This window comes from Pipistrellus kuhlii, unplaced genomic scaffold, assembly GCF_014108245.1.
Source record: "Pipistrellus kuhlii isolate mPipKuh1 unplaced genomic scaffold, mPipKuh1.p scaffold_m20_p_3, whole genome shotgun sequence".
NCBI lineage: Eukaryota > Metazoa > Chordata > Mammalia > Chiroptera > Vespertilionidae > Pipistrellus > Pipistrellus kuhlii.
In genome coordinates, this window is record NW_023425529.1 from 136,432,009 (window position 1) to 136,576,187 (window position 144,179).

General features: G+C 38.3%; 1 protein-coding gene, 1 long non-coding RNA gene and 3 pseudogenes across 3 annotated transcripts; 2 read left to right on the forward strand and 3 right to left on the reverse strand.

The window, feature by feature from the left end:
* Positions 1-1,482: 1,482 nt before the first annotated feature.
* LOC118730307 lies at positions 1,483-21,426 on the reverse strand. Of its 2 annotated transcripts, XR_004991426.2 has the most exons (4): positions 21,406-21,426; positions 3,441-3,481; positions 3,069-3,218; positions 1,483-2,640 (listed from the first exon to the last, which is right to left on the reverse strand). It is a non-coding gene; the product is annotated as an uncharacterized LOC118730307 (long non-coding RNA). The 2 variants fall into 2 exon arrangements; XR_006742970.1 differs by lacking the exon at positions 1,483-2,640 and having other exon boundaries at positions 2,824-3,218.
* NDFIP2 (Nedd4 family interacting protein 2) lies at positions 20,662-70,198 on the forward strand. Its single transcript, XM_036458176.2, has 8 exons — positions 20,662-21,020; positions 39,980-40,145; positions 41,801-41,934; positions 45,713-45,806; positions 53,840-53,964; positions 62,546-62,612; positions 65,433-65,538; positions 66,989-70,198. Exons 1-7 carry the CDS (start codon positions 20,727-20,729, stop codon positions 65,534-65,536), a joined length of 984 nt encoding a protein of 327 aa, XP_036314069.1. The 5' UTR covers positions 20,662-20,726; the 3' UTR covers positions 65,537-65,538; positions 66,989-70,198.
* On the forward strand, positions 38,913-39,925 carry LOC118730306 (annotated as a pseudogene).
* A 7,801-nt stretch (positions 70,199-77,999) lies between the features above and the next one.
* On the reverse strand, positions 78,000-99,068 carry LOC118729667 (annotated as a pseudogene).
* Positions 99,069-100,007: 939 nt separating this feature from the next.
* Positions 100,008-100,210, reverse strand: LOC118730550 (annotated as a pseudogene).
* Between the last annotated feature and the right edge of the window lie 43,969 nt (positions 100,211-144,179).

Here is a 144,179-nt window from a genome sequence, read left to right on the forward strand (position 1 = left end):
TGCATATACTAAAACAACACTACAGTGTAGAGCAGACTGCATGCCTCGTTTATTTGCCCCGTGTTAGCCTTTGAGTTTGACATGCGTGGTGTAGAGTATCTCATTAAGTATTATTACTAGTGTCCTTTGACTTATGTAATGAGAAATATATTTTTTAGGTTTTAAGCCCTCTTGAACTATAGAGGAGCCTTATATTTTTTTCCTCTAAATTTTTAAAAATATCGTTTCTTGACTTTAGGAAAATTGCTGTAATTTAGATTTTAGATTTGCTAAAATTAGATTACACCCAGTCTTTTTCTCCAAACCTATGACATACTCTAAAATAACAAAATTTTAGCTCTTTAACACTTCTCTCTTACATCATCTCCTGCCATTCCCACCTTCACACCTTATGTTCCAACAAAATTGGGCTGCTTAAAATTTTCTAATCCAGTTGACTCCAAGCTAGTGATAGAAATTAAGTACATATACAAAAACATATCTTCCACATGGTTTCTCCACTTTATAGGAGAATGAATGGCTAATGAGCATGCCAAAAATTTTAACAAATATTGGTAAGGGTATTTTTAACACCAAGAAAAAAAAAAAGAAAAAAAAAAAGGAGGTATGGCTGTGTAGCTTAGTTGATTAAAGCATCTTCTCAATATGCCATGGTTGAGTGTTCGATCCCTGATCATGGCACATACAAGAATCAACCAATGAATGCATAAGTGAACGGAACAACAAATAGATGTTTCTCTCTCTCTTTCTCTTCCCCTTCCTCTTTCAAATAAAAAAAATAAAAATTTCAAAACAAATAAACAGCTGAAACCGGTTTGGCTCAGTGGATAGAGCGTCGGCTATCTCTCCCTTCCTCTCTGTACAAAATCAATAAAATATATTTTTTAAAAAAGAAAAAAACGAAACATATTTAAAAAATAAATAAATAAAAACAAATTAAAAAGTGAAGAATATTTAATTATAACAGTTTTAAACATAATAACAAAACAAAGAAATATATAAATATACATACTGGAATTAAGATTTTTTAAAACCATCACTTGACATTACAGACTAATGCAAAGATTAGTGGCTTCAACTCTGCTTGCACTGACAATACTTGTCATTCCAAGAGAGGTATTGTATGTAAAGCTAAGAGTAAACAGACCCTAAGTAGAACTCCTAAGATTGCAGTTCTATATCTTAATTTTGGCAATTACTGATTATACTTGACAGAGAATATAGTTGATTTCCCATAAGAAACAAGCTCCTCCTGAACTATTTTTCCTCCCACTGGAAAGAAAATATTTTGACAGAGAAAATAGAAAGCCAGTTATATAAATGATGTCCCAAACAAAGTTATTGATTTTAGACTTCATTATAGCCTGTGTTCAAATAAATAAATAAATAAATAAATAAATAAATAAATAAATAAATAAATAAATAAATAAAAAAGAGATTTATGAGAGGAATGATTAAAATAAAATAAAAATAGGGGTTATTCCTGTCTCTTTAAAAGGTCACTAAAGAAAAAAAGAGGATGAGTCACAAACCACCTCAGCAGAGCTGAAAATTGGGGCAATTCCCCAGAACTCTGTGTGGGGATGTGGGGGTGTAGTGTGTTACTACTTAGCAAACAAGCACCTGGCAACAGCAGGGCAGTGACTCAGGGCAGTGACAGCTCCAGAGTAGGAGGAAATGGCTCAGCCACTGCTAGAGGCAGGCCTGAGAGCTGTGTCTGAATAGTCAGCACATGCCAGCCTCCATTGTCTTAGAAAGAAAAGGTCAGACTGTTTATCCTTCATTCTTCTTAAACAACATCCAGTCACTTCTGATTTTCGAATTAAAGGCAATTCTATTGTAAGCTGTGATGTTAGTCCTGATCCAAACTGTTCTAGATCTACATAAAGAGAAGTTAATAGAGTTAGATTATTTAAGAATAACAAGGGAGTGGACAGAGAAAGAGAGAGAGAGAGAGAGAGAGAGAGAGAGAGAGAGAGAGAGAGAGAGAGATTAATCTGAGGCTAATTTGACAGTTAAATAATGTGCCAAGATTTTTGTCTTCTTGTTTGGTCTTTTAGGAAAAACCTAAAAGACAAAAATAAGTCAGAAAACTACAAAATGTAAGTTCAGCCCAGTTACAAGGAAGACTCATAAACAAGAAAGAAACTAATGGAAATCATTCCAAAAGATAAATGTGTGGACCTCAATTATTATTGTGCATAATATCAAAACAAGCTGAGCAAATACCTATCATCTCTGTGAAGCACTCTGAGTTGCTTCTGAACCTAAGGAATACTATAAGCCAGAAAATTACAAGACAAAATGAAATCTGAATTTATCTTTTGGTATTGGTGAGAACTCAATAATAAGAAAGACTTATTTTGCTTGAAATCACTCTCTATCCATTAGATTGTCTAATGCCTGCTAAGACCTATTTGAGTTGTATCTGAATTTTAAAATTCATTGTTCCAAAGATTTAAACAGGGCAGTCCTGAAGCTTCTTTGAGATCTAAGAAGTCTGATCCTACCTTATTCCCGGTGATCTTCTTTGAAAGCATGTAAGTGTATTTGTTCCTCATATTTCTCCAAAGGAGGTTGCCAACCATTTTTTCTTGACTTGATCCCCAAATACTAATATCTTGGTACAGACCTAACCTCCTATAAAATATTGTGTCTCTATGTTAAGTGAATTAAAAAAAAAAAAAAGAGAGAGAGAGAGAGAGAGAGAGAGAGAGTCTGGAGGCTTTGTTGGAAATAAATAATAGAGATTTGTTCAAAGGTCTTGGAGTTTGCAAATGGGATACACAACTAGGCAAAACCTCAGATGTTTTCCAAAGAAAAAAAGATACATTCTTGAGAAGTATCAGCCCTGCATTCTTAGCCCTTGGACTGGTCCAGGATAGTTATCAGTCAGATGTCAGGAAGTCAGGATGATTCGTTCCAGGTGTTCTGGAAGATGGGTGCCAGTAAGTCTGGCCAGTCCCAGACTGGTTTGGATAATGGATATCTGATTAGATGTATATGTGAATATTTCAGAGGGTAATCACTGAGTACATGAGTCCTTCAGGGGATAATTAGAAAGTTACCTATAGGTCCAGATGTAAATCCAGGCATTGACACAGGACTGGAAAGTTCAAGAAAGCTGAAGTTCCCAGGCTAGTTAAACAAGGTTGAAGTCTTTCCAAATGCCTCAAACTTAATATGTGGATTATTTTAGCAGATCAGTGAAAACGACTCTATTTAAAAAAAATATATTTATTGATTTTTTTCAGAGAGGAAGGGAGAAGGATGGAGAACTAGAAACACCGATGAGAGAGAAACATCCGTCAGCTGCTTTCCTGCACTCTTCCCACAGGGGGTGTACCTGCAACCAATGCCCATGCCCTTGACTGGAATAGAACCTGAGACCCCCCAGTCCGCAGGTTGAAACTATCCACTAAGCCAAACTGGTTCAGCACGACTCCATTTTATATGTTACATATCTTCACTTTTTCCCCACCTAAAAAATAAGAACAAAAACAGAATGAAATGACAAAGAAGAGCTTTTAAAAATCAACAGTATGGCCCTGTCAGTGCCTGAGAATTGACCTCTGAACCAAGAGGTCACAGTTTGATTCCTGGTCAGGGAACATGCCTCGGTTGTGGGCTCGATCCCCAGTGGGCAGTTGATTGATTAATAATTCTCATCATTGATGTTTCTATGTCTCTCTCCCTCCTCTTTCCTCTCTGAAATTAATTTAAAAAAAATATATATATATATATATTTTAAAAAACAACATGTTAGATAAAAAGAGATGAAAAATTCTCAGAAAATAAAAGGACAAAGAAAAAGACAAGTAAAGAAAATGTAATATAGATTCTAGGGATTAATGTAGGAGAGCATTTGAAGAAAGAGGAGTTGCAGAAAAAGAGAACAATAAAATTTCCTGGAACTGAAGCCACGAGTCTTCAGATTGAAAGGACCCCGTTAAGTGTCAGCAGAATAAATGAAAAGAGATCCACACCAAGGCATATAGCCATAATATTATAGAACATGAAGGATAAAAGAATACTGAAAGTGTCTTTCAAATCAGTTCACATGCAGGGAATAGAAACTGCATGACATCCAACTGGATAGAAGCAATTTAGCATCCTAGAAGAAAAGGAAGCCATTCTTCAAATATGTTTGAGACAATGATTTTCTATTATTTTTTCCCTTTTTATTGAATTTACTGGGGTGACACTAGTTAATGAAATTATACAGTTTTTGGTATACAAGTTTGGTACACATCATCTGTACACTATTTTGTATGTTTACCACCCCAACTCAAGTCTCCTTTCACCACCATTTATCCCCCTGTTTCCAAATTCCCTTCTCCACCTCCCACCCCAGACAATGATTTCTCTTAGATGAATTAATATTTAAGTATGAGGGTAAAGAAAAACATTTGAAGACAAATGATAATTCAAATGTATAACTTTTGTAGGAAACTACTGAAGAATTTACTGCAACAGATAAGAGAGTACTTCTGATGGCAAACTTCAGAGACTATAGAAAGGAAGTGATTTGACCTAGGTAGGAGGCAAAGGAAAGTCCCAGAGTAATAGTGAAAGAACACCCTAAGTGATAGCTATGCAACAAATCCACAATCAATCAATCAAGATTTAAGTAGAAGTTGGGGGCATCCTCTGAGGGAAAACAAAATAGAATTGGTAAATTATCTGATATGCTTGAGCACTGAAAAATACTGGTATTTAAGAGATATGATGAAACATGTATAAAACTTTTTATGAGAAATAAAATGAGGCTGTTATTAATGTTAAGAAATGACAAAATGTGACAATTATTAATTCTAGGAAAATAGTGTTTTACAGGAAAGAATGTAACTTTGAAGTGTCAGCATTTACACAGACATGCAAACGGAACTCTGAATACCAATTTAACCAAAAATCCTATATAATAAAAGCCTAATATGCAAATTGTCCTCTGGACCAGGAATTCAACCAGAGGGCAGGGCTGATTGGCCATCCACCCACAGCCCCTCCTCCTGGTTGGCCCTGCCCCTCCCCCAGGTCAGCCCTGCCCTGTTGGTGGTGGCAGGCAGCCAGGGGAAGGGAGGCCCTGGCTGGCAGCCAGAAGGTGCTAGGGACCTTACCTTGCAAGAATTTTGTACACTAGGTGTCAAGTTGCATTAAAACTATCTTGGGAGAGTGACAGATATAAGGAAAGTGGGATTGGTAGTAGAAGAAATATAAATCTTAATTTACCATTATGGGACATGCTATCTAATAAAAGAGTAATATGCAAACTGACTGGCACTCACACACACAAGATGGCTGCCCCCATGTGATCAAAGATGGCTGCCCCCATGTGGACACAAGATGGCCACCACAAGATGGCCAGCAGGGAAAGGCAGCTGAGGGGAACCCAAGCCTCCAGGGGAGGGCAGTTAAGGATGACCAGGCCTGCAGGAAGGGCAGTTAAGGGTGACCAGGCCTTCAGGGGAGGGCAGTTAGGGTCAATCAGGCTGGCAGGGGAGTGGTTAGGGGGTGATCAGGCTGGCAGACAAAATCAATTAGGGGCAATCAGGAAGACAGGCAGGGGAGCAGTTGGGAGCCAGCAGTCTTCCTGGATTGTAAGAGGGATGTCCAACTACCCGTTTAGGCCCCAGCCTAGGTATCGGGCCTAAATGGGCAGTTGGACATCCCTCAAGGGGTTCCAGAATAGAGAGGGTACAAGCTGGGCTGAGGAACACCCCCTCTGCCCCTGTGCACAAATTTCGTGCATGTGCCTCTAGTCTACCTAATAAAAGAGTAACATGCTAATTGATCATACCTTTGTTATGCCCATCAGCCAATCAGGAGTTATTATGCAAATTAACCCAATCAAGATGGTGGATTAATTTACATATGTGGGCACAGAGCGGCTGGGGACAGGGTTGGATGCTCTGGGCCTCTGAGCAATGTAGGAAGGCAGAAGGGTGGCTCCAGGCAGATTGGAAAGGCGTGTCCAGCCAGATCAAAGGCAGTGCTAGCAGCCAGGGAAAGGAAGGCCCATTCTGGCACAATTCTTCATGCATTGGCCTTCTAGTTGGTTAATAACATTATATAAATTTTAGGTGTACAATATTATAATTGAATATATCTATATACTCTTGCATGCTCACCACCCAATACAACCACTTTCTGTTTGTGACCTTGAGTAAGTAGCAACACTTCTGAGCTCAGTTTCTTTATGTGAAAAATGGAGTATATACAATACTTACTTCATAAAGTTTTAATGAGGATTAAATAACATAAAATTTAGAAAGTATTTCATAAATTGGCACATAGTAAGCACTCAGTAACTTTTACTTTTACTGCTAATCCAATAAATTTCTTGTTTGATGTCCCAGCAAGAAGCAAAAGAAAGTACAAAGGGTTCATGCAAGCATGCTGTTCCTTTCTCCAGGAGTCTTTCTAAATTCCATGTCTGGCTGCAATGGAGTTTGTGAAAAACAGACTTTTAATTGGTCATATTGCTACCTGAAATAAAATAAAACTTTTGTTATTAAGTAAGAATAAGAGAATCCTGGGTGAAAAGAGCAAAGGGATTACATAATAAGTAAATTAACTAATTAATTTTAAAAATCAAGTTAATGTCCCTACTCAGAGGCAAAAAATAATAAAAATAAAGAGAACCAATATTAGTTTGACAGCTAGCTAGCCTCTTTTATAACTGTAAATTAGGACCCTAACATTGCCATTATAATGAAGGTTTTAATTGATCTAAGCACTATGCCAAAATTATTGTTGTCTTTGTTTTTGCCCTGTGTTAAGGATTTGTTTCGGCCAGTGGAATACAAGGTTTCTTGAAATTTGTATGAGGATAATTCATTTTAAGGCACAAAATTAAGATTTTGAGTTCTGAAAGTAAAACCGGTTGCCAGTCATTTTTATTTTGCATTTTCTTCTGCCTTCAGGACAAATACAAATACATACAAATACATACATTGTATCATTCTATATTATTCATGGATCACAGAATATTTTTAAATTGGCATATAAGAGATAAAGTCAGACTGTATATAAGGATCAACTATTTTCTTGACCCAGTCTTTTAACAATGGCATCATAGCCCGGGCCAGGTAACTCAGTTGATGAGTTGCAGATTCAATCAGGACACATACAAGAATCAACCGAGGAATGCATAGGTAAGTTCAACAGCAATCTGATGTGTTTTTTTTCTCTCTCTCTCTCTCAAATAAATAAAAATAATTTTAAAATGGCATCACTAATAATTAGCTTAGAAAAGAACATGATCTTGTAATTGACATACTTTTCCAGTGAAAATGTTCTAAGAATTAAAGTGTGATATGGCCTAAGATATAAAAAATGTACCTTTTTAAATATAAATTATTACCTTTTATATAAAAGAGATATAATTTAAGTAATGAAGAGATTTTTTGAGGAGAACAATTACAATTTTCCTAGGAGAATTAAAGCTTAATAATCAACATAGAGATACCCCTGGCTTAAAAGAATCTACCATGGTCAAGGCAGAGGACCAACCATCGTGGTTTGGGTGGGACAGTCCCAGTGTTAGCACCGAAAAATCCCAAATCCTGGGAAATCTTCAGTTCTGGCCAAACAGGGACAGTTGTTCACCATATTTTTAGTTAATAATATTATCATTAGGTAAATCATTAGCTAAAAATATGGTTTAGGGTAATGTAAAAGAAACAATTAAGATTTTTCAGAACTGGATAACAAAAACTAATGTATGACTCACTCCTAGGAAATATTGAAACTGAGTCAGATGAAGGGGGATGTTTCTAGAAATGGGGTAGAAGAAGATATAGGAAAGAAGCAGCTAAGGAGTTACATGCTAATCAATCTTGTTTGTATTATAGTTTTTGCCATGTATCAGTATGTATTCACAGCCCTGTTTGTTGCTGACAGTAAGTCTTGCTTACAAATTAATATTTATAAATGAAGAGCATTTTCATAGTAAACTTCAACCTTAAGTTTAAGTATTAGGTCATAAGCCACATATCTAAGTACCTCATGTAAGTGGAATCATATAGTATTTGTCTTTTTTTTTTTTTTTGCGACTGGCTTATTTCACTTAACACATTGTCCTCAATGTCCATACATGTTGTAGCCAATGTCAGAATCCCCCCCCCCCCTTTTTAAGGCATATAATATTCCACTGTATTTATTCTGCTTATCTATTCCTCTTTCCATGGACACTTGAGTTGCTTCCATGTTTGAGCTATTTGGAATAATGCTGCCTGAACATTGGTGTACTGGTCTTTTTGAGATCCTGCTTTCAATTCTTTTGAGTATGTACCCAGAAATGGAATTGCTGAATCATATGGTAGTTCTATTTTTAATTTTTTGAAGAACCATCATACTGCTTTCCACAGTGGCTGTATAACTTTACATGCCCATCAAAGGTGCAAAAGGGTTCCAATTTTTTTATATCCTCACCAACACTTATTTCCTGATTTTGGATAGAAGCCACCTTAATGGGTGTGAGGTAGTAGCTTGTTTATATTATTAGGATTATTTGGCCTGCTTTGAATAGTTTGATAACCTAAGTACTTTTGTTTTTATTGATTATTTTTAATCTAATTATAAAGCTTTGTTTTGTTGTTAGCAATTAATAGATAAAACATACTGCTCTCATTTTCTGAATATTGATCTTTAACATTTCTGACACAAAATAATCAGTGACCTTGAATTGATGACAATATCTCATGTGCTTTCCAACCTTGAAATTTGATGTAAAAGTCAGAAAAACAAACTGGTTTCTTTTGTTTGTTTAAGGATTATATATTTGATAATGAGAATTACTGATAGGTAGATTTTTTTTTTTAGCTATGATAATGGATATTGTGATTTTATTTTAAAAAGTTTTATCTTTTATAGATACCTACTAAAATGTTTAAAGACAAAATAATATTTATGTCTAAGATTTGCTTCAGACTAATTCAGTGGAGGGTAGGGGATAAGAGCAGGTAGGTTATAGATGAAAAAAATATTGGTTATCAATTTATAACTGTTGAAACTTGGGTGATAGACTCAGGCAGGTTTATTATATTAGTCTCTATTTCTGAGCAAATTGTGATTTTTTTTCCTTATAAAAAGTTTTTAAAGCTGCGATTAATCTATTAAATTATTATTTAAAAAGATAACATTGCTCTGACTATTGTGGCTCAATCGGTTGAGCATCATTCTGTGCACTGAAAGGTCTTCAGTTCTATTCCTGTTCAGGGCACATACCCAGATTTTGGATTTGACCCCTGGTCGGGTGCATACAGGAGGCAACAAATAGATGTTTCTCTCTCACATCAGTTTCCCCCCCTTTCTCTCCCTCTCTTTTCCTGTTTCTCCCAAATCAATAAAAATATTTTTAAAATAAAAAATAACATCTGTTAAGTATGGTGAGAGGAGCTTTTTAGTTAATTCAGAAAAGAAAAATTTGAAATGAAATGTGTATATCACACTCACATATTACTTTTCTTTTCTTTTTTTTTTAAATAAATCTTTATTGTTCATATTATTACAAGGGTTCCTCATTTCTTCCCCCCTCCACCAGGTTCCCACCCCACCTTCCGCCCCCTCCCCACTCCCCATTGTCCTCATCCATAGGTGCACGGTTTATCACATATTACTTTTCTTGCATTTGATCCTTTCATAGATGATTGACTTCAAGTAATATTAAATTTATATGATATTTTTAAAAATTACCAAACTATTAAATATTACGTAATTAGTTAAATGAAATTGAAGAAAAAGCGCATTGCTCTTGAATTGATGCATAAAGTGAGTATGCCATTTTATGCCTACAGACCATGATACAGCTCTATCCAATAGAACTTTCTGCAGTGATGGAAACATTCTATCTCTGCTCTGTACAATAAGGTAGCGACTAGCCACATATGGCTATTGCTCTAGCTTTATGAGCAAGTGCTTAGTGCGACTGGGGAATGGAAGTACCATTTTGTTGATTTTCATTTATATTTTTAAACACTGTCCATTAGAAGATCTGACAAGTTATGTTTTTCAGTGAAGATATATATCTCTGAGAAGTGAAAAACAAAATCACAGATAATCCATAAATTAAAATTTTGAATTAGAAGTCATACTACTTGACCTGATATACATTATAGATGTTAAATGTTAAACTGAGGTAGCATCTACACTAATAAAAGAGAAATATGCAATAATATTTTATATTAGAGATCATCTAAATCTAGATTTTATAAAAGTTCATTAAAAATTCTCCTGAGAAATTTGGTTATTTATATTCCCAGATGCTCACCCTGAGAATTACATTGGTTTTAGTTGAGTCTGAAGAAATTTTTGCTTCCAATAAGTTATTAAGCCCATATTCCTTAAAAACATAATTTTTATTTGTCAGATACATAAAATTAAACTTCATTTTTTTTTCTTGAAGAGAAAAATCATTGGTACTCCATAAAATTGAACTCTTTAAAATGGCATTGTATGCGGTACCATTTCACACCTGTCAGAACAGCCAACATCAACAAATCAACAAACAACAAGTGTTGGTGAGATTGCGGAGAAAAAGGAACCCTCGTGCACTGCTGGTGGGAATGCAGACTGGTGCAACCACTGTGGAGAACAGTGTGGAGTTTCCTCAAAAAACTGAAAATGGAACTCCCATTTGACCCAATAATCCCCTAGGAATATATCCCAAGAAACTAGAAACACCAATCAGAAAGGATATATGCACCCCTATGTTCATAGCAGCACAATCTACAATAGCCAGAATTTGGAAACAGCCTAAGTGTCCGTCAGCCGATGATTGGATCCAAAAACTATGGTACATCTACACAATGGAATACTATGCTGCCATAAAAAAGAAGGAATTCTCATCATTTGCAGCAACCTGGATGGAATTGGAGAACATCATGCTGAATGAAATAAGCCAGTCAATGAAAGAGAAACACCACATGACCTCACTCATTTATGGATAGTAAAGAACATTATAAACTGATGAACCAAAAGATAGATATAGAGACAGTAAAGCAACAAGCAGACTGTCAACTTACAGTAGGTAGGGTAGGGAGATCTGGGGGAGATAATAGATCAACCGAAGGACTTGTATACATGCATATAAGTACAACCAATGGACATAAAACTCTGGGGAGGGAGGGTATGTATGGGGAGGGAGGGGGGGCAATGTTAAAATATGCACACAGATAATAATTTAATAAAAAAATGTAAAAAAAATAAATAAAATAAAATGGCATTGTAAACTCTCTAATGTTATTATTTAAGGCTAGAGGCCTAGTGCATGAAATTCATGCATGGGGGGGGGTGTTCCTCAGCCTGCACCCTCTCCAATCTCGGACCTCTTGGGGGACATCCCTCTCACAATCCGGGACTTCTGACTCCTAACTACTCACCTGTCTGCCTGCCTGCCTGATTGCCTCTAACTGTTTCTGCCTGCCAGCCTGATCGCCCCCTAATTGCTCCCCTGCTGGCCGGATTGATGCCTAATTGCTCCCCTGCTAGCTCGATAGGCCCCAAATATCCTCCCCTGTAGGCCTGGTCAATCCCAACTGCTCTCCCCTGCTGGCCTGGTTGCCTCCAACTGCCCTCCCCTTCTGGACTGATTTCGCTCACAGCTGCCCTTCCCTGATGGCCTGATGGCACCCAATGCCCTCCACTGCCAGCTTGATGGTCCTCAACTGCCCTTCCCTGCTGGCTTAGTCACCCCCAACTGTCCTACCCTGCTGGTTTGGTTGCCCTCAACTGTCCTCCCCTGCTGGCTTGATTGCCCACAACTGCCCTCTCCTGGTGGCCATATTGTGGTGGCCATCTTGTGATGACATCATGCGTGATACCACTTAGGCTTTTATTAAATAAGATTAGGTCATACTGACGTAGGGTGGGGCCCTAATCTGATATGACTAGTGACCTTTTATTTGTTATTAATTTTTTAAAATATATTTTTATTGACTTCAGAGAGGAAGGGAGAGTGAGAAAGTGAGAAATATCAATGATGAGAGAAAAGTCATTGATCTGCTGCCTCCATCATGCCCCCTACTGAGGATTGAGTGCGAAACCTGGGCATGTGCCCTAACCTGAATCAAATCAGGACCCTTTAGTCCACAGGTCAATCCTCTATCCATTGAGCCAAACTAGCTAGGGCATTAGTGATTTTTAGAAATGGAAAATTTGGAACAGACATGCACACAGAAAGATGCCATGTGAAAATGAAGGCAGAGATAGGGTAATCCTTCTAAAGCCAAGGAATGCCAAAGATTTCCAGAAAACCATCAGAAGCTAGGGAAGAGGCATGGAACAGATTCTTCCTTACATCCCTCCAAAGGAACCCACCCTTGTCTCTGACTTCTAGCCTCATTCCTGTTGCTCATGCCACTCAGTTTGTGGGTCTTTTTACAGCAGCCCTGAGAAACTAATACAAAAGTCCCAAACTACAGAGAACTCAAATGTCCATCAGATTTTAAAAGTATGGTATATTTACACAAAGGAGTATGTTAATACAAGAAATGTCCAAACCTGTAGAGAATTTTTGTAAGTTTGTTTGAGCCACTCTGACTACATATGCCAGAGAGCAAGATCTTAAATGCTCCAGAGAACAGTTTGCAGCTTCTTTTATGCATTTGAAATTAAGGAGAGAAGATTGATGGAGGTAGGGGAAAACAAATCAAGGAATGGATTATATATAGCCTTACAACTACTACATACCAACAAAAATGAAATAACTACAGCTACACTCAACAACACCAATACATCTTACAAACATAAAGTTAAACCAAAGAATCATACTCAAAAGTATACATGTAATATAATTCCATGTATACCAAGTCAAAACTGTAAATTAGTCAAAAATAATTCATGGCCCTGGCCAGGGTGGCTCAGTTGGTTGGAATGCCATCCCATACACCAAAAGGTTTCAGGTTTAATTCTCAGGCCGGGCACATACCCAGGTTGTGGGTTTTATCCCTGGTCAGGGCTCACACGGCAGGCAACTGATGGATGTTTCTATTTCTCTTTGTCTCTTTCTCCCTTCCCTGGTCATCTGAGTAGTCATTCTTCAGGCATATAGCTTCTTAAGTTAAAGATTGATCTTTACCTTAAGCAAGCCCTGCCCATTTTTTTTTCTGTGCATTTAGGTTAACACTTCTTTTGATATGCTCTTTTTCAGACCTCTCAGAAGCAAAACCACCTAATTTAACACCTGTGAAAGAACTGAAACTACCCTTAAGAGAGCACATAATCTTGTTAACTATCTTATAATCCAAACTCCATCTTGCTTTCCCCTTATCTTCATGTAATCTTTCTTTTGTTGTTATTTAATTCAAAATGCATTTAAAAAGCTACAAACTGCCATTCTGAGAAACATTTTCTTAGTCTGTTGAAGTCTTGCTCTCTGAGCCTATCCATTGTTTGACTCAAATAAATTTTTATAAAAATTCTCTACAGGTTTGTCAGATGTTCCTATCTTAACACTGCTTATTGGACATTGATCTTATTACTACAGGGTTCTTTGTGACTAAGCTGGAAAGAATTTCATCTTAGCCCTGGCTGGGTGACTCAGTTGGTTGGAGCAACGAACTGTATACCAAAAAGATTGCAGGTTCAATTCTGGTTGAGGCAAGTAGGAGAGGCAACTGATTGGGTGTTTTTCCTCTTAAATCTCTCTCTCTCTCTCTCTCTCTCTCTCTCTCTCTCTCTCTCTCTCTCTCTCTCTCTCCTTCTCTCTCTGCCTCTCTTTTTCTCTCCTTCTCTCTTTAAAAAAAAAAAAAGTCAATAAAAACATGCAGGCCCCCCTGACTTTGTCAAGTTTAGTATGTAGCCCCCTTTTCTATTCACAACTTTCAAGAGAGCACATAATCTTGTTAACTATCCTGTAATCCAATCCCCTTCCTTTTTTCTTCCACTTTAATGTAATCTTCCTTACTTCCCTCCTTAATTTCAAACAAATAAAAGAAACTGCAAAACTGTTCTCTGATTTACTTGAGATCTTATTTCCAGCCAAATATCATTATTTTGAGTCAAGTAAACTCCTAAATTCTTTACAGTTTTGGACATTTCTTTTAAAAAAATATTTTATTTATTTTTTATAGAGGGGAAGGGAGAGAGATAGAGAGCTAGAAACATCGATGAGAGAGAAACATCGATCAGCTGCCTCCTGCACACACCCCTCTGGGGATGTGCCCACAACCAAAGTACATGCCCTTGACCGAAATCAAACCTGGGACCTTTCAGTCCGCAGGTTGATGCTCTATCCACTGAGCCAAACCGGCCTCGGCAAGTTTTGGACATTTCTTACAGCAACAATAAACATAACAAATTAGGCCTGATTCCTTTTATGGAGGAAAAGATAGCAAATGGACATTAACATGTTAAGAAAACCTTGTCAGTGTAGGAGATATATTTTTCTCCCAGTATTTTATACACAGCCACACCCACATACACATGTGTTCGTTTCCTGACCTGATGATCATACACTAGTTAGTCAAGAGAAACCTGTTCTAATAGGCAGTACACTCAGTGCCAGTCCTGCCCTTTTGTGACAGAAAAAAGGAAACATAACACCACATAATGTTCTGCTTTAGAATGGTCACAGGGCCTGCCTGCCCTCTCTATTTCCCCAACAAGCATGCATCTCATAAACTCAAAGGGACCCCACATGATATACAACCTGGAGAGCAAAGGGCAGGAACAGTTCATCTCAGGCTAATCCACTGAACCTGTCCCCAAGGATCCCTTCCCCCTGATTCTACCCACCTAGTCTCTCTCCTGTTGCTTCTTCTATGCTAGGCCCTTCCTTGTTTCACTGTCCCCAGGTTTAATAAATGTACTTTCAAATTAAAAAACAAAAACAAAAAAAATCAATGAAAATAGCCTTCTGTACTCAAGGTAAAGCAAAGCCATTTCAATAACTAATGATTAGCCTAGTTTAAAATATGTAGTCCCCAAAGCAAAATAGCTATTGATTTGCTCACATTTGTTACTCATGACCAAACAAAGGAATAATTAAAATGCAATTAAAAACGTTGTTAGGACTGAGATGTGTTTTTTTAGATTTCAAGTATTTTCTAATTGTTGCCCTGTGATGCTCCTCTATATAAACGTACATATAAAATATAAAGCCTATGCCTTGGCCAGTGTGACTCAGTGGCTAGAGCATCAGCCCATACACTAAAGGGTCTTGGTTTGATTCCCAGTCAAAGGCACATACACACCTGTGTTGCAGGTTCTATCCCCCGTTGGGGCATGTGCTAGCATGTGCAACCAACAGGTGTGTTCTCTCTCTCTCTCTCTCTTCCCTTCCACTCCCTCTAAAAATCAATGGAAAAAGTATCCTCATGTGAAGATTAATTATAAATAAAAAAATATATACAAGAAGCCCAACGCAGAAAGACTCATGCAAGAATGGGCCTTCCTTCCCCTGGCAGCTGGCACAGTCTTGGCTCAGGCTGGAGCTGTCTTTCCACCTTTCCACAATGCCCAGAGGCCCAGAGTGGCTGGGGCGGTGCAGAACACCTGAGATGTTGCCATGGCAATGATGAAGCCTCCCTCCCCCAGCCACTGGGCACTTGTGTATGCAAATTAATTAACATATTTGTTGGGTTAATTTGCATACCCACTCTGATTGGCTGGTGCGCATTGCGAAAATACAGTCAATTTGCATCTTTCCGTTTTATTAGTGTAGACACACACACACACACACTTTGAATAATTATAAAGGCAGTGTTTATTAAATGCATTTCATTTTCAAAATGTAATCAAATCTACAGACATTGTATGTATTTTTAGTTTGCAGTATTTAAATAGTATGTGATAGTTTTTTTCTGTCAGCTTGGTTAGCTATAGTCCCAATTATTCAATCCTGCACTAACAGAAGGGTTGCTATAATATGTTTTTTCTTTTATTTTCTTTTATTTTTTTCCCCATCACCATTTACCCTCCCATACCCTCTTCCACCTCTCTGCACCTCCATAATCAATACACTGTTGTCTGTAAACATGAGCTCTTTCTCTTTTTTCTCAATCTCCCCCCTTCTTCTCCCCACTCCCTTCCCCATCCCCATCCAGGGGTGAAGATATCTTGCAGGTATGATACATAATGTCACATAAGAAAATAGCAACAATGGAAGATACTGAGGGCTTTTCTGAAGATGTGAAAGAAAAGTTGTAGACATTTAACAATTTTGATAATATTAGCAATGTTCTATCACTTTCCTTCTTGGTACTTGTCTAGGTTGGATTCTCTAGGAAGCAGATGCTGATATAAAGTTATGAATTTGAGATATTTGTAGTGAAGTTAACATTTGTGAAAGTAAAAAGGTTTGGGCAGGGAAAATTGTCCCAATATACTGCAGAGCTGACAAAGCACCTGCCAGTTCAGCAGGGAGAGCTGAAGAAAAGGTTGGTCCATACAGAGGTCCAGTGTCAGGCAAAAGTAGCTAGGCCTATACCGCCACCTGTTCAGTCAATGGCCAAGTGCCACCCTGAAAATAGCATGACCTCTCTTGAAAGCTACAGGAAACCCCTACAAAAGAGCTGGAGTTCGTTGTTCATCACATCCTGGCTGCTGTACAGAGAGTGCTTTCTTGATAGGGAATCTAGGCTGCTTATCTCCATATCTACCCCAGTACTGTGTAGTATGGCACTAGTAATATTTGGAGATGAAAATTAGTCTAGAATAAGAGCTGTTAGCGAAGTGCACTAAAATTCTAAAATTCCACCTGGGTAATGTATAGTGGTACATGACCATCAATTCCTTAGGTAACTAGAACCACCAGATTAGGGATGTAAAATATTGGATGTTGCTTAAGGCCTCCAAAATGATAAGAATATTGTTACTCCCATTTCATCCCAAATAAGTTTGCTCCCAGTGGGACAACTCAGGGCCTGTGCTTGTGATGGCTTATAACAGGTCAAACTGCTTTAGTTGTGAAATGGGCAAAGTGAGCTCAGAGTGGCTCTTGGGGATGATGAGAATAGTTTATTTCATAACAATTAAGAAGGATTAAAGAAAGCCAGAAGGGCTCTTTCTGATGCACCACAAGTTTCACAGTAGTGATGGACAGAAAAACACTGGTTTTTGTGGGGGAGGATAAGGGGAGTGTATTATAGCATAGTGCTCAACATAGTGAAGGTTCTGGAGTGTCAACAATTACTAGTGATTGGGCTTTGGACAGATTTCTGAACCCTCAATGCCTCAGTTTCCTGATTTGTTAGACAAGGATTGCAATTGTACCAACATCATGGAGTTGTTATGAGGATGAAATGTTGCCACACACGCAATCTCTGACTTGGGAAGGGCTCAATACCTGTTAGCTGTTATTCTACTTCTCTTTCTCCTGCCTTTTCCTTCTCCAGTTGACTTTTGTCACTTGCTCTCCAGATTAGCAAAACATTCACTCTAACAGGATTCAACATGTCTGCTTTGGGCCACATCTGTTTTTCACCACTATGTTCTCAGCACTGTTCTGTGTGAGGAACTAGGTGTAAATAAATGGCCGCTACCCTGAGCAGCAGTTTATTTGAAAAACAAATGGACATATAAATGATTAATGAAAGTGGAAGTACACATAAAAGGAAGTTCTAAATGTACTGTTTAGACCATAAGCAATGTATTATAGGAATCCAGTTTCATTTTGCTGAAATTGTCCTGTGTGGATTTTTTTCCAAAATGATATATGCTCTTTTTTATTTTTCTTAATATATTTTTTATCAGTTGCTATTGTTTTAATCATTGAAAGATGATACCCATTTGGGGTGAAATTATGAGGATGAACTCTTGTACAGTAATACAAAGAAATGTCATATGTTTACCTTAGAATTTAAAATACATTAAGTTAGCTCAAAAGAAAGCAAGCTTAAATTTAAATATGGTATCATTATCTCTTAATATTTGTAGCTTATTAATGCTCTCAACCACCACATGTGTTAAGATGGCAAACATAGGAAGAACTGATCTGAGGAAGGCTTTGAAAAAAACTACCAGGAAGGCTTACATTTTTTTAGTTGGTGACTTCTCAATAAGTTTGTCTTTAATGTATTTTTGCTATTTTACCTAGCCAATCAGGCTCATCCACTGGCCTTCTTTATTCCAGGAATCCCCTTTGGTTACTCAATAGTTAAAAATGATAGCTGGGCCAGACCATGTAGGATCACAGTTTTCAGACTACAGAAAGCAGGTCTTCGGGTTAAAAGGTACTTTGCATTGCCCATCATACTCTTTAAAAAAAAAAAAAAAAAAAAAAAAAAAAATATATATATATATATATATATATATATATATATATATATATTATTGATTTTTCACAGAGAGGAAGAGAGAAGAGAGAGAGGGATAGTTAGAAACATCAATGAGAGAGAGACATTGATCAGCTCCCTCTTGCACACCCGCTACTGGGGATGTGCCCGCAACCAAGGTACATGCCCTTGACTGGAATCGAACCCGGGACCTTTCATTCCGCAGGCCGACACTCTATCCAGAGCCAAATCGGTTTCAGCTGCCCATCATACTCTTCTCCTCCTTGGAAAAACATGCTCTGTGCCTTGCAGGAGACACATTCACAGTGGGGGGCATTTATTGATGTTTCTGTCTCTCTCCCTTCCTCTGAAATCATCAAAATATGCTTAAAACAAATCATTAGTGAGATGAGAGATATCTTGAAAATATCTTGGTGTGGATGAAAACAATGGGTTCCATGGAAAGTAACCTCACAGGGTGATCTGATCATAAATTCTTAACTGGGCAGGTCATGTGGGGTAGTCATACCCCAAGCATATAATTTTAGTGAAAGGTTTTAAGCCAGCCCTGTCCATTGTTCTTGTGAATCTAGGTTAACACACCTGTTTAATACCCTTCAGCCCTAGCCGGTTTTGCTCAGTGGATAGAGCCTCTGCCCAGATCCCAGGTTTGATTCCAGTCAAGGGCACTTATTTGGTGGTAGGCTTATCAATGATGTGTCTGACACAGCCTTGTTTCTCTCTACCATTCCCCTTCCACTCTCTTTAAAAATCAATGGAAAAATATCCTCAGGTGAGGATTAACAACACAACAAAAAGTAATACTCTGTAAAGGGGGTATTAACACTTAAGAGAGCATATAATTTTGTTAAATATCCTATAATCTAATCCCCACCTTGCTTTCTCCAACCTTCTTTATGCCCCCTCCTTAAGGCCTGGGTGGGGCGGAGGAAGGGGGCAGCCTAGAAAGGGGTCAATGGGGGAAAAAAGAGAACATATTTTCAACAATAAAGATTTAATGTTAAAAAAACAACCCACACTATTATTTTCCAGAACATTTGAGATCTTGCTCCCCAACATATGTTGTCAAGCCTGCTCAGATAAACTCTTGTAAAAATTCTCCACAAGTCTGGACATTTCTTATGTTGACATAGACCATGTATTGTTAATGTGACACCAATAGCATCTTACAGTGTTACAAAGTGATTCCCTGCTGTTAAACTCTTGGGAACTGTTGATGTGTGACCACAAAATAATCCTATCTTATTTTAAAACTTAGAGGCTCAGAGTACAAAATTCGTGCACCGGGGGAGAGGGGTGTCCCTCAGCCCAGCCTGCACCCTCTCCAATCTGGGACATTCCTCTCATAATCCAGGACTGCTGGCTCCCAACTGCTCACTTGCCTGAATTCCTGATTGCCCCTAACCACTTCTGCCTGCCAACCTGATCACCTCCTAAACACTCCCCTGCCAGCCTGGTTGATGCCTAACTGCTCCCTTGATAGCCCAATTGCCCCTAACTGCCCTCCCCTGGCAACCTGGTCCCCCCAACTGCCCTCTCCTGCCAGCCTCATTGCCACTAACTGCTTTTCCCTGCTGGTCTGCCCTCCCCTGCAGGCCTGGTCCCCCGAAATGCCCTCCCCTGCAGGCCTGGGTCCCCTCCAATTGTCCTTTCCTGCATTCTTCATCGCTCCCAACTGCCCTTCCTTGCAGGCCTGGTCCCTCCCAACTGCCCTCCCCTGCTCGCCATCTTGTGGTGGCCATCTTATGTCCCCATGGGGGCAGCCATTTTGTGTTGGAGTGACAGTCAATTTGCATATCATTCTTTTATTAGATAGGCTTGTCTTATATTTAGGACTCCAGAGGCCTCTTTCCTTGGTGAGATATGTGAATATGGCTGAAGAATCCTTGCTAGATTCTTAAAAAATCTTTTCCTACCAAGAAAAAACAACAACAAGAATTTTTAAGATACCTCTTATCTCACTAACGATTTTTTAAGCATATTTTTATTGATTTCATAGGAAGGGAGCCAGAAACGTCCATAAACGCCCCCCACTGGGGACCCGGCTGGCAACCTGGGCAGGTGTCCTAAATGGGAATCCAACCGTGACAAGCCAATCTCACCAGTGACTTTGAATGAGGGCTTAAATAAGATATCCTGGAGCTGGACCTCCCCGCACTCTCCCAGGCAGGGTGAGCCATAAGATGAGGAAGCGCTGGTGAACGGGCGGCGCGTCCTCAGGTGTTCTAGGCACGCGCTCTCTCCCTCCCTTCTCGCCGCCAGTTTCTGCGTGGCGTGAGGGTGCACCAGTCTGCGCCAAGAGACCAATCAAGGACGGCGACACCTTCCCCCGCTCACCCCACCCGCTCCTTTTTGCCGTCGCGCACTCGGGACAGGCTGACAACCTAGACAGCGCCCGGACTTGTCTGCCTTTCCATCTCCTCCCACCCGGCCAACGCCCCCGCCGCTCGCCCGCGCGCGCGCTCCGGGTTGCCGCAGTCCCCAGCGAGCATGCGCGGCCGGCGGAGCATGCGCAGTAGCGCGCGCGGCGCCCGGGAGCCCCGCCGAGCGGCTGCTGACGCGGAGGTCGCTGCGGCTGCGGTGGCAGCGACAGGAAGTGAGGCGGCCCGACCGGGTGACCGCGACGGCAGCAGCAGCAACCGAGGCGGAAGGGCCCCTGCGGAGACGTCGTCTACGGGTTGGGCCGAGGGGGCTGAGCACCGAGGGGACCCGCCGGCTCCGAAGCCGGACCCCGAACCGAGCAGGATGGACCACCACCAGCTCGGCACTGGCCGCTACCAGGTGGTGAGTTCCTGGCTGCCGCCGCCGCCCCCGCCCGGCCTCCTGCGCCGCCGCCGCCGCCGCCGCCGCCGGGGGCCCGGGGACCGTCTCCCTCGAATGATTCCCGGAGGGGGACGTGCTGGCTTTCCCCCCTTTTCCCTTCTGGCCGCACCCGCCGCTGCTTTCCCGTCTCCTGCGGAGCCTGTCTGTGCCCTCCCCGGGGACCCTTCCCTCCGGCTGGTCTCCTAGCGCAGCCCCCGCCCCTCACCTCCACCCCGTGCACCGCGGTCCACATCCCTCCGTCTGAGCGTCTCTCTCCTCTGTGTTTTCTCGCTTCCCCGAGCATTTCCTCATTCCCCGACCCAGCCTTTCGTGCGACATTCCACCTGATTGTCTGCTGCTCACGTACCTGCCAGGAAGGTGATCGGCGGCGTCACAAGTGGAGTGGGGGCGGAGCGGGGTGGGTGGGTGGGTGGGTGGGTGGGGGAATGCCAGCCTTTCGAGGTTCGCTCGGAGGGGCACCTGGCAAACCATGGTGGGTTTGGACGCTGTGCGGCTGTGGCGGGCGGCCGTGATGCGGGTCTGGTCTCCGAGCTCCAGTTCACCTTGTCATTTTGTCCTTTTTCCATATTGTTAGTACTGAAAGTGACTGTCTTCTTTTTTCTATCCCCCTATTATGTATGTATGTTCGTGTGTACGTGTGTGTGTGTGTATGTATGCATGTAATGTATGTGTGTATGTAATGTATGTATGTTTGCGGGTGGGGAAACGGAGTTTTACTAGAAAAGTGCTAATCTTGTTAGGAAAAAAAAAAAATCTTTCATGAAGTACACGGTTTTCCAGTTGAACCTTATGAACCTTTGTGTGTTGAAATGAGTGTTCCGTTTTCGGTGTCATGTTGTCTCATGTAGTTTTCCCTTTGGTATTCTGGTAGTGTCATTGGAGATTCTTATTGTAAACCCTGTTAAAAAAAAAAAAATGGACCTAGCAATAGTTGACTAGTTTGTTGCAGCTACGTAGCGTGTTATTCTGTAAACTTTGAGGTAGTTATTTCGTTAAGCCTATTTTACTGAGAATGGAGAAAAACATTAATACGCTTATGGCACAATTAAATGGCGCTCTGTGACATTTTACAAATGTATATATGTTAGTGGAGATTTCACCTTTCAAATCTACTTGCACATGTGAGAGTTAGTTGTGAACTAAGAATTTCAATTAAGTGCATTTTGAGAAATAGGAAGGCTCCTGAAAGGTGAATCTTCAGTGTGTGTACGTTTGCATTTTTCTAAGATAAGAGCTCATGATACTTCCATTTCATTTGGTTTACATTTTGTAAAACCTCCAAATGATCCATATTCTGAATTCTTTGGAAATTTACCTTTAAAAAAAATTTTTTTTCAGGACAGTTTGGAAAATATTGCTGCCAAAATGTAAGGCAATTTTCACGTTGTCAGTGTATATGGGTTTGGTGGTTTTATTTTTTTAAAAAGATATTCTTATTTTTGCAGACATTAACAAAAATAAAATGCAGTAGGTATTGAGTCCTATTGCCAGTGGGACTTTTTTTTTTTTAATCTTGTTTCTTTCCTGTTCCTATTTGTTTTCCTTAATGGCATTAGCTGATTTGAGTTCTTTCTGTTTGGGGATTTTGCTTATAAGAATTAACCATGTTCTCATGCACAAATCACTACTCAAAACATTTTTAACTGATGTAGCTGTGCCTTAATTTATTGTATTTCACATTTGCTTTCAGTGATAATAACTAGTTAAAACTTTACTTAACTATTAGTTTTTAAAAGTTTCTAACACCAAAGTATTGAAATTTGCTTTTTCAGTTTTAAGGCTTTTATTCCCTCTAAACCACCTTTCAATATAAGTGGACAATATCATATTTTATTGTGTGTGTTTTGTTTTCAAACTGGAGATATGTCCTCATAGACCTTGAATGGGTGGTGACATTCCCTCAGAGTAGAAGGCAAAAATCAGTTCTAAAGATACTAGTCACTTTAAGTAGAGAGGGCAACCTATTTGTTTTTCTTGAAGGCAAAGTGTTGAGAATCTTAGCATAGTTTGAATTTGGATTTTAATTCCTATTACTACTTAGTAATTTCATCTGGTTTTGTTAAAAACGGCCTGATCAATAACTGTAACTAAGTGTATGCCAGAGAAGCAGCTGAATTGGTTTCAAGTACACTATTATCTAGGGACCAATCTGTAGTTGTGGCTTATATGATGAACACAACTTTGTGGCTGCCTTTAGCTCAGTTTTTTTTTTTCTGGAAAGATTAATAAACAATTTAAGTTGTAAAGTTGGAGACAGGCAAGCATGCTTAGAGGTGAGGTGTGCAGTGTTAATGTATCACTTATTGATAGAGTTAAAATTTGGTATTCCATATTGGAGAGTTAGCATAGGTGCCCAGGACCATCAAAATGACTTACTACCATTAACCAATGCACAAGTTTTATGTGGAAGCATTTTTCCATGGTCTCTTCCCTTCCAATGTTAAATGGGTCTGAATTTTGTTAAGTAAAGCAGTGGATAACTGTGTAGAGCTACAAAAAGCCTTGATTGTTACCTGTCTAAATTTCAGAATGATGAAAATAGTCTTAGATTTGTAACATATGTTAACATAAAACATATATTTGCATTTTAAAACCATGAGAAATTTTTAAATATGAATGTTTTGATTTGTTTAACCTAGCCTAAACCTTGGCCACAGATTTTGAAAGAAAATATTAAGCTTATATTAACATTTCCAAAATGTTAGTTTTTTATGCACATAATGAAGTGTTCATATTATAAAGATCTAAATACTTTGCTCTTTCATATAGAGAATTAGTTACCCTTGATAAATCAGCTGGGAAGGAGGTTGACTATTAATGATTAAAAAAATGTGTTAAAGTCATCTGGGCTTATATTTAGAATGCGTTTTTTACAATTTGTGAACCCTTGGCTTCGTTAGGATTATTGAGTTATATAATGTAATATACTACTATATATGAATGTATATATATATATATAGTATATACTACATATACTATATATCTACACTATATTTATAATGTAGAGAGAAAAATATTATGAATAATGTCAAGTAAATAAATTATAAAATATTAAAAATATTTCAGTTTTTGCTGATGACCATTTTTGTGTCCCTTATTTAGCAACCTGAATATCAACTTGTTCTTTGTTCATATCAAGACTGAAAAAATCTTAAGATTTTATTTTACTTTATTTACAAGCTAACAAGTAGGTTAAAGTTTCTTGGTTGCTGGCAGAAAACAGGAGACTCTCCACGTCAGAAATAAATGACATTATTACTCATAGCACAGCAAGCTGCATCATCAGCAGCATATTTGTGCAGGTTTTCTTTGCCACAGGATCCATGAGGTGTGATGGGTCTAAATGCATACATTAATGGATCACACCTGAAGAACTGAGGAGCAAGGGCTAGCACTTTTTTAGCAAGCAAAAAACAGTGTAGCAAACAAATTAGTTCACCTTTGTCTGGGAGGGCAGTTAATGCTGTAACCCTTTTACGTAGGTGACTTATAATCCACTCAGTAGCAGAAAATGGATAAGCTTTGCAATCTGTCACCCTCAACAAGAATGTGCAGGGAGCCCTAACTGGTTTGGCTCAGTGGATAGAGTGTCAGCCTAGCCTGCGGACTAAGGGGTCCCAGGTTCGATTTCAGTCAAGGGCATGTACCTTGGTTGCGGGCATATCCCCAGTAGGGGTTGTGCAGGAGGCAGCTGATCATGTTTCTCTCATCGATGTTTCTAACTCTCTATCCCTCTCCCTTCCTCTGTGTAAAAATCAATAAAATATATTTTTTAAAAAAGAAAAAGAATGTGCAGGGATACTCAGGCCCATGATAGACTGCCTTGCCCAATAGGACATACTCTGGATGAAATAATAAATGTTGATTTTAAGGGGCAGTAATTTTCCATTTTAAAGGAATATTGCATCCTTTTACTGTATTTTGCTCAGTAGTTATTGCCTTTTCTTGGCACAATGCAGTTCCTTTGATTTTCAGTTGTCGTCTTCGAATTTATGAATATTCTCTATCTGGTTTATATTCTTACCACACTATTTTACATATCAATGCTTTATGCTTAATATAATGGACTAAAGGCTGGGTGCACAAAATTTGTTCATGGGGGGTGGGATATGTGTCTTTCAGCCCAGCCTGCACCCTCTCCAATCTGGGACCCTTTGAGGGATATCCGACTGCCCATTTAGGCCTAGTAGGATCTGGCCTAAACGGGCCGTCATACATCCCTCTCACAATCCAGGACTACTGGCTCCCAGCTGTTCGCTTGCCTGCTTTCCTGATTGCCCCTAATCACTCTACCACCAGCCTGATTGATCCCTAACTGCCCCTCTGCCAGCCAGATTGCCCCTAACTGCTCTCTCCTGCAGGCCTGATCATCCCTAACTGCCCTCCCCTGTAGGCCTGGTCACCCCTAACTGCCCTCCCCTGTAGGCCTGGTCCCCCCCACCTGCCCTTCCCTGCAGGCATAGTCACCCCCAACTTCCCTCCTCTGCCAGCCCGGTCACCCCTAACTGCCTTCCCCTGTAGGCATGATCACCTCTGCCTGCTCTACCCTGTTGGACATCTTGTGGCAGCTATCTTGTGTCCACATGGGTGCAGCCATCTTGTGTGTTGGAGTAATGGTCAATCTGCATATTATTATTTTATTAGGTAGGATAGAAGCCTGGTGCTTGGGTGGGGGCCAGCTGGTTTGCCCTAAGGATGTACCAGATTAGGGTGGGGGTTCCCTTGGGGTGTGGGGTGGCCTGGATGAGGGGCCTGTGGTGGTTTGCAGGCTGGCCACACACCCTGGCTACCCAAGTGGAGGCTCTGATATCTGGGATTTATTTATCTTTTATAATTGAAACTTTGTAGCAGGGTTCCTCAAACTTTTTAAAGTGGGGGCCAGATCACGGTCCCTCAGAGAGCTGGAGGGCCGGACTATATGAACTACTAATTCCTACTATAACACCTCGGCTGCGCTCACTGCCCAAAAAACCTGGCGGGCCGGATCAGACTCCTCTGCGGGCCGCATGTGGCCCGCGGGCCGTAGTTTGAAGATGCCTGCTTTGTAGCCTTGAGCGGAGGCCAGGGCGGGTTATGAAGTTTGGCTTCAAGTTTGGTTTCCTCCATACCCAGGGAAACCCAAGCCTCCAGCTTGCTCCTTGGCCACAGCAATTTTTGTTGAGATTTATTTATCTTCTATAATTGAAACTTTGTAGCCTTGGGCGATGGCTTGGGCCAGCCAGGCTGTACAGGAAGCTTGGCTTCCTCCATTTACAGGGAAACCCAAGCCTCCTCTTTGCTCTGAGGCTGCAGCCATCTTGGTTGGGTTAATTTGCATATTCGCTCCTGATTGGCTGGTGGACATGGCTTGTGGGTGTACTGAGGTATGGTCAATTTGCATATTACTCTTAGGATATTTTTCAGCTCTTGTTTTGCTTTATTATTGTTATACTAGAGGCCCGATGCATGAAATTCATGCCCAGGTAGGGTCCCTAAGCCTGGTCAGCAGTCAGGGCCTATCTGTGGGGCAACTAGCAGGGCAATCGGGGGGGGGAGGGGAGCACTGGCACCTGTCTTGGCTGGCCCTGGACCTGTGGGCTGGGGGCAGTTTCTGCATTGAGCGTCTGGCCCCTGGTGGTCAGTATGCATCATAGTGACCAGTCGTTCTGCCATTTGATTTGCATATTAGGCTTTTATTATATAGGATTGACACTTTGAACTTTTTCCTTGAAACTCCTTTCTTATTCCTGATATGAAGATACTTTCTACTCTTCTTTGACTTTCCTTTTCTTGGTGAATTTATATTGTTCTTAAATTTGATGCTTTCTATGGCATCAGACTATCCTCCAGTGTATCTTTCATTTGCACTGCATGATTCGTATTACTGACCTTTTATTTAATTCCTCCTTCCCCTACATTTAATTTTAAATCTTTCAAATATATAGAAAAGTTGAAAGAATTATACACTTACCAAGAAGGGTCTACAGTTACAAACAATTCGTATAGTGTTATTGTGTATCTGTCAATTCCTCTTATTTTTTGATGCTTTCAAAGTAAGCTGCAGGTATAAGGGTATCTCACTGTAAGTTGAATGTTTATCATTAGGCTAGAGTTTAATATTTCTTTATGGTTCTTTTTCTTTAGGGTAAAATTGACGTATAATAAAATGCATAAATCTTACATGGCCAGTTGGATAAGTTTGACACATGCATACACCTGGGAAACCCAAATGACTTCCAAAATATAGAGAAGGTATTAGCAAATTTAAGTTCCAACTTCTGTTTTTGTAAATAAAGTTTTACACAGCCATACCCATTCATTTACAATGGCAGGGATGGATATTTGAACCAGAGCTCACAAAGCCTGAATCAATATTTGTTATTCTGCCTCTACAGAAAAAGCTTACTGATTCTCCCAAATAGACCATTACTGTCATCTGGAACGTTCCCTCATGACCCTTTCCTTTCGATTTCTACTCCTCATATGATCTTTATTCTGGTGTGTTTTTCCCCCCACTTCAAATTAGTTTTGTATATACTAGAGTCATACAGCATATTGTTTGCAGTTTCTTTTCACTCTGCATGAAGTTTTGGAGATTGATCCATGTTATTGTGTATATCAATATCTTATCTCTTTTTATTGCTAAATAGTACTTTATTTTATTGTATAAATTGTATAACTCTACTACAATGTAAATCCATTGCTCTGTTGATAGACAGTTGGATTGTTTCAGGTTTTTGGCTATTATGGATAAAACTGTTATGAATATTCTTATTCAATTTTTTTGTGGACAGGTTTTTTTATTTCTCTTGTGTAGAATTACTAGGCAATAAGATAAACATATATTTAATTTTATAAGAAACCACTAGACTTTTTCCCCCCCCAAAGTAGTTGTATCATTTTTCACTTCCACCAATATGAAAGTTTTGGTTGCTTTACCACCTTTCCAAATTTTTGATATAGTATTTTTAATTTTAGCCATTCTGGTTAGGTTTACTGGATTTTTTTGAAGTATAAATTTCTGTTCTAAACAGACATGTTCTTTGATTTGACCTTCCTATATTTCACAGTGCCATATCTTTTTTTTTTTTTTTGGTACAGTGCCATATCTTAGCAATTCTTGCTCCCCTACCCCTTAATTTTTATGCACTAACTGATGGAGTCTAGCAGGTCCTCCTTATTCTTCAACCATAGTGTATTCTCTCTTACATTCCTGTGGGGTTTTTTCCTGTGTATTTCTCACTTAAAGTTCTGTACCACACCCTTCTAGATTGTTTGCCTCATAAAATCCGATTCTTTAAAAACTCCTACAAAACTGTAATTGGAAGAGGGAGGCATCTGTCATCAATGTCAAGATAGAGGAAAAATTGAGAATCACCATATTAGAAAACTTGTTATACTGAATTATCTTTTTTGTGTGTCTTTCTACTTCTAAACTGGTGTTCTTTCTCAGAGGTGCTATAGGGTTCTGTGAATGTCTGATTTTTATTTAATCTTTAAAATAGGTTTTAAAAAACTGTAGTTGAGGAAATTCACACTCCAGAGGTGTTTTATACTAAGCTTTCACAGTTTGAAGACTAGTATAATGTTAACTTGTGTTGCCAGGGTTATTTGTTTTGGAATGGACCCCAGATTAAAATTTCTCTGGTTGTTTCTGTGTGTGTAGTGGTATTAATTGTAAGTATATCATTGATTTGATTGAGTTCAGCTCATTAAAAAATTTATATGGATGAATTCATTAGTTCACACGAATGATGTTGAATCAAATGCTAGCCATCACAGGCATATTTGATCAGTACAAGATTAGTAATGGTATAATATTTGTGCGCTAACAAGTAAATACATTGGCATTATATCATGAAAATACAACATTATAGTAGATAGTTAATATGCTTATTTTATGTTTTAAGTGCCTCTTGTCAAATTTATGCGTTAGATATCGTTAACTATGGAGCAAAGGTCCTATGACTAATTTGTTCACCTAATATATGATAATTTATGAAGTATCTCTATGTGCCAAGTTCTAGGTACTGGTGAACAAGATAGTTAAATTCTTGTCTCACATCACATACTTTGGTGTAGGAGAGGTAGACAGATAAGTGGTTTAAGAACACGATTGGTTGATGGATTAAATAATACATTTTATCAATACTAGTCTAGCAGTAATAGAACAATAATGACTTTGCATTATGTCAGGAATATGCTGAGAACTCTACTAAGTGCTTTAGACATAAGAGCACATCTAATCTTGTTTAAATAACTATGGAATACACTCTGCTTACATGTATTAAATGTAAATTTACTGACAAGACATTGTAATTAAAATTAAGCTATGTACCATGTGATTGTAAATAATTCTATGTGTTTTCATGCCATGTTGTTACGGTTTCTTTAAATACTTGATCACTTAGCTAAAATTAATGTGTGGGTAAAATTCTTGTTCAAGACATTCCAAATGCAAGTTGGGAAATGTTGCAGCACTGTAATAAGACTATCAGATTATTTCAAAGTTTTGACTTGCTTGCTTTTAGGATTTGTTTGAACAGGAATAATTAACATTTTGAAAGTTTAGAAATGTGCTCTGGTTTAAATTGTCTGTGACGTTTCTCCAAAATTACGCATTACACCATGTAAAGAAATTGTGCTGTTTGGCAGAGACTTTGAGACTAAGGAAATAAACTGAATAGCTTTACACCATTACTAATTTTGAGGCTCTACGGACTGTTGAATGTTGGATGGAAGAAATCCAACAGTGAGGTTTTTATAGAACAAAGGTTTTTATAGAATATTTGTTCTCGCTTGGGTGGGACTTACATTGATATCAGCATGGCTTTTTTTGTGGTTTCCTCAAAAGGGGAAGGGATATGAAATAACATTTGAGACCCTTTTAAGTTTTTGTAACCTTTAGAAAACAAATGAGCTTCTGCTTACCTCATCATTGCTTGATTTGTTATTGCATTGCATATGAGCTATACATACTTTTTTTAGTTAAATTTTTTTAGAGGAAGAGGAAGGATGAGAGAGAAATTTTGATGTGAGAGAAAAACATCGCTTGACTGCCTCCTGCACCTATCCTGCCAGAGATCGAGCCCCTGAAACCTCGGGATGTGCCCTGACCAGAATAGAACCAGGAACCATTTGTTGCACTGGATGATGCCCAACCACCTGAGCCAAACCAGGCAGGATGCTATAAATACTTTTTTTTTTTTTTCCTTTTGAACTATAATACTTTTGTTCTCTTGTCTAACCCTTCTCCATCCACCACTTTGAACCACGATCTCTCTTGCCTTCTGGCTTTTGAACATAGTATTCTCATTTTCTCGTTTCTCCAGGACTAATACCTATTCTTTATTTAGGTCTGTTTAGATGTTCTTTTCCTCTCCTGTCTCTCCACTGCCATTTCCCATCCTTTAGTACAATGGTTCTCAACCTTCCTAAAGCCCTTTAATACAGTTCCTCATGTTGTGGTGACCCCCAACCATAAAATTATTATTTTTAAAATATATTTTATTGATTTTTTACAGAGAGGAAGGGATAGAGAGTTAGAAAGATCGATGAGAGAGAAACATCGACCAGCCGCCTCTTGCACACCCCACACCGGGGATGTGCCCGCAGCCAATGTACATGCCCTTGACTGGAATCGAACCTGGGACCTTTCAGTCCAAAGACCGATGCTCTACCACTGAGCAAAACCGGCTTCGGCCATAAAATTATTTTCGTTTCTACTTTATAACTGTAATTTTGCTACTGTTAATGAATCATAATGTAAATACCTGTGTTTTCCGATGGTCTTAGGGGACCCTGCTAGCGGTTCTCAACCTGTGGGTCGCTGGTTGAGAACTGCTGCTGTAGAGCCTAAGACCATCGGAAAACAATTTCTTAATCTCTTATTTTCATTTTAATGTCTGTAGGTCTGATAATAATCCCCTTTTCACTTCGAGATTTGCTTTCTCAGTTTTTTTTCTTTGATAGTCTAGCCTATAATATTTTTCAATTTTGTTGATCTTTTCAAAGAAACATCATTTGGCTTTGTTAAATATCTCTGTATTCTATTTTACTAACTTCTGCTTTTACCTCATTTATTTTTATTTATTTATTTATTTATTTTTGTTTTTTTTCCAAAATTTATTGATTTTTTTTTACAGAGAGGAAGAGAGAGGGATAGAGAGTTAGAAACATCGATGAGAGAGAAACATCGTAGAAACATCGATGAGAGAGAAACATCGATCAGCCTCCTCCTGCACACCCCCTATTGGGGATGTACCCGCAACCAAGGCACATGCCCCTGACCGGAATCGAACCCGGGACCCTTCAGTCTGCAGGCCGACGCTCTATCCACTGAGCCAAACCGGTTTCGGCTTACTTCATTTATTTACTATTTTCTTTCTTTCTGGTTTACTGTACCTTTTATTTTCTAGCTGAACCAAAAGATAGATATAGAGACAGTAAAGCAACAAGCAGATTGTCAAATTACAGCGGGGAGGGGAGGAGGATCTGGGGGAGATAATAGATCAACCGAAGGACTTGTATACATGCATATAAGTACAACCAATGGACATAAAACTATGGGGAGGGAGGGGATATGGGGGAGGGAGGGAGGGGGGCAAAAAAAATCATTAAAATATGTAAAAAAAAAAATAAATTAATTAATAAAAAAAAAAGAAAAAAATAAATATTTTCTAGCTTCTATTGGTGAACCTTTGATCACTGACTTTAGACCTTTTTTTCTAATGTAACATTTTCCCCTAGTGCAAGCATTGTTCTAACAGTGTTTTTGCTATGTCCTGTAAAGTTGGATATCTTATATTTTTGTTTTTTAGATGTTTTCTAATTTTTCTTACGATTTCTTCTTTGAACCATACATTTAGAAATGTGTTAAATTTTTATTTAGTTGGGATTTTCTTAGGTACTTTTAAAATTTCAAATTTAATTATTTTGTGAAAACTGTAATCACATTTCTTTTAAGTTTATTGAGACTGGTTTTGTGATCTAATATATTTATATATTTATTTTGCTAATGTACTGTGTGCATTTAAAATTTATATACCTGGTACTCTTCCATTGTTGTATATAGTATTCTAGAAAATGTCACTTAAGTTGGTTCATAGTATTGTTCTGATCTTCTGTGTCTTTACTGCTACTTGTTTTTGTGTTGGTCTATTAGTCACTGAGTAAGGGACGTTAAAATCTGCTATGATTGTTGAGTTATCTCCCTCTCAATTTCTTGCTTCCTAAATTTTGAGGCTCTCTTTTTATAAAATACCCCCTCTTTATCTCTGGTAGTGCTCTTTGTCCTCAGGTCTATTTTATTTAATATCAATATAGCCATTCCAGCCTTATTATAATTATTTTTTATTTATTTTTTTTGGCATGGCATATCTCCTATCTGTTTCCTTAAACCTGTCTGAATCCTTTAAGTATGTCTTTCTTGGTGTGATATGGTTGTTTTTTGCCATGGTATTGTTTGTTTTCTGGTTGTATTTTGTTGTTGTTGCTGCTGTTGTAGTTCCTTTTTTCACCCTTTTCTGTGTTTTTATGGATCATTTGATTAAAAAAAATCTTTTTTCAGTGCCCCTTTTAAAATTTCTATTGCCTTTTTAGATTATTTCTCTGTATATTATTTTTTTGCTTCCTCTAAGATGATAATAACTAGTGAAAAGTAAGGTATGTATATATAACATTAGTGTCGTATATGTAGAACTTTGTAACTAACCTTGATGTTATGTGTATTATCCTATATAATAAAGACTAATATGCAAATCAACTGAACAGTGGAACAACTGGGTTGCTATGATGTGCACTGACCACCAGGAGGCAGACGCTGAATGCAGGAGCTGCCCCCTGGTGGTCAGTGTGCTCCCACAGTGGGAGTGCTGCTCAGCCAGAAGCTGGGTTCACAGCTGGAGAGTGCAGAGGTGGTGGCAGGAGCCTTTCCTGCCTTGGTGGCAGTGGGCAGCGGGGAGCGGGTCTAAGCTGTCAGTTAGAAATCTCCCAATGGCTCTCGGACTTAGAGAGGGAGCAGGCCAGGCTGAGGGACACCCCCCTGCCCCCAGTGTGCAAATTTTGTGCATCAGGTCTCTAGTATACATTCATTGAAAACCCTGACAATGTTACAATTTTTGGTTTAGTGACACATATTTTTAAAAACTTAAGAGGAAATTTTTTTTTTAATTTAAACATTTATCATCCCCTATATACTCTCCTCATTCCTGTAGTTTCTCTTTATTAAATGTTTCAATACTCACACCCCCCCCCCCCCAAAAAAAAAGAAACAAACCAACCTTTATTTTACCTTTATTCCTGCAGCATACAGATATATATTGTGGATATAGAATTTTTGGCTGAGTTTTTCTATCTCAGCCTTTTAAGATGTTTTATTTTCTCCTGACAACCATAGTTTCTGCTGCAAAACCTGTAGTTACTTGAATCATTGTTTCTCTGCATGTAATATATTGGTTTTCTGAGGCTGCTTTCAATAACTTCATATTTAGATTTTTAGAAATTATATATTACGTGTAGGTGTGCGTTTCTTTGAATTTATTCTGTTTTAGCCTTACTGAAGTTGACTTTATACATTTATTTCATCCCTTTGAAGAATTATATACATTATTTCTTTAAATTTGTTTCCTGTTCTAGTCTCCTTTGAGCCTCAAATTACATGTTTTTTTTTTTAGATCTTTAAAAATGTTTTAAGTCCATTTGTTTGCTTATTTAATTTTCAATCCTTTTCTGTTCTTTAGAATGGATAAATTCTTAAAGTCAATTTAAATTCACTGGCTCTCTCATCCTGGCCGGGTAGCTCAGTTAGAATGTCATCCCAGTATGCCATTTGGGGTTCAGTCCCTGATCAGGGCACATGTAAGAATCAGTCAATGAGTGCATAAATAAGTGGAACAAGAAATTTCTCTCTTCCTTTCTCTAAAATCAGTCAATAAAAAAGTTTTTAAAAATTAATTTACTGTCATCTTCGTTGTGCATGGATCCCAATCACTGGATTTTTTATTTCATTTCAAAATTTCTGTTTTTTGTTTGTTGGTTTATATTTCTCTGCTGAGATTTCCTGCCATTTTATTAATTTCAAGGTAATCTTGCTTTACTTCCTTCAACAGCAATAATAGCTGCTTTAAAATTCTTGTATAGTAACTATCACTTGAGTCATCTTCGGAATTGGCATCTCTTGATTTTATTTTCCCTTGAGAATGACTTACATTTCATTTTATTTTGAATTTGTAGTTATATTGGGTTTTATCCTGGATCTTCTGAGTGTTGTACTATGGTCCTCTGGAGAATATTTCGTTTTAGAAGCAGTCAACTCAGATTTAGATTGCAAATACTGTTTCATACACTGTTCAGTGGTTTTGTGTAAGATCTGCACATGCATTATTTGAGAGTTAGAGATATCCCCTCACTTTCTGATTTTCCCAGGCTCCATTCTATGCTTTGTCTGTCTACAAATAGCATGATTTATAATGGGGTTTTAGCAACCTAACCCACGATGCCTTTCCACAACTATAGTTCTGCTTCAGAGTAAAACTGCAAAAAGAAAAAAAAAAATGGGAAACTCTCATCTGTACAGGTGGCTTCTCCAAATTTTAACTTCCCTCTATATCCCTATTTATTGTTTAATTCAGAATGCTCAGGTAGTTTTTATTTTTTTTGTATTTAGTTCTAAATTTATACTTGCTGTCAGTAAGAGGGTTAGACTGTAGGGGGCATACAATCTCTGGAACTTTTTTCTTGTTGTTGTTAATACTCAGCCGAGGATCTTTTTCCATTGATTTTTAAAAAGAGTGGAAGGGAAGAGGAGAGACAGAGAGAGAAATGTCATTGAGAAAGAGATATTGATTGGTTGTCTCTCTCACCACAGTATTAGTAGTAGTCCTAAATGCCGAAACGGGTTTGGCTCAGTGGTAGAGCGTCGGTCTGCGGACTGAAAGGTCCCAGGTTTGATTTCGGTCAGGGGCATGTACCTTGGTTATGGGCACATCCCTGGTAGGGGGTGTGCAAGAGGCAGCTGGTTGATGTTTCTCTCTCATCGACGTTTCTGGCTCTCTATTTCTCTCTCTTCCTTTCTGTAAAAATCAATAAAATATATTAAAAAAAAAAGTAGTCATAAAGGTTATCTTTTGCCAGGATAGATTACTGCCTATAAATTTTTATTGGAGGCATCTTGAAATAGAAAGAACCTGAATTTAGTGATAATAAAACCTGAATTTGAGTCTGTCTTTGCCCCTAATTAGGTGTGTCAATTCAATTATTTAAAGTTTGTTCCATCTTACCTCAAAGGATTGTTCTAGGAACTATAGTAGTTGATATGTATAAAGTGCTATTTAGTAGTTATTTATTTTAAATATATTTTTATTGATTTCAGAGAAGAAGGGAGAGGAAAAGAGAGATAGAAACATCCATGATGACAGAGAATCATTGATCGGCTGCCTCCTGCACACCACACTCTAGGGATCAAGCCTACAACCTGGGCAAGTGCCCTTGACCAGAATCAAATTCAGGACCCTTCAGTCCGCAGGCTGACACTCTATTCACTGAGCCAAACCAGCTAGGGCTATAAAGTGCTTTTAAAAAAACAAACAACTACTAACATTTAATGGGCTTTAACTATGTCAGGCATTATTTTGAGTATGTACAGATGTTCATTTTTGTACTCTACAAAAACCATGTGAGAAAATAGACCCCACTTTGTAGATGATACTAGTCAAAATGAATTAAGTGCTGGAGCTTAGGTTGAATATAGAAAAGTTATTCCAACACCTCTGTTCTTAACCAATATGCTTCTTATTCTTAGCTCCATTTTAGTGACTGAATAGTAGTCTCAGAAATAGTTATGCCAGTATTTTTATTTTTTTGTACACAACATTTTCCTACATGGTGCTTTTTTCTTTTTTTAATACACGGTGCTTTTTTCATTGACCTTGTTAAAAGGAAAATTAATGTGTAACAATACTTTCAAATCTTTATCAGTGTTTTAATTATGCTAACTAAAGTATTCTCTTTAAAGCAGAATTGTCTTTCAAAATGTAAAGTTAAAAATTTAGATTACCAGGGTTTTTTCTTTTCCAAAACTACTTGGTAAATTTGTTTTATTATTGGAGTTTGAGTACTAACGAAAACTACCTACTCCTCTCTGGTTCCTTCACAGGCACAAGTTATATTTTTTGTCTTATGCATCTGTACTTGTAGTGCAAATCAATGCAGTAATGGAATTCACATGTCAATTTTTACTGGAAAATGACAGTCATGTTAAGTTTTGTGAAAAACCTTGGTGTAACATTTTTTTTTTATTTTTATTGACTAGTACTTTTAGAAATGTGGCATTATAGTGATCATTATAAAATGAGAATAAGAATTTATATAGGAATAAAGAAATACATATATAAGAATAAATATATTTACTTATTTAAAGTTAGCACATGTTTGCTAACTTTTGAGAGAGAATGTATGTGTGAGTGTGTGTGTGTGTGTGTGTATTTGGCTTTTGCTCTTATGAAATTATTCAGATTATGTGTATATTTTTATCTGCCAACTTTTGAGGGTTTGTTTTGGCAAATAATACTTTGGTGGAAGAGCCCTTTAACTGTTGCCTGTAATGGCCTCTTGGCATTTGCTATGCTTCCTGGATGAATCATCAACAACAACATGTCTTAGTAATTGATATTACTCAGTAGTAGTTTTGCTTGAGGATTCTGTTCTTAGCCTCTCTGTTTGCTGGAAAAAAATGAAACTTTCTCTGAAGAAAGTTGGTGTTTCAGGCCTGGGTCTTGCTGGTCTTGGCCCCGTGGTTTACCTATGATAGAATAAGTAAACTTCTGTTTTCCTTTATTTTCCACATTATAGCTCTTGCTTCAGAGGTCCTACTTGCTAAAAGTTAGAAGTTCTAGAGATTGATGAGTTTGGATTTGTACCTATTTCTTGCACCCATTATAGTACCTAGAATATAGTCATTTCATAAAGTTTGTTTAGTGACTGATTGATAACTGACTGATATGAATGAATCACAGGAAGAAGGTGAAGCTGGAAGACCCAGTCAAGTTTATGTAGCTAGGAGGTGGTAGATCTGTACCTTAAATTTTGATCTTCTGGCATCAAATATCTTCTTTTCTAGTTATTCATGTACCAACTACCTAATCATCTAAAGAATGAAATCAAATAAGACAGTACACCATACTAACTTTTTAAATGACAAATGAATGCTTGTAATAGTTACTTTAACAATATTACTTGGAGTTAGTTGTCTTATGCCCTTGCAAATGAAACCAGTCACACAGCATTTACCTTCTATCCAGTCTCTGTGTTAGAGGTACCTAGTCTCCGCAGTTTTGGATTCACTGTTAGTTAAGGCAAGATGGCAGAGGAAATTTAGGGCCCCTATAAAAACAAGCAGAATTAATAGTGAAAGGTAGGAGGAGAAACAGAAAGATAGATATCCCTATCTTTTTTAAGTAAGTCATGAATAGAATGTATATGTGGGTAGAAAGAAGTTAGTGGAGAAAAGGAAAGATGTTATTTAAAGGAAAAACAATCTCTTGGGAGGCAGGATCTTCTCTATACAGTTGTCTGACATTTCAGAGCAAAGAATAAGTTAGGATGGATGCCATAATGATAAATTTAGAGATGCAGAGGGAAATAAGTTGGAGGAAGTTTTGCTTGAAAACGTGTTTTCCTCTGTGAAGTAGGAAGCAAAAGATTTTATCTGAGAGTTCCATGATTGGAAGTGGGAAATAGGAGAGTGGTGGAGTTGAAACATCTACCATTGTGATGACTGGTTCTGACAGCCCTGCTGGGATCAGAAACTAAATTTGTACTGGCATCAGTCTACTCAGTTATGTGATGTGTTTTCATTCTTGACCAGGAAAGAGTAGACAGAAAGTCCCAGATTGGGTTTCAGTGGGGGGTAGATGTGGTAGAAGATATGGGAACTAGGAAGTTTAGGGTGAGTGTCATGCAAGTTTTTCACTTTATAGTCTAGGCCAGTGGTCTGAAAGGTTGGCGACTGCTGGTCTAGGTTATACAGGATACAAAGTAACCAAGTGGCAGCAAATGGAAGGTCCAAAGAATAGACATAAGTGCAAGCAAGGGAATGAGGTAAAAGCCAGGAGGAAGTGGTGACCAGGAAGTAAAATGTATAAATCTATTATCTTCTAGTAGAAGCAGTTCTATAATAGATGAGGTCATGTAAGACCACTCAACTCTGGGTATTATTACTCTTCCAGTTTTATAATTGAGGTGTTAAGTTGGTTTATCTTGTATTATAATAGGATTTAAGGTAGAGGAGACAATATTGGGGTTATAGAGCTTACTCCCTGGGGAATGTTTGGAACCTTGTAAATACAATCAGGATGTGAAAGCATCTGGCAAGTTGTATAGATGTGTGAACTTGAGAGGTTCTTGATTTAGTACTGGCAATATTCAAGAAAATTTTCCTTCTTGTTGCCAGATAAGGGGACTTTGGGCAAGGATTAACATTCTTCTTTGAGAGGCCTTAGGAATGTAGTGCTATCGTGGAAAACTGGATTTAGATTAAAAGTGGAAAGTCATCTTGAAAAGTGAAGATATTAGAGGTTTTTAATGATCATATAGGGTTTCTAAGCAATAGAGTGGAAATGGTTAGAAGCTGGATTATAGAGTTTTAAGTTAATCTTTCGTTTTATACGATATATATTTTTATTTTCTTATAATTTTTTTTCTTTAACTTTAAGATAATTTTAGACTTATAGAAAGGTGTGGGGAGAATATTGTAAAGAATTCCTTTATACATGCTGTATGTAATCCCTGAGCTCCAATCACCCATCCCCATCCCACCTGCACACTCCCACCCCCACCTGCTCTCACCTGTTTCCACCCACTCCTACCCCCTATGAGATGACCAAAGCCCGAGAGCCTGCCTATGAGGTTGCTATCCAGGTGAGGCTGTGGGGCTAGAGCCGTCAGGATGGGAGCAGTGGGCCTCTCCCTTATTGCCAGCACCTGTAGCTCTAGGCCTTCCTCCACCTTTTGGAGCACAGCTTCCTTCAGGAATCCCTCACCAGAGATCCCTGTTTCCAGATTTCAGATAAGTATCTCCTGGCCATGGTGCTGGTCTGCTTCTGGCGCACCAACCTGAAGCTCAGCAAGTACAACTGCAGCAACCTGTTCTTGGCACTGTACCTTGCAAACGATAGGGAGGAGGACCTAGAGGAAGCCAAATGTATGATTTTCCTGTGGGCCCCGTGTGAGGATTGGCATAGTCAGGTGGCAGACGTTCTGAATCAGAGGGATAAGCTATGGGCAAGGATGGGCTTCCAGGTTTTAGTGAGCCCTTAGTGCTGTGAGAAGGTCATGGCCATGGAAATATCCCACTGGGCCTGGACTCAGGAGTGGTGCCCCCACCAAGGCGGGGCTCACAGGAACTACTCAAAGGCCAAAGCTGGGATCACTCCCCCGGGCCCCGGCTTCTCACCACCCCACCCCACTGCTCCCTCTGTGGCTCATCCCTCTCCATAGCCTCTACTCCTACCAACCCTGCCCCTTGCCTGTCTTACCCAAGAGTTCTTCCCCAAAGCCTGACTCTCAGGGGCTGAAGACCCCTGGGGTGGGGCTTCCTCATGGTCCTACCCTCCCAGCTGCATCTGGAGCCAGGCACCTACATCCTTCACATACTCCAGGAGCTGCTACCAGTGCCCTAGGATGAAGAGCAGCTGGCCTGCCTGCCCACTAACTGATTTTCTCTTCATAAATTCTTAACAGTTTGTTTATTGTAAAGAAACTATAAGAATTCTAAAGCTGTTAGAGACTGATTAGGTCTCTTAAAATGTTTGTTCATCTTTTAAAATGCTATTTTACTTTCTTTATAGCTAAAAAGTGACAACCTGACTGAAATGATCTTTAAAAATTAACAAATTTTAAAAAGAATCATTTTAATATTTCTTTGTTTTTCTTTGTTTTTTAAGCTTTACAATGAAGAGGATAATTCAGAATCACCTGCTATAGAGCAGCCATCAACTTCAAACCCAGCACCACAGATTGTGCAGACTGCTCCTTCAGCATTAGTATTTGAAACTGACTCTTCTCCTCCACCTTATAGCAGTATTACTGTGGAAGTACCTACAACTTCAGGTATTGTTGTGTTTTTTGTTTGTTTGTTTTAAATGTATTTTTATTGATTTCAGAGAGGAAGGGAGAAGGAAAGAGAGATAGAAACATTAATGATCAGAGACTCATTGATCAGTTGCAAATTGACCATTACTACAACACATGATGGCTTTCCCCATGTGGTCAAAGGTGGCTGCACCCATATGGACACAAGATGGCCAGCAGGGGCGGGCAGTTAGGGGCGATCAGGCCAGCAGAGGAGGGCAGTTAGGGCTGACTAGGCTGGCAGAGGAGGGCAGTTGGGAGGAACCAGGCCTATAGGGGGCAGCAGTTGGGGGGGACCAGGCTTGCAGAGGAGGGCAGTTGGGAGTGATCAGTCCTGTAGGGGAGGGCAGTTAGGGGTGACTGGGACAGCAGATGAAGGCATTTGGGAGGAACCAGGCCTGCAGGGGAGGGCAGTTGGTGGGGACCAGGCCTGTAGGGGAGGGCATTTGAGGGGGGGGGGACCAGGCCTGCAGGGGAGGACAGTTAGGGATGACCAGGCTTGCAGGGGAGGACAGTTGGGGATGACCAGGCTGGCAAGAGAGGGCAGTTAGGAGTTACTGGGCCAGTAGGGGAGGACAGTTGGGCGTGATCAGGCCTGCAGGGTTGGGCAGTTAGGAGCCATTGGGCCAGCAGCAAAGCAGTTAGGCATCTATCAGGTTTGCAGTGGAGTGGTTAGGGGTGATCAGGCTGGCAGGCAGAATCAGTTAGGGGCAATCAGGCAGGCAGGCAAGTGAGCGGTTTAAGAGGCAGCAATCCTGGATTGTGAGAGGGATGTCTGGTGGGATCAGGCCTAAACGGACAGCCGGACATCCCTCAAGGGGTCCCAGATTGGAGAGAGTGCAGGCTGGGCTGAGGGACACCCCCCCTTCCCTGTGCATGAATTTCATGCACTGGGCCTGTAGTTTGTATATAATGTTATTTGATCATGCTTGTTCATTGCCTAGTTTGATGTATAGTTTTATGTTGACTTATTTGTCTTTGGCTATAAGATTTAATGACTGCTTCCTAAAATTTATTATGGGCCTACATTTCTTCATTATTTTACAAGTTTTCAGAGTATATAATACAGTGAATTTGCTATCCTACATTTTTTTTTTTTTTTTAAATCTATTTGACGGTAGTTTTGAAGGAAGAAAATCCCGAAGATGTCTATTTCTGAATGATGGAAGATACTAAAAGTGGAAATTGCAATCCCTTTGTTGTGACTACCATTGCTATGCTGTGTACCAAACTACCTCACACTTATTGGAGTTATGTAGCAAACATTTATTATTATTAATAAATGATTTTGCCTGTGAGATTATTTGGGCAAATAAATTAATTCTTTGACATAGCAGTGTTGGTTAATTCTCTTACATTTTTTTCAAAATCTTATTCTTAGAGTTTTTGTTTTGTATATGAGCCTTTTAGATAATATTTATTAGTCCATTCTCTTTATAATAAATATAGGACTAGAAAACATATATGATTAAGTAGTAATTTCTGTGTTTTATAGCTTATAACATAGGATTACAATAGTAATAATAATCTTTAGTGGCCTGCCTGTTATAATTTATTAAATTATGTATTTGGCTATAAAATCATATAAAATAGTTCCTTTTAATGCTTATCCTTTGAAAATTCATTTTCTTTAGATGCAGAAGTATACAATGAGTTTTATCCTGTGCCACCTCCATACAGTGTTGCTACCTCTCTTCCTACGTATGATGAAGCTGAGAAGGCAAAAGCTGCTGCAATGGCTGCCGCAGCAGCAGAAACATCCCAAAGAGTAAAAAAGTTTTATTTCCTTTTGAGAATATTATTTGATATATCTATTTAGTAATATCAAAATAGTGGTCTGTATTTGAGTATTTGTGCCTGTGTATATATTTAATATATTACTACTATTTATATGTATCATTTTTATTGAACTAGGTACTCTCCTAGTTAATTTACCTTCTTCATTCCTTGACCTGCTCATTTCTATTTCTTTTCTTTTGATCTTCCCCTTTATCCCATTTTACATTGTAATTCTCCTATACCTGTGGTCGGTAAACTGCAGCTTGCGAGCCACATGGGGCTCTTAGGCCCCTTGAGTGTGGCTTTTCCACAAAATACCACGGCCTGGGCGAGTCTTATTTTGAAGAAGTAGCATTAGAAGAAGTTTAAGTTTAAAAAAATTTGGCTCTCAAAAGAAATTTCAATCCTGGTATTGTTGATATTTGGCTCTGTTGACTAATGTTTGCCCACCACTGTCCTAGACCTTATCTTTACCCATATAATTATCATTTCCACATTCTTGATTTTAGGCATCTCATGCACTGGCCTTAACCTCCCATCCTTCTGACCCACCCTAGGAACATGTTTATAAAGAAAAGTTTTCTGTTTCCAACTGCTTTTAATAAAACTCTACCTGTGAGGATTGTGGAAAACTTCATGGAAAGCAAAATAAAATTGTACAGGAGACGTACTTAGATGTTTATAAATAATATTTTAAATTCATTACTTTCTTCTTTTTTTAATCCTCAACTGAGGATATTTTTAGAGAGAATGGAAGGGAGAGGGAGAGACAGAGAGAAACACCGATGTGAGAGACGCACATCGGTTGGTTGCCTCCCACCAAGGTCGGGAGCCTGTAACTGAGGTATGTGCCCTTGACCAGAATAGAAAATAAGACGCTTCATTTCGCAGGCTGATGCTTTATCCACTGAGCAAAATTGGCTTGGGATTAAATTCATCAGTTTCTAACCCAGTGCTCCATCACTTTTTTCCTATATAATACTTCTTTATATATATATTTTTTAATGGATTGAGTGATTTTAGAGAATGAGGAAGGGGGAAAGAGAGAAAAATAAACATCAATTTGTTCCACTTACTTATGCATTCATTGGTTGCTTCTTGTGTGTGCTCTGACTGAGAGGAGATCGAACCCACAATCTTGACATATCGGGATAACACTAACCAACTGAGCAACCTGGTCAGAGCTCTAGTATGTGTTTCTAGAGTTGATTCAGATTTTTTTTTTTTAAAGGTCTAATTAGTTTTGAATATAGGCATACCTTGGAGATAATGGAGTTCAGTTCTAGACCACAGTGATAAAGCAAAGTATTACAATAAAGCAAGTTGTAATCTTTTTGTTGGTGAAGCATCTTGCCTTCCATTCAACATTTGTGAAATGCAATAAAGCAAAGTACAATAAAATGAGACATGTCTGTATATTCACTTGTAAATGAATCTCAGCTGGGTGACTTGAAGCCTGTTTCTTGAATCTATTCTTCTCGGGAGAATGTAGGTGGCCAGGAGACTTGAAAACACTATTTTCTATTTTTTGTGTATAGGGTTGCATCTATCATATGAAAAATTAAAAGATTTATGAAAATAAATTTATTTTTAATATTTCTATGAAAAACATTTGAATTCTATATAATTCACTTTATAAAACATTTAGAACATGGCTTGTTCTTGTTTATCAGTTAGTCTCATTTTATAACCCTGTCGTGGATAGGGTTTGGATTTTTTTGTAATGTGTTTTATTGTTTTTATTAAAAAAAAAAATATATATATATATATTTAAATATATTTTATTGAGTTTTTACAGAGAGGAAGGAAGAGGGATAGAAAGCTAGAAACATCGATGAGAGAGAAACATCGATCAGCTGCCTCCTGCACATCCCCCACCAGGGATGTGCCACAACCATGTACGTGCCCTTGACCCGAATCGAACCTGGGACCCTTCAGTCTGCAGACCGACGCTCTATCCACTGAGCCAAACTGGTTTCGACTAAAAATATATTTTTATTGATTTCATAGAAGAAGGGAGAGGGAGAGAGAGATAGACACATCAATGATGAGACAAAATGCTCTGACTGGGAATCGAATCATGACCTCCTAGTTCATAGGTTGATGCTCAGCCACTGAGCCATGTTTTAAATTGTGTGTCAGTATCTTGTCTTTTGACATAAAAACTAGCATTTGATAAATTGTGAACAAATCCAGAACAAGGACCTTCTATATATGATTCTAGCACCTATCTGTCATCTGGGACATGTTTGGTACTTAATAAATGACAATTAATGAATGCTTTCTTTACATTTGCCAATGTGGGAAATTAAGAAGAAAACACCAGAGTTGTACTTCATTTTAAAATATTTTACCAATTTTAGGATTTATAAATCAACGTAAAACATAGTTATAGTTGAAATTATTGCATAGACTCCATATTTTATTTTTTAAACATTCTATTTAAATGTTTCTGTTCTTTTAGTAGTTGAATAAAATTCCATGGAATCAATCCTATATAATAAAACCCTAATATGCTAAGTGTCCGGTTGGCCATGCAACCAATTAAAGCATAGTATGCTAATGTATGGTAAGGCCTTTTAACTGCTTGCTGTGACGTGCACTGACCACTAGGGGACAGATGCTCAAACTGGTAGGTTAGTTTGCTGCTGGAGTCCAGCCAATCAGGACTGAGTGAGACATGACAGACATACCCTGGAGCCCTCCCGCAGTCCCTTCCCCAGCTGGTCAGCCTCTCTGACAATAGTCCATTATTGATGGGCATTTATATTGTGTCTAATCTTTTGCTTTTTTTAACATTGCTGCAGTGAATTATCCTATATAATAATGAGGTAATATGCAAGTTGACCTTCACGCCCTCACAAGATGGCTGCCCCCATGTGGTCAAAGATGGCTGGCAGGGGAGGGCAGTTGGGGGGCAATCAAGCCTGCAGGGGAGGGTAGTTAGGGATGACCAGGCTTGCAGGGGAGGGCAGTTGGGGGGCAACCAGGCTTTCAGGGGAGGACAGTTGGGGGCAACCAGGCCTGTAGGAGAAGGAAGTTAGGGGTGACCAGGCCAGCAAGGTAGGGCAGTTGGGGTTGATTAGACTGGCAGGGGAGGGCAGTTGTGAATGATTGGGCTGGCAGGGGAGGACAGTTGGGGGCAATTGGGTTGGCAGGGGAGAAGTTAGGCATCGATTAGGCTGGTAGGGGAATGATTATGGGGTGTTTAGACTGGCAGGCAAGTGAGTAGTTGGGAGCCAGCAGTTCCGGATTGTGAGAGGGATTGGGCCTAAACTGGCAGTCAGACATCCCTCGAGGGATCCCAGATTAGAGAGTTTGCAGGATGGGCTGAGGGACCCCCCCCCCCATGCACTTATTTTGTGCACCGGGCCTTTAGTCTTTAATACATTTCTTATAAACATGAGTATATGTGTGTATCTGTACAATGTATTTGAAGAGCTGGAATTGCTGGGTCAGAAAGTATGTATAATTTTGTTTTTGATAAATATTGCCACTATTGATGTTTAAAGGTCCTGTTTCCACTTGACAGTGGAACATCTATCTTTCTTAATATAATTTTCATTAATTCAGTGTTATTCAACTTTTATCTTTTTTGTGTTTACCCTTGAAGTTACTTTTTTCAAGGGTGCCCATGAAAAATGAACACTTGCTAGACATTGTACTCATCTGTTTTGTTTTATACAACAAATTGAGGATATTAGATTTTATTTAAATTCTTATTTTATATTCAAGGTAATGAAGTTCTAATGTCTGATGTTTTACAGATTCAGGAGGAAGAGTGCTCACCAAGAGATGACTTTAGTGATGCAGACCAGCTCAGAGTGGGTAACGATGGGATTTTTATGCTGGCGTTTTTCAGTAAGTGATCTTTCCTTTCCAAACTTTTTAGTTTTTTTTGCATGTATTAGCTATGTATTTTTAAAATAACAGACAGTGAGAAAAGGCAAATATTGTTAGCAGGTGTCTACCTTTTTTAAAATGTAAATTGTTCCCGATACCAGCTAAGTGTGATCAAATGTTACAGTACAAACCCTAGAATTTATTACTTATCAGATGACTGTATTGTAGTCATCATGCTAGATGCTGACTGTATAGAGATATACAAGCATCTTTAAGTTAAATATAGTTTTATATGAGAAATGTTGCATGCCCATTTAATATTGTAAAAGCATGTAGAATGAAATTATAAATTCTGCTTTTGAAGCAGAGGACTTCCATTTGAGTGTCTTTAAACCAGAAGAGAAGTTGGAAAAAGAAATATTCTGGGCAGCTAGAACCATGTGATTTGAGACACAAAAGTATGAAAGTGTAAGTCTTATTTGAAGGGAATGGTGAGTAGCTAGAAGTCCAGTAATCTAAGTTATATTTTGTAACATCTTGCAAAATTAATATTTAACTTATAAACTTAAGATACTTGTGGGAAAACTGTGTTATGGTCTTTATTATTTCAGTTTCTGATTGGCACAGTGTAAACAGTAAATAAGATTATGAAACTCAAAAAATTAAATTGCTAAAATAAGTTTTGGAAACCTGATATTCATGTAGTCTATATATGGTTAATTTCTGCCTTCAGCTTAGTTAGATGATCAAGTTTTTATACCTTCTTTGATAGAATGCTAATATTATTCATCTTAATTCATGATTTATTTTGATAATAAAACCCAGAAGTGTTTACTTACTTAGAGTACAACATTTAACTTTAAAAATAGAAAGTACATACTTTCTGAATTGAATTACTTTTGAATCTGAAAAATTACCTCCTTTATTTTTTTAAAGATTTTTTTAAAAATTGACTTTTAGAGAGAGAGGAAGAAAGAGAGAGAGGAAGAAAGAGAGACAAACATTGATGTGACAGTGAAACACTGATTGGCTGCCTCCTGCACCCACACTACCAGGGATCAAGCCTGAAAGCCAGGGATATGCCCTGATGGGAATTGAACCAGCGACAACACCCAACCAATTGAGCCACATCTGCCAGGGTTCTTGCTTCCTTTTCCCCCATCTTCTGAAGAAGTAGATAATCACTCAAAAAATGGATGGGTGAATGGGTGGGCAGTTATATTTTTTTCTTCAAATTTATTAAATTATATTCAGGTAGGCACCAGCTAATATAATACAATATTTAAATCTCATGGTTTTAGTTAACAATTTCTAGTTAAATATGATGTTAGATACTATGCAAAGGAAATGAACACTTTAGCTACAAATATCTACTGTTTTTTACTGCTAGTTTAGTGAACCTTGTTTTCTGAATTTTAGTTCAGCTTATAATCCTTTAAATTGATAGTACACCTCCTACATATTTTGATTATGAGTCTTGTAAACATTGATTCCTTAATTAGAAAAGAAAGAATTTAAATTTATTGTACTCTGTGTAGTATAAATACCTGTTTTTTTAGGAATAAAAACATGTTATTTGACACTATCTAATTATTTGACTCAGAGCTTAATTATTATTTCTCCATTTCTGTAGTGCACTAAATCATACTATTCTTTTTAGTTTTTTGATTTGAAAACATTTTACTAATGTAACAGTGATGTAAATGCATGATAACCTAGACACTTGATTGATTTTATTTTTGGCCACTAGTGATATATTAATTAAAGTAAATGCAAATATTTATAATAATATATATAATGGAAATTGTCTGACTTGTTTTAAATTTTTACTGAATTATGTTTCTGCAGTTTATATTTTTATACTACTAATAGTCTACAAATATTGCACTAATATTATAAAGTTAAATTATAAATTATTTATCTTTATTTCCTTACATTTTTTTTTTTTTTGGTGTCTGTAGGCCAGAGCTTGAGCTTATTTGCTTTAAAGAGCATAGACTTATTTGTGTTCACTACCATCTAGTGGCTGTTCTTCAAATTGCAACTTGCTATATTTTCCATGCTTAAACTGTCTACCGTAGCAGTTGTCTAGATTGTTCTATTGTTTATTTCTAAGGTTTTAGAAATAGATTTTCTTTAGTATGGTTTATAACTTAAGCATTTTAGGTTCTATAAGTTGTACAAGTAAAACTACAGTAAATATCAATTATAAAATTTCAATTAAAACCTTTTGTTGGTTTAATTCTTGCTATCTGTTTTCAATATCTATGTTTCTTTCTTTTACCACATGAAACCCTATAAAAAGTTTTACCCTGAATTATAAGATAATTGCATGTTAATGTCCTGAAAATGTAAAAAAAGAAATATGTGTGTCCCCTGATAATGTTCTAGCTTCTACAATCCCTTGAAGTGTCACTGCAAAATGCCTTTTATACACCCAACTGCCTCTGATCTTATATTTAACAGGCTTTCTCTTTAATAGAAAAGAAGTAAGCCGTTTTTCAGTTAGAAACTAGAAATTAAGATTTTGTTCACTGGATAATTGACAGTCTTTGGAAATAACCCTGAACTCTATTACTTAGAATATATAATATTGGGCCCTATCTGGAATTGTTTCTTCTAAGGTTGAGCCTTTTGTGTCGTGTGAGTCTTCATCTCAGTGTGCTATATTAATAATTATTTGTCGTTTAGACACAAGGATCACATAACTAAAGAAATATTAAGTTAATTGTACCTTTAAAAAGAATTAGAAGAGTGTTTTTGCAATATAATTTCTAACTTGTAAGAAATAATAACCAAATTATCTTCCAAAGTGGCTGTACCATTTTGCATTCCCACCAGCAGGGACTGAGAGTTTCTGTTGCTGTGATCCTGATTGACATTTAGTGTTCACATTAAAAAAAAAAAAAAAAAAGACATTCCAGTAGATGTGTGGTGGTATGTCCTTGTGGTTTTTATTTTCATTTCCTTAACAGTTAATGATGTTGAACATCATTACTTAGTAAATTCTTTTGAACCCCTCCATCAACAAGTCATAAAAGTTAGTTATTAAAAGGGTTGTCTGAGCACCACACATATGAAAAATAGTATATTAATGATTTGTGCATGCAAAGCTGTGTGTTTTTTTTATTTTTTATTATTGGTTTTGGATGACATTACACATTGTAAGTGAATCCAGAGAGAGAATATTTAAGCATTGCAATTATATCTTTAAAAACTCATAATATTTATGAAGTATTGAATTTTATTGAATTTTTATATTTAAATTTTATTTGAATTTGTTGAAGAAAAAGTTTTTAAATAAATTCTCTATAATTTAAGGCATATCCATAATTTAGTGGATATACATTAAAGTAATGTCTGTTTAAAAATATATTTTTTATTACTTTTTAGAGAGAGCATTTGAGAGGGAAAGAGAAACATTGATATGAGAGCAATTCATCGATTGGCTGCCTCCTGCACCTCCCTACCAGGGATGGAGTCTGTACCCCAGGCATGTGTCCTGATCGTGAATCGAACCAACAACCATTGGTCCATGGGACAACATCCAACTAACTGAGCCACACTGTGTAGGGCAAAAACAATTTCTTAATATGTTGCTAGATCATGTCTTTCTAAATGGCTGATAGTTTAAACAGGGAGCCTAGATAAAACAGAAATTTGTCCCTGTGTAGTTCAAAATTAAGTATAGTGAAATTAATTGATCTTTAAGAACTTATTGTCTTAGTAACCTGGTGTATTTATATGTGAGGAAAATTTTTCTTTGATCAAATATTAATAAGTTCTCAATGTTTGCATATTTATCAAATATGCATATTTATCATCTATGATTTTCATTTGTTTACTTTCAAAGCAAGTATCAAGTTGTTTTTAATTTTTAATTTTCTATTTTGAAATACTTTAAAACTTAGGGAAAAGGTTGTAATTACAAATCTAATCTAGGATTACACATTGTTTTTAGTTGCCATGTTTTCTAAGTGTGCTTTACTATGGAAGAGTTTCTTAATCTTTTCTCCTGTTTTTTATGACTGATTCTTTTGAAGAATACCAATTTAGATGGGGTGTGTGTGTGTGTGTGTGTGTCTGTCTGTCTGTCTTTGTCTCTTTCTCTTTGCAAAAATACCACAGAAACGATGGGCCCTTCTCAGTGCATCACAACAAGAAGGAATAATCTAGATATGTGTTACTACTGGTGATTCCTACTCTCACCAGATTAAGGTGATGTCTGCCAACTCTCTTCACTATAAAGTTACTGTTTTCCCCTTTTTAATTTAAGTATCTTATGGCTACTGAAAATTAAAAGTATAGTCTTTCTATACTTTTTATGGATAAACTGTGGCATACTGATAACCATTTTGGATAGGTGGTAAAAAGAAACAGAATATAGGTAAAAGACTTGGATGTTTCAATCCTGGCTATACCACTTGCTTTATGACTTCATGTGCAGCCTAACTGTTCTGAATCTCAATTTGTCCTTTTGTACAGTGGAATTAACTTGACCTTGCCCTTCTTAAAAAGCTAATGTGAGGAACAAAGGAGTGAAAATATATGAAATGTCATAAATTATAGTGTTCTATTAAGTGAAGGTGGTGATAATGTTCTCCTTCCCTTACCAGAGAACCCACCTTTTAGATATAATAAGTAATATGATTTAAAATGATTTTCAAATGTCATTAACCTGTCCAAACCTGCCTGATTTGCTTTCTTACAAAGAAGGGCACGCTGAAGGTGAATGTGGAGAAGTGTAATCGGAGCAACAGTAAGCATTCTTTGCCAACTTTGCTGAGTTTATTGCCTTGCTTCCCTGCTGTTTGCTTCCCCAAATCTTAACTAAGGAATATATGCTCCCTAAGGTTGTTGCTTTTTTGGGTTTTACCATGGGTTTTGTTATATGAGTAATAGGTTCCTTATGCCCTGTAAACTTCCATATTTTACCCTAGGTTTCCAGGGAAACATGCATGAATAACATAGAGTTGAAGGAAAAGTATTGTCTTCTTTCCTAGGCATGTCTAATATGTTCTCCTGCCTCTACTACATGTTGTTTCTTTTGCAGATTTTACAGATCTACGGTTTAGTGTACAGTTATGAGATTCTCTTTTTTGCCAACTCTGACATCATAGAGGATCCATAATTGAATCCACAAATGATTCTGTCCTTAAAAACCTATCCTGCTTTTACTTCCTATCTTACAGGCTAAGAGGCATATGTTCAATTGGTCACTGTTTTCCTGGTGCTTAAACCATTTAAAGATGGTTAAGTTATGTACTATATTTGTCTGTTGGGTCAAATATTGCCCACTGGGTGTCTTACAAATGGAAATTAATTTTCTTCGAGTTTTGAAGGCTAGAAGTTCAAGATCAGGGTGCCTGAAAATTTGGTTTCTGGTGCAGATTCTCTTTTTAGCTTGCAGATGGCTATCTTCTTGATGTGTCCTCGCATGGCCTGTCCTCTACATGTATGTGGTGAAAGAGCTCTCGAGCCACCAACCCTATCAGATCAGGACTCTACCCCTGTAACCTTGTTTAATCTTAATTACCGCCCTGAAGCCCCTGTCTCTAAATACAGTCACATTGAGGGTTAGGGCTTCAATATACAAATTCTTTTTTTTTAAAATATATTTTATTGATTTTGTATAGAGAGGAAGGGAGAGAGATGGAGAGTTAGAAACATCGATGAGAGAGAGTCATCAATCAGCTGCCTCTTGCACACCTCCTACTGGGGATATGCCCGCAACCAAGGTACATGCCCTTGACCAGAATCGAACCCGGAACCCTTCAGTCCCTAAGCCGATGCTCTATCCATTGAGCCAAACCGGTCTCGGCTCAATATACAAATTCTTTGAAGAGGCACAATTCAGTCCATAACAAGGTATTGTATCTGAGCACATATAGCAAAAAGGAAACATGATGCTAAGTAAATACTATTTTGTACTTTTGGATGTTATTTCTAGTGTGGATGCAATATGTATAATAGTCTGATTTGAAGAAACTTATTGGATAGTGTTTGAATATATTCGCAAATGTAAAAATATACTTTTGGAATATTTTGCTGTTTTGGATTTTCTCCATCAATGCTTCCTATGTTTTAACAACATGGCATGCTTACAAAATGATAGCATGTTTACAGCACACTGGGTAAAGGAAGAAGGTGGTCAAGATTGGTAGTAGTCTGTTCTCTGCCCTAGCCCTCACCCGCCTGCCCTGAGGCCTGAGGAGAGAAATATCTCAGCCTGTCACTAACACATATGTGGCATATGTAGGCAATCTGTAGGAAATCTCTGCTGCTGTTCATTGATATAAATTCTTTATTTTAAAGTAGATATGAAATTATTTTTGATTGGTTAAGTGTTTTTTATTTTCCCCTACAGCTACCACAGATATTAGACAATTAGGTACAGAGCAGTTACGTCTAATAGAATATTCTGATAGTGGAAATGAAATATTCTATATATCAGCTGACAAGCCACATGTGACTCTTGAGTACATGAAGTGTGGCTATTGCAATGGAGGAACTAAATTTGTAATTTTATTTAGTTTTAATTTCAATTTAAATAACTTATTTTATAGAGGAGGATATGTTCCTGGGGCACAAGTAAGAAGCAGTGTGTCTGGTAGCTTTGGATAGCACAGATATCGAGGATAGCAAAATACTGATCAATATCTAGGTTTTTAAAAAAAGAAAAAGTAGAAAGTTAAATAAGCTTTATTTCCAATAGTGTCTCCTGAAATTTTTTCTACAGAAAAGATAGGACCTACTCTGTAAGGTCAAGATATTTTATATGGCTAATAATGATAGCTAACACTTCAGCAGCTACATGTATGAGGTTCTATACTGTGCTAAGCTTTTTACATTCATTATGTCACTTAATCCTTTAATCAACCTTGTGAAGTAGGTACTTACAGATCAAAGAACTGTGGTTCACAGAAGTCAGCAGTGAGTCTAAGGTCACGTGTCTAGTAAGTGAGTATACTGAGACTCAAATATGGGTCCCTTATTTAAAAACTTATTCCCCCAAGTCATAATGGTTTCGGCCACAAGTAATAGAAAACCGCTACTCAATTGTTTTAAATAGGGGATTATCGCACAAGACAAGAAGAGCATGGATGAGCTGTCTGAAGGCACAGAAGTATCAGTATTGTGGCTCTGCTTTCCTTTGCTTTTCTTCCTTCTCCCCCACTTGGAGAGTTTAATCCTCAGGCTGATAAGAGATCCCAGCAGCTGTTCAAGATACGTCCAAACATCCAGAGGAAGAAGAGGGACCATTTATTCTTCTTCATCTTTTTCTTCTTCTTTTTTTTTTTTAAACATAAAAGTAGGCAATAGTATTATAAATCTCCATGTATCCATTGCCCAGCTCCAAAAGGGATCAATTTAGAACCAATGTTACTAAACCTGTATTCCATCCTCCTTTCCCTTGCTATGTTCTTAAGAACCAAGGAATGTTTTTCAAAAGGCCTATTTAAAAACAAAAAAAAATTGGAAAGGAGTTTTGTCCTCCTGTGATTTTGCCCCAGACTACTGGGGACCCACCTATTGCGGTTAAGTGTTAGATCCAGTCTTCCGTAGGGAGTCTGTAAAGGTGGGTGGGTTCCTGTGGAGGAGTACAACAGGTTTTGTTAGAGAAGAGAAAGAAGCAGTGAACAGTATCTGTTCTGGGATCCATCTTTGATAATTTATTTGGCTCAGTTTTAATATTGGCTGATCGGTTGACTGATTGCTGAGGCTGGGCTTCTTGGGTGGGATCTCATGGAAGCTACATTGTGACCTGGTTTTTATCTGGTATAAAAATGTCTCACCCATTGTGATAAGCTTTAAGGAATTGATTCTTATTGATTAAACAAGAAACCAAGCTTACTCATTTGTTAATGTCTGGTAAATAACTTACATTTGCAAAAGGTAAACTATAGTCTATAAAGAAGGCTTAATTGGAACAGAGTTCAAAAAGAAAAAGGAATTGCTATTCCCATTGAGCAATGAAGTATTGTAAATATCAATCTGTTAATTTGTTTCCAAAGTATAGTTTTTAAAATAACTCTTTCTCTTGCTTTTAGTGGCATTTATTTTCAACTGGCTTGGATTTTGTTTATCCTTTTGTATCACCAATACCATTGCTGGAAGGTATGGTGCCATTTGTGGATTTGGCCTTTCATTGATCAAATGGATCCTTATTGTCAGGGTGAGTGTCTTGATAATGTTTATCATTTTTATCTTTAAAATTAAAATATATGAAATTTCTGTGTAGTTCATAAATTTTATGCATATGAATTCATTTATTTTAAGACTATTCTTCTAGACTTTATTATTATAGTGATTTCTGTGGTATGAAAATTTATAACTGTATTTATATGAGAGCTTGCTGGTATAGTAGTTCCCTCATCTGCAGTTTTGCTTTCTTTGGTTTGTGTTATTTGTGGTCAGCCATGGTCTGAAAATATTAAGTGGAAAATTTCAGATATTTTGAGAGAAAGAGAGAGCAAGCAAACACATTCACATAACTTTTATTATAATATATTGTTATAATTGTTCTATTTTATGTTGTTAATCTTTTACTGTGCCTAATTTGTAAATTAAACTTTATCATAGGTATGTATGTATAGAAAAAACAAACATAGTGTATGTAGTGTTCAGTGCAGTTTAGGCAATCACTGGGGGTCTTGAGACAGACATCTCCCCTGATGATAAAAGGGGACTACTGTATAATGGAAAGAACTTTGAAAGCAGAAAAACTTATTTGGACCTCATCTTTTCTATATCAGGATGCTAAGTTAAGTTTTTAAATTTTTCTGAGCTTTAGTTTCTTCATATAGGTGGATAATAGCTGCCTCTCAGAATTTTTGTGAGGTATGGAAATAATATGATTTAGGTCCCTTGCCTAGTTGCAGCACAAATATATGTTCTGAGTCACATCAGGGCTACTACTATTGTGAGATAGTACAGGCATTTCTAAGTCAGTTAAAACATAATTTCTATTAGTTAGTAAAATTATCATGGATTTAAATATCTTCTTGTTCTTTATGCTTTTTAAAAAAAAATATATTTTATTGATTTTTTACAGAGAGGAAGGGAGAGAGGTAGAAAGCTAGAAACTTCGATGAGAGAGAAACATCGACCAGCTGCCTCTTGAACACCTCCTACTGGGGATGTGCCCACAACCAACGCACATGCCCCTGACCGGAATCGAATCTGGGACCCTTCAGTCCGCAGACCGACGCTCTACCACTGAGCCAAACCGGTTTCGGCTCTTTATGCTTTTTTAATAACATAAGAGCTCAAAAGTAAAATTACAGGCTTTTGAAGTGTCTATCAGAACTCATATTTTCTCCCTTATATTCCTGCTGAGTCTTCTCATTTTCCTGTTGTTCCTAGAAATCAACCTCTGTCTGCCTCTTATGTACAAGATAGTGTGTAGGGAGAGAGCAGGAATATCTCCTTTTCTTTCTCCTATCAGGAACGTTTCTAGTACTATTGTTATCACAGTCTCCCACCAGCTCTTTACTTTTGCCTCTTGAAGGCCCCTTTGGCTCCTTTTTACAAAGCTTTTTTCCTGGTTTCCTAAGGATAAGGCCCAGGAAAATTATCAAAAGTACCTTAATTTATTGTTTTAGTAAGTCTTTTTAAAAGTTACCACACATTTAAATGCAGTCAATAAAACATATACTTTCTATTAATCATATTTATTTAAACATTGATTTTTAATTGAATGAATCAAATCCTCAAACTTTCAATAGAACCTAATATGTCAGCTGCTCTTAAGTGTTTCAGACACTTTAATTATGCACCTACATTATCAAATTGATTAAAACATTACTCATTACAAAAATATTTAAACTATTGATTTAATGCATTTCTTCATTATTTTAAAACTTATTTTATCACTTTTCAGGGTTTCAGAAATCTTATCAGACTTTTCCTATTAAGACCAAATTACAGGTTTTGGTTATTAATAAGTTGACTCTTAGTTGGGACCTGTGTATTGGCTGCTTCTAAATGATTAAAATTTGAACCATTGTAAGAATAGCCTTCTGGTAGATTTTTCTTCTAGTTTTATTTTTAAAAAAATGTAAAGTGGGTTCCATTCTAGAGCATAAATCTGTTAGGTGTTCTGACACATACAGAGATAAAGAGACAATCCCTATCCTTGCAGAAGTTAGTATAAAAAAACAAGAGTTGGAGCTAGATAAGTTCAAACTAATATAAAAATAGTTAACTAATTTTATATTAATAAAAATTAGTTATATATAAAATTATTAATATAAAATTAGTTAACTATTACTCAAATGGTATTTCTCATTTAAGTTACAAAACTCAGAAAATAACTTGAGGACATTTTTATCATTTCATGTAAAGCTGGCAAATTTTTAATATCTTTCTAGATACATAAAAAAGAAATTAGCTCAGCCCTGTCCAGTTTGGCTCATTGGATAGAGCATCAGCCTGTGGACTGAAGGGTCCTGTGTTCAATTCTGGTCGAGGCCATGTACCTCGGTTGCAAACTCCTCCCCAGCCCCTGGGGCTCATGCAGGAGGCAATCAATCAATGTGTAGCTCTTATGTTGATATTTCTCCCTGTCTTTCCCTCTTCCACTCTCTCTAAAAATCAGTGGAAAAATGTACTCCGGTGAGGATTAGAAAAAAACCAACAACAGAAAAACCTCAAAAAGAAAGTAGCCCATTGTATGCAACCTATGCCTTAGGAATTAGGAATAATTAGGAATTAGGTCCTAATTATCTCATAGAACTCTTTGTGATAAGGTAGGGAACTTAAATTCAAAGACTGGAGTTTCTCAGAGTTCTGTAAGGTATGTATTATCATTAAGTTTGATCACTAGAACTATTTAATTTTCCTTCAAAATACCTTTACTGAGCTAAGGTTAATATTATACCTTTAATACACACACACACACACACACACACACACACACACACCATATTTTCCAGCATATAAGACGACCAGGTGTATAACACAACCCCCTAATTTTATAGTTAAAACATAGGTTTAGGCCTATATTCGCTGTATAAGACTACCCCCCACTTCCGAGGCAACACCAGTTCTTTTTTTAATAGACCGCCTGTCTGACTCTGGCCAATCTGAGCAGGCTTTTTACTAGAACACAGTGAGCTTCAGGTACAGAACATGTATACTTTGCATGCATAAAAAGCCTGCTTGGATTGGCTGAGTTAGAGAGGCGGGTTAATTTGCATATTACCTCTTAATTATATAGGATGATTGTCTAAGCACTACGCTGTACATCTGAAACTAATACAAAATAATGTGAATGTAAACTATAATCGAAAAATAAAATTAAAAAATTTTTAAGTTTATATGAAATAATAGCTGCCATTCATTGAGTATTTTAATATGTTCCAGGCATAATTTGTTGCAAACACTAAATTTTTTAAGCCTATCAGTGATTCTGGTGACAATTTAACCATTTTATTAATGATGAAACTAAGAATGAAAAGATTTTAATAGCTTGCTTAATATCCTACAGTTTGTAGGTGGGTTAGAATCCAGCTTGTTCTCTCTACCCCCCCCCCCCCCTTTTTTTTTAAATATATATTTTATTGATTTTGTACAGAGAGGAAGGGAGAGAGATAGAGAGTTAGAAACATCGATGAGAGAAAGTCATCGATCAGCTGCCTCTTGCACACCCTCTACTAGGGAGATGCCCACAACCAAGGTACATGCCCTTAACCGGAATTGAACCCAGGACCCTTCAGTCCCCAAGCCAATGCTCTATCCACTGAGCCAAACCAGTTTCCGCACCCCCTCTTTTTTTAAAAACAATTTTTTATTTCAGTTGAAGTTAACATACAATGTTATATTAGTTTCAGGTTTATACCCCAGTGATTAGACATTATATAACTTACTAAGTGATCATTCCAATGGATCTCTTAGCCACCTGACACTATATATAGTTATTAGAATACTAGAGGCCCGGTGCACGAAATTTGTGAAGGGGGGGGCGCGGTGTGTCCCTCAGCCCAGCCTGCGCCTTCTTCAATCTCGGACCCCTCAAGGGATGTCTGACTGCCCTCTCACAATCCAGGACTGCTGGCTCCCAATGGCTTGCCTGCCTGATTGCTCCTAACTGCTTCTGCCTGCCAGCCTGATCACCCCCTAACCACTCTCCTGCCAGCCTGATTTCCCTTAACTGCCTTCCCCTGCTGGCTCGGTCACCCCTAACAGCCCTCCCTTGCAGGCCTGGTCCCTCCCAACTGCCCACTCCTGCTGGCCTGATTGCCCACAACTGCCCTCCCCCTGCCAGCCATCTTGTGTCCACATGGGGGCAGCCATATTGTATGTTGGAGTGATGGCCAATTTGCATATTATATCTTTATTATATAGAATTACTGACTATGTATTCCCTATGCTGTACTGTATATCCCCATAACCATTTGGTAAGTGCCAATTTGTACTTCTTAATCCTTTCATTTTTTTCACCCATTTCCCAAATCCCCCACCCATCTGGCAACCAACAAAATGTTCTCAGTATCTATGAGTCTGTTTCTGTTTCTGTTTCTGTTCTGTTTATTTATTTTGTTTTTTGGCTTAATTGTTGATAGATATGTATTGCCGTTTTATTGTTCATATTCTTCTTTTTCAAGAAGACTAACATTTCATGTAATGCTGGTTTGGTGGTGATGAACTCCTTTAGCTTTTTCTTGGCTGAGAAACCCTTTATCTGTTTTTCTATTCTAAATGATAGCTTTGCTGGGTAGAATATGGTTGCAAGCCCTTGCTTTTCATCACTTGGAACATTTCTTAGCAATGCCTTCATATCTGCAAAGTTTCTGTTGAGAAATTTTGACAATCTTATGGGAGCTCCCTTGTAGGTAACTAACTACTTGTCTCTTGATAGTTTTAAGATTCTCCTTTTGTCTTTAATCTTTGGCATTTTAATTATGATGTGTGGTCCTCTCTGAGTTCATCTTGTTTTGGACTCTGCATTTTGTGAATTTGTATGTCTATTTCCTTCACCTACTTAGGAAAGTTTTAAATCATTCTTTTCTAAAATAGATTTACAATTTCTTGTTCTCTCTCTTCTTCTCACACCCCTATAATACGAATGTTGGCATGCTTGAAGTTATTCCCGAGGCCCCTTACACTATCTTCATATTTTTGGATTCTTTTTTCATTTTGCTATTCTGATTGGGTATATTTGCTTCCTTATATTTCAAATCACTGTTTTGATTTTTGGCTGCATCTAGTCTACTATTGATTCCCTGTAAAGTAATCTCAATTTCAGTTGGTGTATCCTTCATTTCTGATTGGTTCTTTTATAGTTTCCATGTTCTTCCCCCACCTCCCACCCCCAAATTACAAGATGAAGTTTATTTAGAAAGTTACAGAGGTGGTAAAGTGAGCCAGCTGGAATTGAACCTAGAACCCTTCTAATAAGTTTGCCAACTACTGTGCTAGAGGAGGAAAGGTCACCCTGGGGTTGAGGTCCCACCCTCAAATTGTCTTTTGCTAGGCACCCATGGTTTTCCACCCTGGTGATCTTCTCTGTCTGGCTCATCATCCTTGCTGTGCTCATGTCTGTCTAACTGCCTACCATAGTTGGGTGGTGCTTCAGCCTGGTCTGAAGTTGTCAACTGGGTGTGCTGGTTCTGGGGGTCTCCTGGGGGTACAGGTCAAGGTCAGCCACTGTGGTCTGCCCAGGGGTCTCCCAGCATGAGCTACAACATGTAGATGACTGCTACTTGTATTGGGCTTGGAGGTGCCCAGGTGAGTCCTAAACTGCAAACTAAGGTTGGCTGCCTCTAGTGCTAAGCATGGGGCCACTTAGCAAGAGGTATTAGGCTCACCAAGATAGCCCATTCATATGGGAAAGTCAGTGGAAACAGCTGAGTGGGCCTGCAAGTTGGGTATGGTGGACTCTCAGGGAATCTTGGGGGGTGGGGGTGGGGACAAGGTGGCCAGGGTGAGCCAGTTTGCTGGAGACTCAGATATGGCCCCTACTTGCCGACTCTGGCAGAAGGGCTCAGAAAAGGAACAATGGCCTCTGCACACACTTTTAACTGGGAGAAAGCTGTCTCTTCAGCTCTCACCTTGATTTTAGATAGTTCATACATCCCCATATATCCCTGGTGCCTTTCAGCTGCTGCCCTAGTGGTGGAGCTTAAAGTGAGTGAGTCTGAGTGAGTCCGAGTAAGTGCATTGCACCTGTTCATAGGCTCTTTAAGAGAAACTGCCTGGGACTCCAGCAGCCCTCCATCTTATTCAGCCTCAACCCACTGATTTTTACAGTGAGAAATTATGGGGACTTCTCTTCCTAGCAATGAGATCCTGGGACTGGGAGGTCTGGTGTGGAGTTGGGACTCCTTTTTCTTTATGGGGGACCTCCACAGCTGAGATAGTCCTCCTGATTTTTATCTGCCACCAGCCCATTCATGTTTCTACTCCTACCATTCTCCATGTGGCTCTTCTTTATATTCTTAGTGGTAGGACTTCCATTCTGCTAGATTTCAAGCAGCTATGAATGATGGTTGTTCAGGAGTTTAGTTGTACTTTTGATGTGGTTGTGGGAGGAATCAAGTACTGCATTTTCCAGCTTGTTCTCAATTCAGTGTCTCTTCTAATTCTGTAATGCCTCTGTACTTTACTTTTATTACAGTGCTTCAAGCAATAAATTCCTCTTAGAGGTCAGTGCTGAGAGAAAGGTTTCTCTCTCAAAAGCTTGGGTGTTTCCTTTTATTAGACAATAAGTAATATCTAAGTCATACTGCTGCCTTCTTGTTTATTTCTGAGTTGCCATGAATTTCAGATTTATTGTATCTTTTGTCCAAGATTCTGACATTATTACTATATAAGGCTTTTGATGTTTTATTTCATTCATTCATTTGTTCATTCACTCATTATTCATTTTGTTAATTCTCATCCGAGGATATTTTTTCCATTGATTTTTTTTTTAGAGAGAGTGGAAAGGGGTTGGGGAGAGACAGAGAGACAGAAAATAATATCGGAGAAACATTAATTGGTTGTCTCGTATACACCTTGACCAGGAAGTGAACAGGTGAGACCATTCAGTGCATGGGATGACGCTTAACCAACTGAGCCACACCAACCAGGGCTACTTTTTTTTTATTAACAACAACTTGACTCAACCCTATACTTTTAGTGTTTTAAAACATTTTGAGCCAAAACCGGTTTGGCTCAGTGGTAGAGCGTCGGTCTGGGGACTGAAAGGTCCCAGGTTCGATTCCAGTCAAGGGCATGTACCTTGGTTGCGGGCACTCCCTGGTAGGAAGTGTGCAAGAGGCAGCTGATCGATGTTTCTCTGTCATCGACGTTTCTAACTCTCTCTCCCTCTCCCTTCCTCTCTGTAAAAAATCAATAAAATATATTTAAAAAAACAAAAAACAAAAAACATTTTGATAACTCAGTAATGAGCCCAAAAGCTTATTTATCTTTTTTACATAGTGAGTTTCTTCAACTTCAAGGTGAAGGTAATTATATTCTTTTCTTAGGAGTAAATAAAGAATAGCTTTAGGTAAATATTTTGGGTGAAGAATGACATTGTTCTAATTTGCCTCTTGTTATGTAACATTATGTATTAAATATGTTTTAAAATTAGAAAGTTAAAAATAATTGCTTTGATTCTTTTCCTTAGCCTATAAAATCTGTGTAAAAACCTTTCATTTCTAATTATTGCTTTATTAAAAGTAATTTAGTGCTATACTTTACAAGCTATATTTTCCAATTTTCTAGTTCTCCCTTCATAGTACATATTTTAAAGGTATTGGAGTATGTGGGATTTGTATCTTCAATGGTACTAGTAAATTTTTTAACCTTTGAAATTTCTGAAACTCTAAGCTGAGAATTTATATTTATAAATTATAAATATTTATAAATTCATTTATAAATTATAAATATTTCCTATAAAAGTACTTAAAAGGCTTTAAAAACAGATTTTAAAAAACAGTTATTTTAAGTGTTCAGATGCTAAAGGATAACAGGGAAGAATTGTCTGAAGTAGCCCTGAAGAAAATTAAAGTTTTAAAAAGCCTTTAAATAATAATTCTTGATGATTAGTCTAATCAAGGTAAAGTACCCATGTCCAGTATCATCAAACCCAGCCTTCCAACTGCCTGTTCATATTCTTGTTTTAGAGAGACTATTAAACTGCCTACCATATGGTGATAGTGTCTTGTAGTGAAAAGCCACTCATTAGCTGTTCACAGCTCACTGTTGGGAACTGAAAGCTGGTGTATCAATTTGAAAATAAAAAGACTAATGACTTGGGGGTCTTTCTGTGCCTAGTATTCTTGGCAGTAATTATCGGTAGGGGGTGTACAGAGGGTCAAAAACTCTTCCTTTTAGAGGTCAACAGAACACATCTATCTGATAAGATTAAACTAATGTGGCTTTTGGTGCTAATGTCTAAAGTACTGGATTGCTATAAAGTATTTGGGATATGGTAGTCATGGCTTTGAAAGATTATGAAAAAGGATCTGATGTGAACTCTTTAATGAGTAAATGTATTCAGATTTACCTTTTTTTCTTATAAGCAGATGAAAATTGATTTTTTCCAAAACATTTTATATATGTTTGTTACATATAAAAGGGTCTTTTTTCCCCAGATAATTTTATATGTATGTCATTAAGTATTTTTTCTTCTCTAATTTTCTTTTTATGCTGCTTTTAAGTGCTAAAGATTATTTGAGATAAATCACTCTGAAACTGAGACTAATCTATGATTTTTCACATTTAAGTACACAGACATGATAAATATATTTATGTTCACTCCATAGTTTTCTGATTATTTTACTGGATATTTCAATGGACAATATTGGCTTTGGTGGATATTCCTTGTACTTGGTAAGTTTATTCTTAATGCATTTTACTTCGATTAATTTGTATTTTAGTTTAACTTTGGTATTTCCTAAAACTTTAAGGTATAAATACATTGTGTTACAAATTATATGGAAATAAATCTGTAAATTTCTCATGTCCAAATACTTACTTCACATGCCAGCTATTCATATAATTCTACATAGTATTCCAGGTTTCTTAGATTGAAAATTCAGAGTCATTCAATTTAAAGACTCACTGGTTTAATGACAATTGGATGCTACAAAACTTGAAAATCCTAATATGGTTAAAAATAATTGCCTTCAGTATTTATCTTGGAAAATATACATACCTAATTTCTTTTAATGATCTTAGGAAATGTTGAGAGTGGGATAGTTGGATGTTCTATCCTGTTATTTTTGGATCACTAACACATTCTTTATACTTCTGAAATGTACTCTGCATTAGTCATTAATCAGCTAGACGTAAGGAAAGGTTTCATGCCTAATGATCACTGTACTTCTTTTGAGTTGTCTCCTTACAAGGCATGTCTTTTATTCATATTGATGAATTTTGGACATCTATTTTTGTTCTTTGTTTTTCACGATGTATAATTAAATTAATCTTAAAATCACATTACACCTTTAACCCGCATTTCAAATTCATTTACCGACACGAAGTGTACATTTTGTTTCTACTTAGGTTTAAAAGCCCACATTTCTGTGGTAGAATAATTGTACCAGAAAATAATAGCATTTCAGTAGGTGGCAGTATTCTCCTTGAGATCTTATTTAGTCCTGATATTGGATCTTTAGGATCTTTTGGGACATAACTTCTTAGTGGTCAGTTAAGATCACTAAAGATCCTGGACTCTTTCTCTAATAATTATAGTGAAGTTATTATTCTAGTGTTTTGATTTTGTTGGGGAGTAAGGCTCATACAGATTTCAGACAGTTTTTTTATGTTGTTAGTTATATTTTGACTGCCTGAGTTTTGTATGTGGTTTTTTGTGTTTTTTTTTTTTTAATTGAGTTTCCTACTTAAAAGTGAAAAAAAATGTATAAAGTTTATTATGTAGTTAAGCATATTAATTGAGTATATTTGCTTATATATATTATTACTAGAGGCCCAATGCACGAAATTCTATGAAGAGTGGGCCTTCCTTCCCCTGGCTGCCAGCACCAGCTTCCCTCTGGCACCTGGGGCCCGGGCTTCCCTCACAGACCAGCTTTGTTAGAAGGACATCCAGAAGGATGTCTGCTCTAATTAGCATATTATGCTTTATTATCATAGATGAAGAGATTGAGGAATTTTAGGAAAACAACCGTGGGACAGAGTGGAGTGCAGAGGACAACCCCCATTGCACATCAGAGTCATGGTCTAGCCTTTAGGAGACTGTGAAAATTTACTCCATGATAAAAACGTTGCTCTCACAAACACTTAAGAACGTTGAGCACTTTGTAGTACTCAGAAACAATAGCTGCTGAGTGGTTTCTAGGTATGGATTGGCTTATTTTAGAAAATGCTTGACCAGAACAAAATATGACTTAGAAATAGCAGCTTCATAGACAAAAAAGGGACTTCACAAATAATTTCGGTTTACATTTTTCAATAATACTTTTACATTTGGATCACAATGTCCATTATCTTTGAACAGTATCTGGAAGGACATGCAGTGGATTCAGAGTGAGAGTCACAAATGGAAGGAGTTAGAATATAGGAAGCAGATGGGATCACATTTAGCTGAAATTTATACCACTTGTTTAAATCATTGTATATCTCTTCTATCTTACCATTTGGGTTTTTTTGTTTGTTTTTAGTGCTTTGATTACTTGGAGTTGGAGCACAAATTTAGTTTGGGACTTTGCATTTTAAATTAACAAACTCTTCCTCCTTTAGAGGAAGTTTTGTATGCATACATGTCTTCTATTTTTGTTTTTTGACCCCACAATTACCTGGTTAAAAATTTACTGGAGTTAATGTTTTTCTTAGAATTGTATGCTTATGTATATCAAAGATTTAAATCTACTAATAATGTTACTGCTTTTTATACTTAACTAACATTTTTCATCTGAAACTTTAAAGCATTTCACAAGCTTTTTTAAAAATTATTAAGATACCTATGATTAAGTGGTTATTATTTAAAAATAACTGCTTTACTGAAGAGAACACTGACATAGATATGAGATTACTAGAGTGCTGGTTCCCAAGTCTTCTTTCCTGATTCTTACCTCATTTTTATTTTAATTAATCTTTTATTACCTAAAAAATAAGCATTAGTATTTAAAATTATTTACATAATGCACATATCTTTAAATATAGAATTCACCTATGGCAAACACTTGATATTGCTAGACAGGCTTATTGTTATCCCACAATTGTTATCATTCACATGCATACATTCTCTCTTGAACACTATTTTCTATCAGTAAATATGTCTTGGTTTATTAAGTAGTTACATTAATTGAAAATTTGGTAAAATGGAATTTTTATAAGTTGAATCAGTTTAAGTACATTAGGTAACTTTGCAATTTAAAGAAGTCAATTAATAAATTTATATTTTTGTATAATTCTGGATTTTCATGGCTGGATTTGCTTTACTTTAATTTTTACTTTAGATATATTTAGGATTAATAAGTTGAAATAATTTTTAGATGGCAGTAAAATTTTATCATATTTTCTGATGATGGGGTTATAATTATAATGTTAAATATACTATGGAGTGAATGAAACTATACAGTTAAGTTTCTTAAGCCAAGAGTATCTTGTTTATAATTGTCTATTTTAAATATTTCATGCCATTCTTCTGTATAAGAACATAACATATTTGTATTATTTCAATCTCAGGCCTGCTCCTATTCTTCAGGGGATTTGTTAATTATCTGAAAGTCAGAAACATGTCTGAAAGTATGGCAGCTGCTCATAGAACAAGATATTTCTTCTTATTATAGAGGTAAGACCTATTAATATATTAACTCTTTTTATTCCCTTTATTTATTTATATTCCCAGATACATACTCAATGTTTAATATGCACTCGTTTTTTAATAAATTATAACATATTAAATATTTTGTTTTGTTAACAATCAGCTTATTTAAATTTAATATGTTGTGAACTGTTAAAGATAATTTAGATTTGTAAACTTGAATTTAATAAATTTAATTTTTTGAATATATAATGAGCAAAGTGAAACTTTGACCACAGGCTATGAATGAAATAATCTTCAGCACAAAATTTGAAGGCTTAAAACAAAGCACTTACACAGAAGGGATGGGCATTTTGCATAAAACAATGTGAAATTCACATAGACATCTGGTTAAAAGAACAAAAAGCAAATCTGTGATTGAAAAGCAATTTCCCATTCACTGATCTTAACAAACTGAATCAAGGAATTAAAGTTGTATGAAAAAGCTAGGAGCTCTCTTATTATTTTCTTGATGCTCGATAGTTTGTATCAATAATGAAGGCTACAACTAGAATAAAAGGAAATATAAAGAAATGAGCAGAGGTATTTTAAGGTATTTGAACTGCATAAGCAAAATATCTGCTAAAATATCTTCTAGATTTATCTACAAGTACAAAATGTTTCAAAGTTGCTATATATTAAGTACAATCTTTTAATTGTGTGGTTTGTGATTTAGTTGCTTAAAATTTATTTTTAACTTAAATGAGTTTTATGTAACCTGCCATACTTCACTTATTTCTGCTGGAGAGTACAATGGATACAACTGTATTTCTGGATCATATTAATGTATCATTTTATTTTTATTTTATTTATTTATTTATTTATTTTATTTTTTTATATATTTTATTGATTTTTGTACAGAGAGGAAGGGAGAGAGATAGAGAGTTAAAACATCGATGAGAGAGTGTCATCGATCAGTTGCCTCTTGCACACCCCCTACCGGGGATATGCCCGCAACCGAGGTACATGCCCTTGACCGGAATCGAACCCGGGTCCCTTCAGTCCCCAAGCCGACGCTCTATCCATTGAGCTAAACCGGTCCTGGCTAATGTATCATTTTAAATATTCCATTAAGATCTCCCTCCCAAAGATATTGTATTTTCTCCTTAATCAGTAAAATGTTTTTGCACACAGTGACATTAAGAATTTGTCAGTTTTAACTGTAAAAGGCAAAGTAATTTTTACAAATTTAAATAATGTTCTGTGAGTATTGAGTATAATTATTTTGTTTGCATTTTCAAGAGTCTAAAATATAATATAAAAATTTTCTAGATGGTCTCCTAATCTTTAGAATATATTTTAATTAATTCTACTCTGTCATTTTATCAAAAGAATATTGTATGCTTGATATAGTATTGCTATAAATGGATTTTTACTGTATTATCATTTAGATAAACGCAATGTAATACATTTTAAGACATTCTTTCTTTGTCTCTAGACTGCATCAACCAGACATTCCTTTCTTACATCAATGTGAAATTTCCAGATCATCTTGTAAACCTACAACTTTAATAGGATAGAAGACTACTAATAACAGAAGATAAATTAGTTAAAAAATAGAGCTTCAAAATTGGATGACGGGGTGGTTTATGCTTAAAAACCACTTCTGTTCATTCTCTTAAATATTTATATTTCATTTGTTTTGTGCAGTTGTATCTGTGCCCCTTCAAAAGATTTGCATATACTTGAAAGACACCATAAAGTTGTAGCAGTAAAGTACAGTCACATTTTGTTAATCAGTGTTTGATGTATTTCAAAGAGTTGAGTGATAAACAGTCTTCTAGCATGTAAATGCCATTAACTTCTGACCTGACTTTTAGTATAATAAAAATGAAATTATTAACCATGTCAAATGCTTTAGTTTCTGGCTCTCAGATTCATTTAGTAACTACACATGAAACATCCTTTGGTAAATAAAAAAAAATTTTTTTTTAAACCAGCAGTGCTGATTATTAGAAAGGTAGTGTCAGATTTTTGAACATGATTTTTACATCATTATTTAGTAAAGCTCTTTCTGTAAATAAAGATGCATAAACTACTTTCTGCATTGTTTTCTTAGAAAATTGTGTCTAGATATCTTTTCATTAATTTTAAAATAAGTGAATTTAATATATATTGAAAATTTGTATGTTAAAGATAGAGTTTGTTTTAGTACAAATTTTAAGAAAATATGGGTATTCCACATATCCTTTATAAGAAAAAGAATTTAAGGGACAAGCTGATTTTAGGGATTCTCAAATGAGAAGCTTGGTTTTTTAGCATTGACCATCTTAGAGATTCTTATAGGAAATGATTGTATTAGATATTTATTTTATTTCATTTAAGACATATTTGAAAATTAATTTTTGAATAAGATTCTCATTTGCATTTGTCTTTTAAAAAGCCAATAAAAGTATCTTTCAATATCATTGTAATAATTTTTAGATGTTTAGTTTGTTAAATTTAGCAAGTAAAAACTTGTACTATTAATAGCTTCTTGCTTTGTGATTGTAGGGTTAACTTGTAAAAATCATATCCTGATATGCAAACTATGTCTTCAAGTATGGAAATGTGTCTGTGGAATATAGGGGTGTGGGGTATGTTTGTGTTGCAAGAGTGTGTGTTGTCACCATTATTACAACTGGAAACCACATTCATAAGCTACTACATTTTGCAAATAATTTTGTCCCTCATTTATTTTTATTTTTAGTTATATCTTTGCTTTTGAATGTCAATGTAAAAAAAAATGGGAATTATATACTCTTTTAAACTTAAAAATCATTTAATACAGGTAAATAGAATATATGCATACAATTGATTGTTTATCATTAGACATGACTACTACAAAAAAAATACACTTAAACTATTCAGGGACATTTTCCATTTCTGGAAAGGAAAAAAAAAAAGATTGTTTTATAATTTCTTTTGTATTTATCTGTGTTTTCTGGTTTATTTTATTGTCTTTGATAATAAAACATACATTTTTGTTTTTGCTAATTGAGCCTATTTTTTGTTTGCCCTCATTCAATCCCCTCCCCTGCATAGAATTGTATTATTGATTTAAGTACCTGTGTTATACCCCTTGAACAATTGAATGAGATAAAGAAAATAATATTTAATTTAGTTGCCTGATTTGGAAATTAATTAAAATTAGACTGTGCTAATAAGAAATGTAAACTCATGCTAGATCCCTTATATTAATTTCCTATAGATCTATACTTTGTTCTTTTAATAATTTTTAAATGAAATTAAGCTATGCTGCATGCTAATTTTAAATTATTAGATCAGATACTTGGTTTCTGAATATGTATATGTCACTTTTGATCCAATATCAAAACTCTTTGTTTTGATTTTTGTTTCACCAAATCATAAGATTCAATTGTGTAGGTTATCTAATTTCCTATAACTGGTACAATTCAGTGTTAGGCTTAAATCTCATCATCCACTTGGAGGAACCAGGATATTATTTTTTAAAACCTTCACACCCCCTTTCAGATTTATCAAATCTTGCACATTTCACTTCATTTCCTGTGAGTTTGGATAGAACAGTTGCTGGTGTGTTTGGGGGACACATCCACCTTTTTTCTCTGCCTTAAAGATTAAAAATTAAAACCTTGTTAAGGTGTCTAAATTTTTGAATGAATGTAAGCTTGGGCTTTGAAGTTGGTGAAAAATTTTATTAAATTTCTATTATATGAATAAGTTAGTTATGGCCATATAATCCATTTTTATGTGTTTATGAAATAAACTAATATTAAGATAAAACAATTTTCTTTGTTAAGGATAGATCTTAGAAATTTAAAAGTAAAGAAATCCTATTATTCTCAATAAAAATGAAAATTACTAGGAAAAATACTAATATCTAGCCCACTTTTTTTTTTAGTCTATAAGACATATCCAATGCCTTTGAGATTGTTTCTGATTTTAAACCTGTTTAAACAATAATATTTCCAGTAAAACCTCTCCTAACAGGAAGAGTGGAATCTAAAGTCCATTTGCAGAAAAATTCAAGGCTGTTTAACTTAATTTTTTTCAACTGGTCTATACTGTCCCCCAAAGCACAAAAGTAATGATAATGCATTTGATACTGTATTTAACTAGAGTGACACATTTCCTGAGCTCTCTCAGAACAGTCCTGGTTATTTCCATTTTCTCATCTTAAATAGGACATCTCACTCTCAAATTGTCCTAATTTGGAAGATAAATGATATGATCACTTTATATATATAACTTATATTGGATCGAGAAGTGACCGTCTAAACCCCTTGCCTTTTGAGAGAAAAAACTGGAGTATTAGGGCAGAAGACAATTATTGTTATGGCCTTTCCTAGCCAAATCATTTGTCTGGTTTGTAGAACATGTGTAGTATCTTTTTTTTTTTTTTTTTTTAATAGGAATTGTTGTATTTGAGTGATTCCAGCTTATGATAAATAGGAAACAATAAGCTTTATATTTTTAAACTGCTGTTAAATGTTATTTTAATTGTTTATTACTGAATTCTTCAAATAGTAATGTGGAATATTAGTGTATTTTTTAAAACCTCATTCCTGATAAAATTCAACTGTTAATTGATATTGTGCCAATTACTATAGGAATGTCCTTGCCCATATATAAAATATGCTGATGTGTTTTACTTATTAATAAAGTTCTAATGATGTGGAAATATGAACCTATTGATGTATCCTTTTGAAATCAGTTTGTTCACAATATATTATCACCACATTGGCCTCACTAAAATACTTATATGGCAGACCACACAAGATTTGCAAGGAAAACAACTTGCATGCAATTAGGTTGGAGTGTGCAACATTAACTTGTTTCTGTAATTTATATGTTAGATTGCAGTTTAATTTTAATAAATACAAGAAAATCAACTTTGTGAAAATTATGTTCATTTCTATTTTGCAGTAGATCAGTGGTCACCATAGTTAAGTTCTTATTTGGGACATGAGCTTTAAAGTATAAAAACTTTCCCCAGGTTTAAAAAAAAAATAAACCTCATTTTATACTTCATAAAAATTTAAAAGGTAATGTTTGTCTTGAACTCAATATGTTTACAGCTTTTTTTCTTGATGTATTTCAGCTAGCTTTCATTTTTATTTTGTTTTGAGATATTGAGATACCTACTTCTAAAAATCCCACTTGGTTTTCATGAAAACGAGTTAAAAAAAAAATCCATTGGCTAAATAGAAAAGAGACGGGGTATTACCCTTTTAACAGCTTAGTTATAGTAAACTGTAATCACACACTTCTGGTTCACAGAATCTTAGAAGGTTCCTTCCCTATCTCATGCTTGTAAAAAGAAACATCTTACTACTTCCCCACACCTTTTCTGTTTGCTTTAATTAAACCAACACATTACCTTTAGTGACACAAGCAGGGGTATAGACTGTCCTCCCTTAGAACATAGTTCTTTTCTTTTAGCCTTACCAGAATCGTAGCAATCAGCAAGTAAAACAAAGCTCAGAAGAAATTTGGAAGGGGGCACCGTCTGTTCTTGTAATACACAAAGTTGTAAATAATCTTGTTCGAAAGCATGAACTCTTCAGAGGTGCAAGAACAAACAGTACATGTGCATAAATATATATGTGGAAATATATTGATTCCTTTAGCATCAAACTTAGTTTTTCAGACTTCTGAAATCCTGCATAATAATTTCATTGGCTTTTCACTCCATGGGACTTGGGCTCTAACATTTTAATTCACAGCTTATTCCTTAATAAATAAGACCTGAAGACTCTTAATTGCTAGCAAGCATTGGTGAATACTCATCCTGATACAATAAATGGTGATGAAACAAGTATGAAGAATCACTTCCTAAATCCAGATTTTTAAAATGATGAGCAGACTATGGAAACATGTAGCGTCAGTACATTGAGAGTTAGGAACTTTTAAAAGACACCCAAGTTTTACATCTTAGTCCTATGAGACCTCCTGGGATGAATGATGGATGAAATGATTCTTAGGGCCTCTCTAGAGCTATGATTGTTATTCAAGATGGTGCATTATAATCAACTGGGAGTTAGGGGGAAAGTGACAGTTCACCTTCCATTTCCCGAAGTTCCAATGCAATACATATGCCCCATGACAGCATATGTGCTTCTAGTTTGGAGTTCTGGGATTTGAGTCTTGGTACCTCTGATTCCTTTCTCATCATTGTGCCCTCTCTATATCTAGCTCCTGGTATACACATGATAGAAAGTTACAAACGTTAAGATCAGACAGCCTTCTTGCAGGGAAAGGAAAGGAAAAGACACCTAAAGTAGATCTTAAAGAGTTAGTGAGCATTTCATGAGTTCTTGCTTTGTGGCCCTGAATGAGCCCTTCTGGTTTTCATGCCTTTATACACATTACGTGCCTCTGCAGGGCAGCATAACCAGGGCCATGTGGGCACGGTGACAATGGAACTGTATGTGGAGAAGGCAGTTCTTTTATCCACAATCTTGCAGAGCAAGCAGAATTGGATTATCAGAGCTGATTTTTCATTGCCTGAAAAAAATATAATTTCCCAGGAGCGTCTTCCCTTCTCTAGTCTTGAGGAGCCTATGTATTATTGAGAGGCAGAAAAGACTGGGGTTTGGAGCCAAATTAACCCTGGACTCAAATTTCAATTCTCACACAAGCTCAGGCAGTTTGCTAAACCAAAGCCTCAGTTTCCTCACCTGATTGTTTGGAAGCACCATATGTATGCACCTGAGGATTAGGTGAGATTAATGAAAAGAAAAAGTTAGCATTATTATTACATCTTTGCTGAGTGTGTTTCCTGACCAGGCTGCCTGTTAGTGTTAAGCAGATGCCTCCAGGACTTGGAATAAGCCCGTGCCTGATGTGGGCATTGTATCTACCAGCCCCTTTGAAAAGCATGATTATAATAGGATCATGTTGACCTAGCCTTGGCTCCCTACATCTCTGCGGCAAGTGGAAATAAAGCAAAAGTGGCTTAGATGACGATTGATATGAAGGGAGGGAGGAGTCTGTTTACCAAGCAATAAAGCATTCCAGCTGTAGGAAGAGCGAAAGCTTACACATCTCTCCTGGTTGAAACTTGGAGTGCCTGAAGGGCCAGTTCCTTAGAATTGAACTACAAATTGATGAGATGATTGGTGACTCATTGCTTTTGCTCAGGGCAGTGAAATTCTGGTTGGGAAGTGATCAGAAAATAAGTTACTGGACAGGTTGTTTCTGATTCTAGGCCAAAATACTTCTCCAGTGTTCTATAATCATGGGGTCTTAATCTTGGATTTGTTTTTTAAAATGCCTGTTACTGTGAAAGGGAAATAGTTAGATGGGAGTTAAGTCCCCTAGACTCCACCTTGATCATAATTCTGGTCAATTAAATATTTTTTGAGTGCTCATTTATAATTTGTAAGGGTGATGCTCTTGCCTCCATATGGTATTCCTCTCCTACTCTCTTCCTCTTTCCATCCTCTGAAAGAGCTTAAATGCCAGGTCTTTTGTGAAGCCTTTCTCATATTCTTATTCTGATTCTGGTCCTCTTGTCCCCTGGCTCTATGTGTGATTTTTGTCAATGCACTATCACTATTGATTTTTGTGTTACTATCCTCAGTGGTAGATACTCAACTTGCATGCCTCCCCAACACCTAGGACAGAACTCAAAAAAATAAATGGATTTATGGATAAGATAAATGGGATTGGTGCTAGTGATGGTCTCTGTGTGAACTGGATATGTAAAATGCATTCTGTCCCTTCATTCATAGTCTAATGGAGGAAAATTTATAAACAGGAAAATGTGCTAGTGTTAGGTGGGAACAAAACTCATGTGAGCAAGCAATTGGACCCTGGGAGAACCAGGGCATCCTTCACTAAATAGGTGACATTAGCACTAAGTCTTAAAGAAAAAAAAATAGAAATGTGCAAGTATATTTAAACATTCAGATTTTTCCATCTCTTGCCTTCTTTGATCCTCCTCAAAAGGAAGTAATTTTCTAATTCTTATGACACTTCATCTGAGCCTCTTTTTTCAACCACTTTCAACTGTGTGTCACAGTAATCGCATTCATGACTCATCATCACTTCTGCTTGAGGACAGGATATATGTCTACTTCATAAGCTTCCAACATGCCTTACACATAGTAAGCACCTTTAAAAATAAAGTCCAAGATTTTTCATGTCATTTTGAGCCATTCATTTTGCCACTGCCAATATTGTTAACTTCAGAAGTCAGTAGTGACATAGGCACCCGCTTCTTCAAATACAAATATCTCCCATGTACTACTCCCATATTTTTTACCTGTTAACAATTTGTTGTATACTTTTACAGACTCTTTCCACATAATGTTTTACTAGTATGATCCTGTTTTATGGTGACTTCTGGTCCAATGTTGGAGACGGTGCTATTTTCTCTGTATCCCAAGAGACAGCTCTCAGGAGAGAGTACTATTTCTTCTTGCAAATGTAGTTTATTTCTCTTGAGAAACCAACATTTATTTCCTTGGTTCTTTAGTCTCTAGATAAGGGCCTTTGGGAGCCAGCCTAATTCGGGATCTGATATTTGCAACATTTAAGTGTCCAGCTTTATGATAAGGGCCTTTGGGAGCCAGCCTAATTCGGGATCTGATATTTGCAACATTTAAGTGTCCAGCTTCATTTTGGTGAGAAGGTCTCTGGAATCAGGTTATTAGGAAGAAAAGGGTTGGAATTGACAACATCTAGCCTGAGTAGGTTTAGAGAAGACAAAATGATTCTGGGTTTAAAATTAATTTCCTGCCATACCACTTTGCCTCAGTGGTTAGAGTGTCAGCCCATGGATTGAAGGGTCTCGGGTTCGATCCAGTCAAGACAAGCCCGACCCCAATCAGAAAGTGTGAGAGGCAATCAATTGATGTGTCTCACTCACATTGCTGTTTCTCTCTCTTCCCCTTCCTTCCTTCCTTCCTTCCTTCCTTCCTTCCTTCCTTCCTTCCTTCCTTCCTTCCTCCCCCCCCCTCTCTCTCTCTCTCTCTCTCTCTCTCTCTCTCTCTATATATATATATATATATATATATATATATATATATATATATTATGATAAAATCAATGAAAACCATTTTTTCTTGTTTTAGAACAAAAAAATGTGTCCCAGGATGTGGCAATCACTGTTCCTTTCTAAACTAATACATTTAGAACCCTTCCATTTCTCTTCCCAAATTCTTTCTGCCTTGAGTTTGTGTGACACATGTGTCATTGAGGCAATAGTTGATAGATTAAGAATAAAGAGTGATGAGGAAGAAGAAGTCTTGATCTTCCCTGACATTAAACAGAGTATTGCACTAGGCCTGGACCAACCTACCTTCAACTTTTTGTTCAATGAGAAAAATAAATTTGTATTTGCTTAGTTATTATTAGTCAGGTTTTAAATTATTGATATTTAGGAACTATGCTTCAAGAAGAAAGTCTAGAGAACCAAGATGGCAGGGTAGGTAAACCCCTGTACTCACCACCTCCCACAATCACATCAAAATTACAAATAAATACAGAACAGCCATCAATCAGAACCACCTGAAAGCTGGCTGAATGGAAGTCCTACAACTAGAAAAGTAAAGAAGGAAGTACATTGAAACTGGTAGAAGGGATGGAGGCATGGAATGGTCGAACACAGACATGTGACGTGTTTTTAATTGGGAGGGATATCTTCTCTGCAGGGGCCATTCATGAGGACCAAGAGGTACCAGCCCCACATCAGACTTCAAGCCCACACTTCAGAGCTGGAAAGAGAAGCCCCCATAACTTTGAGCTGTAAAAACCAGTGGGGATTGTGGCTGAGTGACAGGAAGGCTTCTGGAGACCCAGGAAATTCCTTTTAAAAGGCTGGTGCACAAACTTACGTGCGCCTGCTCCCTCTGAGCTCCAGCACTGGGGCAGCAGCTTAGATGGATCCAGGGACATACAGGAGACAACCATAGGGATCTCTCCTGCACAGCAGCTCTTCCACTGTAGTTGAAGCTGGTTCTCACAGCCAGTTGGCTTGATGGTCAATTCCTTGCCAACAGCAATCAAGGCTCAACTACAACAAGACTGTACATACAACCCACTGGTCACATTTAGAGTGCCCAGCTCAGGTGACTGGAGAGGCTGAACCACTGAGCCATACAGGACACCTAATATACAAAGCCACTTTATCCATTCCAAGAGACATAGCAGCTCCACTTAATACATAGAAGCAAACACAGGGAAGCAGCCAAGATGGAAGCATGTCAATGGCACTTTGTAAGAAGAGCATGTGAAGTGAGTTATATTAAATGTGGCCCTCTTTGGAAACATGTGACTTTTGTACTCCAGCCAATCTGTGGGTTGTAATATGTGTCCCAGCAGCTCAGTCACCTGCAGCATGGACCAAGAAGACAGAATAGGATTTGCTGAGAGGATATGAGCAAAGGTTGGAGAGACAGGGGAATTGAGGGAACTTCTGAGAAAGTGATCCAAGTCATCAACCATAGAGTACAATCTCACTTCTCCGTATACACCCAAAAGAATGGGAAGCAGGGACACAGAGCTATTTTCACACCCATGTTCATAGGAGCATTACCATAGTCAAACGGTAAAAGGTCAAATTCCTACCAATGGATAACGAAAATATTGTATATACATATAATGAAATATTATTCAGCCTTAAAAAGGAATGAAATTCTGATCTATGCTACAACATGATGTGGAAAACATTACGTTAAGTGAAATAAGGCAGCCACAAAAGGAAATGTGTATGATTTCATTTCCATGAGGTATCTAGTGTTGGAGGAGATCATGGAGAGGACGTGACTGCCAATTGACCCAAGAACTGCCAATTAGAGGCCCCTCAGCCCTCCACTGTTCTTGGAATGCACACATTGCCCACCATTCCCACAGTGGGAGCCATTTTCAAGGATGCAGGCTTGAAAGAGCAATGTGTTGTCCAGGCACCATCTGGACTGTGTAGGTGACTGAATCTCATTAAGTCCTCTATATAAACATTGATGATGCTGACAGCAGGTGTGGAGATCTGATTTTGTGACTCCCCAGATAAGCCTTCTAAGTTTTCTACTTATTAAACCTACCATGTTCATAGGTCTCTTCTTGCCCTGTGTTTGGGGCCAGTTTCAGGTTTCATCCAAGTTTACAAATCAAATCAATACTTCAAATAGTCCTATTTATAGACACAGTAGAATGGTAGTTAGTGGGGTTTAAGGGGAGGGGCAATAGGGAGTTAGTTTCGGTTTGGGATGATGAAAAGTTCTGGAGATAATTGATGGAGACGGTTGTACAACATTGTGAATGTACTTAATGTTATTGAACTGTACATTAAAAATGATTGAAATGGTATTTTTTTTTGTATATTTTACCACAAGTACAACTAAAACAAACTTTGGAAGCATTAATTCAATTAAAAATAAGTAATACAATAATATAATACTTGAATACTTTACCACTTGGGCCACTAAAACAGTCGTAGTACTGAGGGTCTCACAAGATTTTTCAGGAAGTTTTCCCCACTTCTTAATCTACTAGTACTCCTCTTTCAGAGAGACTTAGAACCAAAGTGTGGTCTGTTATAGCTACCCACCCTTATTCTGTATCTCCCCCGCTCTCCTAGGGGGCAACAACCCACTGAGAATGTAATGCCTGCTTCCTTTAACAGCATTTCTTGTCCCCGTTATCATTATAAAAGCCAGAAAACCACAGGTTAATTGGTTCAAGTAAACAGATGACCATAGTCATTGTCAGCTCCTCAATTTGAGATCCAAGTTTGAGCCAGACAGGACCCACTAGCATAATAAATAAGATAGATCATATTATTCTGAAAATAATGTTTTCTTTGTGTCTACTCCCTTTAGTGGTTCTCAACCTTTCTAATGCCACAACCCCTTAATACAGCTCCTCATGTTGTGGTGACCCCCAACCATAAAATTATTTCCGTTGCTACTTCACAACTGTAATTTTGCTACTGTTATGAATTGTAATGTAAATATCTGTGTTTTCTGATGACCTTAGGTGACCTTGCTAGTGGTTCTCAACCTGTGGAGCCTAAGACCATCGCGAAACACAGATATTTACATTAAGATTCATAACAGTAGCAAAATTACAGTTATGAAGTAGCAACAAAAATATTTTTATGGTTGAGGGTCACCACAACATGAGGAACTGTATTTAGGGGTCGCAGCATTAGAAAAGTTGAGAACTACTGTTAGAGGGAGCTAGTCAATTGTGTACATTCTTAATGCCTTACACGAGGCCAGACACATAGGAGCAGACAGGTGTTCAGCAAATTTGTCCAGCTGAACTAGAGATTCAAGCATTTAGTAAGTACCTCTATTTTTTATCTATTTCTGTGAAATGAATGACCTCGAGCTTAGTGGCTTAAAACAACAATAATCATATATTATCTTTTATAATTTGATGGGTGATAAATTCAGGTGAAACACAGGAGAGATGGCTTAATGATGACTGGGGCCCCAAGTGGAAGACTTGAAGGCTGGGGGTGGAAATCATCTGAAGGCTCATTCGTACACATATTTAGTGCTTAATATTGGTGTCATCCCACATGGGATTTCTCCATGTGGTTTGGGGTTCTTCCCAACATGGCGGCTGGGTTTCAAAGTAAGCATCCTACAACAGAAACATAGAAAGAGGCAGCAACCAAAATATTACCTGTGTGGCTTAGCTTCAGAAGTCACACAGCATCATTTTTGCAATATTTGGGACAAAGTGTGGTTAGGTTCAAGGAAAGGAGACATAGACCCTAATGGAGGCATGTCAATGGCACTTTGTAGGAAGAGCATGTGGGATGGGTTATATATTAAATGTGGCCCTTTTTGGAAAATGCCTTTGCCACAGGGTTTTTAATGTGTCAAGCACTGTGTTAATGCCTTTTTTCTAGTCTTTTAAAAAAAGAATATTTAAGTTCTTTTGGCTGATGGAATAGAAATCAATGACAGTTGACATTCTTTTGTTCTTGTTCTACCTCATGTTCTCATAAGTCTAAAAAAGCATAATATAATTGGTTATCTTTTTTATGACTCAAGGGTGATTTACTTAGTTACTTGTTTGTTCAACAAGTATTTATTGAGCACCAACTGCCAGCTTAAAATGGCAATTTAAGCTCATTTTTCTCTTCTCTGGTTTTCTGTGAAGCCACAGAAGTGGTCAGTTCTTTCATTACAAAAACTTGTTTATATATTAAGTAATTGTTATTAAGTCACTTATTAACTTTTCTCTTCAGCACTACATTTAGGTGCTGAAGGAAGAGGTGAACAAAACAGAAATAGTTTCTGTCCAGGTGAAGGTTATAGTTTGGTTAGTGATGGAAGAAAGAATTGTGACCATCGTTTTATTTATGTTCAAAGTCAATACTGAGACAAACAATAGAATGATGGGTTGATAAGAGTATAAAGGACTTTTTTGTGAAGGCCACCTTTCTTTCCAGGTAGGCCATGCCGACCAAAGGGTTGACCATTCTAATTTTCAAACCATCTAGGATACAAAAGAAGAAGTTTCTTATGGCAATAAAGCCTAATGGCAATTTAAGCTCATTTTTCTCTTCTCTGGTTTTCTGTGAAGCCACAGAAGTGGTCAGTTCTTTCATTACAAAAACTTGTTTATATATTAAGTAATTGTTATTAAGTCACTTATGAACTTTTCCCTTTTCTGGCTATACTTTCTCAACTTTTAAACTTTTTCTCATGGGGTATTTATTGTCTGTTCTGTAATCATTTTGATATTTAGTCTTCTCTCTAGGGAATCTCAGACTGTACACAGTATTTTGAATATAGCCAAGGAGCCAAGAGAGTGAAAAGATAACTTGTGTTCCTACACATGTGAGTACTCACTGACAACACTGACTTTTCATGTGAGACCACATTGTATGTGTCTTCAAGTTCGTTGACTTTTCTGTTCCTCTTCTTAGTAACATGGATTCCAACTCATGTTTGTAACCTTGCTGTAACTTATGCTTTGTTCTTACTAGTAAATCGTCTATGTTCAAACCCACTATTAGAATTAACACTTTAACAAATGAAATAGGCTCTGAGATCCTATTTCCTTACCTTGATAATTTAAATATTTTAGCATTCTTTCTTACCTAGAATTGAATGTTTGAATTAAACCAGTTTTGTATTATTATTATTATTATTATTATTAGTAGTAGTAGTAGTAGTAGTAGTATATTGATTTCAGAGAAAGGGAGAGATTGAAACATCAATGATGAGAAAGAATCATTAATTGGTTGCCTCCTGCACACCCCCGAAACCCTGGCATGTGCCCTTGACTGGAATTGAACCTGGGACAATTTAGTCTGCAAGGCTGCTGCTCTACTGAGCCAAGCTTACTAGGGCTAAACAAACCAGTTTTATACATCCTTGGACTTAGTTTCAGTCATTCAGCAAATATTTATTGTGCACCTACCTGTATGTGGCAGGCAGTGTGCAAAGAGCTATGGGGCTTAATGCCCAGCAGAATCAAGCATGGTCTCTGCCTTCTTAGGATCTAGTGACTGGTAGGAGAGCTAGACATTAAATGGATTTCAGGCAAAAGAAAAAAAAATGTTTACTTAATTAGAGGTAGAACAGTGTTGTTATGAGTTGGACAAGAGAATCTATTTTACTTGAATGAACTTTTAATTTTTGAATAGTTTTGTGGTAGGCAGTTAGACAGACATGAGCAGAGCAAGGGCAATGAGCCAGGCACAGAAGGTCACCAGGGATGAAAGCCCGGGTGTCTAGCAAAGGACAATTATAGGGTGGAACCTTACCACCAGGGTGACCTTTCTTCCCCTAGAATATGACTGGTCATGCTGTTTGGACCCTTGACCTTTCTCCCTAAAGATAATATCTAGGCCTCAGTTGTATTGTATTTCAGCTCCAGGCACAGAAAAGTAATGAGACCAGCCAGGGCTGACCTTGGGACCAGCTGTTCTGAATAATGACTTCCTGCCCTGCTCCAGCCAATCTATCAGTGGAGACCTAGACCCAGAAAGGACACACCTGGATGGAAAGCTGCTGAATGTTTTATTGAGACTTCCCCTGGGACTGCCCCTAAAATCTCCAACACTAAAACCCTATTATGGAGCACCCAGTGAGCACTTCCTCCTGGGAGCATGCGTGAGCCTTTCCTTTTCCCTTTTCCTGCCTCCTGACCGACCCCCCTTCCTCAGGGTTGTTACCATTAGCTTCCTCACTCCCAAGCTCCCAGGGCCCTTCCTTTACTTGTATAACTTGTTTCCTAAGCCCATTTCCTCTACCAATTACCTTTTCTACCTCTGTGTTTTACCAAATGTTATCTTATAATTTGAGTCTTGGCTTTGAATTCTTTCCTAGCCAGTACTCAAGTACTAAAATTGCTGAACCCAGATCTGGTCTGATCTCACTGATCTAAAATCTGGTGCTATTCCCACTACCTACAGTAGTTTTAGATTTATGGGAAAATTGAGAAGGTACTACAAAGCATTCTCATATACCTAGTGCCCAATTTCTCCTATCAAAATTTTACACTAGTAGGATACATATGTTAAAATTAATATACCACTTAACACATTATCATTTAATATGTGGAGTTGGGTGCAGACTCTTCTTATGGGTTCTTGTCTTACAAAGTCTGAAGAATAAAATTTGAGATCTAAAATGTGGAAGTTTATTGGAAGCATACATAAACTCTCCATTGGGTGGGGTCCCCAACTGGGAAAAGCCTGCTCTCTCGCTCTCAAATGTGAAAAAAATCTAATCCTGTTCTAAGTCTCTTTGTCTCCAGTTTATATAGCTCTTTGTCTGAGCATGACCCTTTCAAATTGGACCCCCTCTCCATTTTATGACCCCATGCTTTCCTATTTGATCACTCTTTTGCAGGGTATCAGTTCCAAAGTTCAAAGCCCACCTAGTGTTCCCTTCTTCCTATTTCCCTTATTTTGTAACATTTCTCTATCTCCTGTGAATATAAGATAAGCATTCTGGTGGCTCCAGGCCTTCACTTATGCATCCCTCTCCCATGGATCCCCCTTATTTCTTATCTAATGGCCCATTGCATGAAATTCGTGCACATTAAAAGGGAATTAATTAGAGGAAAAATTTAATATTGCTATTTGCCCTTTCTCTATAATAGAAGTGTCAGAGATGAAAGAAAATTAATAACATGTATATGAAAATCTACCTCCTGTCAGAGTCTGGGGCTTGCTGCGGGACCTAGAGTCAAGTTCCCATCCAAAACCCCCACGCACTTCAAATACACAAGAAACCCAGACCTGGCCAGACCAACCCCTATTGGGTGACCTGGCTAGACCCAGTTGGGGGTAAGCCCCTCAGGGCAGGGGGCATAGTCTCAGGTCCCCCTATTCTAGTGCTGAGAGAGGGGCTCGGCCTGAGGTCCCCCATCAAGCCCCACAGGGCGAGGGGACGTGGCCTGAGGTCCCAATCAAGTCCCGCTGTGGCCCGAGGTCCCCCGCCCTGGCACTGGGGCAGGTGTCACAGCATGAGGTCTCCAGGACCGGCTCTGGGGTGGGGGGCATGGCCTGAGGTCCCTCGCCCCAGCCAGGTGGTGGCATCTTGGCTAATTTGCATATTCCTCTATTATATAAATAGATGCCTGTCCTGTCTCTAAAATCTCTTTCATCATTACCTAAAGTCCATAATTTATTCAAATTTTATTATTTTACTTAATGTCCTTTTCAGGTTCTAGGATTCCATCTAGAATATCAGTTATTTTTAGTCATCATGTCTCATAGGCTCCTCTAGATGGTGTGACAGTTTCTCAAACTTTCCTCCTCATTGATGAATGACCTGGACAGTTTGAGAAGTACTGGATCAGGTATTCGTAGAATGTCTCTCAATTGGAATCTTGCTGATGTTTTTCTCATATTAGACTGGGGTTATAGGTTTTGGGGAGGAAGGTCACAGAGGGAAAGTGCCATTGTTACCACATCAAATCAAGGGTACACACTGTCAATATAACTTACCACTGATGCTGCTGGCCTTGCTTGCTGTCTGAGGTTGTGTTTGTTCCATTCCTCCACTGTGAATTACCCCCACGGGTCCATGCCATGTTCTTTGGAAGGAAGTCACTATGCACAGCACACACATAAGGAGTGGGGAGTTATGTTCCATCTCCTTGAGGCCAGAGCATCTCCATAAATTATTTGAAAATTTTCTGGACAGATTTGTCCAGAAAGTTTGTTTTAATAACCAGCTTTGTCATTTACTAGTCCTGTAACCTCTGACAGTGGCTTTACCTTGCTAAGTTTGTTCTTATCTTTAAAATAAGAGGCTCAGTGCACGAATTCATGCACAGGTGGGGTCTGGCTGGCTTGCCCTGATGGGGGCCAATCGGAGGCAGGGCTGGCCAGGGGGAGAGGCTGAGGGCATTTGGCTATCCAGTCCCACCCCAGATTGGAGTGTTGGGGGCTAATCAGGGGGCAGATCGGCTAGGGGTATGGATCAGGCCTGTTGGCTGTCACAGTGCTCATCAAGCCACCAGTCTTCTGGTTGTTCTGCTGGGCTTTTATAGATGTATCTTCACATACATTTATATAGATTTATATATACATTATATAGATGTATCTTCACATACATTTTTATAAATATATTTCATTGATTTCATTTTTTAAAATATATGTTCATTGATTTCATAGCAGAAGGGAGAGGGAGAGAGAGACAGAAACATCAATGATGAGAAAATCATTGATCTGCTGCCTCCTGCACACACACTCCCCGTCCCCACACTGGGGGGTGGGGGGTGGAACCTGCAATCTGGCCAGGAATCGAATCTTGACCTCCTAGTTCATAGGTGGAAGCTCAACCACGGAGCCACACCAGCCAGCCATGCTTCACATACTTTTTTTTTTTTTAATCTTCACCTAAGGATATTTTTTTTCCCATTGATTTCTAGAGAGTGGAAGGGAGCGGAGGGTAGGTGGGAAAGAGAAATATTGATGTGAGAGGTGATGGGGAATCCAACCCAAGAGCCTTAGGTCTATAGACTGGCGCACTAACCACTTCGCTAACCAACCAGGGCTCACATACATTTTTGAGACATGGAAGTCCAACATGCTTTGTGCTTTATGAACGGGGACTAAATGAAGGTCTTAATCAGGTTTCTTGTTGAGTAGGCTGTCCCCACCCAACCCCGCCATTCCTGGAGGAGATCTAGGGGGTGCTTTCCCCAGGCAGTCAGAGACGATGGATTGGCCACTGGGGTGTGGGGAGAGGAACTATGGCCTTAGGGGGTGGTTGCTGGCTTAGGACAGACCCTCAGGCCCCAGTAAGGATTTCTGCTTTATTTTACATTCCTCTCCTTCCTGCCAGGAAAGCTCCTCATCTTGGGCGTTTGCTGCAGTGAAGATCACCCAATACAGCCCTTTTAAGGCCTATTAACCAAGCCGGAGGGATGAGGAAAAAGAAGGGATTTTTCTAATCAGGTACAGTAACATGAGTCTGAGGTCAGGAGCGTTTTTTGGCCCAAGGATTTCAGCAGCGACCTCCTTCCCTTACTCTTTGGGGCCGTCCTCTCTCCCCTTGGCTTCTCCCTCAGACTCTGAATCCTGAGTATTTTTGGTTTCAGTTCTGTGCAAGTTCCTCAGGCAGTTGCAGGCTGTGATTAGGGTGATGGTCTCTGTGAAAGACACTTGAAAGTCAGGTTGGAACAGGGCGTGCGCGCGTTCTTTGCAGAGGATGTGGAGCGTGTTGACGGAGAGCCTGCCTGCCAGGACACGATCCCTCTCCGCGCACCGGGAACAATCTGCCATTGTCTCCGGGGGCAAAACGGTGCCAATAAAACACAAGCGCTCCGCGCCAAGAGGAGGAGGAATGCCGCATTAACTGCTTCACCACTAAACTCATGACGGGGACGGGAAAGAGAGAGGGTGAGAACCCTCTCTTCCGCGTGCAGCTTGCAGCCACAGAGCACAGAAGGGACCAGAGCAGGCCCACGGGCCCTGGCACAGGGGAGGGAATGTTCACTCCACGCCAGGGGCAGCCTGCGCTCCCCCTTCACCTGGAGCAGGGGTCCTCAAACTTTTTAAAGTGGGGGCCAGATCACGGTCCCTCAGAGAGCTGGAGGGCTGGACTATATGAACTACTAATTCCTACTGTAACACCTCGGCTGCGCTCACTGCCCAAAAAACCTGGCGGGCCGGATCAGACTCCTCTGCGGGCCGCATGTGGCCCGCGGGCCGTAGTTTGAAGACGCCCTGTCCTGGAGCAGGCTGGATGCTGCCACTGGAGAAAGTGGGGCGCCCCCTTCGTTTCCTTTCACACTTGTCTGGGTCCCCAGAAGCTGTGACCTCAGGGACAGTACTGTGCCAGAACTTAGGGAAAGGGAGGGGCAGCGTGTAGCACGTTCAGAGGATAAAATGCAAACATCCATGGAGGGTCAGCCCAGGAAGCAGAAATGAGAGAGAAAAGACCAGAGACAGTACTTTAAATTAGGTAATGGGAAGGCCTTGATGCTTTAATTTGCCACTTTACGAGCAAGGGGTCGTGCAAAGATAGGAGGGGGAACGAACATTTTCAGAACCCATTTGCCTGACGGTCTCCCTTAGCCTCTGTTTAATAAAAATAAAGGGATATTAAGTCTGTGTGGGGACTCCCATTTTCTTTCTTCCTATAGTCTGTGTCAGAATCTGATATCCCCCCCCCCCCCCCCCCCCCCCCGCCCCTGCAATTCTTAGGAAACACTCAGGTGGTATTTTGGGCCTCCTGTTTGTCCCCTGACCACTGACTAACCCAGCCCACCCTGTATTCTGTTCTCTCACGATTCAGTGTTCCTGTTTAGAAATTCAGGTTACTGTGCACCAGCACTACACTGCAGGAGTCTCGGTACTGGCTTTATGTGAGCAACCCCTAAGGGGTAAAGATATGGGCAATGACGGTCTGAGTCCCCTCCTTTTACAAAAGACCTTTCACACAGAACCACAGCGTTTCTGAGTTAGCCCGATCCCTAGCCAGTTCTGATGGCATGCATTCCAAGTTTGTCTGTGATCCTTTACGAACTATCTGTGGTGGTGGTGGTGGGGAAGGGCGGTGGTGGGTCAGCTCTTCTTTAAAAGTTTGGGTCTCATAATCTCAGTAACTGATTCACAACTGGGTCTGCTTCTATTATGTGTATTTCTCTTTGTCCACTCCCTGGTGTGTCTGATAATCTTGCAGGGAAAGCTGGACCTCTTGTAAGAACATTTGTAAAAATCTAGGTGGTAGTCTCCTTTTTTCCAGAGAGAATATTATTTAGCTTCTGGAAGGCAGTTAGTGGAGGAGCCGTTAGGGAACAAACTCAGATTTGAATCTGAGTCTAAGGTTTTGACTATTTTGGGTTTGTGTAGGGAGCCAGTTAAAGGGTTACACCTCAGACTGACCTGCTGGCAAAGTTGCAAACTAGTCCCAGCCTGGAGGGCACAGTCCTCTAAGCATAATTAAGCTTCATCTTGTGACTGCTCCCTAGATGTTTCCTGGGTAGCTAAGGGGCTGTGGGAGGTGCAGCAAGTGCTGCCCAAACAAGTGAAACTTATAAGAACATTGTAAATTACCTTGTTTGCCCCTGACTATAAATAAAGCATCAGCTTTGCAGTCTGGATCTGTTCTGTGGCCTCAGTTAGGCACAGAAATCCACTTAGACCCAGCTTATTCTCTTGTCTGTCTTTTTCTTCATCCTTCACTGCCCTCCCTCAGGCTCGCCGAACCCTTGGCTGTGCTGGCCTGGCACAGGTTTGCCCTTATTCCCAAGGTGTAGAAAGAATCAAACGGAATTCTGAAGTGTTTGCCTGGGTACCTCTACTTCTGTGGCCCCTGACCATCCCCTTATTTTATTTTTATTTTAAAAAAATACATATATTTTATTGATTTTTTTACAGAGAGGAAGGGAGAGAGAGAGCTAGAAATGTTGATGAGAGAGAAACATCGACCAGCTGCCTCTTGCACACCCCCTACCAGGAATGTGCCTGCAACCAATGTACATGCCCTTGACAGGAATCGAACCTGGGACCTTTCAGTCCGCAGACCGATGCTCTACCACTGAGCCAAACTGGTTTCAGCCCATCCCCTTATTAAAAAGTTTCCCCAGCACAGTGTTTCAGCCTCTTAGCAGGTTCTTCTTGGCTCAGTTCTTCTATGTCTTGATGTGTACCACAGACAAATGGTGACTTTTGTTTTGTTTTATTAATACTCACTTTTTTCCATTGATACTGAGGAGAGTGGAAGAGAAAGGGAAAGACAGAAAGAAACAGTGATGTGAGAGAAACACATCCATTCGTTGCCCCCTGCACGTGTCCCAATCAGGGCCCGGGCAGGGGAAGAACCTGCAACCAAGGTACGTGCTTTTGACTGGAATTGAACCCGGGACCCTGTGGTCCATAGGCTGATGCTCTGTCCACTGAGCCAAACCAGGTGGGCTCAAATGGATTACTCGTAAGAGGAAAAGTGGCTTGGACTATCAGGCTTTTTCCTTATATTTCCTTTTACTCTAGGATCTTTGGCTTCTTTCATCGTGGGGTTTATTTGATAGTCTTGAACTCCCAATTTTGACTCTCTTGTTCCATGAGAATGCTCAAAATTTTAATCAGTTTCTCTGGCTGTCAGCAGCCACTTTCTGCCTTGCCTCTAAATTAGTTTTCCTTCTTTTAAGGATCTTAACCTCTCAAATTTTTTACTACTTTTGTAGTTTCTCAGCACTATTAGTAGGTGTATGTGTGCCTGTGTGTGTGTGACCTTGTTTTTCTGTATTATACTTATATTTTTGTTTTTAGCAAAAACCTGCCCTTGTTTTAATGCCACTAATGGAACTGTTGTGCAGTTTCTTTTTCTTCTGTCTTGGTTTGTGTGTTTAGTTTTAACCCAAGGAACTTAAAAAAAAAATGTTCCTGTTTGACTTTTTACTTATTGTTTAAATGACATCTCACATGTGGGAGTGTGTGTTTCCAAAGGACAGAAGTTCGTATTTCTTGCTTCTCCCATTATGACTTACAGAGTAGGTACCCTAGAATAATTATTGAATAAGTGGATTTTAGAGTTGCCATCTTTCTGGGAAGAAATCCCTACCCGCACCCAGAATCCAGCTGAATGATGCAGGGTAACAGTCAGACAGAGACTTCCTACCTGAGACAGGACAGACCATCTGTATCTCACTGAGGCAAAGGAGGAAGAAAGCCAAGAGACAGATCACATCAGTTTCTTTGGCTGTAAAATGAATAGGATGACTATAGATGATATCTAAGTCCTTTCCGACTCTAATAGTTTGTGCACCTGTTAGTCAACCCACACTCACTCTCTGGTCCCTTTATTGAGGGTTTCGTTAAAGACAGCAAGTGCCACGTCAACGCCTTTGTCTCTTCAGGCCACCCACATGCTGGGTGCTGCTCTGAGATGAGGGAGCCTGCAAGCTGGGTGCTGATTTTTGCATGAACTCTGTGCACCACTTGGTGAATTTCCTAGAGTTACTATGACAAATTCACTACTTGGTAAATTTCATAGAGTTACTATGACCATAAACTAGGTAGCTTAAGACAACAGCAATGTATTCTCTTCCACTTGTGGAGGCCTGAGGTCTGAAGTCAAAGTGTCGGCAGAATGGGCTCCTTCTGAGGCTCTGAGAGAGAACCATCGCATGCCTCTCTCTTAGCTTCTGGTGGCAGCTGGTGTTCCCTGGGAATCATTCCAATCTTTGTCTCCATCTTCCGATCACTGCCTTCTCTCTGTCTCTGTATCTGCTCCTCTAATGACACCAGTCATTAGATTTAGGACTGTACTTTAAGCCCAGGTTCACTTAATCTCAAGATCCTTAGCTACATCTACAAAAATCCTATTTCCAAAAAAGGTCACTGTTATGCCCAGATTTCAAGATCCCCAAGGACCACCAGGGAGCCGAGTCCAATGCAAAAGCAAAAGAGCCTTTTTATTTATGCTAGCATGAGCTCCTGTCTCCAGCAATCACCAGCGCAATGGCGAGAGACAGAGAGAGAGAGACAGAGAGAGAGAGAGCGAACGCCTTGGAAGAACAAGGGCTTTTTGAAGGGTTTAGGGTTGGGGGGTAGGGTGATGCTCAGACCACTGAATTGGCTGGTTCTGATTGGTGGGGTGAGGGCCAGGGTCCGGTTATGCTGGGTTACTTCCCTTTGTATTTCTATTGGCTGATTTAAGAGTGGGTTGGGTATTTTATACAAGATGGAAGACATAATACAAAATGGAGTTAGTCCTGCTCTGCCCTTGAAAGAAGGCCTACGAGCTGGGAAGGGGCCATGAGACCGTATCTCAAGGCCTGGCCTGCTGTCAGCACTGATATCTCTATCCGGGGCACAGTCCACGGTCTCTCTGGAAGCATGCTCCAACATTCTCACTCTCAAACATTCACATCCTGAGGTTATAGGTGGACATGCATTTTTGGAGAGCACTGTTCAAATCACTGCAACCAAAGTAAATCTTTTTCTTTCTTTTTTTCAGTTTCCGACTATATTTTAACAGAATGTGAAAGTTTGACCTCTTACACTTTAAACAAATAAAACCTAAGGGTTACTTGATTGGTTCAAAAAGGCTTTATAGAAAACCTAATCTATAACAGCAAAGCATTGAGTGCAAAGACTCTACCATTTTTGAGCAAAGTACACAAGGGGAGAGGGCAGCAGGGGAGAAGGGCCCATTTACAACAGCAGGCATTTTCTCTTCCTCTTTAAAAAAATGTATATCTTATTGATATTTTACAGAATGGAAGGGAGAGGGACAGAGAGCTAGAAACATTGAGGGGAAAGAAACATCGACCAGCTGCCTCTTACATACCCCCACCGGGGATGTGCCCACAACCAAGGTACACGCCCTTGACTGGAACAGAACCTGGGACTTTTCAGTCCATAGACCGATGCTCTTTCCACTGAGCCAAACTGGTTTTGGCTCTTCCTCTTCTTGATGGGAGGTGGGCAGAGAACAGCTGGAACAGCCTCATCGAACACTGTCTTGAGGCCTCACAGTGTGAGAGCCGAGCACTTCAGGTACTTTACAGCCCCCATCTCCTTCCTTAGCCCTGGCTAAGCCCTTCAAGTAGGTGATGGGTGTCAACTTCTCCTTCAGTTTATCATTTGTGTCTTTCGCACACCTAAGGTCAAGCGTAGTTCCCACCAGGATGATGCGAGTGTTGGCACAATGGTGGTGTCACACTTCAGGATACCACTTTGTAAGAATGTTTTCAAATGACACAGGACTCTCAAGAGAAAAGCAAATTAGAAATACATCTATCTGTGGGTAAAATAGGGGACACACTCTGTCATAATCTTCTTGTCCAGCAATATTCCATAAGTGCAAATACAAGGGTTTTCTATTTACCATACCATTGGCAGAATAGTTGTCAAAGGTGGTGGGGATCTATTCTCCAAGAATATATTCAGGAAATGCATTGGTTGTATAATTGATCAGTAGGCAAGTGTTACCTACAGCTGCTTCCCACCATCACACACTCTCCCTCCCCCATTTTAAAATTATAATTATTTATTTTAAATATATTTTTTGTTGATTTCAGATAGGAAGGGAGAGGGAGAGAAAGATAGAAACATCATTGATTGGCTGTCTCCTGCATACCTCACACTGGGGATCAAGCCTGCAACCCAGGCATGTGCCCTGACCGGGAATTGAACCACATTGTCCTGGTTCATAGGTTGATGCTCAACAATTGAGCTATGCCAGTTGGGTCCTAGCTCACCGGCTGCAGCGTAGGCAGTGGGCACTGAGGTGAGAAGCAGCAGGCTCTGGTGCTCAGGCAGCTGCCATCAAAGTCACTCTTAAAACCATAAGCTTTATGATGGCAGGAATTATGTTTGTCTTGTTCACTGCAGACGTATTTAAGGTACTTAACGTTTGTTGAATATAAGTGTATAAAATCGAAATAGGGTCCAAGTGATAGGTGTGCAGTATTTGTTGCCAGCTACAATCAAATTAAGATGTTTGGTGCTTGCTCTTTATGCATTTTCAATGCGTTTATGTAAGGTTTTATGCTTTAATGGGCTGATGGAAATTCAATCTATCAGCTAAAAGTGAATTACTTTGTGGTCTTCTTTAAAAAATGTATATTTATCATATTTTATTTCCCTACTTATTTTTTTAATCATCACCCAAGGAGATGTTTTTATATGTTTTTAGAGAGAGAGGAAAAGAGAGAAAGAGAGGGTGAGAGAGAGAGAGAGAGAGAGACATTGATGTGAGAGAGAAACACTGATCAATTGCTCCCATTAAGCGTCCCCACCGGGGGTTGAACTGCACCTTGATATGTGCCCTGACCAGGATCAAACCTGCAACCTTTTGGTGTACAGGACAATACTCCAACTGGATGAGCCACCTGGGGAGGGTTATTTCCTTACATTCTGTCTTCTTATTTCTTTTTCCTTTGTTTTCTCCTATTTTGTGTTATAGTACTACCACCAGTTACAGGTCTGATTTCTTCTTTGTTCTTTTTTCTTTCTATGTCTTTTTAATTTTCCCAGCCTCTTTTCTTCTTATAATCAGGCTTTTAAAAGGTATGGATCTGGGGAGACACCAAGATGGCGGCATAGGGTAGACACCCGAATGCAGCCTACCACAACAAATTTGAATTTAGAACTGAAAAACAGGGGAGGCATTGCCCTGAAGCACCGGACGGCTACCTGAGAGGAGGCTCTGCCATCTGGGAAGGAGAGAGAAGGCACGCTGAACCTCAGGAACTGTGAAGGTATGGAGAACTGTGTGCGCAAAAAAGCGTTGGCTTACTCCTGGTGCACGGAGAGGAAGGGCCAGACAGGGATTGCTGCTGGCGGACTCCCGGAGCGCGGAGAGGGCGGGCAGGGCTAAGTTCGCTACTGGCTTACTCCCGGTGCACAGAGAGGGCAGACAGCTAACGCGCAACTGGCTTTCTTGTTCGAGAGGAAAACAGAATCACCCTATTGCTCTGATAGACGCCCCCAGACAGGGAGAGGCCAGACTGTCAAGCAGTGGACAGAGATCTCTCAGAGGTGTGTGAAGCCAGAGGCCATTATTGCGGGACTTGGGGAGGAGCCCAAGGGAAAACAGTTTGTCTGCACCAACCTGAGACTCCGCCCAATCTCTGGCTGAGCACAGAAGCTCTCCCAGAGGCTGGCTTTCTCTAAGGAGGGACTGGCAGGAACCCAAAGCTTGTTTGTGCCTTTACCAAAGAGGTGTGCGCGCCTGCAACCAATCTTCCGAAACTCTCCGAGAACAGGTCTTTTCTAAGGCGAGACTGACAGGGAACCAAAGCTTGTCTGCGCCACCCCGAGACCCCGTCCTATCCAAGCAGAGTACAGAAGCCCTCCTAGCTGAGACTCTGCTGATCCTCACAGCCAATTGGTTTGGAGATCAAAGCTTCCCAGTGATACCAACAATAAGCAAGGCTTAACAACAAGACTGCACACACAGCCCACAAAGGGCTACACCAAGACTGTCCACCGCAGGTAACTGGGAAGGCTGTGCTACTGGGCTCTACCAGAACACCTAGAACACAAAGCTATTCCATCAAATCAGGGAAACAACTAAAATGCAGACAAGAAGAAGGACACAAAGGAAGGAGATGGAGGAAAAGAAAAGATTGGACATTGAGTTCAAAACTACAGTTAAAGGTTATTCAACAATATCCTAAAAAAGGCCGATAAAATAAATGAGACCTATGAGGATATGAAAAGGGAGCAACTAGAAATAATAAGGGATCAACAAGAAATGAAGAAAACATTGTCTGAAATAAAAAATATTATACAAAGTCCTAAAAACAGACTGGAAGATCACAAGAATCAAGACAAAGATTTAGAACACGAAGAGCCAGAGGACACTCCTCTGCAGAAGGGAGAAGATAAGAGAATCCAGAAAGTTGAAGATAGTGTAAGAAACCTCTGGGACAATTTCAAGCGAAACAATATCAGAATTATGGAGATTCCAAAAGAAGAGAGAGAGCAAGATACAGAAAGAATATTGAAAGAAATAGTGACAGAAAACTTCCCCCACCTGGGGAAAGAAATAGACTTACAAGTCCAGGAAGCCCGCAGAACCCCAAACAAAAGGAATCCAAGGAGGAACACACCAAGACACATCATAATTAAAATTCCAAGAGCAAAAGACAAAGAGAGAATATTAAAAGCAGCAAGAGCAAAGCAGGTAGTTACCTATAAAGGAGCTCCCATACGTTTGTCAGCTGATTTCTCAACAGAACCCATGTAGGCCAGACGGGAATGGCAAGAAATATTCAAGGTGATGAATAGCAAGAACCTACAGCCAATAATAATCTACCCAGCAAAGCTATCACTCAGAATCAAAGGACAGTTAAAGAGCTTCACAAATAAAAAAAAGCTAAAAGAGTTCATCACTGCCGAACCAGAATTATATGAATTGCTGAAGGGGGTTATTTAGGAAGGGGAAGAAGATAAAGATAAAAATTATGATCAACAAATACGTAACTATCAACAAGTGAATCTAAAAACCAAGGGAATTAAAAAAATCTGATGAACAATATTAACTGGTGAATATAATAGAATCAGAGGTATGGAAGGGGAGTGGACTGACGATTCTCGGGGAAAAGGGGAGTGAGGGTGCGGGAAGAGACTGAACAAAAACTGTGCACCTATGGATGAGGACAATGGGGGATGGGGAAAGGACAGAAGGTGGGGTGGGAACCTGGTGGAGGGGAGCAATTGAGGGGGGGAAGAGGATCACATTTGTAATAATCTTAACAATAAATATTTATTTTAAAAAAATAAAAAAATAAAAATTATGTTGCTACCACACACACAAAAAAGGTATGGATCTGGAATATATATATATATATATATATATATATATATATATATATATATATATATATATATATATAATTTTACTAAATATATATTTTAATAAGACTTAGATGAAAGGGATCCCAAGCATTTAAGTAGATTTGAATCTGAAAAAATAAAGAATGAAACTTAATGATTTTATATTGAGTTTCCCTGAAGAAAGGAGAAGCAACTATTTTGCATTTGAAAGTAGTCATAAGAGGAAAGGAATTCCATGTTTTCCATTATAGGATCTCTTAAGGTATTGCTGTCTGCATGTCTTCTAACTATGAACCTAGGACCATGGTTGGCAAACTGTGGCTCTCGAGCCACATGCGGCTCTTTGGCCCCTTGAGTGTGGCTCTTCCACAAAATACCATGGTCTGGGCGAGTCTATTTTGAAGAAGTGGCATTAGAAGAAGTTTAAGTTTAAAAAATTTGGCTCTCAAAAGAAATTTCAATCGTTGTACTGTTGATATTGGGCTCTGTTGACTAATGAGTTTGCCAACCACTGACCTTGGACATAATGAGGAAGGCAACATTATATATAATAAGCTGCTAGCCATCCAACTAAGAAATCCTTTCTCACGCCATTTCCTGCAGAGTGAGATTGTGTGGATGCCTGCGAATATCTAAACTTGCTGCACTGTTTAAGCATCCCTATTACCTTTCTTAGCCTTAGATGTAGTCCTTTGATTTGTTCTCTCAAGCTTATTAAAGCTTCTTCTATGCCAGTTTGGATAGTATTTAGGGAATCTCGATGAATATGCTCATTATCTAATAGAAAGTGACATAAAACACTCCTGCCACGAACTCTGCCACATAACCATACCCTGCTGAACTCCCGAAATTCATTCAGTGCTAGATTAATAGCATTTATGTTATTCATGGATCTCGGTTGACCTTGATCTGCTAGAAACTCCCTCCTTTTTATCTCTGTTCCATACTGGGAAGGTTTTGTCCCACATTAACAATAGTTCTTTTGTACATCAAAGTACACTCTCTCCCCCAACATCCTAAGTTTTAATTTTCCTTGCATGCATAATATGTATATCTCTTCTGTTCAATGTCTGATATTTCTTACTTATGTTTAATTGATGGAATATAGAAATTTCTATTTGTTTTGCAAAAGAAAAGTACTTAAAAACTAACTTTTTAGAATGTGATTTTTAAAAAAGCAGCTTTATGAGTGAAAAAAGTCCATGGAACTGATTTTTTCCCCCTTTTTTTTTAAAAGTAGGAAATATAGATTAAGTAGAGATCTAATCTCCTGCATGTCCATTTGTCTAGTTAGTAGTTTTCAAATAATAGTATTTATTTGTCTTGGAAAATATAAGAGTTTTAACAATACTGAAATGCCCTTATATATATTTAAATATATGTACATATGTATATACAAACTGTACGTGTAATGATATATTCACTGAATGAAGGTGTATGGGCAAAAATTGAGAGTTTAATTCAGTGAGTCAATTTTTCCATTTCTTTTAGGAAACTTCTTTGCAAAGCACTTCAGAAAAGTCAAATAAATAAGTAAAACAGAAAACAAAATCTAAAAACAAAATCCTCATAACCAGGAATTACTCTGTAATGTGGATCTTCCCTCCTCTCAATAAAACATGTAATTATAAAGTAACCCCTTCAATTAGTTTGTTGTTGCTTTTGTAATCAGTGACTACTTATCTGGTATTTAGTAGTTCTGTCTAAAACATTTGCAGTTTCGTTCTCTAGCAATTACTCTAGTAGCAGCAGTAGATGGATAAAATCTTTTAAAACCTTTAAAATTCAGCATTTTCTAACAGCCTCTTATTTTCACTTGAGGATTCAAATTTTTATTTGATGTATTTCTAGTTCTGGTATATTACTTCTCTGTAAGGAAAAATCCCATAACTAATTATGAGAATTACTTACTTTACTTAACAACAACAACAACAACAAAATCCAATTTTAGTATATGTGCTGCAACATCCAAATTATCAAGTTTTAGTGAGAGTAAATAGCTCCTGGGCAGCTTTTTTTAAATGCAGATCCCTGGGAGCCACCTTGAGAAATGCTGACTTAGCTTAGTAGATCTGAGGGCAAGGACCCAGGCCTGTGCTTTAAGAATGCAGGCCTGTCGATGCCAGTGTGCATGGCTACAGATCAACTATGAGAAACATAGTTCTAAACTCTTATGGAGCAAAGAACTTAGTTCTATTGCTGAGGACGTTACGGAGTCCGAAGGTCTGAAGAACAGTGGAAATGTATTCTGTAATGCTTATGTTGCACCTGGACATTACAACAAAGATGCATAAGACACATAAACTAGGGAGAAGAAACATGTCTCAGGTTTGGCAGAAAGCAGAAAGGGGAAACCTTTACAGACCTTGGTGTAGAAGGTAATATGGAATGAGGAGTGTTGTTGGAGGTGCTGGTGGCAGGACATTTTCCTCTTTACATCTTTTGGGCTTATTCAAAATGAGCTATTAAAATAATCATGAACAGGCAAAAACTGCTCCTTGAGAATAAAATTATTCACCAACTCCTCTATACTTGTCTTTGTTTTCTAAGTCTTACCATTGTTGTGCTATAGGATATGTTGGAAATGAAGAGATTCAAATCATTAGTTTTTAACCTTCAAGATAAATTGCTCATTTCCCCTGATAAATAGTTGTGGGCTATTCACAGTCCAAATTAACATAATTAGTGTAGAGCCTACTTTAAAATGAGATGATACAGTTAATTGTTTTTGTTTTTTGAAATCTACATTTGACTTCAGTAATTACATGAGATATATGAAAGTGCCTGGCACAGAATCTGACATATGCTAAGTATTTAGATCCAATTACCTATTTAGCATCTCCCCTCAGATAACTTACAACCAGCGCAAACTCAATATAAGCCAGACCATCTTTTCTGCCTCCTCTCCAAATGTTCCCTAGGCTACTAGTTATTCAAACCAGAGCCTTTGTTTCATCCTTGATGTCCTATATCCTTCTCCCCTCAAAGTCTTATTTAACTTTCTCCATATCTCTTAAATTATCCACATCATTCATTCATTGCTCAGTCAATCAAACAGTGATGATCTGTCTGAAGCTTCTAAGTAGGTAATGTGTGATCACCCTCTGATCCAAAGAGGTTGATTTTTAGAGAGAGAGAAAGGGAGAGGGCTGGAGAGATAGATACGTCATTGAAAGAGAAACATCATCAGCTGGCTGCCTTATGTATACCTTCTACTGAGGATCAAGCCTACAACCCTGGGTATGTGCCCTGATGGGGAATTGAACCAGTGATCTCTTGGTTCATGGGTCAATGTTCAACCACTGAGCTACACTGGCTAGGCAAACTGGAATTTCTTTTTTTATGAAGTAAGGAGTAATTTTTCCCCCCTGAGATGGCTACCCAGTTGTCTCCATATCTTTCCTCAATGGAGAATACTTTTTCTCCATTGGTTTGAAGTCTTACTTTATCAAATATTAAATTTTACATTTATTTCTATAATTTCTATTTTGTTGATCTATCTGCATGGTTATATGACAGAACCACTCTGTCTGTAATACCTGTAGCTTTATAATTGATCTGACATTGAGAAGGGCTAGTCTTCCTGACCACCATTATCATTTCAGAAATTTTGTAGTTTTTGCTGTTTTATTTTAAAATTTTCATTTTGTTTTTTCCATTTAGTTTATGCAATTAAAAAGTCCCATGTATATGATTATTTGAATGAAGCTAACTTTATAAGCTAACTCAGAAAATTCTAATTGATATTTGCCTTTCCATCAAAGAGCAAGGTGTATTATTCTAATTTTTTTTTTTTTGTCCAATTTTTGTTTTTAAACTGAAGGTGTTTGATTCACTTTTTCAAGACAAATTTATCTTTAGAAAATAGGAAAAAGTATCATTTGAACTTGAATTTTTCCTTATTTCGGTTTTTGGTCTTTAGATTTGGTAAAAATATTCCTTTGAAGTCACTCACCAATTTTGTGATTGACATTATAATGAGAGGTGGCAGGGAGGAAGTTTGTTCTCATAATGTCTTGTGAATACTTGGTCTTGAAAGCCTGAGCGGGTGGATGGATCCTAGCAATGCCATCTGCTTTTTGTCCTAAGAGACTTGGCGGGGAAACATAAACGGTAAGTACTAACTAGAGCAGTCCTTGCTGCCTCACAGCAAGGACTGTGAGTCCTGCTGGTGTATCCTGCGGCTGTGTTTTCCAAGGATTAATGTACCTTGTTGTGGCCTTGGTACTTTGAGAACAAGGCCAGGTCACCCAGGTCAGGTAACACCACAGCAAGCAACATATTAACACTTCCTAACCAGCCTCACTCTCATGCCAACATTCAAAAAGGACGATCTAAACAAATATTTATTTATTTAAATCTTGTCTCACATTCTGCAAATGAAACCTGAACCTTTGGGAAGTCAACTCCCTGGATAATAAAAACATCCTTATCGACGTGGGGCATGCACTATAGTCACCGTGTCATTGTTTTGGGAAATACGTAGATTTGGCCAAATAGTATATTCAGTTTGTAAGGAGCCACTGTGCAGATCTTATGAACAGTTCTGACTTCTCTGCGTGCTCCGACTTGCCATGAAGCAAAGAACTCCCGCTCTCAGCTAACCAAACACTCCTGATTCCTCACGGCCCTAAGTTTTAAGAGTGCCTGTTTCTCAGAGTTGTGCTTCTTTTGATTAAAATTATCTCCTCGCAGCATGTATGTCAACACCTCTATTCTAGGGAACAGCATTTTTTTTTTTTTCTTTCTGTTTAACTGTTCGTACTTTGGGGACAATAGGAAAATTTGAGGTTAGTGGCAAATTAACCTTGTTAATTTGTGGAGATATTTAACTTGGGAAAAACATCCTGAAATGTATTTGCTACATTCTCCTTTCTTGCTTTATGGCTGCCCAGGGTCCAATCAGGGCCCACAGTAACAGTGGAAGTCAGCCTGAATTTCAGGGTAGATGGAAAGCACTGGTTTCTCTTTATTTATTTGATGCTTCACAACTTTGGGGAAGTCATGCTACTCTCTGTCCATTAACCTGGCCAGCTCTAAGTGTTTTTGTTGTCATTTGTTTGTTTTGATTTAATTGGTTTTGATTTTGGGTCCTCTCAGAAGAATCAAGTGATTGTTTTGGTGAGTTGGTTCTGAGTTCAAAATAAAATAGAATATGGGCCCTAGCTGGTGTGCTCGGTGGTTAGAGCATCGCCCTTCGAGTCAAAGCATTACAGGTTTGATTCCCAGCCCCGGTTGGGCCTCATGCAGGAGGCAACCAATCAATGTGTCTCTCTCACATTGATGTTTCTCTCCCTCTCTTCCCCATCCCTCCCTGTTTTCTTCCCTCCCACTCTCCATAAAGTTAGAGCAGCTGTGGTGTGCAGCTTCTGACATGCTCCTACCTCTTACAATTAACACCCCTGTATCATCCCCTCCCTTCCTGTGTGGGCTGGACTTGGCGACTCACTTCTAAAGAATAGCATGTGGCAAATGTGATGGAATATGTAACCAGAGGGTTATAACTTCCGAGGTTAGCTTGTAAAAAATTGCAACCTCCTTTTTGTTTTCTCTCTTCTCTGCCTTTTTTCAACTTACTCTCTCTGGTGAAGCAAGCTACAATACTGAGCTGCCCTATGGAGAGAGCCATGTAGTAAGGAACTAGGGGTGGCCTTTAGACCACATCACCTGTGAACCAACAGCCCTCAACAAGCTGAATCTTGCCAACTACCGTGTGAATGAGATTCAAAGGGGATCCTCCCCAGTCAAGCACTGAGATGACTGCAGCCCTATCCAACACCTTGAGTGCAGCTTGGAGGAGTCCTGAAGCAGAGGGCCCAGAAAGCTGCATTTGGATTCTGTATAGACAGAAGCTTTGAGATAATAAATGTTGTTTCAAGCCACCAGGTTTTGGCGAAATTTGTTATGGAGCCATCCTATCTAAGAAAAAAGTAATATGCAAATTGACCATCACTCCAACACTCAAGATAGCTGCCCCCATGTGATCAAAGATGCCCCTATGTGGACACAAGATGGCTGCCACAAGATGGCCAGCAGGGGAGGTCAGTTGAGAGGGATCAGGTCTGCAAGGGAGTTCAGTTGGGGCTGATCAAGCCTGTAGGGGAGGGCAGTTAGGGGTGACTAGGCCGGCAGAGGAGGGAAGTTGGGGGCAACTGGGCCTGCAGGGAAGGGCAGTTGAGGGGGATCCAGGCCTGCAGGGGAGGGCAGTTAGGGGCAAACAGGCTGGCAGAGTAGCAGTTAGGCATCAATCATGTTGGCAGGGGAGTGATTAGAAGTGATCAGGCTGGCAGGCAGAAGCGATTAAGGGCAGTCAGGAAGGTAGGCAGGTGAGCAGTTGGGAACCAGCAGTCCCAGTAGGATCAGTCCTAAACGGGCAGTCAGACATCCCTTGAGGGGCCCCAGATTGGAGAGGGTGCAGGCTGGACTGAGGGACACACACTCCATGCATGAATTTTGTGCACCAGGTCTCTAGTAGATAAATAATATGGGTAGGTAGGGCCAGATCATAGAGATTTATGGCCATGGTATGGAGTTTGGATTCTCTTTCACTGCAGTTCAGGGAAGGATATGATCACTTTTAAAAGATGCTCTTGATTTATGTGGGGAACAGATGCATGGAAACAAGAGTAGAAGCAGGACAACCAAAAGGAAAGCGCTCTGAGACCAGTTGGTCATGTTGACATCCAGTAGTTTATGACATCTGATGAAGTCTCATTCCAACCTGAGAGGGTGGTTCTTTCCCAACCTTTCACTTCTGGTCACATCTTGTTCATTGTACAGCTTCAAAGTAGTGCAAGGTCGCCATGATGTGCTGAGACATGAAGACATAACCTATTTAGAGTGCCATCCCCACGATGGGTAAAGGGGAATTGAACACAGTCCTTTCCCAGGGTTCAGTGTGTAAAGCACCCTGACCTATAGGTACTAGTAGCAGAATCAGGACATTTGCTTCCAGGCCTGTGCCAGCACCATCCCCGCCTGTGCCTTCTGCATTGCAAGTTAAGGTCAGTCAGTACCACAGGCTTCTGTATCCTAACACCCCAGCCTGGAGGCCCCCCTCTTCATTTTAAAATACTTCTCATTCCTAGCCCTTGCCGGTTTGGCTCAGTGGATAGAGCGCCGGCCTGCAGACTCAAGGGTCCCAGGATTGATTCTGGTCAAGGGCATGTACCTTGGTTGCAGGTACATCCCCAGTAGGAGATGTGCAGGAGGCAGCTGATTGATGTTTCTCTCTCATTGAAGTTTCTAACTCTCTCTCTCCCTTCCTCTCTGTAAAAAATCAATAAAAATGTATTTACAAAAATAAAATAAAATTCTTCTCACTTCTAAACGAGGAAGAAAGATAAATTCAAATGATTAAATTAAGCTCTTTGTCTTTTTCCTCCACCCCTTTTTTTCTAATATGAAGTTTGGGGCACTGGGCATTTTGAGAGCTGAGCACTTTAAATAACAATTATTCAGCCTAGGAAAAGTTAGAGATTTTTGGAATGAGAAAGTTGTTGACTGAATATGAAGAGTTGAAAAGAAGTTCTGAACTAGAAATGTTAGCACATGAACTCCAAATATTTGTTCTAATATACTTAGAATAAAAATTTCTTCAATGTGATATTGAGATCCCCCCCCCCAAAAAAAACCATTCTTTAGTTTTTAAATTATCCTGGCATAGCAGGTACCATTGTTTCTTTTCAAAATATAGTATGCATTACTTCTGATATGAGTCATGAATTAATAACCAGTAAACTTGGCATAAAAAATACTACCGTTTCTTGAAATTTCAGATGTGATAAGATGAAATTACTAAATTAGTAATAGGAGGGATATGCACTTTATTATGTCACTATTTTAAAAAAGTCTCCTGGCCCTAGCCAGTTTGGTTCAGTGGATAGGGTGTTGACCTGCGAACTGAAGGGTCCCAGGTTCGATTCTGGTCAAGGGCACATTCCCAGGTTGTGGGCTCGATTTCCAGTAGGCATGTGGGAGGCAGCCAATGAATGATTCTCTCTCATCATTGATGTTTCTATCTCTCTCTCTTCCCTCTCTGAAATCAATAAAAATACATTTAAAAAAAATCTGAACCCTTCCCCACTATTTTTGTGCTGAAAATTAATTTATATTATATGTAACTCAACACTTAGAAACACTGATGGGAATCAGATAGCCTGGAAAGAGCTGGACTTGTTAAGGAGCTGCTTAGGGATCTCTTCCAGTTTAATACTTCACACCCAGCCCTAAGGCTTAATTGGGTGAAATTAATCACTGCCTAAAAGTGCCTAAATGGGTTGTCCACTGCCAGAAAAAAAGAGTTGACCATATATTAAAATGGCCTCTGGAATCATGCCAGCTTAAAATATTTTGTCTCCCTCACACCTGCTGCTTGTTGATTTTGTAGCTGTTGCACTAACTGGTTTTAATTTTGGTCTCAGAGTACAATTTATTTAAGAAATCCCAGAAGGCAGCCTCACTATAGTTTCTAAATAATAGTTTCAGTGCTTTCTACAGTATGCATAATTAGCTGAGCATATCTTTTTACTTTCTTTAAGTCAATTTCAGACTGTACTAATAAATTGTCTTTTTCAAGTTCAGAAAATTGAATGTGATATAAGATTTTTGAATAATAAGTGAATGAGCAAAAGAAATTACCTTCCTTCAACTTCTGATCCTTTTAGGCTAGGTTCAATCCCTCCTTTCATTACAAATTAGAAATTCACATACTTGTTCAGGAATATTTCCCTCCCAGTCTAAAGTATAGTTGACCAAAGATGTATGCTACTTAAATGTGCATTGATTTCAGAGAGGAAGGGAGAAGAAAAGACATACAGAAATATCAAAGGTGAGAGAGAATCATTGATTCACTGTCTCCTGTAGGTCCCACACTGGGGTTCAAACCCAAACCCAGACATGTGCCTTGACTGGGAATCAAACCTTGACCTCCCGGCTCATAGGTCAATGCTCAACCATTGAGCCACACCAGCTGGGCTACATTTTTATTCCTGAACTCATTTGGTATATTATGTTTAGTGGTTAGCTGATCCAATATCTATGCCATCACTGATTCAATATCTATTACATTTTTTATATAAGAGTAGGAATCACTCCAATAACAAAAAATATAAATACAATAAAAAAAGGGTTGGGTTTATCACTCTAACATATATACAGTTAATAAAATTCCAGGAGCTTGTTTAGTTTTTTTGAGGTAAGTGCTAATTTCAAATAATATGATAAAATTGCATTGTATTATGAAAAGAGTAAGGTGTTTGTTTGTCTCAGCCTAGCACCTAAAAGAATGCCTAGCACATGGTAGAGGCTCAATAGTAATTTATGGGATAATTTGATATGTTTAAATTTTGACAGTGAACATTGTTTTGAAAGAGTTATTTACATTTCATTTTGATGATTTACCTGAATAACTAGAGGTGTATCTGGCCTTGGGGACTTGAGAGAGTAAAATAATGTTGTTAGGTCTGCTCTCACTTTGCTTCTCTCTGCTGGTTGGCCATGTACTTCCTAATTCAAATGCACTTCCTGAGAGCAGTGGTGATAGCAGGAGGTCATAGCCAGAGACTGCTTTAAGTTAGTTTCTTCAAAAGGAAGAGGGAGCTCCTCCCTTCAGAGTTCAGAGAAAGACTCCATTGGTCTGGCTTGGGTCCCATGCCCATCCTTGGATCAAGCATGATGTGCTAAGCAGAACTGGGTCACAATCACAGGCCCACCTCTGTGATTAAGGGCATGAGTGACATCTGTGATAATTAACTGTGATTAGTATTTGGAGCCATGTAGAGTGGGAAGATGGGGGAAAGGGCAACAGTTCCCTCAAAGTAGGATTGTTGTAACCAGGAGAAATGTTGAAAGGAGACTAGGCAGACAAAAGGAAAATGCCTTTCCCTGGATCTGAGCTAGGTGATGATCTTTCTGCCCTGAGAGTACTCAGTGAAGACCAGAGAAAGGCTTGTTTGTAAGCTGACAAATAGCAATTGAAATGGGAGAGTTCTAAGGGAAAAGGTCCACAGTGCCATGCCCAGTGAACACCACTTGGCTTGGGAAAGACTGAAATTTCTTCTCAGAAAGGATGCCATTAAAGAGTGAATTGGAGTTGGCAGGGAAGGTGTGTATAACATCCAATAAATATTTATTGGTGAATAAGTAAAAGAATGTTAAAATAGAGTTTGAGAGAGAGTGATCAGCTTGTATAAAGGGATAGGCTATAGATAGCTGTTATATTTGGGGAATGGTGGGAAACTCATTGTGTCTGTCCTTCTAAATGAGAGATTTAGAAGAGAAGGTAGAAGGAAGAGTTGAGTCTCAAAAGCTTAGTAGTTCAATAAATACTTATTAGTGCCAATATGTGTCAGGCATATATAATAAAAATATATGTAATAATAAATTTAAGACAATTGAACTGAATTTATTTGGTACCTACTAAGGAGTGAAGTGACCAGATTTTAGTTTTAGAAAGGTAGTTCTGGCAACATGTATAAATGTACCTTACTAAGAAAAGATAAGATGATTATTATTTATTCATTCATCTTTACCATTTATTTATTTCACTTGAGCATGTCCACTTTTCTGAGTCTTTTGATTTCATCTCCACAATCATAGTACTTCTGGCATTTTTATTCATCTAGGGAGGGCTACCACTTCTCCAAGCTTCTCTGAGCTATCCTCAGCACTATCCAATACACTAAAAGCCTAGGTGGCGTTACACCCTTGCACAATGCCCTCACTCAATGCCACCACAAAATGGCTGGCAGGGGAGGGCAGAGGGGGCTATTGAGCCAGTTGGGGAGCAGTTAGGCATCAATTGGGCTGGCAGGGGAGCAAAACATCCCAACTCCCAACTCTTGGCCACCAGACCAATAACTGGAATTAAGTCAAAATATAATCCCACAGAACAAGTATTGGGTCTAGTAACAAAGCAAAGACATTATACTTTAACTAGAGGCCCAGTGCATGAAAATTGTGCACAGGGAGAGAGGGAGGTCCCTCAGTTGGGATGTTTTGTGAGTCATCTTGTGAGGCAGAGGTTTCTTTATAATTTTTTAGGAAAAGAAGGTTAGTCACTAGCCTTTAACAGGGAGAAATGGGCCACTTCTGCAGGCCCAGAGGGCTCAAGAAAATCTGGGGACTCAAGATTTTTTAATGTATCAACTCAGATATCCTCACCCAATATTTTAGGTTCATTCCTACTATTTCATAGTCGGGGCCCTGACCTTGGTGTAGCAAATGGGTTAAGGTTGAGAATACAAGCTCTCCTGTAGCTCTGTTACTCTTAAATTAAGTCCTGGGTCTCTCTCAAAATTTTCTCGATTTTGGTTGTAAGAGATGAGGATCTTTTTAAAAAAATATATATTTTATTGATTTTTTACAGTGAGGAAGAGAGAGGGATAGAGAGTTAGAAACATCGATGAGAGAGAATCATCGATCAGCTGCCTCTTGCACATCCCTTACTGGGGATGTGCCCGCAACCAAGGTACATGCCCTTGACCAGAATTGAACCTGGGACCTTTCAGTCCACAGGCCGACGATCTATCTACTGAGCCAAACCGATTTCGGCGAGATGAGGATCTTTTAATATACTATTGCTGGAGGAGGCCCTCAGCTTGAACACCTTTACTTTAATTTGGTGATTAATTACTCTCAGCTGCTTATTATCTTTTCCCCAAGTCATCCGATTGATCCCAGCAACATGCATTCAGATGTATTGCATCATCTCGTGCACTCCCTTCCACCAGGACACAGGCCCAGTTCTGCACTGGTGAAAGTTTTAATAGTTGCACTGCTACCTGTGTGAGGACTCTCTGTGCTCCTCTGACCAGTGAAGGGGTCCTTATGGCTGGCAGGTGAGCTGCTCATCCTTCAGAGCCCAGGTCAGAATCCACTTCCTTGGACCACACCGCATCCTTGGACAGTAGAATCTGAGACAGAGATTCAGGGTAGGAAGTTTATTGGAGAGGTGGGGAGTTCTGTGGGGAATGAAGGAAGAGGGTTGTGCTTAGGCGGGGAAATTAAACTACAGTGCACTGGGGTTGGGGGGCAAAAGGAGATAAGGACACATATGCAATACCTTAATAGAGAGATAAAAACAACCCCAAAAAACTATGCTTGCAACAACGGCCTCAGCCAATTCTATGGCTTTTAACATCTGCAACTAACCAAACATTGGATGAAGGTGAGTGGGGTGGTGAACTTTGGATTGAGAGGGTCGTTTCCGATGCAAGGCCATGACTGGAGATGGACACAGCTGAGAACTTTGGCAATCAACACATCCAATAAATAGAGGGTGAGTGGCTCAGGATCTGGGCCTAGTTTTTCCTACATCCAAGAATTCAGTGAGAGTGAGGAGGTGAGTGGGTTTTCCTTTACTAATGAGTGTAATCTTTATTCTGTGATGGCTGTAATTGGTAGTAAGCTGACAATAAGGTAGTGTTTAAGGTGGGGGAGAATGTGTCAAAAATGATGTGGGTAAGAAATGCTTTTACTTTTGAACAAAAGCTGAAGAGTGTGCAATATTGGGAATGTTCAGTGAAATGGTCAGACATTTTTTTTTTTTTTGAAGCTAGCTATAGCAAGCACCTTGATCTACAAATTTCCTGCAGAAAAAAAAAGTAACTTTTTTCTTAGTGAGTCTGAAAATCTGTATACCCTAAATTCCTTCCCCTTTAGACTTTAATGGAAAAAGTGGCTTTTGTTTTTAAGACCCAAGTTTTCATAGACACACAAAGGCCCCTTCGTAGGAGTAATGAAAGAATGGACACACAGACTGAGTGTGCTCATTACTCTTCCCTGTTAGGACTGGAGTCAATGCCATATATTTAAACAACAGACCCTGCATGATTTTAAAAACATGTTTTTAAAATTTATCTTTATTGTTGAAAGTATTACAGATGTCCCCCTTTTTGTTCCCCATTGACCCCCTCCATTCTGCTCCCATTGAAAACTTTTGAGGGAGAAAACATAGCGCTCAGATTGCCAGTAGTATTTCTGATTTATGCACTGTTTACTTTTGTGAAGTCATTTTGTTATCTATTTTTTTTTCTAACGAACCCTGAGTTAGTATGATAAAAAAACATAAAGCCTTACTTTATATAATTCCTTAGATTTTACAAGTATTCAATAATTTTAAATAATTTTTCTTCTCTTTCTGCACAAGTTCTTATTTATGTTATTGTCCACTTTTAAAGACAACCACTAAGGCTTTTGAAATTGAGTGAACTGTGAGATTCTGTGCTCTTGCCTCCTAGAGCCTGTAACCTTTCCTATTATAAGACCTCGGATTTAATTATTTATCTGGCAGCCAGATAATTTAACAGTGTAAGTGTAATTCATACTGGAGAGTGGGGGGAAAAGTGGGGGAGAGTGTGAACTTTTCTGAAATGCAATTACGTTGCATAAAAGAAAAGGAGAAATCTCATTTTGCCTTGGGCAGTGAAATACCTTGGACCCACCCTGGGTATAGGAAGAGAAGGAAAGACCAAAGGGATGTGAAGAATTCAAGGGATTTACCCCAGGGTAGGGAAGTGGTTCTGATGAAATGGCACCTGAAAACCACATTTGTTCTGGGAGCCAGAGACCAGGGAAGATGTAGACATTTTCTTGGAAAAAGTTCAGATAAGAAGTCAGGAAGATGATTGAGGGGGTTGGAGGGACTGACTTAGGAGGACAGGTTAAAAGAATGAAATGGGTTCACCTTGGCTTAGAGACAGGAAAGATAAGCCTTGATCACTATCTGCAGTTATTTGAATGTATAAATATTGAGAAAGTCAAGTGCTAGTTGGGGTGGAACAAAGGAGTATAATTACCTAAAAATTAAGGCAATGAAAAGAAAACTTAATATGGAGCAATTTATATTTACAAGAATGTTCTTGAGAGATCTCTGATAAACTTTGTGGCTTTACAGGGCCAACTTACCGCAGATAAGAACTGCAGAACATAGTTTATTACTTCAAAAAATAATCTTGTTTTAATGCTGTAATTGTATTGAACTTGGATTTAAGTATTATCTAAAAACAACAACAACAACAAAACCACTATAAGATTGTACTAAGCAGATTGCCAGGGGCACCATTCCTGACCTGTGGAGTGACCCAAGGTAACTGGGATGGCAGTGGATTTCTCTCCAGGAGAGAGATTCAGTGACCTGATGGTTTGGCTGGCAACCAGAGGACACCTGGAAAGGTCAGCGCTGGGGCTGTGTCAGGCAGGCTGTGGGTTTTGTCTGTGTGCCATGAAAAAGGAACTATATCTTGTCAGACTCACCCTGTCTTCATGGTAACATCTAACCTGGATGTTCAGATTCTGCCCTTGGTTCTTTTGCTATTTTAATGTGCAATCTTTACCTCTCTATGCATTATATGTTTCTTTTATAAACTGTTTGGAAGCTTCTCATATTTTGTGAATATTTGCTTTTATCAATTATTACTTATACACTATTTTGAGGTAGTAGTAGTAAATGGAATTGCTAATATATGATGATTTTCACCCATACTCATGTTGATTTGTTTTGGGGAGGAATTTTAAGAGTTGATTTGTTTTGGGGAGGAATTTTAAGAGTACAACAGTGCTTTTTAAAGTTCTTGTGGTGAAGAATTAAAGTTTTTCCTTTATTTTTCAAATTCTTGAGGACTGATACTTTTTAGAATACAGTAAAATTATGAGAAAAATGAAATAAAAACTCTAAGACATACAAAGTGCAAACCCTCATTTTTTAATTGTCTTTTTTTTAGATTGAACAGGAAAATTTACTGTCAATTGCTTTAAAAGTTTCTAAAAGCCTCACTCTTAGTTCTGTATTTCACAAAAAGGTCGAGGGTTCTTCTTTTGATTCTGTCATTTCCTAACCATATTGCCTCAGGCATCACACTTTACCCACCCAGAGCAGAAGTTTTCTTAAACCTGCAATGGACTTAACAATTCCTGTCCTTTCTCTCCAGGCAAGGACAGTGAAGGTGCTGTGGCAGGCAGGAAGGAAGCTTGGTTTGTAACTTGTGAGGTGCTAATTACTCATGATAGCCCATGTGCGTGAAATGGTTCATGAGTGATGAATGTGCTTCAGAAAGTTTCCATTGTTCTAGCAAATATGTTTTTCATCAGAGTAAATCTCTTACATTTAAGGAATTGTCTTAAAATCCATATTTAATTTTGAATGTTTTTCTTTTAGAAATATTTTTTTACACCTTACTGGTCAATGAAATTTAAAAGCCAGGGAGTCACTGATGTATCAAGTTAAGTGTATCAGGATAATGAGGGCTGTTTCAAAACATACAGGTTGGCCCCTGTTCCAGATTCTGACCTATTTCCCTTTTCTCAGGGTAGGATATAATTTTTGAAAGTTCATATGTTATGCCTTTCCCTCAAGATTTTTGCAAGTGTCTTACAGGTATACATCAAGACATCAGAGGAAGAAGGATGGGGGCAGGGCTGTACAGGTTCAAAATATCACACAGGAAATTCTGGTATTTCACCCATTCAATCCTGCACATTCTGATACCCTACCCACTCAACTCGAGTTTGAAAACTATTACTCTCGACATAGTGTTAGTTTGTAAGGCTCACGAATAGATTTTAGGAATTTAGGAATTAAGAGATTGAGAATTTAGGAAATAGAAGTGTTAGCTAATAGCATGAGAAGAACCTGCAGATTAATTAAGGAAATAATAAATTGGGAAAAACTCCAGTAATATGGAGATCATCTGCTTAGCTTGAAATATCAAGGTGGATTAAGCTAAAAGAGATTTTTGCCATCATTAAGGTGTAAAAAGGTGTTAATGGGTATGAACCTGCTAAATTACTGAACTTTTAAGAAAGTATATGATGGATCTGATTTTTCTTGGATATTTCTTGTTTTTTTCTATGCTTCAAAGATCTAGTGAATTATAGAATGTTCATCTTTTGTTTCCTGGATCCTAGATATGTGTCCAGAAATGGGACTCCTGATTCTTTTGGAATCCCCCTTAGTGATTGTGTGCCATTTCATCACTTTTTTCATTTATTCATTCAATTATTAAAAAAAATTTTTCATTAAAAACTTTAAAGTCATTAAATATAGATGATATTAATAAAATAAGATGTTTTACACATCCGTTTGTACAATACTATTTGTGATTTTACTGTATGACAAATGGTACATACATTCAAAAGAAAACCTTAAACTATATTCTAGAATACTTCATTTAGGATAATGATGCAGCTCAGAAAATATTGCATATATAACCTCACATTTTTTCTTTAGCATGTAACATTGAAGTAAGAGTTTCTAAAATAAGGTCCTGATAAAGAAAGAGGAGGGGTTTGAGATTCAGATAAAACTGAATAGTTAGCTTTGTTTTATCACTTACTAGATGTGTGACCCCTGGGAAATTACATAATTTCTCTCAGCCCCAGTTTCTTTATCTGTAAAATGGAGCTAATCTTGCTGTTACCAGTGATGTAGGTTCATGATTCTTGAATTTGGCAAAGAAAGAATTTAGAGCCAAGAACTCTAGTGCATGATAAAGTTGATTTAGTGTATGTATATATATATATATATATATATTTAATTTTATTTATTTTTTATTGATTTTGTACAGTGAGGAAGGGAGAGAGATAGAGAGTTAGAAACATCGATGAGAGAGAGTCATCAATCAGCTGCCTCTTGCACACCCCCTACTGGGGATATGCCCGCAACCAAGGTACATGCCCTTGACTGGAATCGAACCCGGGTCTCTTCAGTCCCCAAGCCGACGCTCTATCCATTGAGCCAAACCGGTTTTGGCTAAAGTTGATTTAGTATGCAAAGAGGAAGTTCACTTGAAGAGAAGATTCTCAAGATGCTCAGAGAGCTGCCTTGACCTTTTAGAAAGAAAGTCACAGAGGAACAAGAAGTGAGCCAGCTGGGCTGCATGGACTCAGGAAACAAATTGCAGAGGCCAAAGATATTTTCTTGGAGACAAGTTCAGGGGTTTAGACTGGAATGAGCTGCCCACTGGTCCCTGGTTGCAAATCTCATGAGGACCTTTAGAGGTTAGGAGAAAGAAAATAAAGATACATACTGGAAGCAAGATGTGCTCTAGAGAGAGAGCATGAACTGTGTCCTTTGTCTTAAGAGGTTTTTTTTTTTTTTTTTTTTTTTTTTTTTTTTTTTTTTTTTTAAGAATATGCCTTTAATGGGTTTCTAAGGTACAAATCTCTAGTGTAAACTGCTTTAAAAATATTTTATTGATTTTTTTTTACAGTGAGGAAGAGAGAGGAATAGAGAGTTAGAAACATCAATGAGAGAGAATCATCGATCAGCTGCCTCTTGCACACCCCCTACTGGGGATGTGCCCACAACCAAGGTATATACCCTTGACCGGGATCCAACATGGGACCTCTCAGTCCACAGGCCACATGGGACCTCTCTTCTGAAAAAACCCCCTTTAGCAATTCATATAATTCTGGTTTGGTGGTGATGAACTCCTTGAGCTTTTTTTTATTAGTGAAGCTCTTTATCTGGCCTTCGATTCTGAGTGATAGCTTTGATGGATAGAATATTTTTGGCTGTAGGTTCTTACTATTCATCACCTTGAATATTTCTTGCCATTCCCGTCTGGCCTGCATGGTTTCTGTTGAGAAATCAGCTGACAAACGTATGGGAGCTCCTTTATAGGTAACTACCTGCTTTGCTTTTGCTGCTTTTAATATTCTCTCTTTGTCTTTTGCTCTTGGAATTTTTATGATGATGTGTCTTGGTGTGGTCCTCTTTGGATTCCTTTTGTTTGGGGTTCTGTGTGCTTCCAGGACTTATAAGTCTATTTCTTTCCCCAGAGGGGGGAAGTTTTCTGTTATTATTTCTTCCATTATTCTTTCGGTATCTTGCTCTCTCTCTTCTTCTTGTATCCCCATAATTCTGATGTTGGTTTGTTTGAAATTGTCCCAGAGGTTTCTTATATTATCTTCAACTTTCTGGATTCTTATTTTCTTGCTTCTGCGGAGGAGTGTCTTCTGGCTCTTTATGTTCCAAATTTTTGACTTGATTCTTGCGATCTTCCATTCTGTTTTTAGGACTCTGTATAATATTTTTTATTTCAGACAATGTATTCTTTGTTTCTTTTTTTTTCATATACATTTTACTAATTTTCTTTCATCTCTGACATTTCTATTATAAAGAAAAGGAAAATAGCAATATTAAATTATTTCCTCAAGTTAATTCCCTTTTATTTTATTTTATTTATTTATTTTTACATATCTTATTAATTTTTTTTGCCCTCCTCCCTCCCTCCCACACATCCCCTCCCTCCCCAGAGTTTTGTGTCCATTGGTTGTACTTATATGCATGTATACAAGTCCTTTGGTTGATCTATTATCTCCTCCAGATCTTCCTCCCCTCCCCACTGTTATTTGACAGTCTGCCTGTTGCTTTACTTTCTCTATATCTGTCTCTTGGTTCATCAGTTTATAATGATCTTTTTCATCCACCAATGAGTGAGGTCATGTGATGTTTCTCCTTCATTGATTGGCTTATTTCACTCAGCATGATGTTCTCCAATTCCATCCAGGTTGCTGCAAATGATGAGAATTCCTTCTTTTTTATGGCAGCATAGTATTCCATTGTGTAAATGTACCATAGTTTTTGGATCCAATCATCTGCTGACGGGCACCTAGGCTGTTTCCAAATATTCTTTGTTGATCCCTTATTATTTCTTGTTGATCCCTTATTATTTCTTGTTGATCTCTTATTTCTAGCTTATCCCTTTTCATATCTTCATAGGTCTTGTTTATTTTATCGGCTTTTTCTAGGAGATTCTTGAACAACCTTATAAGTGTGGTTTTGAACTCTATATCCAGTCGCTTTTTGTCCTCCATTTCTTTCGTTTGTGATCTGTTTTCTTGTCTCGGCATTTTCGCAGCTTCCCTGATGGAGGGGGGGGGGAGTGTTTCAGGGTGGAGCCTACAGGCTTGGCTTCCGTCAGCCACGCCCTACAAGGCTCCTGAGTCTCATACTTCCTTAGGGTCCTTCAGTACTCGCTGCAAGCACCTCTGAGAGAAAGGTGCCCTCAATTTTCGCCTGCTACCCAACAGTCTAGGCTCTCCCCCAATGAGCCCGGAACTGGGGTTCAGTTCAGTTGGAAGTGGGATTGGAGGTGGCGTTCAGAGCAGTCTGGAGCTTTTTTCTCCTTCCCGCCAGGGCAATCCCGTGGCATAGCCAATCGTCTTTTCTCTGCGCACAATGTGCACGCCTCCAGGACCTCCTTTCGCCGCTCCCCCGGGGTTCTGCCTTGCAGCCTAGCTCCCTCTGTTTGAGCCTAAGTCCCCAGGGTCTGGCCTAGAACTGGGGTTCAGAGCAGTCGGAACTGGGGCCCAGCACAGTCCGGAGCCTTTGTTTCCTTCCTGCCAGGGCAATCTGGCAGCAGAGTCAACAGTCTGTCTTCTGCGTGCAATGTGCACGCCTCCGGGGGCTCTGCCTTTCGCCGCTTCCCTGGGATTCTGCCTCACAGCTCTGGCTCCCTCTGTTTGAGCCTGGGTCCCCAGGGTCTGGCCTAGAACTGGGGTTCAGCACAGTCGGAGCTTTTATCTCCTTCTCGCTAGGGAACACCAGCCAGGCACTCAGCTGCCCCTTCTCTCCAGCTCCGTCCCCTCCCCGAGCACCGCGTGTCTCCGTACCTTAGGGTTTTACAGCTCCTCCGCTCTTCCTCCTGGTTTTCTCCTTGCTTCTCGATGTAGAATTTCCAGTCAGCCGACTTTCCTGTAGTTCTGGGTAATGTCTATTTTATATTTTAGTTGTATTTTATTGAAATTGTTGTGTGCGTCTGCAGCTAGGTGTTTACCTGTGCAGCCATCTTGGATTCTTGCAGCCATCTTGGATTCTATGAATTCTTTTACTATCTTTGCTTCAGTGTGTTTCATCATCAGTTTTCATTTCTGTCAGTCAAAGTCACATGGCCCTTCTGGTTTTATCCCCATTTGACAAGGTTAAGCTAGTTAATGATCTGCAGTTTCTGTTCAGCTTTATTTTCCATAGATTTATCCTGATAACCATAGCATGAACTTTAGAGTGTGTGTTAAGAACTGAAAAGAAAGTAAAAGGTCTTTATTGGTGTTTTTTTATTCCCATATTCCATAGTTTTCTGAGGGGCAAAAATGTGTCAGGGTCCTCTCTGAAAAAAATGTAGCTGGGCAAAAGAAAAACACTTTTATCCTTACATTAAACAAAACTCAAAGTAAAATCTTAATGATGACACCTGCCTTTTATGTTCTTTCAAAGACAATCTATTTATCTGCTTTTTAGAATACACAGTAATTAACTGTTCTGTTGCTCTTTGCTCTGACATATTCTGATCTAATATGGAAAATTGCTATGATTAATTTGATATTTTAAGAGTATTTGCATTTGGTATCAGGTGTTAAAATGAGGAGAGATAATGCTTGATTTTACTCTTAATTATTTTGTGTTGGGTAACTATAAATATGTCCAGAGTATATTTTTATTAAGCTCAGGTTATAAAAGAAATAATTGCAAATCTCTGTACTAATAATTGCTCTTTTCCTACTGCATGGAGGGTAAATGCTGGTTAAATGTCCTTTTAGAACATTGTCAATCAAATCATCTGTCCACCTCAGTTTATACATTATTTTTTCAGTATTTGGAGATATACTAACGGACCACAGAGACCTTTATTTAGCTATTTCTTTTAATAAATAGAGGAAATTATGAGTTGTTTCCATAAACTAAAGTCCAAAGCTTTATTTTTAAAAAATAAATAAATATATTTTTATTGATTTCAGAGAGGAAAGGAGAGGGAGAGAAAGAGAGAAACATCAATGATGAGAAAGAATCATTGATTGGCTGCCTCCTACCTGTCTCCCACTGGGGATTGAGCCCACAACTTAAGCATGTTCCCTGACCAGGAATTGAACCATGACCTTCCGATTCATAGATCAACACTTAACCACTGAGCCATGCAGGTTGGGCAAGTCCAAAGCTTTCAACTGGTTTGTAGGATCTTATCTTATACTGAGTTAAGAGATTCTGAAGCAAGCAACTTTCCGGAGCTCATATTTGACTATAGTTATTAGGATAAAGACATATCACCTGCATATCATAAATGGTCTGTTCTGGTCATGAAATAAGATGCCTACTCCTGCCAAAGTTCAGGGATGGAGTGAGAAGAGAGGTATAACTGACGTGGAGGAGATGGAAGGGAAGAAGTGAAACTGGATGGGACTGTGAGGAAAAGTCTTTTCCCATAAATTCACAGATTGGGGAAGAGACTTGGGTCTAGCCCTAGGGAGGAATCAATATGGAAATTCTTATCTGTGAGGGGAGGTGATGGTGCATCCTTAATATTATTATTATTTTTTTCAATAATGGCAATGCCTCGTATCAAAAGACAATCAGGTTATGGAATTTGAGTTTTGCATATAAAAAAAGGGCCACCAGGAACTTGAGCCCACAGGAACACAGACTTCATTCCAGGGGAACCAGCTGGAATTAAGAGCTATGGGCTTGCGTCCAATGTGAACTTTAGGAATGAAGATTCAGATACCTGAAGAAAATATTTTCATAGCCCTTTTACAGATGTACCAGGATGTCCAATTCTCACTGATCTAGGAGTGAGGTTGCAGGTAGAAAATCATTCCAGGCACCTGAAATGGGGTTAAAAAAGGTAAAGACTTTCATGCATGTGAGGTAAAATTGAGTAAAGGTAAGTGCCTGATTTTTTTTGTTTCCACTAGTCCTTTTCCCATTATCTTCAGGTCATTTGACTCATGAGGTATAACTTTACCTGAATTCCAAGGTTCTTTTTGACTTTCAGGAAGAGGTCCCTCAGACAAGGTTTTTTGACTCAGCACTAAGTCATTCTTGCCGATTGGGTTTAAGTGATCTCTTAGTTCTGATAACTGAGCTTCACTATCTTAGCAATGTTCTAGAACCCTATTGTCCTATATTTTGAGCCCCATATTTACCTAACAATTATTCATTGAGCACCTACTAACTACCAGGTATAGGGAATAATAAAAATCACTCCTGCCCCATGATCTCTAAACCAAGGCAGAGGTCCCACTATGTGTTGCTGGTTTCCTTAAGCTGAAATTTATTTATTGGCTTTGGCTACAAGGCTCCTTATCTCAGGGTCCCTTTTGGATGCCTTTCCATACAGATGTTCTATTTTAGACCTCTACATCTATTTGTCTGACCATATTGCGCGCCCCGCCCCCCTCCTCTGGATCTGGCTTCCTGACTGACATTCCTGCATTGGCTTTCCCCACTTACTCTCACCCCCCACCTCAGTGAGCACACATGTTTGAAGGTCTTAGTCTCTCTGGGTCATCCCCATCCAGCCTAATTAACATGATCCAGGAAAGAATAATTCCAATAAGATGATAGTTTTCCAAGTGCAAGGTCATGAGAAAATGTTTAGGCTGGAGACACATCTAAATTCAAATCTGGCTGTACCATTTGGCGAGTGACCAAAATAAGATCTTTAAGCTTGTTGAGTCTATTTCACTGTATGTGAGCTTCTAAAAATCATAACTTCCCTCTCAGGTTTTTTGAGAGGTTTAAATGAGATGATAAATCTCAAGCACCTGGCACACATGGGTACTCAGTGATGGTTATCTTTCCTTTTGACAGTTTCATTGTCTACTTTTTCTTTGTTATTAAATTTATTGGGATGACATCTTATATAATAAAAACCTAATATGCAAATTTTCTCCCTGACCAGGAGTTCGACCGGGGGTGGGGCTGGCCAGTGGTGGCAGTGGCAGTGGTGGTGGCAGGTGGCCGGGGGAAGAGAGGTGCTCTGGCCAGCAGCCACTAGGGACCCCACATGTGCACAAATTTCATGCACTGGGCCTCTAATTGGTTAATAAGATAATATAGATTCAGATGTACAATTCTATAACACATCATCTGTATCATTGTTTATTTTGATAATAACCATGGAGAGAGAACAGGACAGGGATAGAATTCTTCATTGACAAATAGAGAAAGTAATCCTTAGGACGATTGTGAAGTAGTCACATCTGGTGGCTACTGGTTTGAGGAGGAGGTAGTATGAGGAGCTAAGACTTCTAACTAAATGTACAGTGGTTTGTTTTTTTCACTCAATGGTGGTGCTTTTACCTAAAAGTTAAAATATAATTTGCAAGAAAACTTCTTCCACTGTTTATTATATTCACTTTAAACTTGTTGGTTAAAGCAGCCAAGCTTGGAGTTCTTTTCTTTTTTTCTCAATTTTTGCTGTCAATCTTTTCTTAATTTGTTCATGCTGGATATACATGCTATGTGGGAAGGAACAATAACAGTTGGCCATAACCCAAATGTATTTAATTTTCACTATGCCATAGGCCCTGAAAATATTTAAATGTATATTCATTTACATCCCTCATCAATATTTTAAGATGATAGAACTGAAGTGAAGAGTTCACATGAGCCCATGTTTGCAGAGCTAGTAAGGGGCAAATTATGTATTAGACCCAAGTCTGCCTGGCCTCAGAGACTAAAACTGCTTCTTAATGACCTCTTTAAGTGTTTAGTGTACTTTTTATTTATTGTCATCTGCCTTAGCATTTTATATTGGTAAGTTAAATATCTGTTTATAATAGCATGGGTGGAAGGGGGCAGAGCCAGCACAAAGTGAAAAAATATTCTTATAGGATGACTCAGAGGACAGAACTAAGTACAGAGTCAGGAATTATAGAGAATTATTCATACGGAATGGGACTAGACTAGACTATAATCAAGAAAGACCTGGGCAGTAAGACCGTTAGGTTGGCAGATATAATGAGAAAGGAAGAATATACAGTATTCTAAAATTTATATATAATTGTATCAGGTAATATAATTATATATAAAAGGGGAGATATCAACCAAAGGATTTGTGTACATGCATATAAGCCTAAGCAGAGGTCATGGACAACAGGGGGTGGGCATACATGGGGAGGTATTTGGCATGGGAATGGGGGGGATGAAGACAATTATGTGACACCATAATCAATAAAGAAATTAAAAAAATAAATAAAAATAAAAAATAAAAAAATTCAAAATAACAAATAATTATTGAGTTTCAAAAATTATGCTAAACTTCTCAAGGCCTTCAGGTAAAACATCCAAATAACTTTCAAAGGCAAAACAATTAGATTGGCATCAGACTTTTATAAACTTACTTATAAAGCAAAGGCAATAAGAGAGCACATTAAAAAAAAAAGTGAAAAGAGTGAAAGCGACAAGTTTTTTATTCAATCAAATGTTTGTCAATTATTAAGGTACTATAGGCCCAATGCACAAAATTCATTCAAGAGTAGGCCTTCCTTCCCCCAGCTGCCGGTACTGGCTTTCCTCTGGCACCCGGGACCCAGGCTTCCCTCACAGCCCCGACTTCATCTGGAAGGTTGTCCAGAAGGATGTCCGGTCTAATTAGCAAATTACGCTTTTCCTATATAATAAAAGGCTAATATGCAAATAGTCCAAACAGTAGAACAACAGAAAAGCTGAACAACTGGTCGTTATGACATGTGCTGACCATCAGGGGGCATGGGCAGAACATGGCAGGCATTGGCCACAGGAGGATGGTGGAGCAGGTGATCTGGGGTGCCAGACCAAGGCAGGGCACTGGTCACTGTCATCTGGGTGAGCTTCTGGTGGTTACTGAAAATTCTTGGCTCCTGCGTGCTACAGTCCCATCTGGCGCTTGCACCTGCTGCCAGCACTAGAGCTGTCGCTCACACCCACTGCCAGTGCCAGCCCTGCTTGCATCCGCAGCTGGTTCTGGAGCTGCTGCTCGCACCCACTACCCATGCCCAGCACTGGCGCTATAAGTAGGTGTGAGCAGTGGCTGCCAGCCCTGATCACCCTTGAGGGCTTCTCCATCTCCCCCTGCTCCTGAGGGGTGATTGGGGCAGCAGCCACCGCTCACACCCACTGACAGTGCTGGCCCCAATCACTCTGCTCCATCAGCAGGTGCGAACGGGGCTGGCATTGTCAGTCCATTGGAACAGTGGGAGTGGAGCTGCCAGCAGACAGGGTTCAGGGGCACGGCGGGAGGGGCTGGGCTGGGGCACGGAGGATGAGCCAAGACCCACTCCTGTGCCTACTGCAGCCTTGCAGCCCACAGTTCCTTTCAAGGTGCATGGATTCGTGCATTGGGCCCCCAGTATTATTATAAATTAGAAAACAATTCTCAGCATAGGAGAACTTAGGGAATTTTGTACTTATCATCTATTTTTTAAGAGTCTACTAGAGAATGAACTTTATCCAACCAGGTGGAACTGGGAAAATTTCAGCAAAAACATTGATGATGAACACTTACAAATACAGTGGTGCCTCGCATAAAGAACGCCTCGCACAGCGAATGCTGCACACAACGAACTTCATTTCATGATTCATACAACGAACTTCGTTTCACACAACGAAGTCGCCCAAGCTTCCACGACTGCTTTGCCCGAGCTTCCACGATCGCTGCCGATGTATTGCATCCTTCCGCGCATGCACTGCAGGCAGTCGTTAGTCACTGCGCTTAACTTAAGCACATATCGCGGCAATCGTTCTTCATTACGAATTAAATCACGCACGTATCACGGCAGTCGTCCTTTTAAGTTAAACTCAATATTTTTTTTATATCATGATGTATCTAAATAAAAATAATAACAAAAAATTTATCTTTTTTAATGTCATCTTAGCATATTTTATGCTACAGAACGAATTATTTTTTTTAACATGTATTGTTATGGGAAAACGCGTTTCACATAACGAACTTTTCGCATAACAAACTTGCTCCTGGAACGAATTAAGTTCGTTGTGGGAGGCACCACTGTATATAAAGCTGTATCTAAGACTCTATAAAATGAATTTGCAAATGTCACATGATAAAACAGAAATAATGAAATAAAAATTGAGAGGAGAAGAAAATAGAAAAAGCTGTTGAATAAATGGAGCATTAAAGGATACTGAGTGGAGGGGGAACCTCCTGATAAACTAGATAGTACAAAATTTTAGGAGAAAACAGGATACTAAAATCATTAAAACAGGTAAATGTATAAAGGTAATCACTAGAAAAAAAGTAGAACTGGGTAGAAGGGGCAAATGGGTAACTATGGAAAAAAAATGGGAATGGGATATCAATAGTATGGATGAGGAAGAACTATACTCTTTTCAGGGTGTATATTTTAAACAGCTTTGACTCATATAAACACAGTCATGTTTCATATACTCAAAAAATGTAAAGTCAACCAGGATGTAGAGATCCCAAATATAAACAGTAACAAATAAACTTAACTGTATTACAAGTAAATAACAGAATCTCACTGAAAGAAGTGGGAAAGATAAAAACTAATCTGAGTAACTTGGAGAAAGTGTAATTTGACTGTGTTGTGTGGCTAAAAACAAAACAAAAAAAGGAAAAAATATTATTCTGTAAACAAAAATTATACTCAAGTTAGTAAGCCTATTTCTTATGGGAGATGTGGGTCAACAATTCTGTAATCACTTTGTATACTAAGAGTATACTAAGATTGAGGGAATAAGTGAATGAATTATAGATATTGAGAGGTTTATTTCTATCAGAGAAAGATAAGGAAAAGAAGAAGACTAAAATGAATCTTGTATTGATTTGGAACAAGAGGTATCAGTTGGTATCAGCAGTGGTGGCAGGAGCCTCTGGGGGATCAGGCCTAAGCCGGGAGTAAGACATCCCTCTCACAGTATGGGGCCCTTGTAGTCTGAGACCCCTTGCTCCTTACTGCCTGCCTGCAGTGGAGGCAGGAGAGGCTTCTGCCACTACCACTGTGCTCACCAACCATGAGCCCAGCTTCTGGCTGAGTGGCGCTCCCCCTATGGGAGAGCACTGACCACCAGAGGGCAGCTCCTGCATTGAGCATCTGCCATCTGGTGGTCAGTGCATGTCATAGTAACTGGTAGATCTGTTGTTTGGTCAATTTGCATATTAGGGTTTTATTATATAGGATCAGTCCCAATCAGGTGAGGCCCAGGGACCACACCCAGTGCACGAATATTTAATAATAGCATTGGATTATAGTTCATAGATTAAACTAGATATTCATGAGTTCATACTGATGTAAACAAATTATAAATGAGAATAGGGGATAGCCCCCTTTTTTAATGAGAGAATTCAAATTGACATGTAGAAGGAATGATAGAAATATAAACACCACATTAGGCAACCACCTCAGCAAAAATTGTTGCAAAAAAAAAAAAAAGCTAAAATCAATGGGCAAAGTCTGGAGAGAAAAAGAACATTAACAGTCCAAAGTATCTCTTTTAAGGTATTTATCAATTGCAGAGGGAAAAGTAACATTACAGTAAAATATATACAAATTTGCTCTATATAAAGTAGGCAGAAGACTTGAATAGACTTTTACAGAAATGGATATATGACTAGCTCATAAACATATAAAGAGATGTTTAATTCCATTAGTAATAACTCAAATGAAGTATAAAACTCAAATGAAATAACATTTAATATGCTTACCAGACTGGCAAAAGTGAAAAGTTAGGTACCACTAAGTATTGGAAAAGATACAAATCAATGGAAACGTCATGTACTGTTCTCTGGTGCAGCCTTTGCAAAAACAGTTTAGTTTGACCCAGTAAAGGTAAAATTAATGTTTAGGACTCCTGGAAGAATCCCTGAATATGACCATCCCGAGACATGTGCATACTCATGAGTGCATAGTTCTGAAAAGTCAAAAACCAGAAAAAAACAACCAGGAAAAAAACACCAAAAACAAACACGAATGTCCACCAACTATAGAAATTATAAAGTTTGGTGTATTTATATCATGCTATGTGGCTGTGCACATAAATAAATGTAAGCTACATGTGTCAACATAGATCTTAAACTTTACATATTGAGTGAAAGAATCTTTAAAAATTGAGTGAAAGAAGCAAATCATGTAAGCATGCATACTGCGTGATTTTATTTATGTAAAGCTAAGGAAAAAGGCAAAACCAAGCAATAAGTTGTTTTGTGATCCACACATCTGAAGTAAATCTATTTAAAAAAGAATAATTTTAGGATGGTGATACCTTGGAGAGAAAGAAGAGCTGATCTGGTAGGGGTACCCAGGGGTCCTCTTAATATATTCGTATCATCTATTTGTCTATGTATATTTTAGGTAAAATGTATATAAAGTATTTTATATACTATTTGGTTTGTATGAGAGGATAAAAACATTTTTTCAAGGAAAAAAATATCGCTTTGAAAATATTTATTCATCAAAAGCCTCTGTTCTTAAAGAATGTTCTTTGTAGCTTAGAGATAAATACATATAGTCTCTCCCTGGCTTGTTACTTAAAATGACCCATGATATTTTTCTTTAAAAAAAAATCTCACTATTTAAGAATGGGATCATGAGTTTGAAGGCTGTTTCTCTGATCAAGAAAAAAAAAAATAATAACTTGGCTTAGGTTCCATCCAACACTTAAGTTACTAAAGTCCACACTCGGCCATCTGCCATGCAATGTGCAGCCGAGGGCAGGGAAAGTAACTCGTGAATTCAGAGACTTATCTCTCTGACATTCTGGCCCAGAAAAGAGGAACAGAAATATAGCACTATCCATTGAGACAACATTTTCCCACAGCCTTTCTCAAATTTTATAGTCCTTGTTAAGTAAGTTGATAATATCAATCCTATTCCCAGTGGGCAAATGTTAATGTCATTCAAATAGAATCTCAGGAGGTGATTTGATGAACCAAAAAACTTACTGAAGCTATTGAGTCATCAAAAATGTATCAAAAATGAAAAATTCTTTGCCCCACTATTTTGCAAATTATTTAACCATGTGCTTGAAGGAGAGAAGATAAAGAGGAGCTGCTTTTAAATTTTTTGTTTTACTGTAAGCAGTGCAATCAATCCCTTTTAGAATATCTATTTTACTTGCTCTTCTCTTTCTCTGTCTTTGCTTTAGTCTTTCTATTTAAAAATATCTCTAAATATTCTTAGTTATAGATCCATTGGGTAGGGACAAAGTAAAGATTAAAGATTACCAGGTGTACCAGTTAATAATGGCGGATTTTGTAATCAAAGAAAACATGATAATTTCAAGAGAAACATCAAAAGTGCTTTATTCAAAGTAATGTCCATCGCTAACTACACATTTCCCCCATCTTTCAGTTAATTTGTGGATACTATCCTGATAGAATTTTTCTTGTTTTGAGGCAAACCATTCAGAGACCCAATTTTCCACTTCTTCGTATATTTTGAAGTGCTGCTCAGAAAGTATGTGTACCACCGATCAGAATAAGTGGTAATCTGAAGGAGCAAGGTCTGGTGAATATAACGGGTGGGTTAATACTTCACAGGCAAGATCTTTTAAAGGGTCTTTAACGGGTTTTGAAGTGTATGATGGTGCGTTATCATGAAGCAAAATTACTTTGTGTGTCTTCTGGCACATTCTGGTCTTTTCACGATCAAAGCATAGTTCAAATTGATTACTTGTTGTTGGTAATGATCAGTATTAATGGTTTCACCTGGTTTTAGAAGCTCATAACACACCACACCTACCTGGTCCCACCAAATGCAGAGCATTGTCTTCTTTCCAAAGCAATTTGCCTTGTAGTCGATGGTGATGGTTGACCTGGATCAACCCATGATTTTGTGCATTTGGGATTCTCAAAATAAATCCACTTTTCATTGCCAGTCACAATTAGATACAAAAAAGACTCTTTCATGCCATTGAAGCAACATTTTACTGATGACTTTTTGGTTTTCCTTTTTCTTTCTTTCAGTTGATGTGCCACCCATTTTCCTTTCTTTAAAATCTTTCCCATTGCTTGTAAATGATCAGAAATTGTTTGCTGAGTAATGTTTAATCTTTCTGCAAATTGTTTTTGAGTTTGACACGCATCTTCATCCAATAATGCTTGTAATTGTTGGTTTTCAAAATTTTTTGGTTGACCTGGACTTTCTTTGTCTTTCACATCAAAATTATCACTTTTAAAGCATTTAAACCAGCGATTACAAGTATCTTGAGAAGGGGCATGTTCACCATAAGCTTCCTGAAGTATAGGATAACTTTCAGCAGCCCTTTCTTCAAAATAAAGTAATGAATTAAAATTTTCTGCAAATGCTCTTCATTTTGGTATGAAATTCAACATTTTTAAGTGTAAAAATATCTATGATGTTAACCTCTTCAACAAATTTGACATATGAAATTTTGAAGCTTGCTGTCAATACAACAAATAGCATACATATCAAATTGCATATATAGCAACATATGTGTAACTACATCTATTAAAAATAATCTGCATTATTAACTGGTACACCTGTAAGTAGGGTGATTATGGCCTTGTTTTTTCCTTTTGCTTTAAATGCTGGTTAGTACAGGCTCGGTATGAGAATAATCTGTCTTCACTACCATGTGCATCAAAAGAGACATAGAGTAAGCAAAATATATCATCTAAATTGTGCCTCTTTGATGGAAAGCCTTTCTATCAAATATCTTTTATAAGTATTAAGATAATATTAAGTGAGTGACAGAACTTGAGGAAGAAAATGGAAATGTAATATGGTCCGTTTTGATGTATAAGGCTCCAATACCACAACCACAAACATGACTGTGTTTCTTCTATTCACACCTGCCATGCATTTCTGAGCAACAAGTGACAAGTTAGGTGCCCAAACAAGCATTTAGGATTGTTTAGGCACTAAATTGAGTGTGTTTGGGCTTAGGACCTTCTGTTTGGTCATGTAAGGAGATAAGAACATCTGTTTTCTAAATTCTAAAACATCATGTTCTGTGTTTTGGAAATAAGTTTTTCAGGGTTTTTATTTTAATTTTATTTTTTTAGTTTCTTTTATAGGTAGTAAAATGAACAACTGCACGATTGCAAAAAAGCATAGTAAATGAAGTATCCATATTTATTTTTTGAAAGATTTCTACTCATGCTAAGTAAAAAATTCACAGTGATTCCATTTTTCTTCTCTTTGAAAAATGGGTAAAGATTGACATTTCCTAGGACTTTTTGACCTATAAAACAAGTTTACATGTGAAACCTGATTTGTTCTCCAAAACCATATGCTAATCAGAAGACATGGAATTTCAGAGATTAAAAAAGAGTGATCATTGTACTGGGAAGACATCTCCACAAAAATGCTTTCTACTATTGAACTTGAAAGTTTTACCCATCAGGACATATTTCTAGATGACTACTATTAAAATACAAATGACCTTGGCCAAGTAAGACAATAAGATAGGCGGGTGCATTAACAATCTAGCATGGAGTCGTTTCTCTAAGGAGAAAAAAAAAAAAAAAAAAAAAAAAGGAATAAATGAGCATTCTACAATGGGATGAAAGAGAATTAGTATAAATTACAGTGAGAGCCATCCAGTTTGCTGCTTTCTTTTTAGATCCTTTGTTATTCCTCTTGCAGGATTTTCCATTTTAATATGGGAGCAAACTTTTAAATTAAAAGGATTAAGCTCTTATTGGGGGGATTTCAGGCTTCACCCAGTGGGTGACAGCTATCTGGGGAGGCATTGAGACTTTTTCATGCCCCCAAACTCATGTGGTGAAGGAGGTAGCTGCTTGCTCCAGTTATGAGGGGGATTGATTACAAGCTTGAGACTCATTGTCTTCTGCAGCTTGTAAACTGGCTCTGAAGCAGTTTCCATAAAAGAGTTCAAAGCTGAAATAGGTAATTAGCCCCCTGAAGTAAATACTTTGAAGCGCAATACCCATTTTTGTATGTGCTCTGGTATATGTGATAAAAGAGTCTGATTAAATTATTTTCCCCCTAAGGATGATTGTCACATGAAAACAAAGGGGAGGAAGGGCAAGAGCTTTGAAGAAGAAGACGAAACTGAGACTGGCTCTCACACTTACTAGCTGCTTGTCTTTGATTTAATCTCAAAGCCTCTCTCTAAGCCTCAATTTCCATTCCAATAAAATGGGAATAATAATATCTATTATGTCAGGTTATCCTAACATTTATTATAAAACACTTCATGAGATAACACAGTAGTTGTAACAGATGGAATTCTAATACTACATTTAAAGAAGAATGAATAATATTGCCTTACTTAGAATAGGCAAACAATGAATGCATTATTGGTTTGTCAATCAGATCAATTGTTGAGCAACTTCAAGTAATTATTGATCAAAAATAGGTTAGAGAATTTATTTTCTATTGATGCTGTCTTCAACTAAAATACAGTGTTAGGAAGGAATAGATTATTCTTTATGGAGATTCTCAATCCTATCTGTATTATCTATAGTATATTTGATGCTTGCTACTTTTTAATAATGTCATAATATAGAGAGCATTTTTATTTCCCCAATTTAGATTTTGTAATTATTTTTTTACAATAAAGTATGTCTATAAATCCATGCTATCTTAATTAAGAACCACGGGTAATGTGCAAGAACACTGCATGTGAGGTTATTGACATACCAACATCAAACCTAGTTCTGTTAGCAAATATTTTTTAATGATAAAGATCTCTTGTTTAATTACACTCATTAGTATATTGTAAGTTCTGATGTAAGTGAAATTGAGGGATAAAATGGTATTTATAGGGGTTTTGTTCTATCAGAAATTTGGTTGTTTTGCTGAATTATGTTCTCCCACTGCCCTGCTCCCAATCCACCTCAGATCTATATTTAATTGCATTTCATTTCTAGGCTTCCTCAATACTTTTGGAATAAATACTTATCACTTACCTGGGTAAGTCCCAAAGTAAGTGTGTTCTACCATGACATTGTGACACCACGAATATTTTCCTCCTGTAAGAATGGGCTGCTAGAAACACGTGCTTTTTAAGTCAGATGGTGCTGCTGCCAAGCATGGACTTCTCTACTGAGCCCCTGCTGGTCCCCCCAAGGGCCAGGTCTCCAGGACCCTGTGGGAAACTGAAATAAGCTAATGGACAATGGCCAGACCATATATATATAAACTAGAACCCTGACACACAGCCTGTAGCAACCTGCCCAGGAAACCAATCATCTCCAGTAACCAGCCTAGAGCCAGCCTCCTACTATCTATAAGTCAGACTTGTAGGAGGTCAGACCACTATTTCTAACAACCAGTCCAGAACCCCCTAAAGCGCTAAGTCCAAATGGCCAGGACTTGGTTCATAACTGACAGTTTTCCTAATTTTTGTCTCTGCTTCCAAATTAGGACCAACCAGAAAAAGCCAGTATGTATCCACACCCAATCACTTAGGATGCCCTGCTTCTAGTTAGCCCATATCCAATTCTCCAAGCCTCCAAACTGAGTACACCATAAGCTTTCTCACTCTTCTGCCTGCCTTTAGTCTCTGCTAAAACGCGAGAGACAGTGGCCAACTCCTATGCTACAGCGAGTCTGAATAAATGGCATTTGCCTTCTCATGTGGTTGGCCTTTGCTTATTTTCACACCTATGTTCTGGCATGGGTCAGCATGGTGTGTTGAAGCTGCTGCATACATCAGTGCCATTCTGATCAAATATGCACCTTCTCAGTGCCAGGTGTTGTCTCCTTAGCCCAGTGTTATTCTACACAGGGTGGCTGCTCCTTGTCGGCTCTGCTCACCCACCCAGAGAGCACACTGTGTTAACCCTCTGGAACAAAAGGGCTGGTTTTCTTTCTTTGTCCACTTGATGGCCTATTGGGTATGCCTCAGAATATACACTGAGTGGCCAGATTATTATGGTCTCTGAATGCATAATAATCTGGCCACTCAGTGTATATCCTATATAATAAAAGACTAATATGCAAATTGTCCCCTCTTCCAGGAGTTTGACCATCAGGCAGGCTGGTCAACCACCCATGTCTCCTCCCCCTGGCCAGGCTCCAGACCCTATTCATGTAAAAATTCATGCACTGGGCCTCTAATACACACATGCACACACACACACACACACACACACACACACCCCACACACGTACACTGAGTGGCAGGGTTATTATGTGTTCAGAGATCATAATAATCTGGCCACTCAGTGTAGGGATTCCATGTCTATTTGGCTTTCTTTGGGATTGAAGGTGGTGGAGTGGGAATGAACCTCCTCTCAAATCAAGGCCTCCTGTTCCCTTCCTTTTTTCTTGCTAAATCAGAGAAAAAGTACAAGTGATCTGTCTGGCATATCATCTTACTACAATTAATTGAATTTCATCTCACTAGAATTCAAACAACATTTGAAAGTCCACTGAATGTTTTAGTCAAATAGATGTTTGGTACCTAATTGGCTCATATCCCTAGAATGGAATAATTTATACTGCCTTTAATACATTACTTTCTATATGACAGGCACATATTTTACATATATCATTGATAGTTCTTTCAGCCACCCTTCTCACTGCCTCAGCTCCAGTTTATCATATCTTGTGGATCACTTTAGGTTCTAGACCACATGTGTCAAACACAAGGCCCGTGGGCCAAATCCGTCCCGCCAGGCCTTGCAATGTGGCCCGCACCGCGCTGTCATCACTGCACTCCACTGCGTTTCCATCACAATGACAGTTTATGACTGTTCAGTAAACCATTCGGCCCACGATTTAGGCTGGATTTTAGATTTTGGCCCCTTCTCTGATTGAGTTCGACACCCCTATTCTAGACCCTGAAAAACATTAGCCCATTGTTTTAGGTTAAAACAATCAGTTTTCCAGAGTCAAATATGTGGTTCATTTATGGCAAATTTGTGTACTCCAGCTTTATTGATTTATTTAATTTCTTTCTTGTTCTTCTGCATACACAATGCCTTATTGTTTCTAGACTGCTTTATAGTGTAATCTCTATGCAAACATGTTAAATGAAACATGGTAAAATGCACCATTTGTTGTGCAATCAGTGCAAATAACCTTGGTGACTTGATAATCTGAAGAGCAGATGCCTTCCACCCTAGGCTAAGTTCTCCTTGCATATTTACAAGTGTTGACAATGTTGTCACAGCTTACTTCTCTGAAGTTTTCCTTTGATATTGATGTTAAGATAACCGCCTGGCTTCAGAAACATTAATATATGAAAAAATGCATCTTGGCATTGAGAAATGTGGTCACACTAAAATGAGTCAAGTTTCATTCCTTCCCAATTCAAAAAGCTTAGCCAGGTTTTACCATCAGGGTGCGTGGCTTGTAGCATAAGCCAGAGGCCTGAAAAGACAAAATTATTTCCTAGCAAGTCTTACCATTCTGCCTTGGAAACACATCTCAGCTCTGTCTCTCTGTTGCTGCCATTTCCCAAGACACCATCACCTTGCTCCTGGGCAACTGCTGTGTCTGTGCCTTCACGTTTCCTCTTTCCCTCTTTTCTCCATAGCACACAGATAATAATCTTTTAATTAATGTGATCACATACCTTTCCTGATAAGAACTCTTTAGTGCACATGTGTCAAACACAAGGCCCGCGGGCCAAATCCGTCCCGACAGGCCTTGCAATGTGGCCCGCACCGCGCTGTCATCACTGCACTCTGCTGCGTTTCCATCACAATGAAAGTTTATGACTGTTCAGTAAACCATTCGGCCCGCGATTTAGGCTGGATTTTAGATTTTGACCCCTTCTCTGATTGAGTTCGACACCCCTACTTTAGTGGATCCTAATTGCAAATCTACTATAATCCAAGCTGCTCCATGCTTGGCCTGCCTGCTCTCCAAGCTCATCTTTGCTTCTCTTCCCATCATGCTGACACATTGGCCTCCTTCCCAATCCCAGTACCTATTAAGCTCTTCTATGATACACAGCCTCCCACCCACCCAATAAAACCACTTTCTTCTCGCCACTGACTCAGCATTTTTCAGATTTTAGCTTAAATGTCAACCCCTCAGAGACCTTCCTGACAGCCTTAACCAAGTAGGTTTCCTCTCCGTATTTTTCCACCTCTGCCATCTGCATTTCTTTTAATACTTGTCCTTATATGGATGATACATTTGTTTGTTGGTGAATAGACTACCTTCAATAAGGAAAGCAGCCTAGTTGATTACCAAGTGCTTGGCACATAGTAGTGATCCTTATTTAATTATCTGTGGGATACAGACATCAAAGGAACATTGTGGACACAGGGCTAGAGGTCTGTGTCAGCAAAAGGGCCCAATGCCTCAGGCCTAGAGGAAGAAGCATTTTCAGTGGGCAGCATTTCAAAGTGGAGAGAATATTGGATGGGGAATGAGGGGTCTGGTTTCAAGTCTTGGCTCTGTCACATAATAGCTGCATTAAGTTGAGTGAGTTTTTACCCTCCCGCAAATACCTACTCTACAGCCTGATTCTTGTAAAGATTGTATGAGACTGATGTTCATGAAATTGCCATGCAAAGTTAAGTCATTATTCAGATGTGGAGATAAGGAACGAGTGATAGGAACTGTTTAAGTCAGGGCCTTTGTCGCAACTGTGGACAAAAGGCCATGGACTAGTGTTGGGTAAGGATGAGAGCCTGCCTGCCTGCCTGGTATGACTGACCATGAGTTTCCAGATGTGCTTAGTTCAGGACTCCCAGTTTTCCACTGTCAGGGTCAGAATTTGTCCCATTGGGACAATTTTATTGAGAATGAAAGCGTTCACAGGGTCCCCCGGTGATGGCTCTAGGTTTTAAGAAGGCCTCTGAGGAGGGGATTCCATAGCCCTCCTAGTACTTTCTCTCCTCAGCATGTCGTCTCTCATTTACTCATGCCTCTTTCACTTTATCAATTTCATCTACAAAGAAAAGAGCAGAAAGCCACAGAAATGATGCCTCCTTTTCAGGCCAAGTGCCTTCTTTATGTTTCCTGGCCCCTCCTACCACTGAATGCAGATGATGATAAGGTTCTAAGGAATGGGGAACCTTAGCATGGACAGAGCCTGGGACCCAACCCCTTGTAGTGGAAAGCTCTCTGTTCTCCCAGAACATCCTGGACTGTAAGATGAGTGAGAAATAAACTTCTCTTGGGTTGAAATACTGTGCTGTTTATTTGCTATAAGCACCAGTGTTGTAATTGATATGGTACCTTAGCTCAGAAAGCTCCCGGGCTTACAGGCATTATCACATTCATTTTGTTCACCAAGCCCTACATTGAGCAGGTATGAAGTGTCACCCACTTAGAAAGGTGGTGAAGACAGTTTGCTAAAGGTATAATTTACTCCAAATGTTTTCTTTTGCTTTTTCTGGGGCTGTGTCTCTTCTATCCAATGGATACATTCCAGGATTAAAATAGAAGGCAGCAAGCAATTCTACTTAAAATTCAAATCGGAAGATCTCTAATCATATCATCACTACATATACCATGCCATAAATTATTTGCTGCCTGAACAGAAGTCAACACCAGTTATATAATCTAAATGTTAGTGATGAGGGTTAATAACCACGAATGATCAAAACACCTATTAGCTTTAGCGGAATAAAATACTCTACTATGTGTAAGTCAGTTTGGAGACTTTTGTTTTCCCCCCACCTCCAAGACGATGACCCAACTGCTAATGGTGAATTACCAAAACCTGTAAGGCGAGTTAAAGGCAGTAATCTTTGTATCCATCAGACAATGATGATTTATTTTTATTTTTGACATGGCATCTTCCTGTCCTTTTTTAAATCTTTGTCTGCCTTATTGTTTCTAATATTACTTTGAGAGTAAGCCAGAAGGTGGTAAAAGCCTGTGTTTCTCCAAGTCAAGGAAACAGCTGACATACTGTCTCTCTCTATGAATGAGTAATAGACAGGTGCATATTTACCAGTGGCTCCAGCTGAATTATGACAAGACCCATCATGAGCCGGCTGGGAGGCTTTTCTGCTCTGTGACTAAGGGTGGTTCAACAGAACAACTCCTGGCTTTCTCAGCAAGTGGGGACAAGTTGGTGCGTTACTGGCTCTCTCCAAATAGTCCTAACAGTTGTTTTTGTAAAAGGCCTTCCAATTATTCTCTCTGCTGATGTTTGTTCTGCAGAAAATCTCTGTTAGGTCTTTTGTAGGTGAAGTGAAAGCATGCAGAGGGTTTTTATTTTATTTTATTTTATTTTATTTATTTATTTATTTATTTTTAATTGCAGAAGATTAGCAACGACATTAGAATTCAGTGTTCCTGAGAATTCTCCATGTTCATGAGGCTCCTAGCAAGATACTGGCCTTTTCACTTAGAAGCTATACTAATAATTTCAGGGCAAAGGAGTCCTCTTGGTGATCCATAGAAATAATGCAGCTTTTCAAAGTTTCAATCTGGGTAAAAATCTGTATATGTACAGAAAGCTCCCGGGGCTTGCAGGCATTACACAATTCATCTTGTTCATCAAACCCTACATGGAGAGAGATTGAAGTGTTATCTGTTCAGAAAGGTGGTGAAGACAGTTTGCTGAAGGTGTAATTTTCTCCAAATGTTTTCTTTTGCTTTCCTGGGCCTATGTCTTATCTACTCAACTGAGCTATGTGAACAGGAGTGAGGCATAATACTTGTGAGTTACTCCCTTAAGCCACTCTCACTGTGTTATCAAGCCGTAAGTATGTTTCATAAATATCTGTGAATAAATAAATGACAATGTATGAAGCAAAAGTGACTGAGTGAATTTTAGAGCATGATGTCCTATTGTCTAGACACTTTTTTTGGGTTAATATTAAGAAAGAACAGATTGTGCAAATCCTATATAATTATTACTGCAGGCAGTTTCTTAGATATGGTTAACCTTGCTTCCAAATACAAACCGTTTTTGCACACCATCAGTCATTTAATAAATAATAGGAAACTCCCTTGTGTTGTAAGAAAGGAACTTGATGACCCTATGAACCCCCATAACTATGCCATTGTTAAAAAATGGTGAAAAACAGTTGTCTGGGGGTGAAATAATATAACAATAAGTATGATTATAATACCTTGAAAAATATAAAGAAAAATTAGTTGCACAGGAGAATGGAAGGAAAGGCAGAATGAAACCCAAGCTGTCTACGTGTCTTCTATCTTGATGGCATCTAATTGCCAGAACACTAGTGTTGACCCACCAGTCTCTGTCCTGGAGGAGCCATTGAGATTTTTTAGTTTGAGTCTTTGTATAGAAACTTTCGGGTGAAAGGCATATGATATAATTAAAAAACTTTGGGCTTCCACCTTGTTCAGACTTGTGTTTACAGATTTGGCTTTGTCACTCACCAGCTCTGTGAGTTTGGATTCAACCTCTCCTTGCTGCAGTTTCCCTGGGTATAAACTGGATTGCTTACTTCTGCCACTATCATAATCTTATACTAATTATTATTTTATTACATTTAAGTAATTTGATTTGTTTTTTGAGAGTAAAGTATCTTAGAGAATGAATAATGTGGGAGAGGAAAATAGTTTTCCTTGTTTCATGATCATTTAAAACACATATTTAATATATCAAGTATCATTATTTTGATATTTACTCAACTTTTATAGAAAAGTTACATATATTAGAATATCCATGATGTAATAAGTCATCTGAAATATATGAGTTGGGGATACTGTGGTGATTATTGAATTATAAACACTCATAAATTTATTAGTATAGTCTTGATCCTAAGTCTCGTGAATAGAGTTAGCAAAGTAATCCAAAGCAATGATCTTGAAGGTAGAGAGTAAATCTACTCAGAAATATTAATATGAGACAATTTATTTAGGAATAGATGCATATAATCTATAAATTTATACATATATATACAAATCTATTTCAATAGAGATCATAGCTATCTGCAATAGCTATAAATATGAGAAGAGTTAATAATGATACTTTATATTGAAGTGGTATGTGAAAATCATACTTTTTATTTTTAAAGTTTCTTAGTAGTTGGTAATTTTACTTATGTCTAAATAGAACTGTGGGGATACCTGGCTGGTGTGGCTCAGTTGGTTGGGTGTTATCCCATGCTCTGAAAGTTTGATGGTTTGATTCCCAGCCAGGCCACAAGCCCAGGTTTTAAGTTTGAACCTTCTTAGGGGGCAAGCAAGGGGCAGCCAATTGATGTTTCACTCTCACGTCGATTTTTCTCTCTCTCCCCCTCCTTTCTCTCTCTCTAATAATAATAGTACTACTACTACTACTACTACTACTACTACTACTACTAAAATAAATCAATAAATAGAACTGTGGAGGACATTGTAGTCTAGAATAGTATTTCTTAACCTTATTTTCTTATTGAAAGTTATTTATTTGTTAAAACATCTACAATAAAAATTTAGAGCATATTTAGTAGACAAAACAGTGCAATAATTTATCTGTACCTATAACTTATCTTCAAAAATTATTAATTCTGGGTTAAAGCATGTCATGTATTTTCCTCATTAATTACTTTTCCCCATACATTTTATAATTTACTTACTTTTTAGAACTATATTTTATTTATAGAAAAACAGAAGATATAGTTTCCTTATTATTAACAGTTTACATAAGTATGATTTTTTTTTTTTTTTTACAACTAATGAACCAATATTGTTATGTTATTACTTACTAAAGTCCATTATTTATCTAGGCTTCTGTAGTTTTTACCTAATGTAATTTTTCTGTTTTAGGATCCCACCCAAAATATATGGCATATTATACCTACGTGTCATGTCTTTTTCTCTTTCTTTTTTATGTCTTTTTAGGTTCCCCTTGACTTCCATTGTTTTTGATGATCTTGAGAGTTTTGAAGAGTACTAGTCAGGTATTTTGTAGATGTTCCTTATTTGGAATTTGTCTGATGATTTTCCCTTAGGGTTAGACTGAGGTTATGAGTTATTGAGAGAAAGGCCACAGAGATAGAGAGTGCCATGTTCATTACATCACATCCAGGATATAGAATCAACATGATATCTGACTGTTGATGTTGGCTTTGATCAACTGGCTGAGGTAATGTTTGTCAGATTTCTACACTATAAAGTCACTCCATTCCCCCCACCTCCATATTGGGTAGTAAGTCAGTATTTGCAGCCCACACCTAAGGAGAAGGGAGTCAACCTCCTCTCTTTGAGGGAATATCTGAATAAATATTTGAAAATTTTTGCATGGGAGTTTTGTCTCTTCTCCCCCTGCTTAAGTGATTCAATTACTTATTTATAACCACGTTATTTTGAGGAAATTTTAGACATCATGTATTTTCCGTTTCAATATTTATAAAACTATGTAAAAAAACGTTTCTTTTTAAAAATCTTTCATGCATTTGTCTCTCCAACGGGTATATTTATAGTGCAGAACATGATTTACGAAAAACATTAAAATACATTTAAAAATCAAAGAATCCAATACCTGTTCATTCAATAAATATTTATTTATTTATTATTATTTTTTAATAAATATTTATTGTTCATATTATTACAAATGTTCCTCATTTTTCCCCCCTCCATTGCTCCCCTCCACCAGGTTCCCACCCCACCCTCTGCCCTTTCTCCACCCCCCATTGTCCTCATCCATAGGTGCACAGTTTTTGTTCAGTCTCTTCCCGCACCCCCCTCTCCCTTTTCCCCGAGAATCGTCAGTCCACTCCCCTTCCATACCTCTGATTCTATTATATTCACTAGTTAATATTGTTCATCAGGTTAATTCCCTTGTTGATAGTTATGTACTTGTTGATCATAATTTTTATCTATATCTTCTTCCTCTTCCTAAAGAATCCCTTTCATCAATTCATATAGTTCTGGTTTTGCGGTGATGAACTCCTTTAGCTTTTTTTTATTTATTTGTGAAGCTCTTTATCTGTTCTTTGATTCTGAGTGATAGCTTTGCTGGGTAGAGTATTTTTGGCTGTAGGTTCTTGCTATTCATCACCTTGAATATTTCTTGCCATTCGCGTCTGGCCTGCATGGTTTCTGTTGAGAAATCAGCTGACAAACGTATGGGAGCTCCGTTATAGGTAACTACCTGCTTTGCTCTTGCTGCTTTTAATATTCTCTCTTTGTCTTTTGCTCTTGGAATTTTAATTATGATGTGTCTTGGTGTGGTCCTCTTTGGATTCCTTTTGTTTGGGGTTCTGTGTGCTTCCTGGACTTATAAGTCTACTTCTTTCCCCAGAGGGGGGAAGTTTTCTGTCATTATTTCTTCCATTATTCTTTCGGTATCTTGCTCTCTCTCTTCTTCTTGTATCCCCATAATTCTGATGTTGGTTTGTTTGAAATTGACCCAGAGGTTTCTTACACTATCTTCAACTTTCTGGATTCTCTTATTTTCTTGCTTCTGTGGAGGAGTGTCCTCTGGCTCTTTGTGTTCCAAATCTTTGACTTGATTCTTGTGATCTTCCATTCTGTTTTTAGGTCTTTGTATAATATTTTTTATTTCAAACAATGTATTCTTTATTTCTAGTTGATCCCTTTTCATAACCTCATAGGTCTCATTTATTTTATCGGACTTTTCTAGGAATTTCTTGAAAAACCGTATAAGTGTGGTTTTGAACTCCATATCCAGTCACTTCTTTTCCTCCATTTCTTTTGTTTGTGATCTGTTTCCTTGTCTCGGCATTTTCACAGCTTCCCTGAGTTGGTAGGGTGGCTTTGTGTGTTAAGGTGTCCTATATGGTTCAGTGGGTCAGCCTCCCAGTTACTGAGGTGGACAGTCTTGGTGTAGCCCTTTGTGGGCTGTGTGTGCAGTCTTGTTGTTAAGCCTTGCTTGTTGTTGGTATCACTGGGAAGTGTTGATCTCCAAGCCAATTGGCTATGAGGATCAGAAGTGTCTCAGCTAGGAGGGTTTCTGTATTCCGCTTGAATGGGGCAGAGTCTCGGGATGGCACAGACAAGCTTTGTTGAATTCCGCAAGATTGGTTGCAGGCGCGCACACCTCTTTGGTATAGGTGCAGAGAAGCTTTGGATTCCTGTCTGTTTCTCCCTAAGAGAGTCCTATTCGTAGCGAACAAGGAAGCTAGCCACTGGAAGGGACTCTATGCTCCGCTTGGATGGGGCAGAGTCTCGGGTGGTGCTGACAAGCTTTGGTCAGTCCCTCCCTACGAGGGTCTGGTTTCTGAGTCCCACAGTAATGGCCGCTGGCTTCACACACCTCCAAGAGATCTCTGCCCATTGCCTGACAGTCTGGCCTCTCCCTGTCTGGGGCCGTCTATCAGAGAAACAGGGTGGTTCTGTTTTCCTCCTGAACAAGAGAGCTAGCTGCCAAGCATTAGTTGTTCACCCTCTCTGCGTGCAGGGAGTAAGCCAGTAGTGAACTCATTCTGCCCTCTCAGCGCTCCACAAGCAAGCTGGCAGTGAACTCTGCGGCCGCCTTTTCTCATGCACAGATCTCCGCACCTTCACAGTTCCTGAGGTTCAGAGTGCCTTCTCTCTCCTTCCCAGATGGCAGAGCCTCCTCTCAGCCAACCATCCGGTGCTTCAGGGCAATGTTTCCCCTGTTTTCTAGTTCTAAATTCAAATTTGTTGTGGTAGGCTGCATTTAGGTGTCCTGTGCCGCCATCTTTGTTTCTTTTGACTTCAATAAATATTTATTGAACATATATTATGTGCTAAGTATTATGCTAAGTGCTGGGAATATAATGATAAATAAGAATAGACAGTGAATCAGAAATTACATTTAAACCAATCTCATGTCAGTCTCTGCCTTTGCCTTAATGTAAATACTGAAAGCAAATACTTGTAGAGCTTATTTGTGTTAGGCACAGTAAAAACCATTTTCTCATTTTAAAGACAAACTGAATTGTAGAGTGGCTAAGTGACCTGCCCAAGGTCCTTTAATCAGATATTCTAATGTACCTTGATCTCAAGCAGTGTGGCATCAGGCCTCACCAGAAATCTGTGAATCATTTCTGTTAAGGTATGGACATTTAATATTTGAGGTTGTATACCACATGTAATCTCTATTGTTATTTCTTCTCATTTTTCTTTTTAAGCCCTTACAAATGTAAAATCCAATCTTAGCTTGGATTGTAAATTGAGAGCCACATAAAAGCAGATCATAAGCTGGATCTGGGCCACAGGTCATCATTTTCCAACCACTGCTAACCACTTCACTAAACCACCTCTTGTTAATATCTTCAGAATGGTCACACTCAGAATGACCTAGGAAACTCCATCATCCAATAGGGCTTATTTTTTTCCTTTGTGATGAATTGGATTCATTTCCACTGTTTTCATCATCATCCATGATAATGAAACACCAGGCTTGAGTTCGTAGGTAGTCTGTCTATTAGAGATGTGCTCTAGGACGTGGGTGAATGAATGCAAAGAACTAAAAAACCCAGAGTCTCAAGGAAATCTAAATTTGGGGGTTGGTTGATTTAAGTGACTGTCCAGAGTACAAAAGGATGAGTGGCCTAAGCAGCTGAAGTGGCATATATACCCTGTTTCCCTGAAAATAAGACAGTGTCTTATATTAATTTTTTTCTCCCAAAGTTGTGCTAGGTCTTATTTTTAGGGGATGTCTTATCTTTCCATGCGCTAGGTCTTATTTTCAGAAGATGTCTTATTTTCGGGGAAACACGGGTAGTTCTTCAGAAATGAAGAAGGCAATTTGGTCCTTGTGGTCACAACGCCATTATAGGGTCTTCTTTGGTGTTTTGTGGGAAACCCACCCACCTACTGGAGATACACTGAGTCTGGAAGAGATGCTTTCCAATGGAGAAAGACACCCAGATGACTCACATCTTATTCTAAAAAGATATCTTATCTTGTGAGTTGTGAATAAGGAGGACTAGATCTAGTCAAGGGCCTTGTTGTGGTCCTGGCTCTGCCACTAAAAGGCAGTCAGCTTGTGGTTCTTTATGGTCTATACAGCTGAAAAATCATAAGCTAGGATAAGATGTCATGCATAACAACAGGCTGAATGTAATCTCACCGGAGAGTTGATATCTCTAACTACATTTATTGGACACTTAGTGTGACATGGGTCATGCTAAGCAATTTACATATGTTATCTCACTAGATCCTTGTAACTTAATGAGGTGGGCATCATGTGCCTATTTTACAGATGATGTTAAACAACTTAAAATCATAGAATTAATAAGAGTGGTGCTCAAAACCAGGTGTCTGATTGTAATGTTTCAACAGGTCATTTTTGAGTACTTGCTAGCTAAGCATACAGTAGATATTCATCTAATACAATGTACCAAATACCTTTTAAGTACCAGGTATAGTGCTAGGTACTGGGGATATTATGAGAAGAAAATTCCAGCCCTTAGGGAGGAATGTGCCCTCTTCTCCCTTGCAGCTCACCGCCTCCATCTTTCATGTATCTCTCTACCTAGACATTCACCTTCAACTGTGATAACATTCATATGCAAATTCAACACCCACATGAACAGACACAAACACCTGCTATCTCTTTTATTTACATTTTCCACTAGTAGGAGGAAGAAAATGCAGTGGGTCATGATAAAATAAGGATATCTTAATGATGTGCCACATGTCACCCGAAGAGACCCCTGATTCACATAAACTTAGTGGAGCCTTTGTTTCTCTAGCCAAAGAGAGGATAAATTATATATGACATCTGTTGTCTAGTAAATATAGACTGTTTGTACTTATAAACATCCCCACAGATGAATATTCATTAAATATTTTGAGTTATTGTCATGTATAAGCTTTGTGGTCATTTCTTATTACTATCCAGTTTATTTCCCTATTTCTCATCTCCGTTGATATTAGAATATACTTTTCCAATTTGTAAAATCAAGCCTGTGGTTTTATAGAATCACATAAATAAATATAAGTATGCTGAGCCCTAGCTGGTTTGGCTCAGTAGATAGAGCTTCTGCCTTAGGACCAAAGGGTCCCAGGTACCATTCCGGCCAAGGGCACATGCCTGGGTTGCAGGCTCAATCTCCAGTAGGGGGTGTGCAAAGGCAGCCCATCAATGATTCTCTCTCATCATTGATGTTTCTATCTCTGTCTCTTCCTTTCTCAAAACAATAAAAATTATATATATATATAAAATCATGCTGAAAATTGTTTAAAAGTGTGAGCTAATTTTGATTAGATCCAATCACTAAATCATTGTGAGCTTTCCTAGCTCCTTGTCTACTTGGTCCTGGAGTTTTATTTCATTCAGAAACCCAGGGATCAGAATCTCTCATAAAACAATTATGGCTTAGAATATGGTTTTTATAATCAGACAGCCTGTGTTTAAATTATAGTTCTACCACATTCAAGCAGTGGACTTTGACAGTTTGTTTAATCCCAGATCTCTCAGTTTCTCCATTTGTAAATCAGGGGTAATACTACCTTATAGAGCTGTGAAGAAGATAATAAGAAGTGCTTATTAGTATCTGCCTTATTAGTACCTTTTAAGTAATAAACATTAGTCATTTTTCAATGATATTATTTAAAATATCAAGTTATGAAAATGTAAAATTCGTAGTATAATGTGGAGCTTTATGAATTGATTTTGATCCTTTTGGTCCATTTTTTTTCTTTTATGACTAATTCATTTTTAAATCATCTTATTCATGCTTTTATTTAACTCCTGCAATGTTATTAGTGTGCTTGGTATTGTGGGAATAAAGAAGGGAATAAACTAGTTTCTGCCTTGAGGAAAAGATGGTGTTATGTATATATACATTAAACATTTATGTAAAAACAAAATGATATGTGATCATTAGTGTTACAGACCTTTACTTCAATGTGTCTGCAGAGCCTTTGGGAATCTCATTAGAAGGCAGTTCCTGGTTCTGCAGGGCTGGGGTGGGGCCTGAGAGTCTCCATTTCTAACAAGCTCCCAGGTGCTGCCAGTGCTGCTGGTTTAGGGGAGCACTTTGAGTGGTGCAACCAGTGCTTCAGGACTTCAAAGAGGGCAAAGATTATGCTGAAGGTCATTAATCTTATTCTTAATATTAAGAAAAGTAAGAAAACAACATGGACTTCTACATACTTTCATAGGTAGAGGTTTAATATTTTTTCGTGATAATGAGAACAATTATGTTTTGCTGGGAAACACCAGGGCAGTGCTTGCAAATCTCTCATAGCAATCTTGTGAACTATAAAGCACAAGAGTGGTTATGTTGGCTGTTCTCTTTTTCTTGTGTTTCTTTTTTTTAATTTAATTTCTATTCTACTAATTTTATTATGCATGATTTTGGCTGTAAATTGCCTCCAGCCTTTACTTGAAAAGATGAAACCTAAACCAATGCATTTAATTGCATTGTTTTAGCCAATCATCACTGGTTTAAAAAAATTTGAAGGCTTTTAAGCCTTCAAATTAAACCCAAGAGAAATAGACCACTTATTAAGTAATTCTAATGAAGCAACATCTTTTGTCTGTAAATCAGAAGCTCTCTCTTTTTGTGTGAAAAAAATAAATAAAAAGAGCTATGGGTTAGAACCATGTTGTAGACTCCACCTCCATATTTTCCATTTAGATAAAATGAAAATCAACTAACAAGCTCTAATAATGCTCTTTTAGTAATGACAAGTAATAATAAAGACTGGAATCCTGGATGAAAGATTCTGCTAAGATATGTCTTTAGACTCCCGTGTTGGAATGCCAGTGAGTGTTGTCAAGACACCACTGGGTTCAAAAGAGAATGACTTTGGTGGGTCTCCCCTATTTATTTCACAAATATCTCTGTCCTACTCACTCTTATCTAAAGAGTTGCTATTATGTCTGCTTTTGTCCTACTTTACTTTCATCTTGTGTATCAGGGATTGAAACCCTGGTTCCTCTAATTGTGTCTGACAAGAAGCTGTCAATCTTATCTCCAAGGCCTTTATTGAAATGTTCCAGATGTGTGGCAGACTCTAGGACAGTAGCACGACTGGCCCCTGATTCTTAAATGGTCAGCGCATCCTCTCTTTTCCCAGCCTCCAGGCCTGCCCACCAAAGTCATGCATGTAATAGTACTTCAAAGCGCCCTTTTAAATCCAGCTTTTTATTTTTCTTCAGCACAGTGACCAGATAGTCTGTCATTTTCTCTTATTGCCAATGTGCAAGTCTCCAGTTCCCCAGGAAGCACACAGATAACCTCTCATGAAGAGTGTTACATCTTCAACTCACCACTCTAAACTCCAATGAATTGGATTTATGAGTAAAATTACAAGTATTATTTCTGTATTCATATAGACCCCCAAATCAAATATAAGTATATTGAATCAAAGGTCAATAATAACCTTTAAAATGTTTTAAATCACCAAAAAGCTCCATTAGAGCCATTCACATTTTTTTAAATTACATTTATCTTTATTGTTGAAAGTATTACAGATGTCCTCTTTCCCCCCCCCCCCACACATTGATCCCCTCCACTCCCCTTTCTCCCCCTTCTCAGACCTTCCCCACACACAGTTCATTGGTTAATCTCTTCCTACCCCATTCCTCCTTCCCTCTGAAATATACCAGTTTGTTGCATGTTTCAATGTTTCTGGATCTTTTTTGTTCATTGTTTTATTTTGTTCATTAGCTTCCACATATAAGTGAGATCATGTGATATTTGTTTTTCTCTGACTGGCTTAGGCATTTTGCTTAGCATAATATTCTCCAGGTCCCTCCATGCATCTCAAAGGATAAGAGTTCCTTTTTTTACAGCTGCATAGTATTCCATTGTGTAAATGTACCACAGTTTTTAGTTTTTTGTTTTTTTTTGGATTTAGGAGACATACTTTTATTTATTTATTTATTTATTTATTTATTTTCCCCCCATTTTTTTAATTCAAATATTATCTGTGTACATAATTTAACATTGCCCCCCCCCCATACATACCCCCCCTCCCCAGAGTTTTGTGTCCATTGGTTGTACTTATATGCATGTATACAAGTCCTTCGGTTGTTCTATTATCTCCCCCAGATCTCCCTACCCTACCTGCTGTAATTTGACAGAATACTTGTTGCTTTACCGTCTCTATATCTATCTTTTGGTTCATCAGTTTATAATGTTTTTTATTATCCATAAATGAGTGAGGTCATGTGGTGTTTCTCTTTCATTGACTGGCTTATTTCACTCAGCATGATGTTCTCCAATTCCATCCAGGTTGCTGCAAATGATGAGAATTCCTTCTTTTTTATGGCAGCATAGTATTCCATTGTGTAGATGTACCATGGTTTTTTGAACCAATCATCTGCTGACGGGCACCTAGGCTGTTTCCAAATTCTAGCTATTGTAGATTGTGCTGCTATGAACATAGGGGTGCATATATCCTTTCTGATTGGTGTTTCTAGTTTCTTGGGATATAATCCTAGGAGTAGGATTACTGGATCAAATGGGAGTTCCATTTTCAGTTTTTTGAGGAAACTCCACACTGTTCTCCACAGTGGTTGCACCAGTCTGCATTCCCACCAGCAGGGCACAAGGGTTCCTTTTTCTCCACAACCTCGCCAACACTTATCGTTTGTTGATTTGTTGAAGTTGGCCATTCTGACAGGTGTGAGATGGTACCACACTGTTGTTTTGATTTGCATCTCTTGGATAATTAGTGACTTTGAGCATGTTTTCATGTGCCTTTTGGCCTTCCTTCTGTCTTCTTTTGAAAATATTCTATTTAGGTCCATTGCCCATTTTTTAATTGGATCATTCATTTTCCTTTTATTTAGTTGTATAAGCTGTCTTTGGATGTTGAAGATTAAACCTTTATCAGTAATAACATTTGCAAATATTTTCTCCCATACAGCTGGCTTTCTTGTTGTTTTGTTGATGGTTTCTTTTGCTGTAAAAAAAGCTTTTTATTTTGATGTAGTCCCATTTGTTTATTTTCTCTTTAGCTTCTATTGCCCTAGTGGCAGTATCAGTGAAGAAGTTCTTTTGGCATATGTCTGAGATGTTGCTGCCTGTGGATGCCTCTACTATTTTTATGGATTCCCATCTTATGTTTAAGTCCTGTATCCATTTTGAGTTTATTTTTGTGTGTGGTGTAGGTTGGTGATCTAGTTTCATTCTTTTGCATGTATCTGTCCAATTTTCCCAACACCATTTATTGAAGAGACTGTCTTGACTCCAGTGTATATTAGTGCCTACTTTGTCAAATATTAATTGAGCATAGTGATTTGGGTTGATATCTGGGTTCTTGATTCTATTACATTGATATATATGTCTGTTCTTGTGCCAGTACCAGGCTGTTTTGAGAACAGTGGCTTTGTAATACAGCTTGAAGTCTGGTATTGAGATCCCTCCTACTTTACCCTTCTTTCTCAGGATTGCTGTGGCTATTCGGGGTCTTTTATTGTTCCAAATGAACTTTTTGAGAGTTTTTTCTAGGTCAGTGAAATATGCCATTGGTATTTTAATGGGGAGTGCATTGAACCTTTAGATTGCCTTGGGAAATATGGACATTTTGTTGATGTTGATTCTAACAATCCATGAACATGGTATGTTCTTCCATCTGTTTCCATTTTCCTCTACCTCTTTTTTCAGTTTCGTGTAGTTTTCCGCATATAGTTCCTTTACTTCCTTAGTTAAGTTTATTCCTAGGTATCTTAATTTTTTTGGTGCGATGGTAAATGGAATTGCTTTTTTAGTCTCTGTTTCTATAAGTTCACTGTTGGTGAATAGAATGCCATAGATTTCTTGGCGTTAATTTTGTATCCTGCTACGTTGCCAAATTCATTTATTAAGTCAATTAGTTTTTTAATGGAGTCTTTTGGTATTTTTATGTACAATATCATGCCATCTGCAAATAAGGATAACTTTACTTCTTCTTTTCCAATTTGGATGCCCTTTATTTCCTCTTCTTGTCTAATTGCAATGGCTAGTACTTCCAATACTATGTCAAACAGGAGTGGCAAGAGTGGGCATCCCTGTCTTGCTCCTGTTCTTAGAGGGAAGGTTTTTAGTTTTTGTCCATTGAGTATATGATGTTGGCTGTAGGTTTATCATATATAGCTTTTTTTTATGTCGAGGTATGATCCTTGTACTCCCACCTTGTTGAGAGTTTTTATCAGGAAAGGGTGTTGGATTTTATCAAATGCTTTTTGTGCATCAATTGATATGCCTATATGATTTTTATCTTTCAATTTGTTTATGTGATGTATCACACTTATTGATTTGCAGATATTGTACCATCCTTGCATTCCCGGAATAAATCCTACCTGGTCATCGTGTATGATCTTTCCGATGTTCTGCTGGAGCCGATTTGCTAGAATTTTGTTGAGTATTTTGGCATCTATGTTCATGAGGGATTCTGACCTGTAATTCTCTTTCATTCTGTTATCTTTATCTGGTTTTGGTATTAGGGTGATGCTGGCTTCATAGAA

Bases quoted from the DNA above. Each gene is read 5' to 3' on its own strand.
- NDFIP2 (XM_036458176.2), top strand. From the start codon at position 20,727: ATGCGCGGCCGGCGGAGCATGCGCAGTAGCGCGCGCGGCGCCCGGGAG. The intron at 21,021-39,979 runs GTGAGTTCCTGG...TTGTTTTTTAAG, and splicing joins GCACTGGCCGCTACCAGGTG to CTTTACAATGAAGAGGATAA. The intron at 40,146-41,800 runs GTATTGTTGTGT...CATTTTCTTTAG, and splicing joins GGAAGTACCTACAACTTCAG to ATGCAGAAGTATACAATGAG.